The 144,179-nt window shown below is 37.4% G+C and overlaps 1 protein-coding gene across 1 annotated transcript; it reads right to left on the reverse strand.

Moving 5' to 3' along the window:
- Window positions 1-11,501: 11,501 nt before the first annotated feature.
- Window positions 11,502-103,313, reverse strand: KCNN2 (potassium calcium-activated channel subfamily N member 2). The gene is made up of 8 exons (XM_070736330.1): window positions 102,156-103,313; window positions 100,684-100,779; window positions 87,278-87,696; window positions 36,930-37,071; window positions 25,660-25,770; window positions 22,696-22,823; window positions 15,741-15,810; window positions 11,502-12,119 (listed from the first exon to the last, which is right to left on the reverse strand). The coding sequence occupies exons 1-8, from the start codon at window positions 103,311-103,313 to the stop codon at window positions 11,832-11,834; spliced, it is 2,412 nt and encodes an 803-aa protein (XP_070592431.1). The 3' UTR covers window positions 11,502-11,831.
- Window positions 103,314-144,179: the final 40,866 nt, after the last annotated feature.

Raw genomic sequence — 144,179 nt, forward strand, 5'->3', positions numbered from 1 at the left:
CAGCTGGCTGACACACACATGCACATTGGAGTTGAGCTAGGGCAATGGCTTGCGTGCCAGCAGATATGGCTCCATGTGCCACCTCTGGCACCCATGCCATGGATTCGCCTTCGCAGTTATATATCATATCACACCCTGCTCTCTTTCCTTTCCTCATCCTCTAATTTTCTCCTCTTCTTTCTCAACATCTCCTCACCTCTCTCCTTCCTTCCTCCTCCTTCTAACCTTCTAACCTCCTTTCTTCTCTCCTCTCCTCTATCCCCTCTTCTTCCCTCTTACTTCCCCCCAGTGTATATCCATTCTTATATATCTTATGGATAATATCCAACAATTCATCCCACTAAATTTCCATGATTCATAATATTAATAACTTTAATTCTCTTTTATGTTAATACTTCTATACATCCAAGTATATTTTTGTGCTAATAAAATATTCTGTCCACAAAACAAATAATTTTTGTTACTTAGGTCTTGAATCTTAAACTTATCTCTTTCTTCCTATTTCAATTTGTGTTGATTAATTTCTACCCATATTCATTTCCCATCCAATTATAACATTTCCCCAAAATACCATAATATTCTGTATCCTCCTTATCTTTGATTATCATTGTTAATCTATTCATCTCCACACAGTCCAATATCTTCTTAATTACCTCCCTTTCAGAAGAAGCTTTTGACACATTCCAATTTTGTGTAAATACAATTCTTTCTGCTGTAATTATATGTATCATTAAATATGTGTTTTCTTTACTGTATTTCTCTGATAGCATACCTAACAGTAAAATCTCTGGTCTCAGCTCTATATGCTGTTGTAATATCTTTTCCATCCACATTTGGTTTTTACAAAAGTTTCCAAACCACTTTAAATCCACTTGGTACATCTTAGATATTTTCTTCAAATTTATTCAGTTTCAGTTTCTTTAACTTCCACCAAGTCCAATTATAATGACATCCTCAAATTTCTTCGGCTTTTAAACTCGTTCCTTTAGCTCTCTCTATGGTATTTCCAATTGCTAGATAGCCACTCACTCCATTTTGGAATCTTTGTCTCCTTTTAAATTTCTTCTTTTTATCATTAAATCAACCAAACACTCATCCAGCTTCAAGACTTCTTAACAACTCTCCAGCACAAATGCTTAGATCTTGTCATCCAGGGAATCCATGATCTATTTCAATCTTTCCAATTGTAGCCCTCCCAACTAATCATCTTTCACAGCTGCTGCTCGAGAGGCTGGTGCTGACTCCCTGGGCGGTGGGGGGGTGTTTGCAAATCCCATCAGACCACCAACCAGTGCCTCTCTTCTTCACTGCCACTCCAGGCAGTCCTGGCCTGGTTCTGGTCCGGTTCCAGATCCCCAAGCAGCTGGGATTTGGGGTTTCCCACTCCTTTTACTGTAATGATTTCTTTTATTATAAATAGCTGAAATTCTTTTATTTCAGTATATCTTGATGTCCAACTCATTTTTTCCTTTGCCCATTATAATCAGTTTATAATCTGCCCATACATTTATTTCAATGTTTATATTTTGTATATTTGCTAGTAAATCTATTGACGTCCACATCATATCTATTTTGACCAGGACATATGTCTATTGGAATAAAACTATATTGTTTCTTCTTTGAAAATGTGTTCCTCCAAGCACCATGTACATTCAATCCATCTATCATAGTATAAAAAGATTTCGGAAGTTTTTTACTTTTTGTTTGTTTGTTTGTTTGTTTGTTTATTGTTTGTTTGTTTGTTTGTTTGTTTGTTTGTTTGTTTGTTTGTTTGTTTGTTTGTTTGTTTGTTTGTTTGTTTATTTATTTATTTATTTATTTATTTATTTATTTATTTATTTATTTATTTATTTATTTAGATTTGTATGTCGCCCCTCTCCGCAGACTCTATTTGGATGGAGATATCAATCTGTTGTCAATCTGTATATGTAACCAGGGACATGTATCTTGTTTTATTCTCTTCTATAGCTCTTAGATTAGAGAAGATGTAAAATAATGCAAGCTGTATGCATGTTGATTGGACAGCATATTAATTAATTCCCCTTTGTAAAGTAACTGAACAATGGCTTCTTTTTGTTAACTGTAGAAACAAATTCTCTTAATATATATTTATATTCATGAGCAATTCCTCTATCATCTTCTATCAAAAGCATGCAACATTTCAGTAAGCACCGTGACATTTTCCCTATCAGATGCATATGGCTTTTGTTATCCTGCAGGCTGCAGAAAATAATATCAAGCATCTTCCATCTACAATTTAACATATTCAAGAAAATATCAGTTATGCAAAAATGTTTCAATTAGATGCAATAAAAATGTTTCTGTGATTTTTAATAGTATTTGTCTCAGGAATGTGAGCAACATAGAATTTTAGGAGGCAATCAACAAAATGTTGATAGCGTGCTACCAGAATATAAGTACATAGTTCATGTTCAGAACCAGTTAATTTTCCCCTTTAACAGCAACTCTTCACAATCATTACAATTACAGACCACAGTTAGGCCTATAAATTAGATATTACTCCTTTAAGGTTCCATACAACGGGTAGATCAAGATGTTGAGTCCACGGAAAGGGGCGGCATATAAGTCTAATAAATAAATAATAAATAAATGTGATCAGATCATCATTATTTCCATAACATTAAAGTGTACATCTACATAATCCTAGGATTCAAAGATACATGTCCTTTTTTCCAAAGGTGGGATCTCAACTATATAACAAACAATGTCATTTGGCGGGTCCCAGGGGAAGAGCCTTCACTGTGGCGGCCCCGACTTTCTGGAATCAGCTCCCCCCAGAGATTAGAACTGCCCCCACCCTCCTTGCCTTCCGTAAACTCATTAAAACCCACCTTTGCCGCCAGGCATGGGGGAATTGAGATATCTCCCCCGGGCCTATACAATTTATTTATGGTATGTTTGTATATATGTCTGATTAAAAATGGGGTTTTAAAAATGTTTTTAAATTATTAGATTTGTTATTGCTGTTGTGAGCCGCCCCTAGTCTATGGAGAGGGGCGGCATAAAAATCTAATAAATAAATAAATAAATAAATAAATAAATAAATAAATAAATAAATAACATTCAACTACGGTATATAGAACTCCTGTAGTTTAATTTTAAAAAATGTTCAGTGGAAAAATAAGATTTAGCAAACAGCAAATACCAAGCTTACAACTTTGCCACTTTCTTTGAGGGAAAACATTTCTGCCATAGGGTAACTTGCATATAGAAAGAACATTCTTATGTGACTCACTTTGATGTTCAAAGATATAATTCACATTACACAAGATTCTTTCTCTCACAAATTATTATCCCATTGATTGCTTACGCTGGTCTTTATCATTTATGGTGCCTGGCTGCAAATAAGTAGAACTGGACTATTAAGGGCTTCTCATTCTCCTTGAGCAGAATGAATACTCTTGTACAAATGGGAAATAACAAAAAATCCTGGAATATGTTAATCACTTCCACCGAAGGCCTTATACTGAGGAAAGTTACCTGTTAACTATAAGAAAAGAAGCACAATTGAAACAGACACAGATTTTATTATACAGTACTACATTAGTTGTGGAGTAAATATTGAAAGGAAGAATTACAAATAAATGTTTCCTTTTTTCTTGTTGTTATTCAGATGCATGTTCTTCAGCATGGTATAATTGATAGAAAAATAATAAATGCATCTTTCTATGAATACATTTGATGACCCACATAACTATAATTTTATGCATTTGTGAATCATTTGGAAGTCTCGAGAAAAAATAGTGTCAAGATAACCTAGTAGTAATATTCACTAGTACTGATATAGGTCTCATTTGCTGTCTTTATGGTGCTAAATAGTAAACACTCTTTTGTTTTAAAGAATGCACTTAATGCACTGTAAGAATGAAAAGTTGCCAGTAAGGAGAAATAACACTAAATTTCCAGATTTTGTTTTTTAATTTAAACAATTCATGTTTACAATTAATGGAGTACCTTCTACATTTGGATATCAGTTCTACAAACTGGGTTCTGAGCATAGCCAATAGTGTAAAAATGTTATTGCTTGGGTTCCTATATCAAATGACTTGGTTGAATATTCACTAGCTATTAGACACAGTTGGTATGTAATTTTTAATGTTCAATTGACATGGCGTTTTTGAGTTCTCATAATCCAAAACTTCATAGTGTCAATCAGCACATGTAAAAGGAACTCTATTAATCATCAACATGAATTGTTTAATAAAATCATAATATATTCCAAGTACTGTAAAAGGTGAACATATAATTATCAAACATATCTGATACATGGTTTTCTGAATATATTACAGAACTTCATGCAAAAAAGGTAGAAAATTATTGATGATCAGGAAACTGGGATCTCTGGCTCTTAGAAAGTTCCATTCGCTTATCTGTATGAAATACTTTGTCCTCATAACTTGCTCAACTGGAATTAATTTGAAGTTACAGGTGAAAATTCAAGGAGGAATGTCCCAGGAGTATTTAAAAATGTTTTACAAAAGAGAATATTTGGATTGTGTTAGGCAAAGATAATTTTCTTGCTTAATCTGCCTTCATCTGTTGGATTAGAACCATTCAATTTCCATATATTAATATTGTTGTTCTTCCTTCCTGTGACATTTAAAAGACCAGAACTCTGGGAGTTTCATGAATTAGAAATTGAAATACAGAAATACCAATTGTTCTCAATCTGCTTAGTTCCCACAATTGTTTCTTATTTATAGCATACAGCTCTTAACATTACTTTTGATAACTAGAGTTGGTATCCTAATATTTAAGCAGAGAGGGAAGAGAAATATTTCCCTCTTCTCAGCCTTTGAGAAATACAATATACTACCAACAATTTCTACTTCTTTACCATTTGAAAAGAATCAACACTCAGGGATAGGTGCATTCTTGATATGGAAAACATTCATATGCAGGTCTTTCTGCTTAACAAGATAAAGTAATAGGTTATGTGAAACATTATTTATTTTATTATTATTTATTTTATTTATTGGATTTGTATGCCGCTCCTCTCCGTAGACTCGGGGCGGCTAACAACAGTAATAAAAAACATCATGCAAATCCAATACTAAAAACAACTAAAAAACCCTTATTATAAAACTAAACATCCATACAAACAAACATGCCATGCATAAATTATAAAGACCTAGGGGGAAAGAATGTCTCAATTCCCCCATGCCTGACGACAGAGGTGGGTTTTAAGGAGCTTACAAAAGGCAAGGAGGGTGGGGGCAATTCTAATCTCTGGGGGGAGTTGATTCCAGAGGGTCGGGGCCGCCACAGAGAAGGCTTTTCCCCTGGGCCCCGCCAAGCGACATTGTTTTGTTGACGGGACCCGGAGAAGGCCCACTCTGTGGGACCTGACCGGTCGCTGGGATTCGTGCGGCAGAAGGTGGTCTCGTAAATACCCTGGTCCGGTGCCATTATCTTCCTGAATATTCTGGGTACTCATAATCTGCTAATCAGACACTAATCTGCTAATCAGACACTAATTAAAGCAGACACTTTGGACTAGGCAAAAACTACTTCTTTGATTCCTAATTTTTAAGATGTCTGCCAAAGAAAACTTGGAATATAGTTTTATGAGATGTGAAAATGTTCCCAGTGAGTTTTCTCTAATTTGACCTTATAAAACCTAAAACCCCAAATGGGTTTTTTAGAAAAGGGGCAGCAATATCTAAAGTAGTTTACTCACTTTTATAAATATAGCCTGCCTTGAGAATTTGTTGAGTCAATTTTGTGATCTGTAAAAACAATAGAGCTGGTGTTAGCATCACATATTAAAGGCATAATAGGATTAATACTAATTGCATAATAGGATTAATTTAAATAGTAATTTAAACAGTTAAATATCCCAAAAATATTTGCTGGGCATCCTTTCCATTCTTATTTTATTATAAAGCCGTGTCTGCTGTTTACTACATAAGGACACTAAATAACTATTGAAGTGTGGGAAATACTGTACAGCTTTTCCCCAACCATTTTTTAAAGTAAAAACGCTGAAGATCTAAATCTTACAGAAAAACGTTTCCCTTTTAAAATACAAGGGTTAAGAAAAGGAAATAGAAACTATTCAGATGTAAATTTTCTACAGGTACTAGGAATCAAGGGCAACATAGCCCTTGAAGGCTTTTAAATAATTTCATCTTTTTCAAGGATCATGTACCAGACATATGATATCAAATAGATCATTTTGATGGTGAGATTTAATTATTTTACCTCAGTTGCCTTTTTAAAGAAATCAGTACTTTGTAGCTGTTATTTCTATTGCGATTGAAACTCTCATTAGCCCTGTTCCTAGCAGCTATTTCCATTTTTTTAAAAAAAGAATTGTATATTTAGTGCAAAGATGCAATTAAAGATAATATCAGAATTCATGTTAGCACAGTGGTTCTCAAATTGTTATCATGACCATTTTCATAAAGTCAAATAAATATTTAAAATTTCTGTTTTAAGCTATAATACAGTAAGTATCAAAAAATAAAAATTAAATTGGGGTCCTCTATTATTTTTAAGAATGTAAAGTTTATGTTTTGCAAAAAAAAATATTGTGCAGCTCACTGTTCTGTGACTAGTGACTACAAATTTATTTATTTATTTATTTATTTATTTATTTATTTATTTATTTATTTATTTATTTATTTATTTATTTATTTATTTATTTATTTATTTATTTATTTATTTATTTATTTTTATGCCGCCCTTCTCCTTAGACTCAGGGCGGCTTACAACATGTTAGCAATAGCACTTTCTCATATAGCCAGCATATTGCCCCCACAATCCGGGTCCTCATTTTACCCACCTCGGAAGGATGGAAGGCTGAGTCAACCTTGATTAGAAAATTAGAATTTTTGTGGAATTTCAAAATGATTTTGAGAAAGGCATTATTCACTGTTTCCACATACATATTATTTGTTTCACTTCAATTCTTTATGTAATTAAAAACAATCACAAGGCCAGAAATAATTTAGAAAAACCGTTAACAGGAGTCAAAATGCAATCAAAATCTAGGTATCAACTTGACTCCTTGACTCCCTAGAACAAAATATTTTATATATAAATTAACACCTAAGTAACTCTCTCCTACTTCTCCAAAGAGAATAGAGCAACTTTTTTATTTATAAGCTACATTGATGTTAACCCCTGGAATTTATGATGGAATACTCTTCCCAATATTTAAGTAAATATCCCTAAATAATTCGAGAAGGGGGGTCTATAAATCTAATTAAAAATAATGCAGTTGCAGTGATCATTGGAATTGAGCTCAAGCAAATCTGAGAACAATGAGTTAGTCATTCTTAATTTTATTCTAAGGCGTTTCTTGATTTATTCCATTTGCATATACTGTATAGAGTTTCTATTAGAAACATGTGATATTTATGGGATTAGCCCAACCCACTCAAGGATATTAAGTTTAGTTACAAGTGAATAGACTAGAACAGTTTACCAACAACGTTTATTTGTTTCAGCCTGAAAAACGAAGTATGATATAGAACAATCATGGATGCATTTGTTCTCACCTTAGCTTACCCTCCTGCTACAAGATCTTACTTTGCAGCTCTTGTACACTTTTATCTTTGCTTTTACATTATTTTCTATTAAAAGCTTGTCTAAACTGGTATGGTGCAAAATCACAATGTGGTATATGTTAAAAATTTCTAATATTAACTGTTAGGGTGGAAATATTAATCTAAAATGGCTTTTGAATCATTCAATAAAATCAAAGTATTGCCCGCTTCTGGGGTTTGTCATTTAAAGGCATTCCCATTGATTTAACGAAAACAGAAAAAAGCTTATAATAAGAAATTGTACAATAGTTCTGTTTCAGTCATTCTGATATCTCTGGGATTCTGTCATCCTTCTCCCCCTCTTAGAAACATAGAAACATAGAAGACTGACAGCAGAAAAAGACATCATGATCCATCTAGTCTAGTATTTTATCTTAGGATGGATATATGTTTATCCCAGGCATGTTTAAATTCAGTTACTGTGGATTTACCAACCACGTCTGCTGGAAGTTTATTCCAAGGATCCAGTACTCTTTCAGTAAAATAATATTTTCTCATGTTGCTGCAAAGTACTATAGTATAGCCCTAAACCCAGTATAATTGGAACTGGCTTTGTGAATGGAACCATTACAACACATGGATTGTTGTATGATTGAAAAGATGTTTTAATAACATGAAAATATAGTTCTGTTGGAAATTATTCTTGTAAATCAATTTACATAAACTGAAAATTTGTGCATTAATGCAAAATATACAAACAAAATTTAAATCCTATTAGGGCTGAACTGCAATGGTGAAAAGAGGCTGGCTTTATGTTCCCATGCTAATTGAATGACCTTTTCATCAGAGATATTTTGATGATTGACAAGGAATTAGTATTCGATCCAAATGTGAACGAGTCCGAATTCCTTGTCCATCATCCTAAATATCTCTGAATTTAATTCATTTGGGGAAGCAAACAAGCAAATAATACTGTTTAAATTAAACAATGCATCTCTAATGTATATTACAAATTATGAATAAACCCAAATGCAAATTAGCATAAAAATCTATTAATGGAAAAAAATGATTACATCTGCTTTTTTACTGAATCATATGAGGCTTACTTCAAAATATTTTTAAAACGAATATAAACATAAAATATATAAAAATCACATCATAGCGTTTCAAATGGAAATATTAAGCTTAAACAGGATTATTTTAAATGGTCTAGTTTTATTACATTTATTTGAAAAGTTGAATCTCAACATTTTCATGAAAGCAAATGAAATAATTTTCATTTTAACCTATTCTGTAGTGATAACCAAAAGGATATCACTAATGGGGGAAATACAATAATTTAAAGCCAAAATATACACTTTTCCTTGTGAAAGAACTTATTCAAATGAAAGAAAAGTATTTCTGGGCAGGACATCTGGAAATTTACTGCTTTGTAAATTATGGTTTTTAACATGGTTAGTATAAAGCAGTGGTTCTTAGCCTTGTTTGAGGTACCGAACCCACCAGTTTCATATGCACATTCACTGAACCCTTTGGGGTGTGTCATCACAAATTTACATAATGATTTGGGTGTGTCTTGACCTCCGTGGTGGAGGCTCCGCCGAACCCCTGAGACCGACTCACCAAACCCCTAGGGTTCGATAGCTGGCATAAAGTAAAACATATAAGATGATAATATTTTGACATCTGAGACTTAACTGTTGAGAACAAAATTAACACAGACATATTTTTTTACTTACTTCATAAAGAGAAGACTAAAAATAGTGACTGGACCAACTGTTCTGCAAACAAAAATGTCATATTGTTATGAAGGAATTAATAACAGAAATTTGTTTGGGAACCAGTTAAATTTATTTAGAGGAATAAAGCAAAAATGTTATGTATGCTCTAGACAGAATCAATTAAGAATAACATAAAAAATGTAAAATGATTTTTGAATTCATTAAAATAACATTTTTTGGCTGTAGAAATAAAGAATTATCAAAAAGTCAGTAAATAAGAAATCCTTAGAAGAAACATGAAAAATGTTTTATTATTTCCTGGTTTCACCTTAGATATCCGGAATAGGTCCAAGATTGTCCAATCAGATTTGGGTATACATGTTCATTATTTCTGAAAACTAAGCCAAATTCATTCACTAAACCTTATGTGGCAGAATATGACAATATCCAATATATAGTACTAAAGGACTTTATTCAGACATTATATCATGCAAGGATTTTATGTATTATAGTTGGGAGGCTGTAGTTCGTTTTTTTCTTTCTTGGTTTAGATGTTATTGCCACCTAAAAACGTCATGGTTTCTAGCTTATGTAGCATAAAGTCTTATGATTCATTGTTCCCTTGATTTCAGCTAAACTTTGTTCTAAAGGAATATCCAGGGAAAAAAACCTGCTTAAGGTAAATAAATGAAGCCAATTGGACAGGTTTGGGATAAGACCAAACTTTCATTATAAATCTCGTAGTTCATATTCAAGAAGGATTTTTTTATTAGTGATTCTTGAATAGTAATTGGTTCATCTGTGTATTAATAAACTACTTTTGAAATTGGATCATTTTATTATAATAGTTAGACTTGTGGTCAAAGGTACATCTAAGCACGTGAGTATCTCCATGCAAACATATGTAGAATGTATCTTTTTTTAAAAAATGTGAAGAGTTCCCATGATTAGCAAATGAAATGAGAAAACGGTCAACTATTTCAGTTACTTAGAAGGTTAGTTCTAAGTCTTTACTTTTCACTATTGCAGCTGCAAAACTCAGAAAAAATATTGTATCTCTAGACTAAGGATGGATTTTTATGTGAAAAGTATAGGTTATAGAGAACTATAGTATTTCTTAGAAAGAGAAAAAGAAGAAAAGAAAATCTATTACAAAAATATAAAGAAACAAGAAATATTTGTTTATCATCTCAAAATAGATGTATCACAAGTCAATATAGACTTTTTAAAATGTTGTTATTGAAAATGGTGATTTTCCCCTCCCAATATCCTCTCTTTATACTTTCAACAAGAAATTCTTACTTCACCAAATCACAAGTGATTGCTGGAAAAGAAAACTCAATGATCAAAAGTTGGATAAATGTCTTTGCTGTAACAGACTTTCCAGTTCTACTAGGTCTTTCTATAAGTGTACTGTATTGGCAGGTATTATAATTCATTTTAGAACAATACAGAAATATAGTTTTTGTCCCACTACACTCTGTAACAGCAGAGCTAAAGAAAAAGAGGGCTTTTCAAATTTGCCTCTTTTATGTCCAATTTCAGAACCGGTTTGAAATGCACATATATGGTATATATTAAAGGCTAATGGCGATGGAACTGTCTACACAAATTTAGTAACATGGTCATGTTTTTCAGTGCATCAAGATCAGGCATATCTAGAAGACATCCAGCTTATTTATCCACATGAAACAAAGTGTAATGGGTACCAAACTAGCCGAGAGAGACCAAATAGATTGAGATGCCACAACATTTTTTATCAATGGAAAATTTCTCTTAACAAGAAAATAAATATTCGATAGTCTCGTACACCACATATAAACATATTTAAAAATGTTTAAAATGGTTTGGAGCCAGCCCTTTTCTAATTTTTTAGTAAACAATTAGTTGTATAAATAAGGTATAAGAACATACAGCATGCTGCCAATATACTGGAGGAAATATGGGTGCAGCGGCTCTCATCAATGAACTTTCATAAACAAAAACAACTTGTTTGCTTTTTTTCTCCACAAGCTGGCATGTAACGCAAAAACAAAAGCAAAATTTTAAATAAAGGCCATTCAATCTTTTAAATTGATTTTAAATGTAAATTAATGCATCATTACTACGATCTTTTCCTGCATAGAATGTCAAATAAGAACTTGTTTGAAAAGAAACGTAAAATGAGTTCAGCCTTCTCATAATGAATGCAATTTTTTCTACATGTCCATTAAAAAAACAAAAACAAAGCTGGCAATGTTAAAGTCGAAGTGACCAAGCAACTATGTGCAGAAAGTAACCCTTTTATTATATTATATACTGTAGTAGTAATAAAGTTTGTTGGAAGTGCATGAATAAAAAGTCAGTGAAATTACAGGAGGAACAATCTATATAGCAATAAGAGGTGCATTCACTGTGCATCTGAAAAGAAGAGAGAGAGAGAGAGAGAAAGAGAGTTTTCACTCATTTTGGCCTAAAACTTGTGTTCAGGTTTCCAGAATTCTGACATCAGAACCCAGATAACACTGATTAGAACCATAAGGCTTTACAATAAAAGCTAAAATATTGACCATATGATGGCAAAAAAGTCTTTATCTTGTGGTTAACTTATTCTCTTCTAGCTACTCTCTGATGAAGTGGGTGGTGCTGTAGAGGAAGACCTTCGTCTTCTGGACAAGGACCTTGATCGTTCTGCGCTGTAGGTTACATGCTTATCATAATTTTGTATCTGAGCTTCAAGAAATTCCCTTTGCTGCTGGCTAATTGTCTGGCTAATCAGTCCAGGGAGAGCTTGAATGCTACCAATTAAAGTTTCCAGTTTTGTTTCCAGAGTAACAATCCTCTTCTCAAAGTCTTCACTTCGCTCATTCAAGTCCGAAATCATATCATACATGATGTTTTGAGTCTAAAGTGAGAAAGAAAAGGTGAAATAAAATTAGGCACACAAGATTTTTCAGCAGAATTTTCCAACGTTCAAGTTTCACTCACAGACAAGGAGAATGCACACAAAGAGATTCACAAGTGGAACCAACCTATTTTGCAAACTTATTTTTTTAGGCTACGTACTGCATTGAATTGAGGCTATTAATTTTTGCCAGAGCATTTCCACATGCCAAACTTGAAAAATCTCTCCGAAGAATAAAGGTACAGTGGAACCTCAGGTCATGACTGTAATCCATTCTAGGATTTGGGTCAGCATCCAATTTGGGAGTGATCGGAAGCAAGCCTGATTGCACACACACACACATACACAAATGGCGTGGAAGGGGAAATCGCCGTGGCAGGGAAAATAGTGGGTTTTTGGTTGGCTCAGAAGTATTTGCAACCCAAGGTTCCAGTATACACAAATGTGAATCATGTGTGTCTATTTATCCCAGAAGCTGTAAATATTCTCTGCCTATGTAATAGATTTCATTTAATTTTAATTTAATTTAATTCATTTTTCTCCAATATTACCAGAAGAAAAATATTATTTTCCCAAAGGTCTCAGTACACATTAGGCAGTAGTATTTTTTCTGGTTTTCTATATAGCATAAAATGATTCCTTAAACACTGTGCCATATTCCCCATTCCACCTCTTGGCTATGTGATATACTCTAATACTGTTTCTCACCATGAGCCAACTAAGGGGTTTACAAAGTTTACCACCTGTTTTATTGCAGAGTTCCTCCAACCTAGAGCAAAGCCAGAAATCATGCTCTACTTTGATTGAAAAGAGATAATAATCAGATAGGTAAGTGTTACAGGCAATGTGGTACTTAAGAGTCTAATCCAAAATATGGTATTGATTGAAGAAGTTCTGGCACTTATACAAATCAAAATAACAACTTAATGTAACTATATGATAAGATACTTTTCTATCATTTGGAACTTTTGGCTTAAAACAGAACAAAACAGAACAAGACCCCCTCCCCTTTTTCTTTCATCACCACCACCATACAAACCCAACAACATAGTGTCCTAATAGCTTACCTCCCCTCAGTATCTGCCTCCCTCTACCTTACCCAACCATTAAAGTTATACATATTATGTTCATATTCCCCATGAAACCTTTATATACAGACTAATCCTACACTAACAGCAGGATTCACCCTAAATTTGATGGATTTAGTGATCACAGAGGAGAGGGGCTTTGGATAACTCACCTGCCATGGCCAGATTATAGTCTGGTCAGCTTTGAGATGACTGCTGATATAATCTTTCATGGAATAGTGAGCTAGTCAAAACATATCACAGGAACTTGTTGGATCTAAATGGTTTCCTTAAGGCAGTGTTTCCCAGCCTTGGCAACTTGGAGATATCTGGACTTCAACTCCCAGAATTCCTCAGCCAGCATTCACTGGCTGGGGAATTCTGGGAGTTTAAGTCCAAATATCTTCAAGTTGCCAAGGTTGGGAAATACTGCCTTAAGGGACCTGGAGATTTACCTTCCCTCTTAAGAATACAGAATACTCCAGGAGCAGGTATTATTGCTTCAAAGAAGCCACCTCTCTTTTACAAAACCATATCAGTCGATTTGGTTTGATATACATCTTACCTTCTACTGAGTCAAGCAGTATGATAGCCTTAATTTTAGTTATGTTGCTGTTTTAATAGGGAGTTGAGGGCAATGAACTAGAATGAAAGGTAAGGTTGATATTTCAAAATAAACAGCCTTTTCTGGAACAGTATTCCCTGTTAGTGAAAGGCAGTGAAAAAATGCATAGAATAGGCCAGAGTTGCTGTGTGATTCCTCTTTCTTCAGGAGCAGAGATAGGTTCCTACCACTGTGATCTAGTGCATCGTTCCGGTAGTGGCCTGCCAATGATGCAATTTTTACACAATGATTTCCATGCTGTCTTTGCCAATCTGTGCGTGCCTCCACCCCCCACCCCACCCCAATTTTTGGTGATTTTTTGGTTCTCTGCACATATGTGGAAGTAAAATTGTGCAAGTGGATGAAATGTTGCAATGCGCATGAGTAAGAAAAAATAACAGGAACCTGCCTCTCTTCAGGAGGTTGGGAATAAGGAAACAGAGTAGCATGGTACTTGTTATCTGCAGCTTGCAATATAAAGTAATTTGAATTCTACTTGACCTAAACTTCAGAGTTTGGAGAGAGGATTATGATATAAATTGACAGCTCCTTGTATTTTTAAGTTATATTCATTTTGAGGATTCGAAGGATACTGACAGAGGGTTTGAAAAAAATAAGGGTTACCTACTGCTATAACCCTAGTCACATGGCTGCTTAAATTGATAACAAAGTCAGCCTCAATGCTTAGGAGGGATAATTAAGGCTTCTCTGGAGGATGGCTCTATTTTTTTGTGTCAGAAAAAAGTAATGATAAATCTACTATTAAAGAAACCTTCTGTTTAACATAAAGAGCTGGAATACTATCTACTTCAAACATACTATTTTCAAAGATAGTACTTTATATGAGAACTTCAGACATACTCATAGAATGCTAATTATGTGCAGCAATTTCAAGTAGATTTTCAGTCAAGTGGTGTATAGAAATTGTTTTGGGTACATTGGTATAGCTCTTAGTGTCCATTATGAATTTCTTAGGAATGTTTATAATTTCTTGGTGGCTATCCAGGCAGTCACCAAAAATTAAGACTAGTTCAAAGTTATACATGCACATGAAAATTGAAGGGGGACCAAAACCTATGTAGATTTAATTCTAGATTCACTTATTTATATATTAAGTTTGCCTCATTCTGGAGATGCAGTGGTGCTCCATACACACTATCTCCCTTCTCAGTTTTTCACACCACAACCTTATGAACTATATTGGGTTGAGAGAGAGTGACTGGCCCAAATTCAACCAGTAAAATTTCCTAGCTGATAGTGAACTAGCAGCAGGGTCTTCCCAGTGCCAGTTCAATTAGTTCAAAGCTTAGAACTACGGTACCTAAAACACGATTTAAGTATTGCCCACAAGATCATATGCTGCAACGTCCTACCGGTCAATGACTACTTCAGCTTCAACCGCAACAACACAAGAGCACGCAACAGATTCAAACTTAATACTAACCGCTCCAAACTTGACTATAAAAAATATGACTTTAACAATCGAGTTGTCGAAGCGTGGAACTCATTACCGGACTCAATAGTGTCAACCCCTAACCCCAACATTTCTCCCTTAGACTATCCACGATTGACCTCTCCAGGTTCCTAAGAGGCCAGTAAGGGGCGTACATAAGTGCACTAGTGTGCCTTTTGTCCCCTGTCCAATTGTCTTTCCTTTATCTCATAAATCATATATATTTTCTTACTTTCTTATATCTTCTCCTCTATTTTTACTTTCATCTTTATATATATTACTTCATGTCTATTCTCTTCCTATGTATTTGTGTATTGGACAAATGAATAAATAAAATAAATAAATAATAAATTCCTTAATCACTACATCACTCTGTTTCTCAAGTTTTTGAATTATATATTGAATCCATTTATGCTGAATCTCAAAGCTCAGAAATTAGTTAAAGTGGATTGACAAAAGTATGAAAACATACTGTTCATTTATGACACCGTACCAACCTTTGCCAAGTCCACCAAAGTGTTTGCCTGATCGTTCAGTTTCCTCTGTTCCATTTTAACACTTCTCAATCTAAAAGACAGAAATTCAAGTCAGATATCTCTTGCTTGAAAGCTCATAAAAACCTGTATATGGCATGCATCTAAACAAATAACTGCATGGACAATGTCTTGAATACTTTGTGTACAGTCATAACTGGTTATGTGTCTGGGTACAATGAAGAGCATGCTTCCCTAACACCGCAAAAAAGAAAGAAAGAGAGAGCAAGAAAATGTGATGTCCCCGAAACTACTAATTGCCATGGTTAACGCTGAATTCAAAGAGGGAAGTAAGGATTTATCCATAGTATATGAAAGAAAGCCAAAACATTCCTTAAAGCTCCTGTATCCTAGCAAGTAGCCATAGGAAGCAATGAGTAATCTCATTGTTACCTTAGGTAATTATACTTCTTCCTTATGCCTACATGATTAGATACAGGTAAAAGCCCTCTTCAGTCTGAAATGGATTTGGTTAGGAGGTGTTTGAACCTGATGAAAACACAGTGATAAGTGAGTTCCTTCTCAATATGCAAAAGTTTTTATCTGACCAGCAGCTAAATGATTAATACGTTAGTCATTATTATATCATTAATAACATATTATGTTAATATGTTATTATTGTCCTTGTTGCTGTAGCTGACCTAAGTACTTTAGAAAAAATCTGCATGGATATTTTTTTTTTATTGGTTTAGTTAGCCTGTTTATCTGTCAGTGATTGAGCTGGAACATTAGGCAGATCAGATGGGTATACCATAAAAGAGACTCCTGGGTATATCCTTCCCTTGGTGCCTAAGTCATTCCATTCATGCTAATTAACTGAACGTGGTAAGAAAGGAAAAACAGGGTATATTATGCTGCATTGTATTATGAAAGTTTGTGCTCAAATTTTATGCCCCAAAGAGGCTGATTTGAGCTTGACAAAGACTTGCAGCTCTTCTGTCTTCATGATTCCAAAGGGGGGGGGGGGGGAGAGACAGAAATAACTATTTTGTAGTTTCGTTCTCTACCCACATTGTTTTTACTGCAATTGCCCCCACACAAAATTTTTTTCCTTATTCACACCAAAGTACATTCAGAGTTTTGATATGCAAGCATTCTTTAATTTGAAAAAAGAATCAGCTTTATATGTAGTTTCTTTTGTGCACCAGGAACTGTTATCTCTACCAAAGCCAATATGGAAATTCTACAGGTAAGGACATTCTTTACGTTGGAAATCAATGTCCACAAAGAATTGCTTGGAGGATTATTTTCTAGGTGGCCATCTATCACCACTGGGTTGCATTGGCAATAAAGAAATCTCTGCAAAAACCTACAATCCACTGGATTGTACATAGCCCACTGCTGATAACTGCATGAGGAAGTAATTCAGTCCATAACATAGTTCTCATTTGTCACTGTTCTGTGCTCTAAGTTTTTGTATCTGAAAATCTATATCTCATTAAAGAAATACCAGTAACCTCATGTGGATAGAGCTTTTACTCTGTTCTTTTTTTTCAAAGCCATTTCGGTCAACCCCAATGCAATTGTCTTCTTTAGGCAATTTAGAATGCTTTTATTTACATATTTAAATCAATTTACCTTAAGCATGGTATAAACCTTAAAAATGGTATATACCTTTAAAAATATAGCCTTTCCCAATAGATATCTATGGACTTTTTGTTCATCTTTTATTTCTTCAGAATGAAATCTGGTTAATTCACATGCCCAGAATTCAGAAGATTCCTAATTCCTTTTAAAAGGCCTGCTTGAAATGAGGATGAAAATATGGCTATAGATGCACAGACTCATCATTACTGTCAGGATAAAAGGTCAAAACTCATAATGTCAGGAAAGGGAAGAAACTATGAGCAAACATCTAACAAGGTCCTGTGTGGTTGTAAACATAAACCAAAAAAGGAAATGAATAAAGAATGCCAGTTAAATAAACACAACTTGAATATATCTTTAGGCATGTTGATTGGTCTGTATAACCACTCAGAAGTGTATTAAAACTAGATTGCCAGTTATTTTTTAAAACAAAAAGGCCAGTTATGAATTTAGAATTGCTACTCCTTTCCTTCCTCATATGACATATGGAACAAGTATGTAAAAGGATAAAATCTGTTCTGATTTTTTTTTCTTTACAAATATATGTTACTAAGAGAGTATTTCTATCTTTCAGGAGATGGATGTTCTTAGTCTTACATAACTTGTGGGAGGAAAACCTTTTTACGCTATTATTTTCTTAGCTGCAACAGTCAGATTAAAAATGAAACTAGTCGGATCTTTCTCTGTAAATTATGAAATATTGATACTCTAATTCACCCTTCTGAACTTCACTTATCACAGAAAAAATTCATGACTTTGGATTGCAGTTCCACAGTAGCAACCAGACTATAGAAATTCACAAATAAAGTATCCATTTGTTGCATGCAGACAGAGGTAAATTCTGCAAATTTTAAAGGAGCAGCTCACACAACTTACTTCCGAGCTCTATTTTCATTGTTGAAATAAAAGACAAAACAAAGAAAAGGAAATGTAACATTTTCTAAAACAAATCAGTACAAGGGATGGTCTTCAAGTGAACGCAATCGAATCTATATAGCTTACACTTCTCACGTATTTCCTTTGCTGCCAGCAGGCCCGTGTCTAATGAAATCTGTGCACAACTGAGAAGTAGGGTAACTTTGTTGTATTATTACACCTATAAACTCCCATTTACCACAACTGTATTAATTGATATCTATTCACATTCCTTGCTGTACGTATACACTGCTCAAAAAAAAAAAAGAACACTCAAATAACACATCCTAGATCTGAATGAATGAAATATTCTCATTGCATACTTTATTCTGTACAAAGTTGAATGTGCTGACAACAAAATGAAATTGATTGTCAGTCAGTGTTGCTTCCCAAGTGGACAGTTTGATTTCACAGAAGTTTGATTTACTTGGAGTTATATTATGTTGTTATTTAAGTATTCCCTTTATTTTTTTTTTGAGCAGTATATGAAGTAATACAAGGGTGATATAAACACTTAACTTCCCTTCCCAGCATGATTTTTATCAATGGGAAAATGGATCACCATAAAATAGCAATATGCTTAGTACATCTGTGTGATGGAAGTTTGATCTTCCCTCCTATTCCTAACAAAAGGGTGCTTCGTTTGCTACCACCAAAAGAAGACTCCAGAGCCATTCAGTCTTTGTTTTCTTGACCAGAATTTTCCTGGTAGGAAAGAATGATGGAAGAATTGGTTGGATATTATGGGAGAGGGGCATATGGAAAGGAATTGAAAGCTCTTCCCAGTGGAGTATATATACAATCCAGGTCACCTGCCATTGGTAATGTCTCACTTTCTGCAGTTTGTCACCATAATGTGAAAGTCAGGGGTATGGCTTTCAAATGAAAGACAAAAGGCATAAGAGATGCAAAAGTGTTTTTTTTCCTAAAGCAGATGCAGACCAATGATTGCTATCCACTCCCCAACATTTGCTGACTGATTGTGGGAAGGTTGTCTGTTTGGGATATATCAACATCAATTTAAAAAAAAAAAATTGCATCAAAGTCTAAAAGAGAGGACCGATACTACCAATAGCAGCAATAGCATTAGACTTATATACTGCTTCACAGTGCTTCACAGCCCTCTCTAAGCAGTTTACAGAGTTAGCATATTGTCCCCAACAATCTGGGTTCTCATTTTACCCACCTCGGAAGGATGGAAGGCTGAGTCAACCTTGAGCCTGATTAGATTCGATCTGCCAAACTGCTGGCAGCCGGTAATCAGCAGAAGTAGCCTGCGGTACTGCACTCTGACCACTGCGCCAGCACGGTTCTTAATAGTATGAAAATGCAGGGAATAACTTCAGAGGAAGAAGCAGATTATTTCCTACATGTGGTAGGATTTAGTGATGCCACACAGGCATCATTGAAAGGCCAAGAGATGCAGAACTCTGCATAAGAAAGGAAGATTATAAAAATGGTTCTAAGTTATTTCCTACTCAATAGCAGAAGAAGCACACCCTTATGCAGCAATTTTGAAATAAATGGAGCAAAGCTTTTAGAATACAGTGGTACCTCGGTTTTCGAACGTTTCTCAGTTCGAACAAATCAGTATTCGACCAGGAAATTAAAAAAATTTTGCCCTTAAATCCGAACAAATATTTGGAACTCGAACACTTGAGGGAGCTGAAGACAGAACCCGGCAAGCTACAGAGAGAGAGAGAGAGAGAGATGGGGACAGAAGTGGGCGAGCGAGAGAGCTGAAGCCGGAAGCCGGCAAGCTACAGAGAGAGAGAGAGAGATGGGGACAGAAGCGGGTGAGCGAGAGAGCTGAAGCCGGAAGCCGGCAATCTACAGAGAAAGAGAGTGAGCCGGGGACAGAAGTGGGCGAGCAAGAGAACTGAAGACGGAAGCCAGCAAGCTACAGAGAGAGAGAGAGAGAGAGAGACGGGGACAGAAGCAGGCAAGCTAGAGGGAGAGACAACTGAAGAGGGGAATTTATCTTAAATTGTTTCGGTTCTCAACCAAATCGGTTCTCGACCACACTTCCAGAACGAATTGTGGTCGAGAACCGAGGTACCACTGTATAGTTTTATTTTGGGAAGGAGGCTCAAACATTTTTTTTAAAATATGAACTATTACTAGCAGGAAGTATATGGTAAGTTTAAAAAAGAAAATTTTAAAAATTACATTCTAGTAAAATAAGAAAAAAACATGTTGCAATTAATTGTCATCCTGTTCTATTTAGGGAGCAAATTATTGCTGTGAATTCTACTAGCATTAAATGTAATGATACACAGACTGATCATCTGCTAGTTCTGTCTATAAATTACATTCATTTGTAAATATATCCAACTTAATTCCAAGCATGCACAACTATATAATACTACTATGAAATGGGATCTGATCTCAGATATATTAAATTTTGCAATTCTCATATCCAGTTCTTGCCTTCCAAATATCTGAAGAAAATGCAACAAATTCTAATCTTTTCTATATTATATTTTTTCAAGTAAAAAAATAAAGCAATGAAAATTTCATGTAAACATGTTTCTGAAGTCACATTTCATTTTATTTTATTATGCCCTTTTCTATATACAGTACAACATTACTGAACCTCATGTTGCTAAACCATATAAATATTTGTATATATTGAATTTTGCTTGAACATATTAAATAATGATTGACCTAATTCACTCTCTTCTATTCTAGTGAGGCTGAAATGGAAATACTATTACAGCTATTTAATATAGTCAAATTAATAGCACAAGGGGGAAAAAAGACGTTTACAAAATCTATCTCTCCTTTACTCTGGCATATAATATATGTGACTAAATTCACGCCTGCCATAATGAGAGCCATGATCAAAATGTTCATTGTAAAGCTGTCCCATTTCCCTTTTTTACTCTAGATGCAGTGAAAGGAAAAAAAGAAGAAAACAAATGTTTACTGTTTATTGGAATTATTTCAACTTATGCTAAACCGTAAATTAGCTTTAGTCATTACAGTGAGTTTCATGGTCTTCACAGCCATGATGAAGAGACTGGAAACTTTTGCTCAATAACTTTTAATGATGCCCAATTTATTAACAATATTAATATGATCTATTGAAATGAGTCACAGTTGTATAATGTCTTGTTTCAGCAAACATTAGGTTCCAGAGTCCAGATATGGATGCGCAATTGAAAATGGATGCACAACATGGAGGCACAATTTTTTTGTGTAACTGTCATACAGAAACATGACAGGACAACACATTCTGCTTACCAAGATTTTGGTATTAGTGTGGACACCTATTAGTGCCTCCCTTTTCTGAGAAAACAGGAAAGGACTATGTACATAAGATAGAAATATAATGTGGAACATGTATTGCTTTTATTTATTTGCAAAGACCCTACATTTCCCAAAGTTTCCACCTCAAAATCATGGTTTGTTCTTACATTTTCTATGTTAAAGTGGAACCATCAAGTTTCTTTTTCCTTTTTTATCAAATATAAATCTCATTTTTAGCAATATTGCTTTTTAAATAAGTTTATCATACCAATCATCACAGCTTTAACTCATAAAATTCAATTGGCATATTGTTAGAACCTTTAATGTCTGTAATTAAAATATTTTGATTTTATCATATTAACCTAAAGATTAATACCAATGTTATTTATTCAATTTTAACACCTCCCATTAAATGATAAGATGATCTTCCAGATATTCTTATCTGTCATCTAATGTACTAGCACAGTTTATACACTAAACAGTCACAATATATGAAATGCATTTGCTTTTAAACAGTCAAAATAATTCAACGTTGAAACGTTCCGGGTAAAGGAGATAAATATGGCCGCATGCAATATTTTTATTTCCATTCATGTTCCCATTACCCACCACCACCACAAATATTCATGATGTGCCTTTGATATATTTGGTTTTAGAGCTATAGGCATAATTGTCTAGATTTGGCTGTTTATATGAATACATATCCATCTGCAGAATTTTGGGACATAATTATTTTTGCTTTTGTTCCCTTTCAGCAGAAATGCATATTCAGAAAAAAATAACTTCCTTCCTGAGATAAACAGTACTATTTAGTCATGCCATTCTGTTGGAAAAAGGAATCTGCCAACATATCATCCATCCTATCATCCCACCCCATTCTCTTCTCTATTCTATCCAGCCTGCCCAAAATCTGTTTCAAAGGACAGGATCCTCTGGAGCAGATTTGGGGCACATCAAGAAGTGAAACAGGAGGAAAATAGAAGAAAGCTCCATTAAATATGCATATATGCTCAGTATTTGATGCAGTACCATATATGGAACATTATGGAATATTAAATGGAATAAACAGAATGTCAAATCTGAGGCAATTTTCTGGAAGCCAAACCTATGGAATTATCACAACAGCCTCGCAAGAGGCAAACCAGACAAATAAAAGAGTACTTACTGGTGAATAGCTTGCAAGAATTTGCGCTGATGTTTCCTTACTTTTGCATGGTCTATCTTTTTTACCAGCTTGGTGTTTTTATAAATTAACCATGTTTCCCTGAGTACATTGGCAGCTGCATTTTTCACCTATTTAACAAAAACAAAGTAAAACACACATCAGGATGTCTGAATTCAAATTATGTCTGTTCCAAGATTTTCTCTTGAACATATCTTGTATCATCAACATTTATAGGAGAAAATGCTTGCGAGGAAAAAAAATTAAATGGCTCATGGGATAATAAGAACTATTCTTATTTTATGCCTTCCATTAGTCTGTTCTTGAAGGAACAAACACCTGTTGCAATTACCTTGTTTGATACAAACGAAGATATAAGGATAAGAAAACTCAAGATGGCAGCCATGATGAAATATGATTAAAACTCTGCTTCTTTTTTATGTGTGCCACATACACATTAATACAAATTTGAGTGGCGCTTTAATTCCACCATTGTGGTCTTTTTTTTATAAAAACCCCATACTCTGCAGACTCCCCTGTATGATGCACATGTTGGGCTCCTGCCATATTCTCCATGTTCGCCTGGTGCACCAGTTGCGGCCCTATTTGGACAGGAAGTCATTGCTCACAGTCACTCATGCCCTCATCACCTCGAGGTTCGATTACTGCAACGCTCTCTACATGGGGCTACCTTTGAAAAGTGTTCGGAAACTTCAGATCGTGCAGAATGCGGCCGCGAGAGCCATCGTGGGGCTTCCTAGATTTGCCTATGTTTCTGCAACACTCCGCGGCCTGCACTGGCTGCCGATCGGTTTCCGGTCACAATTCAAAGTGTTGGTCATGACCTTTAAAGCCCTACATGGCATTGGGCCAGAATACATCCAGAACCGCCTTCTACCGCACGAATCCCAGCGGCCGATAAGGTCCCACAGAGTTGGCCTTCTCCGAGTCCCGTTGACCAAACAATGTCGTTTGGCGGGCCCCAGGGGAAGAGCCTTCTCTGTGGCGGCACCGGCCCTCTGGAATCAACTCCCCCCAGAGATTAGAACGGCCCCCACCCTCCTTGTCTTTCACAAATTACTCAAGACCCACCTTTGTCGCCAGGCATGGGGGAGTTAGGATATTCCTTCCCCTAGGCCATTACAAGTTATCTATGGTATGTTTATGTGTATGTTTGGTTTTTATAATAAGGGTTTTTAGTTGTTTTATTAAATTGGATTGTTACATGTTGTTTTTTATCATTGTTGTTAGCCGCCCCGAGTCTGAGGAGAGGGGCGGCATACAAATCCAATAAATAAAAAATAAAATAAATAAATAAATAAATAAATATGGAGGGATTTCTTCTTTATTTTGTGTTGCCATGGAGTGTTTTCTCTCCATGAGAAAAAAAAAGGTGTTTGGAACATGCTTTATATATTTTTTATAAATTAACCACAAATATTTTTATAAATTAACTACTATTGCAACGTGCTCTATGTGGATCTACCCCTGAAAAGTGTTCGGAAACTACAACTGGTCCAGAATGCAGCCACGCAAGCTATTGTGGGTGCACCTAGGTACACCCACATCATACGAACTCTCCACCGGCTGCACTGGCTTCCAATCAGTCTCTGGACGCAATTCAAGGTGCTGGTCATCATCTATAAAGCCCTACATGCCTTAGGACCAGACTAGCTTCAGGACTGTCTCCTGCCACATAGATTCCAGTGACTGGTAAGGACCAACAGAGTTGACCAATAGGTCCCATCAGCTAAATAATGTTGACTGTTGCGGCCATTGGGGAGACCCTTCTCTATGGTGGCTCTAGCTCTCTGGAACCAGCTACCCTCAGAGATCCATACTGCCCCCATCCTACTGGCCTTCTGGCAGGCTTGGGGCCATTGATTAAATGAGGTATTATCTAAATCCGGTCATGAGAGTTATATATGGTTTTAATGGGTTTAAAACTATTTTAAATTCTTTTTTATATATTGTTCTTATTGTTGTAAGCCACCCAGAGTCCTTAGGGAGTTGGGCGGCATATAAATTAATCAATCAATCAAACGAACAATACCAATAATGTAGTATATTACACCAATAATGTTCATGTAATACACTACACCAATAATGAATATAAAGACACCGTTGAATGGAAACAAAAACATAATAACACTATTCTATTTGGGCTTGAAGTCACGAATGAATCCGATATAGAAAACAAACAAACAAATAAATTTCTAGACAGCTGATTATAATTAAAAGTTGGAATGCTGAAGAGTAAAATAGTAACTGTGGTTTCCAAACACTTTCATTTAAAAGTATAATTAATATTATCTGCAAACAGAAAGCACATTACAGACATAATACTATGCACTCACTACGTATAAATAGATTCAATACATGTACTACAATTTAAATTATTTTTTAACTGGAGTGCACGCACACATGCGCGCGCACACACACATATACACCTTAGGCTTATATTTGGATTATGTCCCAAGATTTCCAACCACAACAACTTTCTTCAAATCTACCAAACTGGAACAAAGAAACAGAACAGATTGTAGTGGTTCACATCACCAGAATGGAACAAGGCGTTAGGAATGTCTTCCAGCCCTTTCCTTATGCACACCATCATTTATGATTTCGTGATTGATATTTTCTAATATGTGCTCTTTTTAAACTTTCTTTTAAACTGTAAGATGCATTCAGTAGTAATTTTCACCAGAAAGTTGTGGGGAGGAGGGAAAGGGGAGGGGGAGGTGGAAGGGGAGGAAGAAGATGGGAAAATACAGGAACAGAATGTTTTCTCTTTGTGCAGAAGTTTTTATTCACATAAATTGGGTCCTGTACTTAAAATTGATACGAACTTAGAAACTGAATATTCATCCTTCCAAATCCAGTTGTTACAAGTATCCTGATCAGATAACAGAATTAAACAAGATGTTGTTATAAAAATATCCAAAAATACTTTATAATATAACTTACTCTTTTAGTTAGCTGGGTATCCATCATGAAATTATGTACATGTTTTTCAGCTTTGGTAAGTTCTAGTTTCCTTGCTACCACAGCTACCACTAGTGCAGTGCAACCAGCACCCTGGGAACAGCAACAAAAGAAGACAGAATGAAGGAACACAGAATTAACACAACAACAAAATGAAGGGGATCAGTTCAGCTATTAGTTTGGATAATGCAGTCAATTCAGCTCAGTTATATAATGTTAACCAGAGTCTCCCTGCCTGGATTTCTTAGCCATTCTTTTGTCCTCTTCACAGAGTTTTTCCACAGTGGAGAATGGAACAGCAGAGTTTTTAAGTATTTATGCTTTCCTCCCTGGCCATAATAAGAGGAAGTGAGAAAACAAAGCCTAGCTTTCTTGCTATGCTTCAGTTGCCTTCAGCCTAGATTCCCAAATTAAATCTTGGGAATTGTAAACATTTTATTGAGAGAGAAAGAAACTTGGCATTAATAAGCCCCCTAAGAAAAAAAATGTAGTCTGAGAATGAAGATTCTGCAACAATTTGGTACTTGTGTATGGATTTGGCATTTGAGATAAAACATACAAAACTTATTGATGCCTTTTTAGACATTAGCCACTTTATGAAATAGATATGAATGGTGAAACAAGTTCTTCTTAGGTTCAAAGACCATTAGCATTTACACCGCACCAATAATGAATATAAAGACACCCTTGAATGAAAACAAAAACATAATAACGATATTCTCTTTGGGCTTGAAGTCATGAATGAAGCTGATGTAGATCAGGTTCACAATATTATTGCATCAAAATTCCCCGCTGAAGAAATCATTGAAATTTCTAGAAATGCCCCCGAGTTTAAATATAGAAATGGTTCAATGGCTCCATAATTCTGTAGAGTCATTTGCAAAAATGAACTCAACGAACGAAAATTCATTTATAGGGGAAGGTTTGGTAGGGAAGGTTTGCCTATTTGCCGATGACTCTAAAGTGTGCAATAGGGTTGATATTCCTGGAGGGGTCTGTAATATGGTAAATGATTTAGCGTTACTAGATAAATGGTCAAAGCAATGGAAACTGCAGTTTAATGTTTCCAAATGTAAAATAATGCACTTGGGGAAAAGGAATCCTAAATCTGAGTATTGCATTGGCAATTCTGTGTTAGCAAAAACTTCAGAAGAGAAGGATTTAGGGGTAGTGATTTCTGACAGTCTCAAAATGGGTGAGCAGTGTGGTCGGGCGGTAGGAAAGGCAAGTAGGATGCTTGGCTGCATAGCTAGAGGTATAACAAGCAGGAAGAGGGAGATTGTGATCCCCTTATATAGAGCGCTGGTGAGACCACATTTGGAGTACTGTGTTCAGTTCTGGAGACCTCACCTACAAAAAGATATTGACAAAATTGAACGGGTCCAAAGACGGGCTACAAGAATGGTGGAAGGTCTGAAGTATAAAACGTATCAGGAAAGACTTAATGAACTCAATCTGTATAGTCTGGAAGACAGAAGGAAAAGGGGGGACATGATCAAAACATTTAAATATGTTAAAGGGTTAAATAGGGTTCAGGAGGGAAGTGTTTTTAACAGGAAAGTGAACACAAGAACAAGGGGACACAATCTGAAGTTAGTTGGGGGAAAGATCAAAGGCAACATGAGAAAGTATTATTTTACTGAAAGAGTAGTAGATCCTTGGAACAAACTTCCAGCAGACGTGGTTGGTAAATCCACAGTAACCGAATTTAAACATGCCTGGGATAAACATATATCCATTGTAAGATAAAATACAGGAAATAGTAAAAGGGCAGACTAGATGGACCATGGGGTCTTTTTCTGCCGTCAGTCTTCTATGTTTCTATGTTTCTATAAACTAGAAAAAGAGCCAGATAAACAAAATAATTAAGAGGGTCATGTTAATGATTGATTATGTGGAAAACCCCCAGAAAGGGATGGTGAAATATCAAAATGAAGTAATATCTTTTGTGAAAAACAACTCCAAATAGGGAAAGTGGAAGGAGGAGGTATTGATTTCAGTAAATACTGTAAAATTAAGGTTCTTTGTATAACCAAGATGTCTCGGAATCAGCAAACCTGATCCGGGATCCCTTTTATGCATAATCAGGGCGGGTGTTTTGCATTTTGTACTTTTCTTTGGCAATAAAGTTATTATCTTTATTGTGAAAACTCCTGTGCTCATTGCCCTAGGGATCCAATGAGGGAGAAAGTAGGTCCTTTTTTCAATGATGGGAAATCTAGTTGCCACCAAAAATGCACAACAATCTTCCTGATGCTTTTTATACTATAAAATGGAAAGTCTATAAGAATTTGAACAGGAATGTGGAATGTGCAGAGATGTATAAGCTCACGCTAGAAATGAAAGGCAAGGAGGAAACAGAATTTTATGAGATATTGAATAAGTGGTATAGTTGGATAGAACAGAGAAATAAAGATATATAGAAATACATGTAACATAACATATGATACAGTCTGATTAAAATGGGTATTGATATGTAAATTGAAAATTAAAAATTTTAAAAAAGAATTTGATCAGTATTCCATTTGTTTCAAGATCACTAGGAGGATGGTCAACTAATCAGGTAATTCATAACAAGAAGCATGAGCTTTATCTCAGATAAGAATCTCCATATGAATCTGTTATTGAAATACTGAAGAAAAATTCAGCTTTGTGGAGGATTTTATTTATTAATTTAATATTTATTTATTTATTAATCATTTATTAATCAAATTTGTATGCCGCCCCTCTCCGCAGACTTGTTATTGTTATATAGGATGTTATCGAAAGGCATAAAAAATATTGTATTGACATCTGCTGCTGATATATTCTTACCTAATAAAGAAAAGAGTCTCCCTGAATTCTTATACCTGATGTTTCAACCTAGCTGTAATACATTTAATAAAAAGAATTGAATCATACAAACTGCCCTTTTCTCCTTTGAAACCAAGACTGGGGACAGAGCACAGAGAGATCACTGTTGCTTTGATCTTCTTATCCTATTTCTGGTCAATTACATTTGCCTTTTTTTGATGTTTCTACTGCTTAACATAGCTTTAAGTCAGCTTAAAACATTTTGTCAATAACATATCTGCATGTTAAAAAAAATTGAGCTACGTGATGAATTTGTTCTGTAAAAGATTTCCTCCTACTGCAGAATGAATTCTCAAGATAGAAGTTTATATGATACCTAAAAATCAATCCGTACAAATGGACAGTATCTGTCATAAGAATATTCTTAACGGTCCAAGCTCGGAAAACTTCAGTTCAATCTTCAATATCTTTAAAGTTAATTTTTTTTAAAAAAAGCTTATGAAAGCTTTTGTATTTCTTGAAGAAATATATTTCATTTGCTCCAAGAAACTTAAAATTATATGATAGGAAATAAAGCTAAAATTTTAAAAGAAAATATTTGCTCAATAAAAACGATAATCATTGGTTTTCATTTAAGTATAGGTAGATCGTGCAGATAACTAAAAAAAACTAATGTTTCTTCCAAAATAGAGATAAACTGTATAGTGTATTTTCATAGTTCTAACGTATTTTTTCACTACCCTGCCTTGAAACACAGGATCAGAAGATTGTGTTATTATATGAATGGCATGTACAATCTCTAAAAAATTTATGAGTGCATTTCATACATTTATTTAATTAGAAGAAGGAACATGGCCTGCACCGAGGATTTTCTGGTCACTTCTTTTCGCGGTCAGGGAGTGAGAATATATTACAGTTGTATTAATCCTTTTAAAACTTTCTTTAATTATTCAAGATTTTCTAATAGCAAGAATTCTCATATGATTTATATCCCTTTTAAAGAAATATCAGCAATTTCTTCTTCTTCTTCTTCTTGAAAAACTCATTATGTTTTAGTACCAGTCTTGCTTATTTAAGTCTAAAATGTCATCATTCTTTGAAATGAAGAGCTATATAATTGTCGTGTTGCCACAGTGAAACCTATAGCAATATCAGTTAGATTCATGTAACGCTACATAGTGCTTTTACAGCCTACTCTAAGCGGTTTACAGAGTCAGCATATTGCCCCCCAAAATTTGGATCCTCATTTTACCCTCCCCTCCGCACATGCCCCCCACCCCCAGGCATGCGCACAGGTCTCACTGAAGCCTCCAGACTTCTGGTAGGCCCGTTGGGTTGCCCTATGTGAGATCCAGCGGGCATACGCACCCTGGCCAGCTGATTTTCTGCTGCCTTTTTGACCGTTTTTGTTCTCCCCGAGCTTCAGTAAAGCCTCCTGAAGCCTGGGCATGGCAAAAAATGGTCCAATGGGCTAGCTGGAAGTTCGGAGATGAAACAGAAGTGGAGCTGCCCTACTACTTACCTTCAGATAGTTGCAGCCAGGCCTCTCACACCTCAGCTCATTTCTTCTGCAGCTGGAAAAGCTTTCCTGAAGGCCTTGTAGGTGATAACAGAGGCCTTCAGAAAAGCCTGGCTGGGTGCGTAAGAAATGGGCTTAGGTGTGGGAGGCCTGGCTGCAACAGTCCAAAACCAAAGAAGTTCCTGAAGAACTCTGACAGCAAAAAGAAAGCTGAGGGTGATGTACACAAGTGTAACTTCCAGTTGGCCCATTGGCCCATTTTCACCATCCCCGGGCTTTATGAAGCTTTAATAAAGCCCAGGGAGACTTTGCGAGAGGTCCCCGAAGACGCCTTTCATGGCGCGTACCGGTCATGGCAGAGTCGCTGGAAAAAACGTGTAGAGGCCCAAGGACAGTACTTTGAAGAATTTTAAGTGTTTGTGCAAATCTGTTCAATAAATTCCTTTTTAAAAAAATAATTGCATTACTTCTGGAACGCGCCCTGTATGTCAGACCTGCTTGAATAGACTTAATTTTTCATTTTTAGCTTTGCAGCTACTTTTAACAAAGCCTGAGCAAAGTACATTCAATGTTAATAACCACAAATAAGACAAAGGACATTTCAACACAGGATATTTTTCTGTGAGTGCCTTGGCTGAGATGATCAGAAGAGAAAAGATTCTTACTATGAACTTTAATATGCAAATCACATGCATTGTAACTTTTCTCTACCAGGCATAATTTGGTCTTGTACTTTCTATATTAAATTATTTCTATCAGCACAATAATGATCATGATGAGTCTATCCCCAAATGTGAACTGTAGAATTTTGGAAAGTCTCAAACAAGAGACACTTGAGGTAGCTATTTAGGATCTGATCATCAAAGACATCGGGCCTCATTATATGGAAATGACATTTTGTATTATTGTGACATTTAAACTATTAATAACCTAATTATATAGAAACGTGTTAAATTTATTTTAAGGCCACTTATTTTAGAAACCATCCTTTTTTCCAATTAGGATTTATACATGCTTTGAACCTCCTTCAAACGAAATGCTTCAGACCTCATGTGAGCACCGCACCTCTTTGCTGTTCATTAAAGTAACCCCATTTTTCAGCTTTTTCCTGTGAGACTGGGAAGAAAGGTGCCTCTGCTTTAAGAGTAATGTTCACTTTAATGAGTTTAATTCCTTAAGGCAGCAATACCTTTCTTCAAGTTCATGTAGAACCCTGAGAAAAGCTGGGTTCCTTTAATAAATAGCATGGAAGTACTGCATTTATGAATTCCAAATAAAATTTAAACCTTGAACAAACCAATGTTACATAAATCTGCACTGCCCAGAAGAGTTTCTTCTATTTGTTTAGTTCCACAGCCTAGATCCATGATGGCAAACCTATAGCACACAGAGCCATATTGGAGGGCATGTAAGGCTATGTACATATTGGAGGGCATGTACCCTATGACAGCGCCAGCTTGCATGTATGTGCTAGACAGCTGATTTTCGGCCTTGGGGAAGGCTGGTTCGCACTCTGGAGGCCTCAGGGAAGCTTCCCTGAATCCCCAGAATGCAAGAAACCATCCAACGGGCAAACCAGAAGTTTGGAAAATGAACATCTGGTTTGCCCATTGTGGTATTTTCCCCCTGGAGCCTTTAGGGAAGTTTCCTGACACCCCGGAGTGAGAAAAACAGCCCAACGGGCAAACTGGAAGTTTGAAAAACGAATTTCCGGTTCACCTGTTGTGCTGTTTTTTGCACTCCGAGGCATCAGGAATCTTCCTAAAGGCTCTGGAGTGCGAAAAACAACCCAAGGTGCAAACCGGAAGTGCTGGTTTGCCTATTGTGCTGTTTTTTGCACTCCGGGGCTTCAGAAAACTTCCCTGAAGGCCCCAAAGTGCAAAAAACAACACACGGGCAAAACAGATGCCTATTTTTTGAACTTCCGGTTTGCCCATTTGGCCATTTTTTTCACCGTCCCAAGCTTCAGCGAGGCCTGTCGCATGTGTGTGGATGTGTGTGTGCGAAGACTGTGCATAGGGGCAGTGTGTGGGATGCGTATGCATGGGGCGGGAAAGGGTAAATGCTTGCGTGCTAGCGCGCACACACACACTTCCTTTTGGCACATGAACCTAAAAGGTTTGGCCATAACTGGCCTAGGCTGTGCATATTGAAGAAAAAAAACATTTTAGCAAATCGTGTCTCTTTTCAGTAACTTTGCCAATGCTTTATACAGACTCTGCTCGCTTTCATTTTCCATTATGGCAGGACTAGCTGCAATGTTAACACAGCTGTTCTTTCTTCATGAAACAAATGTCCTTTCTTATTGACACTGGGCAATTCCAAATGTCCTGCTGCACACATTTTTATCCAACTGCGATAAAGCTCTAGTGAAATTAATCAAAATTTGATAAGCATTGTGATGTAATACACGATCTAAACCTCCGAAACTGTAACCGGAAAAGGCAGGGAGAAGCCTCTGTGGGGCCTCTCTAGAAATCTCCTGGGAGGAAACAGGGGCAGAAAAGGCAGGGAGGAACCTCTGTGGGGCCTCTCTAGGAATCTCCTGTGAGGAAACAGGGCTGGAAAAGGCAGGGAGAAGCATCTGTGGGGCCTCTCTAGAAATCTCCTGGGAGGAAACAGGGGCAGAAAAGGCAGGGAGGAACCTCTGTGGGGCCTCTCTAGGAATCTCCTGTGAGGAAACAGGGCTGGAAAAGGTGGGGAGAAGCCTCTGTGGGGCCTCTCTAGGAATCTTTTGGGAGGAAACAGAGCCTCCACCACCCCCCTGTGGTTTTCCCAATCACAGGCATTACAGTGATACCTCGCCTTACAAACGCCTCGTCATACAAACTTTTCGAGATACAAACCCGGGGTTTAAGATTTTTTTTGCCTCTTCTTACAAACTATTTTCACCTTACAAACCCACCGCCACCACTGGGAAGCCCCACCTCTGGACTTCCGTTGCCAGCGAAGCACCCATTTTTGTGCTGCTGGGATTCACCTGAGGCTCCCCTCCATGGACTTCCGTGTTTTTGTGATGCTGCAGGGGAATCCCAGCAGCGCAAAAATGGGTGCTTCGCTGGCAATGGAAGTCCATTGGAGGTGGGGTTTCCCATGGAGGGGACCCTCAGGGGAATCCCAGCAGCGCAAAAACGGGCACTTTGGCTGGCAAAAGGGGTGAATTTTGGGCTTGCACGCATTAATCGCTTTTCCATTGATTCCTATGGGAAACATTGTTTCATCTTACAAACTTTTCACCTTAAGAACCTCGTCCCAGAACCAATTAAGTTTGTAAGACAAGGTATCACTGTATTTGCTTTTACATTGATTCCTATGGGAAAAATTGCTTCTTCTTACAAACTTTTCTACTTAAGAATCTGGTCAGGGAACTAATTAAGTTTGTAAGTAGAGGTACTACTGTATCAAGGTTTCAGATACTTAGAGCAGACAGGGTTGTAAAATTATCAGGGGGGAAAATGGAAGAGGCTTATGTATATATATATCAACAAGAGCTAGATAAGCCTGATTAGGTGGCTCAGTGGCTGAGCTTGTTGATCAGAAAGGTTGGTAGTTTGGTGGTTCAAATTACTAGTACAGGTCTCCTGCGCGAGAAGGGGGCTGGACTAGATGACCTCCAAGATCTCGTCCAACTCTATTACTGTTAACAGCTGGTCTCAGGACATAACTATAATATAAAAATTCTGTGATGAAAATTAAAGTCTTTACTTATCAACTGCAAACCTTTTTATTCTCCACAAGTGTTTACTTTATTTCTTCTAATTATATTCCTCCACAATAACTGTCTGTTTTGGTTCTGCAACCCAACAAGACAGACACAAGCTTCAGAGGATAATCAGAACTTCAGAAAAAAAAATTACTGACAATCTGCCTTCCACTGAGGGCAGTGAAAATATTTACTGACCCCTTGCATCCTGGATATAAATTGTTTCAAATCCTACCCTCAAAATGACCGCTATAGAACACTGCACATCAAGACAGCTAGACACAAGAACAGTTTTTCCTGAATGTCATTGCTCTGCAAAATAAATAATTCCCTCACCACTGTCTAACTATTCACTAAGGCTGCATTACTATTATTATTAGTCTTCTGATCATTCCTATCACCTATCTATTTCCACTTATGACTGTATAACTGAAACATTTGTAAAAATTATTATGTGTGAGTAACACAAAATAGGGGCAGGGGGGACAACATAAGAATTGAAAATTAGTTGAGAATGAGCAAGTTAAAATATTGTGGGATTTCCAAATATAGGCTGATAAAGTCTCAGTTCATAACATACCAGATAAAATTGTGATAGAATAGAAGACAAGGATTTGGAGAAGATCATAAAGTATCATACAGCTCACATTAGAGAACCATCTTTCAGCTGTGGCGAGGGGGGCGTTTGCCCAGGTTCACCTGGTGCACCAGTTGCGGCCCTATCTGGACCGGGACTCATTGCTCACAGTCACTCATGCCCTCATCACCTCGAGGTTCGACTACTGTAATGCTCTCTACATGGGGCTACCTTTGAAAAGTGTTCGGAAACTTCAGATCGTGCAGAATGCAGCTGCGAGAGCAGCCATGGGCTTCCCTAGGTATGCCCATGTTTCACCATCACTCCGCAGTCTGCATTGGCTGCCGATCAATTTCCGGTCACAATTCAAAGTGTTGGTTATGACCTTTAAAGCCCTACATGGCACTGGACCAGAATATCTCCAAGACCGCCTTCTGCCACACGAATCCCAGCGACCGATTAGGTCCCACAGAGTGGGCCTTCTCTGGGTCCCGTCAACTAAACAATGTCAGTTGGCAGGCCCCAGGGGAAGAGCCTTCGGCACCGGCTCTCTGGAACCAGCTCCCGCCAGAGATTATAATTGCCCCTACTCTTCCTGCCTTCCGTAAACTCCTTAAAACCCACCTTTGCCGTCAGGCATGGGGGAATTGAAACACCTCCCCCGGGCATGTTCAATTTAAACATGGTATGCTTGTGTGTGTGTCTGTTAGTATATGGGGTTCTTTTAAATCTTTAAATATTTTAAAGTTATTTGGATTATTTATGATTTGTTCTATCTTGTTGTGAGCCGCCCCGAGTCTTCGGAGAGGGGCGGCATACAAATCTAATGAATGAATGAATGAATGAATGAATGAATGAATGAATGAATAAATAAATAAGTAAACAAACAAACAAACAAACAAATAAATAAATAAATAAATAAATAAGATCTGAAAATTGAAATTGAAAAATTATGGTAGAGATCAATACTGTTTATTGGCACGGTGTGCCATACCAAAACATTTTGGATGGCAGTTAGAAAAGATGTGCATTGACAATATTTTCATCTGTCATTTACAAAAAGCCACAGTGTTTGGATCTGCGCATGCATTATACATGTGCTTTACTTTACAACATCCTAGGTGCTTGGGAAGAACTCATGTTTATGAAGCTCAATATCAGATAAAGAACTGGCACCTATGATTTCATATTGTAATAATAATAATTAATAATAATAATAATAATAACAACAACAACAACAACAATAATAATAATAATAATATAGACTACTACTGTAGCTACAGCATAACATAAGCACTATTAAACACAATTAGATGTTGTTTTAAAATTGTTATTGCAGGCTTAGAATATAAGAAAAAAAGAGATAAAAAAAGATTGAAGACGATTCCTTCAAAGCTTATCAAGGGTAGTCCACATTTTGTATCCATATTATCTCTCTGCCAAGCACTGTTAGCAGAGAGTGCAGTGATATAGAATCCTAATGAGCTGGAATAGGACTTCACAGAAGGATGAATACCAGATCCAATTTTTTGTTTCCAGATTCAATTAACTGACCCAGGATATGTTAAGACTCAGGAGATATTAAGATGTCGCATTCAACATCTGAACTTAATCTGGAAGATTGCAGATACCAACCCAAATATTATTTTCTGATAATTTGACAGCTCATGCAATGACATATCATTCTGCAACATGATTTTTGCCTCAGCTATGAAGGAAGTTTAACTGTTTTTTCCCTGTCTGTAAAGCTTTTGGTTTCATTCCTACCTTTAATTCAAGTCATTTTGAGTTATACCAGTCTGAAGAAAAGTTGAATATAAATAACAAAAATAAGGGTCCTATCCAAAGCCGCATTTTCCCACCCCTTAAGTCCAGTTTCAAGCCACAGAAATATTGCTCACTATTATATATGTAATGGTATTATTATAGTCACATATCCAGTCCCATTTGGCTTTATCATTGTTACTGTGCATAGTATTTATGCACTTTATTAGTATTTAAAGCACAATAATAACAGATGAATTAATGCAAGGAAATTAATTGGTTATACATATTTCCCAGTGACACAAGAGCAACATAGGTTGTAGTAGCTAATATAATAAACTTAATGTCGGAGAATCTTGATTCACAGAATGATAATCAATCTAACTAATTAAATGCCCTGAAATTTTTGAAAAATAGAAACTAAATCCTTATGTTGACCTCAGAAGAATCTTAGGATCAAAAGCCACTTGCATTAATTAGATAACACATAACAGCTACATTTAATACCTCTCTTAGAATATTAATACTAATACGATTTTAAATTTGCTATTTTCTCCGAGACCTATGTAACACAAAAACAAAGGAGGAAAATAAGCCCATAGTTTAGAATAAAATTTTAAATTCTTGGTTGCTTGATGCCACATAGTTTATATATTGTATTGTTTATTTATAAAAATATGATATATTTTATAGCAATCTAATACCTGGTAACTCAAAAGTAATCAAAACTAGCACAATATCAGTTTAGCTTATATATTAGCAATACCTTTCATCTTTTTATCTTATAATCAACCACAAAACCAGTGTCAATCATTTCTGCTTTAAAGTCAATGCAGACATTCTGAAAATGATTCAGACTCACAGAGCATATAGAAATTAAAGCTGGAATCACTCACCATTATTCCAGTAAGCAAGCAAACTCCTTTCCCACAGTAAGTATTAGGTACCATATCTCCATATCCAATGGAGAGAAAAGTTATTGAAATCAACCACATTGCTCCAAGGAAGTTGCTAGTAACGTCTTGTTGATCGTGATACCTAAATAAAGAAATACGATTTTACTACAGTTTCTTTAGGAATAATTTGGGATTCAGAATCAAAGGCATTATTGTTATGTGAATTATGTATTTTGTGGCATGGCTCATAAACAAATACACTGAGCAGTAACTTAGTCCTTCCAGCTCTATATACAGATCTGCTGGCCAAACATACTGTATACAGTTTGTTGGCATCAGCTTTGACTATGATGATCTCTTGTCAGAAGAGGAAAAAATAAAATATTTATAACAACTGTAATCATAAAGTGTGATATCAATTGATTTCTTGATTTGATTTACAAAGTATTATTTGTAATGTAGCAATCAGACAAAAAAAAGTAGTATATTAATATTACCCGTATATACTCGAGTATAAGCCGACCCGAGTATAAGCCGAGGCACCAGTTTTTGCCACAAAAACTGGGAAAACTTATTGACCCGAGTAGAAGCCAAGGTTAGAAAATGCAGTGGCTACTGGTAACTTATAAAAATGGAAACCAATAAAATTACATTAATTGAGACATCAGTAGATTAAATGTTTTAGAATATTTATTTTAAAGAAAACCAGTAAACTAGCTCTGTAAATTTAAAAGAGGGTAAACAAAAGCAATCTGGTAATAACAATAAATTAAAAAGTAAAAGAAGTAGCTCAATCAGCAACCGAGCTAAAACCTATTTCTAAACCTAACCCAGGGCTCTTTAAACTTGACAGTTTTAAGACTAGTGGACTTCAACTCCCAGAATTCCTGCACCAGCCATGCTACTTCAGGAGTAGGAGCTGAAGTCCACAAGCATTAATCTTTCCAGGTTTGAAGACTCTTGCATTTCTAACCCTAACCCAGGGCTCTTTAAAATTGAGTTTTTAGAAGCCTGGAGAGAGCTCATGCTGTTCCCCTCCCCCCCCTTTAGCTTGCTGGCTGGCTCGTTGGCTGGATCTTCCACCCCTGATCCTCCCTCCTCCTCGTCTCCCTTTACTGCTCCATGTGTTGTGCAGGGAAGCAGATTTGCTAAAGAGATCCACTTGGGACGACAGCAGGGGGAGGAGGAGGAAAGGAACGAGCTGTTCTCCTCCTCCTTCCCCTGCTGCCGTACCAAGTGGATCCCTTTAACAAATCTGCTTCTCTCTCCGGTTGGGGGCTTCTAAAGCCTGGAGAGAGTTCATGCCATTTCCCCCACCCCCACTTTAGCTTGCTGGCTCTCTCCTCCCCCATTTCCCTTTATTGCCCCATGTGTTGTTCCGGGAAGCAGATTTGCTAAGGGAGGGCAGCAGGGAATGCTGGAGGAGGAGGAGGAGATCCAGAGTAGCCTGCAGCCGCAGAGGAAAAGGAGGAAGAGGAAAGAAAGAAGAACCCTCGCCGACAGCATAATTATTTATTTAAGTACCTGTATTTTTAAAATAAATTTAAACTCCTTGTAGCGGCAGGAGAGCGAGAGAGAGAGAAACGAGCCTTTTCCTCGGAGGAGCAGTTGGCTGGCGTCTTTGCTTGAGCCGGGGAGAGGAGGCAACGGCCCCACCCTCCCCACAGCTGCTTCTCTAGGAGAGCGGCTGTGGGGAGGGTGGGGCCGTTGCCTCCTCTCCCCGGCTCAAGCAAAGACGCCAGCCAACTGCTCCTCCTCCTCCGAGGAAAAGGCTTGTTTCTCTCTCTCTCGCTCTCCTGCCGCTACAAGGAGTTTAAATTTATTTTTAAAATACCGGTACTTAAATAAATAATTATGCTGTCGGCGAGGGTTCTTCTTTCTTTCCTCTTCCTCCTTTTCCTCTGCGGCTGCAGGCTACTCTGGATCTCCTCCTCCTCCATTCCCTGCTGCCCTCCCAAGTGGATCTCCTTAGCAAATCTGGAGCTTCTGTCTTCTCGCAAGTGCCTCCTCTCCCCGGCTCAAGCAAAGGCGCCAGCCAACCACTCGAACGGCGCGCAAGAGGGGGAAAATGGGAAGCCAGTGAGATGGGGGAGGGGTGAGAAGACAGAAGCACGAATCCACCCCCCCTCATTGGCTTCCCATTGCATGTTTCCCTTCTTGCATGCCGTCGGAGCTGTGGGAGGGGTGGGGCAGGTGCCTCCTCTTCCCGGCTCAAGTAAAGGCACCAGCCAACCATAGCCCCAAGAGCTCCGGCATCGTTGGAGCTGCGGAGGATGTAAAAGTGTGACCTCCACAGCCCAGTCCCTGCATCTAGCCTTCCCAAAGGCACCCCCGAAGCTGCCTCAGCAGGCACCTGCAATAGCTCCCTCCCCGCCCAAGCCAGAAATGTCTGCCGGGCTCCCGCGGGGCGCCCTCTTGTGGTGAATCGGCGCCCTCTTGTGGTGACCCGAGTATAAGCCGAGGTTGGGTTTTTCAGCCCATTTTTGGGGCTGAAAAACTCGGCTTATACTCGAGTATATACGGTAATTATTAAATGTGTCCTTTCGGTAACCTTGAATAATTTCAAATGCAGATGGACTAGAATAGATAATGAAGAATATCTACGTATCTCCACATAGCATTACTGATGTTAAGATATCCAATTCATATGAAACAAGTACACACAGAGATACATATAATATATACACACATATATTTATCTAAAAAGGAAATACCATAACAATTTGATTGATATCCTATCTTATTTTAATAGCAGAATCTTTGAAATCACCATTGAAATTTACTTGATGATTTTTCCATGTGTGTCTCTATTTAATACTACAGTACTTTATGGCCTGATAAAATTTTAGTTTTCAGTTACAATGCAAAACAATGCAAGAAATAATTCATTATGAATTAAGTAAAGCATTACATTTATATAACAAACAGCTCCAAAACCAGACTTGCAAGTGAAATTTCTGATATCATAGGGCAAAATGCACCAAGGATTTCTGCAACAGATCTGTGGATCTAATCATGATACAATATTATTCTATATAACCTGGGCTTCTACTTATGTAGCAATAGCTTTTCCATGTGCAACTTAAGTATTGCAGCTTTATCACAATGTTTATCATAACAATTATTGTCTAGCAGTTACAACAAAAGAGACAAGGCAGAGTTTCATAGTAGCCAATCTTCACAAAAATGTAAGATTGGTCCAATGTTGTATCTGAATAATCCAGTGAGAGAATATATAGGGAATTTGAGAGAATGTAGTGAAGAAAGCATCCCTGATACTGCAATCTCTATCATGATGGAAGAGTCAAAATAGAAATTAATTTTTAAAAATTGCCCAAATATTGCAAGACATGTTTACTAGGATTCTTAAGAGATTTCAAGTTATAATTTCATTCAAAACTTTATTATTTATATGCCACCAAATCATTGTCAACTCTTAGCTACCAGGTATATACATTTTCTCCATCATAATCTGTCCCTAACCAGATTTTTTAGCTTTCCCAAGGTATGCTCATCACCTCTATAACTGAGTGCATCCACCTTACTATTGTTATTTTCTCCTCCCACTTTTCCCAGCATTTAGAATCTTCCCCAGAGAGTTAGGCTTTCACATAATGAAACTATGTTCTTCTAATACTACAGTACTTTATGTACTCAGTTTTAAATGTATTTGAAAACACCATCTGGCAAATCAAGTATGTCATGATGCTTCCATGAGCTGTTTTCCTTATCAGTGGCTTACATTTGATTCATAAAATGTATTGTTTATATCATATAATGATACACTGGCTGATATAAAGTAGAAATCAGAAACATTGCCTTACAGAATTTGAAGGCAACTCAGCTAATCCCAAAAAGTTTTAGATATTTGTTAAATTGTCAATACATTATTTTAATGTGGCAAAATATCAAAATATAATAAAATAGCATCAGTAGTTATGTGCACGGTCTCTTTCTCGATACTAATCTATTATCGATGTCATCACCTGCCACATTTTAGATGGTCATTTTGGAGGATCTTCTATCTTTGTATGGAAACCTATCAATATTCATTTTGATAACTTAATGCACTGATAAAATAAGATGCCTAAACAAAATCAGCAATAATCAGCATAACATTATTCGAGACAATTAGAAAACCATGGAAATGGTGGTATAGTATACTTTAGGACAACCCTCCCATTCTAACATCTCTTACAATACTAGATAACACAATATCAACAGTAGAGTCTTCATATTTCTAGGTTCTATCATTCTCAAGATCTAAAATATACATCTAACATTAAAAATGTCATTAAGAAAGCACAATAAAGAATGTTATTTCTGTGCCAATTCATGAAGCTCAAACTGCTCAAGGAGCTGCTGATACAGTCCTACAGAGGAATTATTGAATCTGTCATCTGCACCTCTATAACTGTCTGGTTCAGCTCTGCAACCCAACAAAACAGACACAGACTTCAGAGGATAATCAAAACTGCAGAAAAAACAATTACTGCTAACCTGCCTTCCATTGAGGACCTGTATACTGTATGAGTCAAAAGGAGGGCCGAGAAAATATTTACTGACCCCTTGCATCCTGGACATAAATTGTTTCAACTCCTACCCTCAAAATGATGCTATAGAACACTGCACACCAAGACAACTAGACACAAGAACAGTTTTTTCCCCGAACGCCATCACTATTAAACAAATAATTCCCTCACCACTGTCAAAATATTCACTAAGGCTGCATTACTATTATTATTAGTCTTCTCATCGTTCTTATCACCCAGCTACTCCCACTTATGACTGTATGAATGTAACTTCTTGCTTGTATCTTTACAATGTATATTAATATCGATTGTTTCCTGATTGCTTATTTGTACCCTATAACAATCATTAAGTGTTGTACCTCATCATTCTTGACAAATGTATCTTTTCTTTTCAATACACTGAGAACATATGCACCAAAGACAAATTCCTTGTGTGTCCAATCATATGTGACCAGTAAAGAATTCTATTCTATTCTATTCTGTTCTGTTCTATTCTATTCTAGTTCTATTCTTCTCTATTCTATTCTATTCTATTCTATCCTTGTATTCATGAAGGAACATTATTAAAGATTTTAGATAGGCCTTTTTATGTTTTCTGTTGAGCTTTAGAAACATAATGCAAAATTGTGTATACATGTATGAGTCTATAAAATTGTATATATAATTCATATATATAATTGCCCCATACCAGTGGTGGGATTCAGCCAGTTCGCACTGGTTTGGGGGAACTGTTTGTTAACTCTTGTGGACTTCTGCAAAAAGTCAAGGCTGGCTGCCTGCCAGTCTGCTGGCTGCCTGCCTAATGATTCCAGTAGCTCATTAACACACTAGAAGTTCCTGATCATTTGTAATTAACCAAAGAAAGGAAAAAGAAAATGAAGAAATAACTACATAGCCATTTTCTCAGCAGAAAAATTCTAACCCCTTTAAAACTTGGGGGGGGGGGGGCAGGTTAAAATGAAGAGAGGGTTTTCCCCCCCTTTAGTTGGGATAACAAAACCGCAAAAGTCCAGTCAGCATAGAAACAATAGAATTTTCACAGGTTATACAGATTAACAGAGTTGGAAGGGTTTTGTAGGTCATCTAGTCTAACACCTCCCCCCCCCAAATTAGGAGACCCTACACCAGTAATGGCAAACCTATGGCAAGGGTGACACAGGTGGCATGCGGAGCCATATCTGGTGGCACACGAACCGTTGTCCTAGTTCAGCTCCAATATTCATGTGGGTGCTGGCTAACTGATTTTTGGCTCACACAGAGGCTCTGGGAGGGCATTTTTGGCTTCCAGAGAGCCTCCTGGAGGATGGGGAGGGCGTTTTTACCGTCCCCCAGCTCCAGGGGGCCTCCAAGGGGCATTGAATTATGGGCGTGAGCACTCGCACATGCACAAGAGTGTGCGCACATGCTCTTTCAGCACCTGAGGAAAAAAAGGTTCGCCATCACTGCCCTACACCATTTCTAACAAATGGCAGTCCAATCTCTTTATGAAAGTCTCCAGTGATGAAGCTACCCCATCTTCCAAAGACAAGCTGTTTCATTGGTTGATTGTTCTCACTGACAGAAAATTCCTCCTTTATTTCTAGGTTGAATCTCCCCTTCTTTTTGACAGGATTAGGCTAGGGAAGGAGCTCTAAAAATGTTAGTACAGAACAGGAGTTTTTTGTCAGAGTTCTTGTGTCTTTTTAAATATATGTTCTAATTAGCAGAATTTATTTTATTAATTTGGAATAGGGTTGCAATGCTGTTTTTATGTTTGTGCATATTTATCCTGCATTTTCAGCATTTAGCTTTTAAGAGTTAGCTTACAGTATTAGACTGTAAAGATTTCAAATTATCTTGTAACTCTGTTGCTTGTGTGTGATGGAGCACCCACAAATTCTGAAGACAAACTATTCTATTGGTTAATTAATTGTCTTACCCATAGAAAATTTCTTCTTAGTCTTAGGTTGCTGGTTGTGTGGTTAGTTTCCATCCATTGCCTCTTGTCATGCATTTTGGTGCTTTGGAAAATAGATTGGGCCCCTCATTTTTGTAGGAGCCCTCAAATTTCCTGATAAAATAATTAATCAGTGTAACAACTTGTCTCAAGAAGCTATAAATGCTCCAACACTGGAAGTTTTTAAGAAGAGACTAAATAATCGTTTTTCTGGTGTAGGGGGTTAGGCTAGTAGGGGGTTAAGCAGGGGGTTAGGCTAGTAGACCTCCAAGATCACTTCCAATTCTGTTTCTATTCTGTTCTGTTCTGTTCCTGTTCCTATGCTATGCTATGCTATGCTATGCTATGCTATGCTATGCTAGCCTAGCCTAGCCTAGCCTAGCCTAGCCTAGCCTAGCCTAGCCTAGCCTATATACAGTACTATTTTATTGTGAGTCGGACAAAGGAGAAATTTCCTAAGGGTGAGATCAATCATGTTGGCTATGCCCACCAGGTCAGATGACCACCCAGCTGGTCATTAAAGCAGATAACTTATTGTTAAATTATTTGATTCCCACAACTACTCCATACTAACTACATCAGATATATAACAGGAAAAATAACACCTTTATTCATGTTTAAATTTGGTTCACTTTTTAATATTAATTCATTGTGAATTGAAAGTCATAATTTTGACAATTCTTAAACTTTATAACACAGTTCTTCCAAAATAAAACATAAAAATGAGTATATTAAAGAAAAATATGTTCAAAAAAATATATTAGGCTAATTACTTGCATACATCCCATGTTTTAGGAGATATGTTAAAATAAATGTAAATAAATGTTAATGTCAATTGCAAAAATGGTAGTTTTACTTGGGAAACATGTTTTAAATAGTATTGTAAAATCTTTTCTGTTTTCTGTTCTGTATTCAGCCTTGAAACAAAGCAAGATGAAAAATTGCCCTTGACTCTAAATAATTTCAATCAAAGCAAGACACAAAATGACCAGGAATTAGCCAAATTTAATTGTTTAAATGTTATAGATATTATTTACATGTGACCAAAATTCTTGAAAATAATGTGTATCATCCTTGAAAATCAACATATATCAGCATAAATGTTAAAGGACAACCAAATAGAAATAAATAAAATGTTTTATCTATTTGCAAAATAAAATGCATGATGAATAATGTTTCCAAAAATGTAATGCTTGAACATTTGGATAGTGAATGCATTATATTATCAGTTTATAGCAATTATCTTAAAAACAATAAATGCCTTCAGAGACAATAAATTAAGATACAATAGTTACATTGCCTAAATTAACTTTACCTTTTAATAATGCTGTCCATAGTTTATCTTATTTTTAATTGGATTTAAAGAATAGAAAGAATAGAACTCCTGGCAGTTGCCAACCCTATATCAAACCAATAGTTCTTTTTCCGAGACTACATTATGTTAGAAACAGAATGCAAAATGTCTGCTTATAAATAATTTTAAAATAAACTAGCCTTTTAAAAAACAAGTTTTGACACAGTATAGAATACATTATCATTCTAATATTTAAAATAAAAATAGCCCCAATGGTGTACTTATTTGTTTCCAGAGTTTTGCATTGCTTTAGTCATGGTAGAGATAGATGAATGTTTAGTCAAATAACTGCTTTAAGCTAAGGGAACTTTATGAAATAGTGCGATAGTTTCTGTTTTTAAAATACTAGCCTTTCCATTCCATTTTTACTTTGAGAATTGGCAAAAACCAATTAATCTTGTTCAAGGCAAATCCTGCATTAGTGATCCAAAGTTACCAGCCCTTAAATAAATATGTTTATTTATCTGAAATGTAGTTGTAGATTTCCCATAAATATTCATCTCCATGGAAATAATAATAGTGTATTCTAGTAGGTTAATTGATTACAAAAATGTAATCAAGTAAACATGTAAGCAAAAGTACCTAAATTTAGTCTTGCTCAGCCCCAAACCAAATGCTAATTTTATTTAAAGGAAATAGATGAATTACTCAGTCTTAGTATGGTAAAGGAAAGAACATGCTTTGTTTCCAATATAATGTCAGCTGGTTTGATAAGTAAAAACAATACAATTCTGATGCAATTTTTTTTCTGATGAAAACCAAAACAAAATCACAAACTAAGTCAGACTTGTAAAATCTAAATATTGTATATGAGAAAAAATAAAAAATGGATAGAAACTGAAATGTTTATCTATCTCTACCAGGCAATGCATTAGGTAGTACTAGCAGCATGTTAATTTGTACCATTTCCCTTAAAACATAAAGAAGAAACATTAACACAATTTTAACCTTTTGATAGCTTCCCCGCTGATGAGTTGTCCAATATTATAGGTTTGCTTTAATATAAAATGTTACATTCATTTGAAGGAACTGAACAAAAAGACAACCACCTAACTTTCTTACACATTTTGTGAAGCTTTCTCCTGCTCTATTTCACCTCTTGTAAAAAGATATACCATTGTGTTTATTGTTTCGCCTTCAAACATTATTGACCAACAAGGCCACAGAGAAAAACCTGTTTGCAATTTCTTTAATTTTTCATTGTACTTTACCTAGCTCTTTCTGCTGCATTTTCTGTACATGGTTGTTTTGGCTCCAGAGGGGGAAAATAACTCATTAACTATTTATTTATTTTATTTTATTTATGTCTTTTGTCCAATACACAATGAGGGTTTTAGTGGGTATATATCTATATACACATAGTAAAATACATGATGAAGGTTATAGAGGAGATACTCATAGTAAAATATATTTAAGAGATAATAGAAAAGAAGATATAGTAATAGAACATATCAATGAAAGAATAGGAGAGATATAGGAATAGAAGAAAGGTATAGGAGATATAGGAGAGCAATAGGACAGGGGACGGAAGGCACTCTAGTGCACTTGTACTCGCCCCTTACTGACCTCTTAGGAATCTGGATAGGTCAACCATAGATAATGTAAGGGTAAAGTGTTGGGGGTTTGGGGATGACACTATGGAGTCCGGTAATGAGTTCCACGCTTCGACAACTCGGTTACTGAAGTCATATTTTTTACAGTCAAGTTTGGAGCGGTTAATATTAAGTTTAAATCTGTTGTGTGCTCTTGTGTGGTTGTGGTTGAAGCAGAAGTAGTCGCCGACAGACAGGACGTTACAGCATATGATCTTGTGGGCAATACTTAGATCTTGTTTAAGGCATCTTAGTTCTAAGCTTTCTAGGCCCAGGATTGAAAGTCTAGTCTCGTAGGATATTCTATTTCGAGTGGAGGAGTGAAGGGCTCTTCTGGTGAAGTATCTTTGGACATTTTCAAGGGTGTTAATGTCTGAGATGCGATATGGGTTCCAAACAGATGAGCTGTATTCGAGGATGGGTCTGTCCTCTATTACCATCCAGGAAATACTTCCATCTGTGAAAAGTCAACAGATGTGGAATTTTGAGAGCAATTTTTTGAGGGTTTTTTTTGGCTGTTTGTTAATGAAGAGTATAAAAAGCTAAGTTCTCTACATTGGAATTCCACCCACTATCTCATGTGCCAGGATTTCACTCAGTCAGAATAAAATCCTGGTTCGGCATTTGAGTTTGGACTTCTTTTCTTTTATTATTCCCTACACATTTTTTTCCCCTTGATTATGTTTTTCTTACATCCATTTGTTTTACTAACATCATACCTCTTCCTCTGAGGAAGTGAAGTTGAGATGGTTGTCTGAACTTAGGAAAAACAACTGTAGCCAAGCAGAAATTCTTCCCAGCCCACTTCTCCAAGGCTCAGCACAGTTCATGTTTTCCCTCAAAAGGGTGGAGAAGCTTACAGCCCCAGAGAACTGGATTACAGCCCAACCTGAGAGATGGATTCATTCATTCATTCACCTACTCACTCGCTTGTTTACTTAAAAGCATCCATGTAAGAAAAAGAACAACCACACCGAGGCAGCACCTCATCCCAGCTAGTGCAAGAATTTTGGGAAGGAGCCAAAATTTGTACATATACCTCTTTACAGACGTTGAGATTTTTCTTTTGCTTGGTTGTTAAAGTACTGAACATAAAGGACTAAGTATTAAAAATGTATTTATGTGGCAACATCAATTTGTAATGCCTAGAAGGTAGGTATTATCAACAGAACAACAGGTTGTTGATGGAGATGGTGTGTTGTGCAATAAAGAGTTGTATATACTGTAGATCTGCTACATTGTGGTGTATCCAGTCCTTGAAAAACAAAGAAACATCATATTTCCTCATCTTATACTCTTTCCTTCCAAAAGTGTTCTTTGTATCCAGGGAAACATCTTTCTTTTTCCTAGCAATTTATTCGGGCTCCTTCCCCCCCCAGTCACTGGCTACCCATATTTTGTCCTTCTAGTCTCCTTGGTATCTACTTCCTTTCCATTCTACATAAGTATTCCTGTTTCCAATTTCACCCTCCCACACAGATTCTAGTTACGTCACTCCACAATTGTTATATCCTTTGTATTAGAATTAGTGCATGCCACCATCCTATGAATGTTTTTCCAACACAATCTGTAATAAATTAACCTTGCTTAGGCATCTGTGTGGGATGCCACTTTTCAGAAGAACACAGTGCTCTAAAATATTTCTATATACGTCAGGATTGCATGTAGAAAGTAAAGATGACCTTGAAAGGGGATATGCAGGATCTGTTACTAAGAAAAAAGAGATGAAGGATTTTTAAAGTCCAGATTGAGAGAACGTTCAGAAATGGCTCAGGCAGATGCATCTCTAGCTCACTGTACTATGAAGAAGAGGCACATCAGGCATTCAAGAATCTTTTATTATAGCCAATCTCAATGGAAAGTAGTTTTAGCCTTCCTCTGGAGTTGCTTCCTTCTTCTGGTCTATTAGTGGACCTGACGTTACATAATCAGAAATGACCATATCTATGCAAATAGAACAATTTGAGGTATGTTGTGAAGGGTATCTTCAATCCATACATGATCCTAGCATCCAGCAGGAGCATCTCCTTACTATTGGCAGTTTCTACAACTACCATATTTCTCGGAATATAAGACGCACCAGAATATAAGACACACCTTAATCTTGGGAGAGGAACCAGAATCAGGAATAGTGGAATCCTCACTTCCACTGGGATTTTGATAACAAGCAGCACAGGTCTTTTTATCTGTTCTAACGATAAAAATGAATTTTGCTTTCTAAGATTACAGAAATGTGAAGTGAATAAGAAATTTCAAGTAGTCATATGATTGTATAATCTTATGTATTTTTGTATCATTGATAAAACATAAGGTAAATCTAAGATTTCTGCTATGCAAGTAGTAAGGTTACTTGTATAAGGTGACTAAATTTCCCAAGAAAAGCCTCCTCAAGTAATACTAGGAAAACCTAGAAGACCAAAGCACACAATTCTTCAAATCTTTAATCAGACTTTCTGTTTTGTCATGCACGTGTTGACATTTTTTCCTGCAGAAATTGGGATGGAATTTAACTGGAGTGGGTTAGGTGGGGTATGATTTTCATGAGGGCAGAACTCAGAGTTGCCTCCACTCCCAAAATACCCCGATCTTCTTACCTATAGCCATAGCCATTGAAAGTTGGGCTTTCTCACAGCAAGGCCCAATAGAGAGGCAGCACATCAGTCCTCCTGGACCTGCCATTTCATAAGCATGCTACCGAGTTTCCCAGCAACCCCTGTACCTTTGCTGCCTTGGATGGAGTCTTCCGAAGCAGCCCAGGGAACTGCGGTGAGAGAGTCCCTAACTCGGAGGAAAAGGGGCAAAAGTTCCAGAGGAGGAAAAAGGAAATGTCATGCTGGGATCATACCAATTGCCAAAACATGGAGCCTGATTCCTAACTGAGCGAAGAGTGCAGGAGGGAGAGGCGGGAGGAGGCAGCAGCAGTCGGGGGTTGGAAGTGGGACACAGAAGTTGGGGATAACTAGGATCTCTGGGAGAATTGCAAGGGGGCTCACTTCCCTTGTAATTGTGGCAGGTCCGGATTCAAAAGACACAGGAGTTCTGGAAGATAAGGAGCTTTCTAATAAGATCATTTTAGGCCACCTGGGACAGACCGCTCATCTGAATGCCTAACTAAGCAAGCACTTAAGATATCCAGCCTTGGTTTTGATTCCGAGTTGCCGGCAGAAAGAGAGCAAAGGATTGAATATGAAGTTTTCAGGTGGCAACCAAAGCTGGAGATCCCAAGCACTTGTTTAGTTAGGCATTCAGACATGTGGTCTGTCCCAGGCGGTGGTGTTTTTTGCCTCTTGTTTAAAATGATCTTATTGGAAAGCTCCCTGCCTTCCAGAATTCCCCTGTCTCTCGAATCTGAGTCTGCCATAATTACAAGGGAAGTGAGCCCCTTGCAGTTCTCCCAGGGATCCTAGTTATCCCCAACTTCTGCATCCCACTTACAACTCCCGGCCGCTGCTGCCTCCTTCCGCCTCTCCCTCCTGCACTCTTCACTCCATTAGGAATCAGGCTCCGTGTTTTGGCAACTGGGATGTTCCCAGCAGGGCGTCTCCTTTTCCCTCCTCCCAAACGTTTGCCCCATTTCCTCTGAGTTAGGGATACTCTCAATGCAGTTTCCTGGGCTCCATGTGAAAGTGAGGATCCCCGCTGCCTGGAACCATTCGAAAATGCAACACACGGAGCATGTGGGTGAGGCTACATTCAAAGTATAAGACACACCCAGACTTTCATCCTCTTTTAGGGAGAAAAGATGCATCTTATATTCTGTAAAATATGGTATCTCTGACAATACTCCAAAAAATTTCCAACTATCTAGAGCAGTTATTACGGGAACACAGTAAATTGCTAGAATAAAAGAGAAGTAACAAAACTTGCCTTCCTCTTTTTTCTCATTGGAAGCATTTCATGAAAGGAATTTTGCTCAAAGGAAGTTTGGATTCAATTAATTTCAGTTGGTATAAACTAACTGCAGGTCTTTTTTGTAATGCATAAGATTACTAAAAATCTTAAAGAAAAACATGTTGAAATGATATAGCAAATCAAATTTAAAATGATATAACAACTCAAATTTAAAATCCACTTAATAAGCACCTATCAATCTCAGCATATTTTAACTGAGAAAAACTCTGTAAGAAAGAATCAAGTTTTCACTTGGAAAAAAAGCAATGTTTTGCAACACCATGCTGTTCAAGAAAAGGGAAATTATGCACAAACCGCTTTGAGCAACGTAAGTAAAATCTCCTGCTAGAACAGGGGGTTGGACTCGAAGACTTCCAAGGTCCTTTCCAGCTATTAAAACTTCATTTTAAACATGAACTGGATTTCAGCTACTTCCTACCCTAAATCCAAAGTTTTGTTCTTGAGTTAATCCATAAAAGTCCCAATGATTTATGTTTCTCAAAGAAATAATCAAAATGACTTTTTAGGTTCATAGAAGCAACTGCAATTGGTGTGTCCTTGCTTAATGGGACTCAAAATACCTACCTCTTACCAATGTTATTTTTGTCCCCAATAGCTTTGGTTGACAAAATGATCCATTCTTCCTTAATAGCCACAAGGATTTTTAAAAAGAGTTAAACTATCTATCTCAGTTGAATCTGCTAGTTCTTATATAAGGTTGCTTCTTTCAGTTCAGCCTGGCAAGACTAACACTCAGAAAGACTGCAAAAAAACATTTTTATGTCTTCTTTTTTAAAAGCTTCCTCAAACATTAATGATCTGAGCAAATCATAGTCTGTCAAACACTATACACTTAGGCTAATAATAGCAAAAACTGTGTCTCTGACTAAATCTGCCACATGTCATTTTGACACTAAATGGAGTAACTACCTATTAGTTGTCTCCTAACATATTAATTCTTCTATCTTTTCATAACCATTTAAAATAAGTAGTATAAAAGGGTTCCACTCCTTTTTTCTTCTTTATCAATGCATTAATCTTTCCATATGGATTTTCCTGATGAAAAAGAAAGAAAAAAGATTCCTAATTCCATTCCAACTAATATTAATTATTGCCAGAACAAAATCCTACTGACTATGAAACTATAAATGGTTTTTGCATAAATGAAAGAGCCAGTGCTTTGCCTGCTGTACATCTACTATCATAAGAAACACACAGTATCATCAAAAAGTATAGCCTTGTACAGTAGCATCTACAGGATTTCCACCTGGGTTTATAATACAGGAAATGTATTCCTTGAGATTCTAGGGTGGGGAGGTGGAGTCTTTGGGGTTTTGTTGAGAATTTAACAAGAGATGCCATAAGTCCAGTGAAGGGCTACCAAAACGTTTACTACCACACTGTGGGTGTGACTTATGCAGGACCCCCTGCATTTTCATTCAACATTCAGTGCAAATTGGGTGCTCTGGGGTGGAGCTCCATTTTTGCTACCCCACTGCATTCCTCCCCCCCCCTCCAACAATGTTTAGTAAATGAGTTTCCATGTACTTGGAAAAGTGCAAACATTGGCGAATGAATTTCACTAGCATCACATGAGTCAGCACTAATAGGAAGATAATAGGAAGATATTGTATAACCTCATAGGTTTCAAATACTATATGGCACCCAGGTTTTCCACATAGATGACCAATAAAAGCAAAGAAAAGTTTTATATCACTGCGCCTTTGCCATAAAGTTTTTATAAAACTTTATAAAAAGTTTTATAAAGGGTTTGTAAGATTTTTTTTTTTGTAAAACTAACAGCTTCCCTAGCTTGAAAATACCCAGGCAACTCATGTTTCAATTGACAAATATTCCCCTGCTACCTCCTGACCTGTTCTTGCTACAACCTCCTCAAATGATCTGCAACTTTTCAGCCCCTTCACTTACCTGTACCGTAATCTGTAGGTAATTTAACTAGGTTGTGAATTTTAAAAAAGGTTACGTCCTCTTCAACCCACATGAATAATGTCTTTTCACCAGTAGAGAGTGTTATTTCATTTTTTCAAAAAAAATCAGATTTTTTTTTCATTATGCACACAAATAATGAAATAAAGTATCAAATTAAAATAAATTAATTGGATAGTTAAATGATTACACAGAAACTTAAACAGCTATATAGGTTATAACCTTGTTCATTTGGATTATGGTCCTTAATATGCTGTGCATAGCCCAATTTGGCTTTCAAGTAAATAAATCTTTTATCACCAATTATTTACTGGTCCCTGTGATTTTCACGGCCTTTCAATTGTGAAAAAAAGAGAATGTGAGCACTGGGGCCCCATATAGCATTTGAAGCTTATGAAATTATATCTTCTAATTATCGCTGAGTCATGCTATGCTAAGTGAAATTTATCCACTAATATTTATACATTTCCAAGTACATAAACTCATTCACTAAAAACATCATCAGTGACATAAAACATGTTAAACTTTTCAACAGATCAATAGTTCAAAAAAGTGTTTTTCTTTTCTGCCAGTATGAGTAGGCCAGTGATGGCAAACCTTTTCTTCCTTGGATGCAGGTGAGAGTGCCCACACCCATAATTCAATGCTTGGGGGGTTAAAACAGCTTCCTCCATCCCCTGGAGGCTCTCTGGAGGCCAGAAATGGCCTGTTTCCCAGCTTCTGGTGGGCCCACTAGGTATGTGTTTCACCCTCCCTGGCTCCAAAGGCTTCCCTGGAGTCAGGGGAGGGTAAAAACACCCTCCCCCATCCCCAGGAGGCTCTCTGGAAGCCAATATTCCCTGCCAGAGCCTCTGTATGAGCCAAAAATCAGCTGGCCAACACATACATGCACATTGGAGCTGAGCTAGGGCACCCACTCGTGTGCCAGCAGATATGGCTCTGCATGCCACCTGTGGCACCCATGCCATAGGTTCGCCATCACTGGAGTAGGCCATAGATTGCTACACAACACATAGCTTCCTTTGAGAGAAATAATAAATAATAAGGAATTAAAGCCCTACATGGCATCGGACCAGATTACTTGTGGAACCGCCTCCTGCCACACGAGTCCCAGGGACCGGTCAGGTCCCACAGAGTCAGCCTTCTCCAGGTCCCATCAACTAGACAATGTCACTTGGCAGGGCCTAGTGGAAGAGCCTTCTCTCTGGGGATCCAGCACTCTGGAATCAGCTCTCCCCGGAGATTCATACGGCCCCCACCCTCCCCTTCCATAGGAACCTAAAAACCCATCTATGTCGCCAAGCTTTAGGTCACTAGACCCTAGCCTCTGGCAAGTGTGATATATGTTTATTGTTCAAATGTGAATGGGTGATTTTTAATGTTCCAGGGTTTTTAGAATAGTTAGCATACAAATCCAATCAATCAATCAATCAATTAGCGCTGATGACTGTCAATTTCTTCCATCCATTGTCATTTTAATTATTTTTTAAAAATCTAATAGACAACAAATGACAGATAAGATTATATTGCAGAACTGCAGTAAATGGACAGTACTCATTTTGAGACATGCTTTGTATAAATCAGAAATTAGACATATGTAGAATGTTTCTCCGTTAATACTGATACCTCTACATATAGTTCAAAACTGTTCATAGAAGACAGTGATTGGATAAATTGGTGCTGCTTATCCTAAGCGTTTAGCCTAAGATGAAAGAAAAAGACAACCGTGGGTACTTCTAAATATGACTTACAAAAATCTGCTGGAGTTGGATGACATCCAAATTGAGTAAAATAAATAAAATGGAATAAATAATGAATAATGTAACTTCTGCCTTCTTTTGTGTTCTCAATTAGCATGGTAAAGTTTTTTTCCTGGCTGTACCTGCCAGTGATTTTTGTACACCAATTACATTCAATTATTTGATCAGTCTTGTTATGATTTCTGCCATCCACATAGGTTAAATTTATTGATTGGGTGACAGTTTCCTCTGCAAATTTATGTGTACGAATTGTAATAAGAACAGATATATTGCATAAATCAACTATGTCCACCATGGGCAAAACCTTTCAGATTTTAATACTACTGTGAGCAAAAAATAAACAAGAACCAATCTATTAGTTAAGGTTTTTAATTGTACTTCCCATTAAGCAAGTTTTGGATATAAATACAATTTTTGTATTTTTTATTGATTTTTAATGGATTTTAAACATAAGAAACATTAATAAACATTAATAAACGTTGCTACAGAGCACTGCACAACAAGACAACTAGACACAAGAACAGTTTTTCCCCGAACGCCATCACTCTACTAAACAAATAATTCCCTCAACACTGTCAGACTTTCTACTAAATCTGCACTTCTATTCTACTAGTTTTTCTCATCATTCCTATCACCCATTTCCTCCCATGTTGACTATATGACTATAACTTGTTGCGTATATCCTAAGATTTTTATTAATATTGCTTCTTCATTGCTTATTTGACCCCTATGACAATCATTAAGTGTTGTACCACATGATTCTTGACAAATGTATATTTTATTTTATGTACGTTGAGAGCATATGCACCAAGACAAATTCCTTGTGGGTCCAATCACACTTGGCCAATAAAATTCTATTCTAAATTGTTTTAGTTTGTACAGACAGAAGCAAACCCCATCCTATTATTGATGTAGAAGAAGAGACAGAATGGCTGGATTGACTATGTCTGTTTAGAGTAAATGCTAATTAATTCAAGTACTGTAATGTGTTTTAAGTAATTTTATCTTTGTTTTTATAATCTTGCCCAAAACAACAGATGTCCAGAAACTAGTTTGAGTGACTGAATCACCATTTACCAATGATCACTGAGTTACATTTAATTTTTACCTCTGAAAAAATTTTCATTGTCAAGACGGGCTACAAGAATGGTGGAAGGTCTTAAGCATAAAACGTATCAGGAAAGACTTAATGAACTCAATCTGTATAGTCTGGAGGACAGAAGGAAAAGGGGGGACATGATCGAAACATTTAAATATATTAAAGGGTTAAATAAGGTCCAGGAGGGAAGTCTTTTTAATAGGAAAGTGAACACAAGAACAAGGGGACACAATCTGAAGTTAGTTGGGGGAAAGATCAAAAGCAACATGAGAAAGTATTATTTTACTGAAAGAGTAGTAGATCCTTGGAACAAACTTCCAGCAGACGTGGTAGATAAATCCACAGTAACTGAATTTAAACATGCCTGGGATAAACATATATCCATCCTAAGATAAAATACAGAAAATAGTATAAGGGTAGACTAGATGGACCAGGAGGTCTTTTTCTGCCGTCAGACTTCTATGTTTCTATGTTTCTAATTTCTGGAAACTTTGTTTGTTTTTTAAAAAATCATCTAGTGGAATATATAAATTAATTATTTGCCCCTGCTGCCTTCCAAGATTTTTATTTTACTTTAATCTATCCTACTGCCATCGAAAGATAGTTAACTTTCATTGGTGATCCATCTTCCTGGAAATATAAAATCCAGAATATAAAAATTCATTATTCAACCAGGTAAACATATAAAGAAAGTTTATGTGGTCTATAAATCCAGGGCAAAAGAAACCTTATTTGATAACCTCATCAGAAATCAGATTTAACCCACAAAAGAAGTGCAAATATTATACCAGACAAATAGAAAACCTGGATGGTCCCCACTGCTGCCATCTTTCTAGGCACATTCAGTATAATTTCTAAATATGCATGCACGTTTTATTGAAAAGCTAGGCAGAATGGGGAAAAAAAGTATTTCCCCCTATGCACAGCCAAAGTACTCACAAATAATGTCTTCATAGTGTGGAAGATTAGCAGGTGGAAGTGCCAATACCAAAGTCAGCCTTAGCTCCTAGTAAAGGCAATTGCCACCGCAATAACTCAGTTTAGACCCTCAATTCTAAAGTTGTAAATGGCAAAAACAAAATGTGTGTGGCAAAGAAGAGACACAGCAAAATATTTTGCTCATGAAAATATTGCATTCTGGAACTGATCAAACCAGCTGCTGAGGAAAACCATTTTTATTGAAACACATGCCTAAATGCCTTTTAAGCATGAATTGTAATCAGAGACCATTGCTTTTTTATCCATTCCAAATGAAACTGCATAACATCCATTTCTCACAGAAAGCTATTGATGCTATATGAGTTGCATTTTACAGTTAAGCACCAAAGCCTTTAAATAAATTATTATTTAGGAGAATATTATAGGAAAATGTATCTGGGTTATTGCATAAATGCCCCTTTATTTTGAACAACATCCACGTGTTATTTTTTTGTTTGTTTTAGTAATGTTTATTATTTTCCATTTTTAATATTACAAAATAGTAGAATAGTGTCGCTAAATATTTGCTAGATAAACCTTGGAAATGAATAATAGTTCAACGAAGAATCTTTAAAATGTGGTGGACTAAATTGAACAAACTGCTATTGATTTGATGAAAACAATCAAACACAAATAGTTTTTTTTACTCTTGGTAAAAATCAAATTCAAAATCAGCAAAATTAAGGGCAACGTATATTCATTGTACCTACATTCCACTGTTTATTATATTACAGTAACAACTCAAGGTCTCCTATTGTTTATACAAAGATTGTTTTATATTCAATCTCTTTATGGCAAATTGATCTCAAGAGGAACTAATGACAAATGCAGCCTTTGTATCCAAGGATCCAATAGCCTCCATCAATATTAAATCCACCTTGCTAGAGGGCTGCTAGTTATAAACTGCAATTTTACATTACAGTGATCCCTCGATTTTTGCGATCTCGATCTTCGCGAAATGCTACATCGCGATTTTTCCCACCCGATGACGTCACTCTCTTCCTTCCTTTCTCATCTTTCTTTCTCTCTCTCTTTCTCTATCTTGCTTCTTCCTCTCTCACACTCTCTTCCTCCCTCTCTCATCTCTTTCTTTCCTTCTCTCTTTTTTTCTATCTCTCCCCCTCTTGCTGGCGGGCGGCGGGCGGGCGAGCGGGGGCATCAGCGAGGAGCTGGGGTTTCCCCTTTGCGTGGGCGGCTGGGAAACCCCAATCTTCGTCTGCTCGCTGCTGCTGCGCCAAGCAGATCAGCTGCTGGGCGGCCGAAGGAACCTTCCCTGGGTCTTCCCCCTCTTGCTGGCGGGCGGGCAAGCGGCGGGCATCAGCGAGGAGCCGGGGTTTTCCCTTTGCGTGGGCGGCAGGGAAGCCGAATCGGGGTTTCCCTGCACGCAAAGGGGAAACCCCGATTCGGCTCCTCGCTGCTGCTGCGCTACCGAGCAGATCAGCTGCTGGGCGGCCGAAGGAACCTTCCCTGGGTCTTCCCGGCCGCCCACGCAAAGGGAAATCCCCGGCTCCTCGTTGATGCCCGCCGCTCGCCCGCCTGCCAGCAAGAGGGGGAAGACCCAGGGAAGGTTCCTTCGGCCGCCCAGCAGCTGATCTGCTCGGTAGCGCAGCAGCAGCGAGGAGCCGAATCGGGGTTTCCCCTTTGCGTGGGTGGCAGGGAACGCAAACTCCACCATCTACGCATGCGCGGCCATAGAAAAAAAGGGTGCGCATGCGCAGATGGTGTTTTTACTTCCACAACCCTACATCGCGAAAAATCGATTATCGCGAGGGGTCTTGGAACGGAACCCTCGTGATAATAGAGGGATCACTGTACTTCAAATGTGATACAATTATGCTCGAGTATACAATTCTAGGCTGCTTGAGAAAGTGGGTGAAATAATAGGATGATTTTGCTCCATTTAAAATAACCAGCAATGTAAGATAGTATTCCAATTTCTGGCTAATGCTGTTTTAAAGTTCTTACTCAATGAGAGAGTGATGGGGATGAAGCTAGGATCTGACAATTCCCAGTAACAAATTGTCACAGATGAATCCAACTTTTCAGATAAGAAAAAGAATGAGCAAAAGTCCAGGAAGAAAGGAACTAGGATTTCGATCCTAGGACTGACATTTGTATTTTATATCCATGAAGAAATTGTTGTGTTTCTATCCCAGACAAATCTTCTAAATGTGTATGACTTCTGCCCTTCCTGCAACAGCTTATTAATATTATAGTATAGTATAGTAAAGTATAGTATAGTATAGTACAGTATAGTACAGTATAGTACAGTATAGTACAGTATAGTACAGTATAGTACAGTATAGTACAGTATAGTACAGTACAGTACAGTACTGTACTGTAATGTAATCATAACATAACATAAGGGTGTCAAATGTTTGAATTTTGATCACATGACCCTGAGGATACTGCAATGGTGTTTGATATGTGAATATGTAGTGTGTGAAGTGTGAATAAGTGTGAACAACAGTCATAAGTCTCTTTTTCCACTGTAGTTGAAAAAGCTGCAGTCCTTAAATGAACTAAATGAACTGTTGTAAGTCAAGGCCTATCTGTACTTCTGCTTTTAGCTAGTAAATTCAGGGTGGAAAGTAAAGAATTACTGATGTTTGGGACCCATATCGCATCTCAGACATTAACACCCTTGAAAATGTCCAAAGATACTTCACCAAAAGAGCCCTTCACTCCTCCACTCGAAATAGAATACCCTATGAGACTAGACTTTCAATCCTGGGCCTAGAAAGTTTAGAACTAAGATACCTTAAACAATATCTAAGTATTGCCCACAAGATCATATGCTGCAACGTCCTGCCTGTCGGCGACTACTTCAGCTTCAACCACAACAACACAAGAGCACACAACAGATTTAAACTTAATATTAACCGCTCCAAACTTGACTGTAAAAAGTATGACTTCAGTAATCGAGTTGTCGAAGCGTGGAACTCATTACCAGACTCCATAGTGTCATCCCCAAAGCCCCAACACTTTACCCTTAGATTATCTACACTTGACCTATCCAGATTCCTAAGAGGTCAGTAAGGGGCGAGTACAAGTGCACTAGTGTGCCTTCCGTCCCCTGTCCTATTGCTCTCCTATATCTCCTATACCTTTCTTCTATTCCTATATCTCTTCTTCTATTCTTTCATTGATATGTTCTATTACTATACCTTATTTTCTATTATTTCTTAGATATATTTTACTATGAGTATCTCCTCTATAACCTTCATCATGTATTTTACTATGTGTATAGAGATATATACCCACTAAAACCCTCATTGTGTATTGCAGCGTTTCCCAACCGGTGTGCCGCGGCACAGTAGTGTGCCGCGAGACATGGCCAGGTGTGCCGCGAGAAGCTCCAGCTGGGCGGGGTGCTGCCGGCGCCCCTGCCTGAGTGTCGTCCTGTGGATGGTCTTGGGCTTCACAGTCACTTCCTAGTTCCCTCTCCTCCCACCGCCTGTGTCTCCCGCCGTCGCCTCCCACCAAGCCGTCGCCCGTTGCCGTGGGTTCCTCGAGTGGGAGCTGCCGCTTCCCTCCGTCCAGCTCAGCCACGCTGCCGTAGAAAGCACAGAGGTTATTGCCACCGCTTCTGCCTCCACTCAGGGAGCCACCGTGGTCACCGCGCCTTTTCCTCTCGCTCAGCTCAACCACGATGGCTGCCTGAGTGGAGGCAGAGGCGGCGGCAATAACCTCTTGGCGGAGGGGAAGCGCTGACGGGCTCTCCTCCTTCCCCATCCCTGCGCTTCTCTCCCGCCCTGGCTTTTGCTTCGCCCCATGATTTCCCCGCAATTTCATCCAGGCCACCTCTTGCCTCCTTTTGAACTGCGGGGAAATCTGTGGGCGAAGGAAAAGCCAGGGCGGGAGAGAAGCGCGGGGGTGGGGAAGGAGGAGAGCCCGTCAGCGCTTCCCCTCCGCCAAGCTGCCTGCTTGTCCTCGCGCCTCGTTGCTACCTCCTGCCTTTTTCCAGGGGCCTTTGGAAGGTACCCAGGGAAGGGGGGGATTGGGGGTGGCTGCAGCGGCTTCTCGTCCTCCTCATCGGGCTGCTAACGCCCGCCCGGCCCCTCTTGCATGCAGCTGAGGCAGGATTTGGAATGTCGGGTGTGTGTGCGTGCGGGCTCCGCATCCCCCTGCCACCCGGAACATTTAAAATAAGAAAAACCTTCGCCGGCCTCCGCAGAGAAGAAAGGAAGAGAGAGAAAGAGAGAGAGAGCAAGAGAGACATAGCAAGAGAGGCAGAGAGAGAGAGAGAGAGACAGAGAAAGAGAAAGAGAGAGAAAGAAAGAGCTAGCAAGAGAGAGAGAAAGAGAGACAGAGAAAAAGAAAGAGAGACAGAGAGAGAGAGAAAGAGATAGCAAGAGAGAGAGAAAGAGAGAGAAAAAGAGAGAATGAAAGAGAGATAGCAAGAGAGGCAGAGAGAGCAAGGGAGAGAGAAAGACATATAGGGAGGGAAGGAGGGAGAGAGAAAGAGAGCAAAAGAGAGAGGAAGAAAGAAAGGGATGGAGAAAGAGAAAGAAGGGAAGGAAGGAAGAGAGAGAAAGAGTGAGGGAGAAATAGAGCGAAATGGAGGAAGATTTTTTTTTTGTCAAAACTTTTCTTTAGCCACCCCCCCCCTTCAGTGTTCCCCAGGATTTTGAAAATGTGAATAATGTGCCGCGGCTCAAAAAAGATTGGGAAACTGGTGTATTGGACAAAATAAATAAATAAAAATAAATAAATAAATGTTCTCAATATGAACTCTGACACAGAAGAGTTGAATCTCTCCATCCCTAAACTTGTGATGGCAATTTATTAAAATACATCTGAAATTTAACCAGTCAGTTTTAACTATTTTCCAATTTATTGGGCCATTACGATGATATCTGCTGGGCATATTTACATATTTGCACATTTAAAATTTACACAAAACTTCTAGTTGATCATTTCAAGTCAGTCAGCATGTGTGTTTCCTGGTCAATAACTGAGCACAGAAAATTGACAGCAATCAATGCTTGTATGTCAACCATAAGCTAAATGCTTAAGTACTTCTATCTCAGATCCATACTTTAAACATTTGTCCTCTTTTAAAACAACAACAGCAGCAGCAGCAACAACAACAATGGCATGGCTTAAGAAAGGAACCATCAAGAAAGAAACAGAAAGTTTAATACTTGCTGCTCAAGAAGAGGCATGCCATGAAAGCGAAGATACAAAAATCCTCTATCGGTTTTGCAATGACAAAGTTGAAACTGTTTCATACTTAATATGTGAGTGCAGCAAAATTGTGCAAACTGATTACAAAGCTGAGTTGCTAAATTAGTCCACTGGTCATTATGTAAAAAAAATACAACATACCTGTATCCGAAAAATCATGGAGCACAAAATGGAAAAAGTTACCATGAGGTGGTGAAGATCTTGTGGGACTTTTGAATACAGATGGATCGTCATTTGGAATACAATATGCCAGATATCAAGGTTATTGAGGGCCAAAGCATACAGTTTATTGATATCGTTATACCAGGAGATGCCAGTCGAAGAAAAAGAACTGGAAAAAATTACAAAATATCGCAACCTGGCTATCAAAACTACATGATTATGGATGAAACATGTAACTGTGATACCCATTATCATCGGGGCACTTGGTCATCATGTCCAAGAATTTTATAAAACACATCAAGAAATGTCAGCTTTCTGCAATAACACCAGTGGAACTGCAGAAAACACCGCTACTCAGAAAATCATATACAGTGATACCTTGTTTTACAAACTTAATTGGTTCCGGGACAAGGTTCTTAAGGTGAAAAGTTTGTAAGACGAAACAATGTTTCCCATAGGAATCAATGGAAAAACGATTAATGCGTGCAAGTCCAAAATTCACCCCTTTTGCCAGCCGGAGCGCCCGTTTTTGTGCTGCTGGGATTCCCCTGAGGGTCCCCTCCATGGGAAACCCTACCTCCGGATGTCTGTGTTTTTGGGATGCTGCAGGGGAATCCCAGCATTGCAAAAACGAGTGCTTCGCTGGCAACGGAAGTCCAGAGGTGGGGTTTCCCAGCGAGGGGAGCATCAATGAAATCGCAGCATCGCAAAAACATCGGAGTCCTCGAAACCCCACCTCTGGACTTCTGTGTTTTTGCGATGCTGCGATTTTGCTGAGGCTCCCCTTGCTGGGAAACCCCACCTCCAGACTTCCGTTGCCAATGAAGCAAGTGTTTTTGCGCTGCTGGGATTCCCCTGCTGGGATCCCCTGCAGCATCACAAAAACACGGAAGTCCGGAGGTAGGGTTTCCCATGGAGGGGAGCCTCAGGGGAATCCCAGCAGTGCAAAAATGGGTGCTTCGCTGGCAATGGAAGTCTGGAGGCGGGGCATCCCAGCGGTGGCGGTGGGTTTGTAAGGTGAAAATAGTTTGTAAGAACAGGCAAAAAAATCTTAAACCCTGAGTTTGTATCTCAAAAAGTTTGCAAGATGAGGCGTTTGTAAGATGAGGTATCACTGTATTTGAAGAAGATACGTATTTGGTTGATATCTAGGACGCTGGCAGGAACTCATATCAACCATCAGCACCAGTCAATGATATTTGTGACACATTTTTAAATGTTCAGTTGACTGAGTTTCATGTTTAATGAATAGAAGATAATAATAGCAAAATAAATTGCTAGGAAGTCCTTATAAATTTCTTATGTCCTTTTAATTGTCATGGCTGCAAATTCCTTTGCCCTTCCAAACTCCTAATGTTTTTTGTGTGCCAACTCTGCATCTGGGCTCCTTTAGCTAAACATGCCCGCATGTTAACTAGGAGTTGGAAGGAAATACTTTCCAGTGAGAGCACAGACCATCCTTTCAAATTCAAGTCAGTGATATACATTATAAGTAGCACTGATGATCAAAATTCGATCTGAACCCTTGTAGCAGTTTCTAATCAGGTTCACAACATTAAGTTTTGTTTTGTTTTTAAAAACTGCCTGGTTTGATATTATCACAGGCGGCGCACATCAAATTCTTGCCTTACTCTGTCGCCAAGCTGAAACTAGTTATTAGTTTTTCTCAAAGATAAATAGAGTTTTAAGGCTCCGTGCTGCAACCAACAACCAAGGGTTGACTGATTGTGAAAAGCAGTTGATTATAAAAATGTCACCATACTACCTTTCTGCTATTTCAGCAAGGGGAACTTAAAGCAAAGGGAAAGAAATCACTTCCAGCTTTGCTGCATAGCAACTCTTCAAATGCATAGAATGTGTACCGATTGTATACTAAAAAAGTGGAAGGAAAAAGTAGTCTATTTTTATTCTCTGGTGAATGGAGTCAAACAGAGATCTGTGGTGATTCTCAGTCATCCAGGTCATGGTTGTCCCAAAGGTGCATTATTGATTTATTTATTTATTTATTGATTGATTGATTGATTGATTGATTGATTGATTGCGCTGACCTACAGATCTACAGTGAGCTTCAATGGTCTGCAGTGCAACACTCTATCTACTGCGCCACCCCGGCCCTTTAAAAAGCAACTGGATTTTCTTGGGGCTTTTTCCCTGAATACATTTTGTTTCTCATCCAAGAAGCTTCTTCAGTTCCCATAGAAGTTTCTTGGATGAGAAGCCAAACATTTTCAAAGAAAAAATAAATAAAGCAAGTCCAGTTGCTTTTTCGAAAGCATCTTTGGGAGACACAGATAATTTTGCTAGTCTATGATAGTTGAGTATAGTTGAGTCTGCACTGGTTGCCGATCAATTTCCGGTCACAATTCAAAGTGTTGGTCATGACCTTTAAAGCCCTACATGGCACTGGACCAGAGTACCTCCAGAACTGCCTGCTACCGCACGAATCCCAGCGACCGATAAGGTCCCACAGAGTTGGCCTTCTCCGGGTCCCGTCGACTAAACAATGTCATTTGGTGGGCCCCAGGGGAAGAACCTTCTCTGTGGCAGCCCCGGCTCTCTGGAATCAACTCCCCCGGAGAATCTCTGGAATCAACTCCCCCAGGGAGACTCCCCCTGCCCCACTCTCCTTGCCTTCTGCAAAAGCCTTAAGATTCACTTATGACGCCAGGCTTGGGGCCATTAGATTCTTCCCCCTTGGCTCTTGAATGCGCTGAGGGAAACTGATTGAATGGAAATGACTGGGGTTTTTTATGGGTTTTAGTTTTATATTTTATATTTAATTAATTGAACGCAAAATGTTATATATATATATATTTATTATATGTTGTGAGCTGCCCAGAGTCCTTGGAGAGGGATGGCATAAAAGTCCTATAAATAAACAAACATACCAGTAAAGAGTATCCTCAAACATGTTTGTGAAGGATTGGAAGGTAGAAATGTTATGAAAATAGGGATGTAGAAATGCCCTTTACTGGATAGATTTAGAAAGGTACAAAAAGTTAATCTTCTTTGGGCTTTGTTTTTAGCCTCACCGCACACCTACCCTGTTTCCCCGATAGTAAGACACCCCCGATTGTAAGACGTATCGGGGGTTTCAGGGGGCTCGGCTAATATAAGCCCTACCCCGAAAGTAAGACATATGTCTTACTTTTGGGGAAACACGGGGGTATTGCCGCCTCCCTCTCATCTAGCTGCGCGCCGCCTCCTGCCCACATCCGTACCGTCCCCCTCTCCATACGTCGCCGCGTCTGCCACCTCCCTCTGATCTTAATGAGCGCCGCCTCCTGCCCACTTCCGCGCCGCCTGCCCTCCATACGTCACCGCGTCTGCCGCCTCCGTCTAATACAAATGAGCGCTTCCTCCTGCCCACTTCCGCGCCGCCCCCCCTCCATACGTCACCGCGTCTGCCGCCTCCGTCTGATCCAAATGAGCGCTTCCTCCTGCCCACTTCCGCGCCGCCCCCCTCCATACGTCACCGCGTCTGCCGCCTCCGTCTGATCCAAATGAGCGCCGCCTCCTGCCCACTTCCGCGCCACCCCCCCTCCATACGTCACTGCGTCTAAATGTTAATCTTATGGTTAAAACAAAAAATTCGACAATTTTTTTCCAATATAAGACATACCCCGAAAGTAAGACATAGTGGGGCTTTTGGGGATAAAAAGAAAGTAAGACACTGTCTTACTTTCGGGGAAACACGGTAGAAGATATTAGATGGGAGAAAGCTAGAACAGATCATGATCCTGAAACTCTTGCCAGATCTATAAGCTTAAAAAGTGAACGCTACTTTGGCTTTTCTGCTAAAATTTCTGTTTCTGAAGACCATTTATTTGATTCAATGCTGCAGAGAGGATTACTGACAGCTAGTGAATGTTCAGGAGAGAGTTTTAGGGCTGTCTATTTCTGTTAGGGAAGCTATCTAGACAATTTCTTCCTGCAGTTGAACTACAAAAGCAACAAAGTTATTTACAAATATGATTTGCGCAGAGATCAAACTAAGATAAATTTCAGCAATGCATTCTTAATCTTTTGAACTGAAATTAAAATATTGAACATAAGTTTATTAAAACGGTCGTGCTTTTTGTAATTTCTAATTAAGATATTAAGATAATGCTTGATCTAGGCTTGATTTTAGAAAGTCATCAGTTTCATAGTTAAAAACCACTCATGAGGACAAACAAAAGATTGAAAAGTTCTCCTTACTTTCCAATGAACTTATCTGCATAGTCTGCCTCATCAGGAAGAAATCAATAATATTAGATTAATACCAGGACAGTCCCAAACAAACTTTAGATTTCTGGACATGTCATGAGAAACCTGCCACTAGTATTTCATTATTTTAAAAATCTGATACAAAAGGCTAGAAAAGGAAGGTTACTGTGTGGAAAAAGAGATTGAGTTTCAAACCCTGATGAACATTCATAGACATAAGCCTTAAGATTATGAGAACTACTTTTCAGGATAATATTTGATCCAAAAACTGTTACCTAAATATTTTGTCTTGTGCACTAGCCATTAAGATTCTGCATGATATCTGAAAAATGACCATAAGCTAGGTACTAGAAGGCTGGTTGAAACAAAATACAGTTAAGTGAAAGCTTGAAGAATTTTCTTCCTCTCTGTGCAAAGATCAAAGATCCGATTAATAAGAGTATTCCTATCCTTCTGGAATAGTTTTTTGCGCAAAATGAAAACTAATGGAAAAACCTCAGGCAAAGTTCAGTAGATTTATGAATCAGATGATGAGGAACTCAAGGCAACCTTAAAGGAGTTTCAGAAAGTTATTTTTGATGGAACAGAGAATCTATCCTGAAGGAGGTAAATGTTACAGTTACCTCATATGTCCTCCCTTGATTTTGTTAATAACACCCCATCCCTACCCCTGCAATTTGGTAGGTACATGAACCTTGAAAAGGCAGAGTAGAACTTAACCAGGGTTGGGGGTTTTTTTCCCAGGTAGAATGAAAGGTTGCATTTTTTCCCTAGAATTGTAGAAAAAGAAAAAAGATTATAAGTGGAATATTTGGAAAGGATAATACTATACGTACTCAAATAAGGAGGAAAAATTAACCTGGGTAAGATAAAACTAATAGTAAAAATTACTATGGGATCTATTCATCCAGTTCTTCATTTTGATGAAATGAAATGAATGGTTGAAAAAATCACAAGATGACGAAGCATGTTTTTGAATAAGGAGAAAGATTAAAATTTAAAAGGTGCTGTATAATATAGAGGTTTGTGATGCATTGGAAGACAAAAATGACATGCAAAAATAAAAAAAAATGGTTAAACCCATTTTTGCTGTTAATGTTAATGTTACTTCTGCCTTAACAAAGCAGTAGACAGTTCAATGTAAGCATGTGCATAATTCACCATTTCCAGAATGCAACATTCTGAAAAACTCCAGAACATTCCATTCCTTGTATAGATCACACTGGAGTTCCTTTGGGCTACGCCATGTCTGGATCAGTTCAGTGGTTTCTAGGCTCAGCGGTAAGTCACATACTGATATCTCCTAACACTTCACAGCTCAGCTTAATATTCTTTGCTGAAAAGATTCAAGACACAACTTGGCTAGATTAGAATCTTTACTGCAGATAGGAATCCAGCCATACAGATTGGATGATATAAACCTTTAAAAAATGTTTGTAGTCTATAAACTTTAAAAAAATGTTTATAGTATAAACCTTAAAAAATATTTATAGTCACAAGCATTTAATTTTGCAGTTTCTTCCTCCTACCCTTGAAATTAATAGATACTTGGCACAGAGTTTTGTGGTCTTGAAGCCAAATGGTTGTTTAATGGCTATCTCTGTCATACAAATTGATGGTTCTCACTTCGAAAAGATGGTTCTAAGGTAGAAATTCACTTTCCTAGGTTGGGATATTTAGTACAACTCAACTCTGCACCTCTAATATTTCTTTGTCATTTGTTCTGTCATTTTCTTTCATCTATTACAATAGTTAACATTATGATTTGTTGGGGGAGGGCTTTTCATCTCAATTAAGTTAATGACTCAGATCTTTTATATACAGCCAAGTTAGCTTCCCTTAAATAGCTTTATTGCCTTGGAAGCCAAATAACACATGGACATAAGACTGGAGTTAAAATAGGTCACTTTATTGATATAAATTAATAAAATTCTGTGAAAAACCTGCAAAGGTAAATGACAAAGGGGATGGAATCTCTGTCAAAACATTTTTAAGCAGCTATGGGCAAAGCTCCTTGCTGAGCAAGGGAAAGTACCCCCTGGTCTTTCCCTTGCTCTCCTGACACAGGCGCCCCTCCAAAACTCAGGCCCGACATGCCCAGGGCTTCAGACGAGGGGCAGCCAATCACATCCCAAAAAGCACCCTAAAGGAGAACACACAGCTGCTGCTAACCCCATTTCCGCCCCCGACCTGCCCCCCAGTGACCAAAAGGGGATTTAAAATTAACGAACAATGGAAACAGAATTGCCGACTAAAGCACCCCCTACCTGTCCCCTCCCAACCACTTTGGTGTGGAGTAAGTGAAAAAACGGCTTTCAACAAAGGTGCTCATGCCACAAATAATTCCTACTCGGCCCCCATTGGCAACCCTAACACATCAATAGTTAAAGGGAGGGAGGGTGGGTGCATCCAGTGACAATCCGAATAAGAGGGTGATCTGAGGAAGGGGCGGCTTTTAAATATCTTGCTTTGTCCCACCCCACTTCCCTGCTTGATCGTTCCCCCAACTAACTTCAGATTGTGTCCCCTTGTTCTTGTGTTCACTTTCCTATTAAAAACACTTCCCTCCTGAACCCTATTTAACCCTTTGACATATTTAAATGTTTCGATCATGTCCCCCCTTTTCCTTCTGTCTTCCAGACTATACAGATTGAGTTCATTTAGTCTTGCCTGATACGTTTTATACTTAAGACCTTCCACCATTCTTGTAGCCCGTCTTTGGACCCGTTCAATTTTGTCAATATCTTTTTGTAGGTGAGGTCTCCAGAACTGAACACAGTACTCCAAATGTGGTCTCACCACATTTTGTGTGAGATCGCCCATTTCCTGTTCCAGACCCATGAGGGAGCCTGTGCTTTCTGCTCCATCAGCAAATTTGCAGCGTAAATAAGCCTACTTGCCTTCAATATTCAAATCTAGCTTTAAAACTCTGTAATATGTCATTCAATTAAGCAGAAACATCCTGTTTTGATTTTTGCTTTTAACTCTACTGAATTAAAGTTTCTAGCATTTGCCCATGTAGATCACTGAGGACTTTTTTTTAATAGAAACTTTTTGCAGGTGTGTGGCAGAATTTAGGGCTTGTGTCTGTTTTAAGTCACTGTTAAATATTCTAACAAATCAGCCAAGAGTATTACAATGAATATTGTCCTCCAATAACTACGACTTCATTCAATTCATTTCCCCTATTTAGAGAACTGTAATTCTATTATGCAATCCACTCTTATATTTGGTCTATCAGCAGCAACGTTCTACACTTTAAGTTCATTTTTATTATAATTTGTGATTCATCTCCATAAATTTTTCCTACTTCAGATTAGAAATAGAATAGAATTCTTTATTTTTAGAATGTAATAGAAATATTTATTGGTCAAGTGTGACTGGACACACAAGGAATCTGTCATTGGTGAATATGCTCTCAGTGTACATAAAAGAAAAAATACATATATCAAGAATCATGAGGTACAACACTTAATGATTCTTATCGGGTACAAATAATATATAATAATTATATACAGTATTTGTTTACACAGACCAGTGTTTCCCAACCTTGGCAACTTGAAGATATCTGGACTTCAACTCCCAGAATTCCCCAGCCAAGTCCAAATATCTTCAAGTTGCCAAGGTTGGGAAATACTGACACAGACTGATAAAATCAATGAATCAGTAGTTCCATGTTATAGTCATAAAGCTATTGATATAATCAATATATCAATATTACCCTGAATACTGATACCAGTATATCAAATATTTTTACTCCAAACAAAGGCTATTACAAGTAATATTGGCTATCTATGAAATGTTTAGTTCAGTGATGGTGAACCTTTTTTGGTTCGCGTACCAAAAGGGTGTGTGGGCATGTGCTAGCACTTGCACATGTACCTACACTCATTCCCTTCCTCCCATGCTTGTGCAACCCACCCACCCCCCGACTGTCCTTGCACATGCGCAAAATCCTCCCGTCCCTGCGCAAAGGCCTCACTGAAGCCTGAGATGGGGAAAAATGGCCAAATGGCCAAACTGGAAATTTAGAAAAACAGACCTCCGGTTTGCCCATTGTGCTGTTTTTTCCCTTCGGAGCCTTTAGGGAATCTTCTTGAAGCCCCAGGATGTGAAAAACAGCAAAACGGGCAAACCAGAAGCCCATTTTCCAAACTTCTGGTTTGCCTGTTGGGCTGTCTTTCATACTTGTGGGCTTCAGGGAAGTTTCCCTGAAGCTTCCGGAGGGCAAAATGGCTTTCCCCAGAACCGAAAATCAGGTGTTAAGTGTGCGCATGCACACTGGAGCTGACATAGAGCAATGTGTCGAATGGCCTCTGATATGGGTCCATGTGCCACCTGTGGCACATATGACATAGGTTTGCCATCCTTTCTAATTAATCTCAGTTTTCTTACTTTTCCAAATACAAGAGGTCTTTTGACTCCCCCACCCCGAATACTAAATATAATTTGTAGTTTTAGTATCTGTTGACTGAAATATCATAATGGCAAAAGGTGAGTACAAATTCAATAGTCATGCTTTAATTAATTTAAATTCTATTGATCTTAGCAGCAACCATATAAGTGGAAAAATAGTATTACATTTAAAACATTTACAAATGGAACAATTTATTCTGTCTGTAGAGAAGATTATCATTATTTTCCTGTCCAGCATAGGAAAACCTCTGACAACTCATTAAGATTGTTGAAAAGAGCAACTGCTTTCTTTTCATTCCCCTACCCAACAGTTGTTGAAAACAAGATAATAAAAGCAAACCACCAAGATGTTCTTATTTTTTGTAAGAACCCAAAATCCCACATCTTCAGCATACTCAGTATAATGCTCAGAGAAGGAATCATGGGTCCTTGTTTTGCTACTAGGACACTATGCTCCGGTGAGCAGCCTGAGTGCAACAATTTTAGGGCTGTTATGGAGCCTTTGTGCCAGTGTGTTTAGTACCATATGGGTTGAATATGAGCCTTCAAGTGTAGAGATGCTGGTGATGTGACTAAAGGGGACCACTTAGGTTGTCCTGTGGCTGCCTCTCTGACTTCTATATCAGTGCAGGAGAGACCCTGATTCTACTTTCACCATGGAAAAATCCACTCTGCATCCCAAGAAGTAAACTAATGAGAGAAGGAAAATATAAGAGGAAGGTTCAGCAGGTGAGATGAAAAGGAAACCTTCTGGAGAGTGAGGTGAACAGGGAAAGCAGGGTAAAAGTACATACAATAGTCGTGCTGGTAAAATTCTGAGATTATGCTATTCTGTAAATGTAGATATATTACAATTTAGTTTGTGTTACTATGTATATTTCCTCCAAATGCTAAAAAAAATAGGGGTAGGAAGGTTTTTGTAAATTTTTAAACGACCCGATCTTGTTTATATGTTCCAGTCTTTGGATTATTTACTTCTTTGAATTTTGTAATGCAGTCTTTTAGCCAAACAAAATCAATTGATTGATTATGTGGCATCAAGTCAGTGTCAACTACATAAATAGATCTTTTCCCCAAGAGCAATTAGCCTTAATTTGGTCTTTCAGGCCATCCAATGGTGCACTCATCACCACTGCAATTGAGTCAATTCATTCTGATGCTCGTCATCCTCTTCTCTTTCCTTCCATTTTCCCAGCATTAGATCCTGCTCTACTGAGTCTGTGGTATATATCTTGACTGCTTGTTCCTTTACGGTTGACAGCTGATCGTTAAAAGCAGAAGCTATCCACCACTTAAGTCATCATTGTCAGTTCTAAGGCTAATTGTTGCACCTGATGTCATTAACTTAGTCTTCTTTATTTTTAAGTTCCATTTTTAGTCCCATTTTTTTCACTTGACCTTTACTACTAGAGCTGGTAATCCTTCACATTTTTGTTTATAGTAGAAGTATCATCAGCAGAGTACAGCCTTTAGTTATCTCTACTGTAAAAACCATGGTCATCTTATTCCAAACCAGCTTCTGGCAATTCCTATAGAATATATATTCTCTTTATTCCTATCTAGCATATAGGTTGAATAAACAAGGAGAAAGTAAACAGCTTTCTCTCACTTCTTTGGAGCAATAGGTTTTGTATACTATAGCCTCCTTGTCTATTTCATAAGAAGGCAATAAGAAGTTCTGGGATTCCCATTTTCTAAACATATTGTATGTGATATGATGTGTATATTATTGATATTTGCAAATGAAGTCCATCTTGGTGGAAATTGGGAGGCAAAGTAAATTATTATCCCTGTGCCTTTTTTTCTAATTACTGTACGTACATTTAAGCGACAATTATATGTGGTAAACTTGTGATAATCTTAAAATGGCGACATAAATGGATTTATTCGTTGTTAAGAAAAAGGTTAGTTACTTTTGCTGAGGTATTCCGGTTATTCACAGAGTAAAAAATTTGTATAAACTATTCACTGCAACAGAATATATTCTTACCAGGCCTGAACAGCTCCATGGGAATATGAATGTTTTTCTACATTCATATATACTATTTCCTCTTTGTATACTAGGGACAAAGAGAGAAGCATTTATGCCATAAATCCATTTATAATAAGCTAATTATGTCAGCAAGTCAGCAGCCTCCAGTCTTCCTAGATAAATGCACCTAACTGAGAAAGCTGGGGAAGAAGTTTTGAAGCAGATGCCATTGTTAGAAATCAAATTTAATTCAGAAATAGACATTTGCCTTGCTTTAAGTATAGCTACCTATAATAGGAATCCAATATTTGAGCATGAGACAAAAAATTAATGCCCCAGTGCTTAGTGACAAATAAACAACTATTTAGTTCTCCTCTGACTGAATGTACTGACTCACATCCTAAATTTGTCAGTGGAATATGGATGCAGAGTCAAAGGAAAATTCAATAAAGATAAATGCGTGGGGAAAAGATGGATGTAGTACAAAAGAAAAATTCAATAAGAAAAAGACAAATATATGGAGAGATTACGTCTATGACTTTCTTCTTGTATTCCTTTCAATATGCACAAAGAATTATAGTTCATCTTCTATCTATTTATCCTCAGAAAAATCTTGAATTAGGTTAGATAGATGATTTCCCAAAGCTATCTAGGGAACTTAAAGACTAAACAGTAATCACGCTTTGTATGATCCAGTGACAAATAATCATTTGCAAAATGAATGAATCACCTTCTCTCAAAAGGCATAGATCTAAAATTTGGGCAATTTATAACAGAAATCAAAACGGTAGTTGGCATTTATGCCCAAGAGTACTGTTAATCATTTCAACATATAAGACATTCAAATTTTGACTCAAGCAATTTGTTGATTTTTCCTTACCATTATGACTGATATGGTCTCAAATATCTTAAGACAAAACATTCATAGTCTTAATAATGGATATGCAGAGTTAATTAGGGATCCAAGACACTGGATCAATGGATGGAAAATGATCAAGGAGACAAACAAAATAAAATTAAGAAGAAATTTCTTGACAGTTAGAACCATTGATGGGTGGAATGGCTTCTTTGCAGAACTTGTGAATGTTCCAAAGCTGGAAATTTTGAGGGAGATATTGGACAACTCTTTGTCTGAAATAGTATAGGGCAGTGATGGCGAACCTACGGCACGGGGTGCCACAGATGGCATGCGGAGCTATATGTGCCAGCACATGAGCCGTTGCCCTAGCTCATCTCCAGCATGCATATGTGCACCGGCCAGCTGATTTTTGGCTCACACAGAGGTTTGGAAGGCATTTTTGTCTTCCGGAGGGCCTCCAGGGGGATGGGGGAGGGCGTTTTTGCCCTCCTCAGGCTCCAGGGAAGCCTCTGAAGCCTGGGGAGGGTGAAAAACAGGCCTACCAGGCCTAGCAGAAGTTGGGAAATTGGCTGTTTCTGGCCTACAGAGGGCCTCCGGGTGGGGCAGGGGAGCAATTTTTACCCTCCCCAGGCATTGAATTATGGGTGAGGGCACTTGCGGAGGCATGATAGTGTGTGTGCACACGCTTTCAGCACTCGAGGGAAAAAAGTTTCGCCCTCACTGGTACAGGGTTTCCTGTCTGAGCAGGGGGTTGGACTAGAAGACTTCTAAGATCTCTCCCAACTCCGGTATTCTGTATTCTATTCTGTATCATTCTTGTGCTGTTCAACAGATGCATTGGATAACAGACTCTTTTTAAGCACTGTTATTCAATGCATCAACTATGGTTATAATCCTTTATTTAAATATTTTGCACCAACTAAACTAAGGTTTATTTTCAAGGAAGCATATATTATATATTTATATTTATTAGATTTGTATGCCGCCCCTCTCCGAAGACTCCGAAGACATGTATGGAGCTGTACATTTGAATAGTAGAGACCTGGCCACATTCATGCCCTGGTAACAGCTTTAGACTAGTGTAGAATTTATTATTAAGTTATTTCTGATACAAACTAGAGAAGCAAGGATTTTTTTCTATTAAATCTATTTATTCTGCAACAAAAAAATTGCACATTTTTTTTAAAAAAATCTGAAAACAATTCAAAGTGCCTTTTAGGCTAAATAAATTCCACATTGATATATATACTGTAATATATAAATAAATATTCTTGCCAATCTATAGAAATACCATGCTATCTCTTCAAATAGCTTAAAACTCAAGAATGTGAATCAAGATACAGGTGGAATTCAGCAAGCGGAGTTTAGGAAATAAATATTTTTATCCTGGAGTATCACAACTTAATTATGATAAAAGAAAACTGTTAGGTTAACAGAAAAAGAGCAATATTTAGAAGTTAAAAATTTAGAATATTTTACTTTAATTATGTGCATACAATAGCTTTTGAACACACTTTTTATATGCTTCCCTGTAAAATATTGAATTATGTTATCTAGTTCTTGTCTTTGAATAATGGTGTGATAAGCTATAATTTGAAGAAACATGTTTCAAATTGATAATACACACATTTTATATGTAGGCAAGCAATATAGCAAGGAGATAAAGCAGTTTTACATAAAATTTGCATATACCAACTTATAGATGGAGGTAATAGTTTGAATGCCTACAATTAATTAGAAATACAATACATTCTACTCTGCTGAGAACTGATAAGGTAATCTGTGACAAAATTACATGTATAAAACACACTTTTTTTAATTGAAGGATTTGATCAAGGCACGAGTGAATTAAGGAAACCCAAGGTTAGGCAGTTTAAAACAATATTTCATTTCATATATATCTGGTTTAGTTTTCATAAACTGATCTTTTATAACACTTATTTTGAAATGTTTTAAATGATAAAAGCAAAACAAGACAACTGACAACTGCAGTATCATTATTATTTGCACATAATTGCCATTACAAAATGTGTTTAGCTAGCTGAAAGATATTATGCAATTTGATTACTTGATAAAGCTGTCACTCACTTCTAAAAGTATTCCAAAAACCTCTAGTATCAACCAAATAGTTTATTATTCCCACTGATCGGAAAGAAAATGCTACTTTTTGCAAAATATATTTTAGCCCCGCTTGTCTTTTGAAATTAAGAGAGATAGCAGGTTATTTTGCTCTTATCAGCTGAAGTTTGAATAGTCAAAGGGAAATACACTTATAAAGCATTGAGCTTCTTTTTAACTACCCAGCTCTCATTAAACTTGTTTTCAAATATTTGCCTTGTGCTTCACAAGACTCTGAAAGTTGCATCTTAAGATCCTCCTTTCTTCCTCTTATCATGAAGAGTAACACATTCTCCTTTAAAATAAAATAAAAGACCATGTTTTCCTGAACGATTCAGACATGTGTTTTTTTCCCTTTAGAAGGCACAACCAGGTTTTGAAAAAAATGTTAAAGAAATAAAACAAATTTACTTGGTCTACCATTTCCTCCCCATAATCTGTAGTTTGTTAAATTTGCTAAGTAGAAAAATGTACACATGAATTAAAAGTAGTATTCTAAGTAAAATGAGCCATAAGGATGTTAGTTCTACATCTGCTCATCAGTGATTCCAAAATTCAGAAAATAAATTGATGGGAAAGCCAACAGAGTCTCCCCCCCCCTTTTTTTAATGCTTAGGAGGAAAAATTACTCACCAGCTAAATATAAAAAGCTGGAGGAGATGTAAAGCAATGAGAAGAGAACTTAACTGGGTAGTTGAATGGTAATAATGTTTCCAAGAGCTTCACAGTTCTGGAAATGATCAATGCTTCATTATACTAGTCATAGCTAGGAATAATTTACTATAATATACACTAGGCTATTTATAAATCTTATCTATCAATGAAAGAAAACACAAACAATTCCTCAATTGCAATTTCTAAATAAAGCTATACAAAATCCAATGAGTCATATTTTCAATTTAATTACTATCAAAACTATTTTGACTATCAATTTACTGTAGAGCCTTCTACTAATTATAGATCTTTGTTAGAGTTCTAAAACATTTCTCTTGGTTTTATTTTTATTTTTATTTAATTTATTTAATTTATTTAATTTATTTAATTTATTTAATTTATTTAATTTATTTAATTTATTTAATTTATTTAATTTCTTTATGGAGTCCGGTAATGAGTTCCACGCTTCGACAACTCGGTTACTGAAGTCATATTTTTTACAGTCAAGTTTGGAGCGGTTAATATTAAGTTTAAATCTCTTGTGTGCTCTTGTGTTGTTGTGGTTGAAGCTGAAGTAGTCGCCGACAGGCAGGACGTTACAGCATATGATCTTGTGGGCAATACTTAGATCTTGTTTAAGGCGTCTTAGTTCTAAACTTTCTAGGCCCAGGATTGAAAGTCTAGTCTCATAGGGTATTCTATTTCGAGTGGAGGAGTGAAGGGCTCTTCTGCTGAAGTATCTTTGGACATTTTCAAGGGTGTTAATGTCTGAGATGTGATATGGGTTCCAAACAGATGAGCTGTATTCGAGGATGGGTCTGGCAAAAGTTTTGTAAGCTCTGGTAAGTAGTGTGAGATTGCCAGAGCAGAAGCTACGTAGGATTAGGTTTACAACTCTTGAAGCCTTCTTGGCTATATTGTTGCAGTGGGCTTTGGCACTCAAATCTTTTGTTATTACTATACCAAGGTCTTTGTGTTTAGGCTTGCAATTCAACTTGTCATGCTATGTTTATCAGCTGAATTTAAAATATAACCTATCAACAAATTAATTATATTTTGGATCATAAAGTTATGGGACAATGATTTATGACTTCTATTCATGGGCTTTGCCTGGAATCAAGGTAAGACTACAGGTGATGACAATATATATACTCCATCCCAGGAGTGAATTCCTCCCGGTTTGGACCAGATCACCCAAACTGCTAGCAATCTGCTGGTGACATGATGATGGCATCATAGATCTGGTTCGTGCTAATCTGTGGGCACCGCCATCTTTTTTTCAGAATTTTTGATGATTTTTTTTACTGTTTGGATGTTGTTTCATCTGCTGCTGCTTGGAAAAGGGCCCTCCTGTCTGCCCCCAGGTTTATGCTTATTTTATTTATTTATTTTATTTGTTTGTTTTGTCAAATACATATTGGTGCTATACAAAGATATAATAATATTCGTATACATGATACTAGTAAGAAAGAAACATTAGGACAGGGGACAGAAGGCACGCTGGTACACTTATGCATGCCCCTTACTGACCTCTTAGGATCGTCAACAGGAGGTCAACAGTGGATAGTCTAAGGCAGTGTTTCTCAACCTTGGCAGTTTGAAGATGTGTGGACTTCAACTCCCAGAATTCCCCAGCCAGCAACGCTGGCTGGGGAATTCTGGGAGTTGAAGTCCACACATCTTCAAACTGCCAAGGTTGAGAAACACTGGTCTAAGGGTAAGGTTCTGGGGGTTAGGTGATGATATTACAGAGTCTTGTAGTGAGTTCCATGCACCAACTAAAGTCGTATTTCCTGCAGTCGAGTTTAGAGCAGTTTACATTAAGTCTGTATCTGTTGTGTGCTCGTGTGTTGTATTCCTTTGACCAAAGCACAGATGATCACCTTCTCAGCTGTCTTTCGGGCTAGTTCCATCTACTGAGCATGGGCGGAGGCCAAATTGGACGAGGAAATGTGTATGTGCAAAACATTGCAATGCAAACCAGCAGTGAGGTAAGTAGAAACCCACCCCTGCTCCATGCAATATCAAGCACGTTTCTCCAAAGCTCAGCTCATTTACAATAGGGAACAAGTTAGCATAAAACAGCCCGACACAACAGAGTAAAAGTAGTAGTTAGGGAAGATTCACTTAACTTTGTCTTTGTTCATCTTTATTAATAGCTCCACTATCTCTATTAGAATGAAAGAATCTGAAGAACATACTGTACATGGCTGGCTATATCATTTAAAGTTTGGATGATTGTCTTTAAGTGATTGAATAGTCTGGAATTTATGTTTGCTTTCACTTGAGAAGACCGGAATCTTTTTATCATACCTCCTAGTTCCAGATCATGGTAAAAGTTCCCACCAGTGGTGGGCTTCTGCTGCTACAGCTAATTGTATGCAGCTCCATGGCTTTGGCACGCGAGTGCGGGATCAAGCAAAATTTTGCTTCCCGCACCTGCGCAGGTAGCAAAATCTTGCATGGAGACACACGTGTGCAAACGCTTCGGTGAGGTTTTTTCTTTCCCCGCATCCAAAGCAAAAAGAATTGCTGAAATGTGGGTGCACATGTGTCCCGTGCAAGGTTTTGCTATATGTGCAGGTGCAAGAAGCAAAATTGCGCTCAATCCTGGTTTGGTGCTGCAACCCAACAGGACCGACACAGACTTCAGAGGATAATCAGAATTGCAGAAAAAACAATTGCTGCCAATCTGCCTTCCATTGAGGACCTGTATACTGCACGAGTCAAAAAGAGGGCGGGTAAAATATTTACTGACCCCTCGCATCCTGGACACAAATTGTTTCAACTCCTACCCTCAAAACGTCGCTACAGACAACTAGACAACTAGACACAAGAACAGTTTTTTCCCGAACGCCATCACTCTACTAAACAAATAATTCCCTCAAAACTGTCAGACTTTCTACTAAATCTGCACTTCTATTCTACTAGTTTTTCTCATCATTCCTATCACCCATTTCCTCCCATATTGACTGTATGACTGTAACTTGTTGCGTATATCCTAAGATTTTTATTAATATTGCTTCTTCATTGCTTATTTGACTCCTATGACAATCATTAAGTGTTGTATCACATGATTCTTGACAAATGTATATTTTATTTTATGTACGTTGAGAGCATATGCACCAAGACAAATTCCTTGTGTGTCCAAACACACTTGGCCAATAAAAATTCTATTCTATTATTCTATTCTATCCCGCCCTTGCGCAAGCTGTGCATAATTAGCTGTATCAGCAGGAGCCTACCACAGGTTCCTACATCTATTTCCCTCTAAATCAAAGTTACCATGACACAAAGGAGCTTATAATACTGGCACATAAAAACTCTACCACCATTTATAGATTGTCATAACATAGAAAATTCACTGTAACAATGGTACCATTAACATTCAGGTTCCTTCCCTCTGCTTCATTCAAGAGAAAGACTGTATTGAATAACTTTTCTTTGCATAATGGCTATCCTATAATATCTATGAAACGTAAGTATGGAATATAATTCTAAGGCCAATTTGGTATATGTAACTAACTAGTTGCTTATGAGGAATAGATGAATAACTGTTTAAGAAAATTATTAAAAATAGAACATCTGCTTTTAAACAACATACAGCAAAAAAAAAAAAGTTGAGCAGCCAACAACATGGGATAGGCCAAGTTCTTTTATAGCATTTTGCTGACATAACTAAGATATTGCTTTGAATATTGCTCTCTACGTTGCTGTTCTTATCTATGATAACATTCTGGCAGCTTCTGTGCCATTTTTTTCTTCTTTTTAGAGATAATATGATATCAGGTAAATTCAATACTTTCTCACTGAGATGTCTTCTTTGTGTATTCTGTCTGCTCCATTCTCAGGTGTATAGAACTACAGCTATAGTAGAGCCTGCATTTATGGTCTTATTTAAATTGGTACTTAGTACTTAGCATTTCTATTTCAGTATTTTGAATAAAAACAGGAACACATCAAAAAATAAATAAATTTGCATCGGAATGGTAATAGATTATAGCGGAAATAAGAATATTTGAGCTGTTTAGTCATTATTTCTCATCAATTTTATAGCATTTAATAAACCTGATACCATGTACTATTTTAAATTCAGTACCTGGAATTAATAAGAAAAGAATAAGAAAAACATGTCATGTTTATAAATAAGCAATATTTCCTTTGGTTTTTCTTTTGGCATTATTTAAAAAGATTTATTCTAAAATGGAGATCACTTTTATAAAAGAAATTGATTTTCAGAGGGATCCTTCAGCTTTATTTGAAAATATTTACTTTAAATAATTGTATTTATAGTTTAAGAAAAGTTACTCTTAACTTGAAAGATTACCAAGCACTGTTCTTCTAAATAATATTGCAGTAATAGGACAGACAGAAAAACAAAATACAAAGAGTCTTTTTCTTCAGAAAAATCTTGGTTCTCATTACAGTATTGTCTTCTGCTGTATTGTATTAGTTTCAAACCTTTTGTCTAATGGTTTCAGTCTCTTTGTAGTTTTAGCCTTCTAACTTTATTGCTTTTGTCTGTTGACAACAAGGTCCATTCTTTCATCAAAATCTAATTATGTTCTAAACCAGTTCTATTCTATTTTATCCCAATCCTTCAGTTTTTTTGGATCGTTATGTGCAGATCTCTCTCTTTTTAAACTACGGTATGATGTATTGTTTATTTGAATTTATAAAAAAATATTCCTTCACTGTTTTTGTTCTTGCTTAATATATTTTCTAGTGCTTTCTAGGCTGTAATTCCTAATGTTTCATTCTTTCTCCCTCGGTTTGTATAAAAGTTCCCATTTCCCTTTAATTACCATCTTCTTTTGAGTCATTTAAAAGACTGCAAGAAAATACATAGTTACATTTCTTATCAGAAAATCCAGTGGTTAAGGAGGAAACTAACTAAAAATTTCTGACATCAGTATAAAATTGACTGGTAAATTTGACATGAAGCTCATAAACCTGCATTGAGATGATATCTTATTGCTGTAATTTTTAAAATAAAATCTTTATAGTGTAAAAAGCAGCATGATAAGCCATTAATTAAAACACCTAATGTAGATATGTAAACAAATGGTGTAAAATACTTTAGAAATGACTTGTATCAAACAATAACTTTTCTGATGTTATTCTTTCCTGAGTTCTAATAACAACATATATTAGTCTAAGTAGCAGCAGAAGAGAAATAATTTTCCTTTCAGTTTCATGACATGAAATTTCTTTATGCTCTGCTTTTCTTTCTAAAGTAGTTAGAGTTTATGTGGTTTTTTGTATTTTTTTTCCTGTTAAAATAATAAAGCATTTTACATTAGAGGAGAAAATATAACACAATAAAAGAGCAAATAAAAATATCAAAAGGCAGCAGTACTAATACTTAAGAAAAGGTTCAGCAAAAACCCCCAGGAAAATAATTGAACATAATCATGATTCTCAATGTCAAAAATGAAAAAAATAAAAAGAGAAAGAAATAGGGAACTTGATCCCTCTTCATTGATAGAAAACTCAATTTTAAAGTTAATTATGTGCTGCATAAGAAAAAAAACCCTCTGTATCTTTTTATAGCTTGTTCTTGATATACCGGCATGACCATTCGTTCAGGTACTGAAGTTACAAAAGCACTAAATTGCAGGGACGTATGATCTCTTGCCGGAAGTTACAGCCAATGAAGTGTCTTATGGTCATGTGATCAATATTTGGCACTTTGCAGTTCACCCATACTTTCATTAGCAGGGTCTATCTATCTATCTATCTATCTATCTATCTATCTATCTATCTATCTATCTATCTACCCTGTTTTCCCCAAAATAAGACATCCCTGATAATAAGCCCAACTGGGCTTTTTAGTACATGACAATAAGGCCAAGTGCTTATTTCAGGGTTCAAAAAAAATAAGACAGGGTCTTATTTTCAGGGAAACACGGTATCTATCTGTTTGTCTGTCTGTCTGTCCGCCTGCCTGCCTGCCTGCCTGCCTGCCTGCCTGTCTGTCTATCTATCCATCCATCCATCCATCTATCTCCCTCCCCCCGTCTTTGCCATTTTGATCTCTAGCCAACGCAAATAATACCACTCCAATTCACATTTATCATCTTCCTGTTCCTGCTCTTAATGAGGCATGCCTCACCCAGCTGCTAGCCAGGGCTGGGGTTGGCTTTGCATTGAGAGAAAAGGGGGGACAATCCAAAAGTAGACTCCCTCCCCATTTATAATGTGAAGCCAGCCCTAGACCTGCCCAAGAGCTCTTTGCAAAGGGATGTTTTAATGTGCTGATTTTGTTTTGGTTTTTATTATTGTTGTTGTTGTTGTTGTTGTTATTTCTTCACAGTGTGAAGTCAGTCCCAGCAAGGTTTAACAGAGAAGGCAGCAGGGGTTTCAGAATGCAAGGTAGCAAGGGCGGTGGGGTGGGGTAGCTACAGCTTGTTAGGACATAGCAAGCAAGCCCATATCCATGCAGTATAGGGTGAGGAAAGCCAAAAGGACACAGATGTGTGTGGGGGGAATATGTGAGAAGAGATATAGAGGGGGTGAGCTTAGGGACCTTGAAGAGAAGGAAGTGGCATAGAATCCCTGAAGCTCTTATCTGGCCATTTCCAAGTAGAATGCAGCTAGTCTGATGAGTTTCTTGTAAATAGACATGCAACAATAAATAAGTAACCTTGATCAACTCATGGTGTCATTTTGATTTCTTGTGCCTGGAAGGTGGGTCCTCGGCTAATAACTGGTAACATGACAGCAAAGGGGATTGTGGTATTGTTAATCACATGACATCTCACTTTACTACTCCACTTAGGAACCAAAATTCAGGTCCCAATTGTGGTCATAAGTCAATAACTCCTGGTACTTTTAATACATATTCTTTGGTTGGGAAAAAGAATTGATACATTAAAAAATCCCATGAATGCAAGCATAATAAAGAAATTCATGTTCAGTCCACAAAAGGTGGATTCAGAAATCAACATAAACCAGTGATAATCCTTTTTTTCCCATTTAGAATGGTATTAAAATGTATTGTGCCAAACTGGTAAATAATCTGGGAGCAGGTGGCATCTGTTGCCAGAAAGTCCCTTAGGCTCCATTTTATATGCCAGTTACAATGCAATCTATTCCTGGATCAGAAGGCCCATGGACCTATCAATTATGGCTTGATTATCTTTCAGTTTGAGTACTGAAACCCAGTCCATGTGAGGCTTCCAGTGGAGACTATCCAGAAGCAACAACTGGCTCAAACTTCAGTTGTGTAATTAGTTACAGGTGTCTAGTTTTGTCCACATTACACTAATAAAGTGAGAGCTGTGCTTCTGGATGCAACTCAAAATGTTGATTGAAACCTTTAAAGCACATGACCCAGAACCTGTTTTCTCTATTTTCAATAAGACATGGAAGAGAGTTACCTACTCTGACAAAGTGTCATCATTAGAGGAAATGAGGATGACCTTTCTAAAAAGAAAGAGGACCTAGAAAGAAAAAGAAAGACAAGTACGCTCTTAAATGCTTAAAAATCAATTCTCCTGGCTTCATTGCCATAGCTGTGCCATCCAGCTAGCTACAGAACAGCTGATTGGCCCATTAAGTGCTGAGGCTGACCTCAGATGTCAATCAGCTTGCATACTGAAAATTTAACGATTGATTCTCACAAGCTGCAGCAAGCCTATGCCAACACACCACCAGCTGCTTCCCTTCTTTATAGTAGCAATATTCCTAAGATAACACAGTCACCAACCCTGTAGGGCACATGTCAAATTCGATCACATACTTGACATATCGTGATATATCGTGGCATTTTTGCCTTTGCGCAGCCTGGGTGAGCGTCACCTGCACATGACACAACTGGCCCCTGGCTTCCCAATTTAACATGCCTGCTTAGGGGTTTAGAAAAATCAGCAAAAGATTTCTGGCAACTGACATGATTGGCTTCCTTCCTACAATAAAGTTATGGTTTATATGGTATATTAGGATTTCCAATTGGCTTTGTGCTTAAGACTGGACTAGAACTCACAACTTCCCGTTTCTAGACTGATCCCTTTACTACAGTCAACTGACCCTTCAAATGATATATAAGCTTACATAAATAAAATAACAAACTAGGGGGGGGACATTTGCCAGGTTCACCTGGTGCACCAGTTGCAGTTTTATTTGGACAGAGAGTCTCCACTCACAGTCACTCATGTCCTTATCACCTCGAGATTTGACTACTGCAATGCTCTTTACATGGGGCTACCTTTGAAGAGCATTTGGAAACATTGTGCAAAATGCAGCCCCACGAGCTATTATGGATATCCCTTGGCATGTTCATGTTTCTCCAGCACTCCGTGGAATGCACTGGCTGCTGATTGGTTTACAGACACAATTCAAACTGACCTATAAAGCCCTTCATGGCATTGGGCCAGATTAATTGCGGGACCGCCTTCTGCCGCATGAGTCCCAGCAACCGGTTAGGTCCCACAGAGTCGGCCTTCTCCAGGTCCCATCAACTAGACACTGTTGCTTGGCAGGGCCTAGGGGAAGAGCCTTCTCTTTGAGAGCTCTGGAATCATCTTCCCCTTGGAAAGTCGTACTGCCCCCACCCTTCTCGCTTTCCACAAGAGTCTTGAGACTCCCCTCTGTCACCAGGGTTGCAGCGATTAGATTCTAGCCCCATAGCCAATGAATGTCACGTACAGTTGCTGTCTGAGTGGGCATGACTGGCTTTTTAATAAATTGGGGATTATAGATTTGTATAATTAGTTTTAAATTAATTGGATTTAGGTTATTATATTGTGTTGGGGAGGTTTTCATAAGCCAGAAGGGTGACATATACATTTTGTAAGCCGCCCTGAGTTCTCGGAGAGGGGCAGAGGGGGTGGCATATAAATCCAATTAATAAAATAAATAAAAATAAAACATTTTGTAGCTTCTGCATGTAAATGCAAGAAGCATGCCATTTATGTACTTCCATCACCAAACTTTCTTTCCTTATCCTCTGATAGCTGCTGATATAAAACTAGGATTGTTATTTTATATTTGAGCAGTGACAATTAATATTGTCCTTACTGGATCAGACAGATTAAATTAAGATCTTAAATTAAATTATTGCTTATTAATATCAATTCCACAGGTCTGAGCTTGTTATCTTTTTCTCTTTTCAAGAGAAGAAATAGAACAAAAATAATTTCATGCTGGCTGTAGTTTTAGACAGTCTTTCAAAAGTGAACAAACGAAATGTATTCTCAAATATACATGTGTAAGTCAATGACCTGAAAAATATGTGAAAACTGATTAGTCAAATATATTTTTTCATATTTCATTACTATGCATCATCTTAAAAAAAAAAGTTAAAAACTTGTACCAGTGGCAGGTTCCTACTGGTTCGGATTGTTTCTATAGAATAGGTAATAATTTGATGGCCTGGGTTGCTGGATCCTGCCATTCCATGCCCTAAACTGGTTTTCTCCACAAAACTATAGGCACCACCATCTTGTTCTTTGCTTCTGCGCATAGTACTGCACATGCATGCATCCACATGCAGCACATCCCTGTGCGAACCGGCAGTAACGCAATCCCTGACTTGTATCTGTTCTGCCGAGCTCTATTGTAAGAGTCTCCTGAAAATTCAAGGGTACAAATTTCAGACACACACACACACACTTGAAAGTTCAAAAACAATGTTCTTTATCACAACAATTCAAAAGAAACAAAGCACCCTTTTTGTATTGCAAATAGCACTCGTCCCGAAACAACCTGGTAGTCTGTACAATCCCCTTAATCAGTCCTTAAGTACTTAGCTAGCAGTTGTGAAACACACACACTTTGCTCTGCTTTGGTTTCCAAATCATGAAAAATCAACAAACAAAGTCCGGAAACAGCAAGGCACGGTCCTGAAGAACAACAATCAGATAATCTTCCACAACGGCCAAGCCAACACGCTGCTATTTCTATCAGCAGCTCTAATTACTGGAGCCCCACCCAAACACAGGTGGCCTATCTTATCTCCTGTAATATTTCTTCAATTGGTCTCTTCGATGCATATTTCTGCTCATGCGTGGGTCTAACACTTCATCATCCGAATCGACCAAAGATAATGGAGATTGGTTTCCTGGGTTGTGTGCCAAGCCCCCCTCTTCCAAGTCACCCCCACCTTCTTCTTCGTCCGAAGAAACTGCACTACCTGACTGTCAGCAATAAAACAGGCCTATGACATGTTGATGTTTCCCCTGCATCCACCTCCACATTCCTTGGGGCAGGAGCTGGGCCAGAGCCAACCACAACAGTATCCAGACCCAATGACAGTAATTCACTATAGCATTTTTAAAAACCAACCTCTCTAGCAGAACATTTGCAGCAAGATTTGGAGGACATGAAATATACAGCTCCAAATAATTAAATGAAATAAGTTAAATAAAATTCCCTTAGAATCATGTTACAAAATAAGTTTTGATTTTTTTAAAAAACAACCATAATTTGCAAATTACCACTTTTGCAATTTTTCACAAGGAGATGTTTAAAATCAGAAAAAATAAAAAATAATGAGCCACTTTTATAAAAATGAATGCTAGGAACATTCATTCTAGCAGTATTCATGCTATAAACAAAGGTGAAAATTCAGAATTACATAGAATCCAACTAATTTCTACTCATTTGTTCATTGGGATCACCAATATACACCACAGAGTTGACGGGAAGCAATAACTCATCCACTCCATGCTCAAGAAAATTAAGATATATTCAGTGGGTTGCTATCTGACCTATATATACTTAAACACCTTCATTATAAAGGACCTTGCTACTCCCTTCGTAGTTTTCTATTATCAACAGTTCTGTTACACATTCTTGCTTAATATTCAAGCAGAATCTTCCCATAACTATAATCAATTATTTCTGGTCCTATTTACTGGATTGGTAGGGAATAGATTTTGGTCTTCTTTATGACAACCCTTCAAATACTTAATGACTGCTATTGTATTCCCTGTCAGTGGCAGGGTTTTCTGATTAAGAAAACAGTGGAAGAAGCAATGGAAAAAACTTACAGTTTTACAAATGCAACCTTACAGATGAAGGTGACTTCATTTGGACCCTCCATGCTGTTCTGTGAAAGATTTGTTTCTAGAACATTTTATCCTCTCCTATTATTGTTGAAAAGTTCTGACCAAAGTTGCTAGAGAGTCCCATATAGCAATAATGTTTATTTATTTCAAAAGCAACAATTCACTCATAATCATTTCGTATCTAGGCTTCTCCGTGATTTAATATATTTGAATATTTAATATGTTAATAACTGCACCATATCATATTAATAAAATCAGCAAGTCTTTTCTCAACACACTTTATGTTCCCTAAATCAAATAGGAAGAGGACAACTCAAGGACCTCTCCCTGTTTAAACTGCATTCCAGTTCCACTTGTACAATGTTGCCCTCGGGTTAAATTGTAATAAAATGTATCTAGATTCTGAAGAATTAAATACTAGTTCAACTGGAAGTAAAATAAATTATACTCAGTAAATGATCCTATAGCAAGAGGAAATTACAATTTAATCTTCTCTCTCAAATGTTTAAATATAAGACATTAAAACTGTAAGAAACCAAAAAGTTATAGACCAAAAAATAATTAACATCCATATAAGGGAATACCCAAATTAATAAGCAGTGGTGATAGCAAAATGTATACAAAACATCATTGAACCAATCATAAAGTATACTTTATGGCAGCTTACCTTTCACAAGCTCTGACAGTCCATGCAGCAATTATCCATAAGGAGATACTAAAAACCAAAAGTACAGTTCCCGGGCATATTGTCATTAAAGTTTTCATAACAAAACGTGTATTGAAGTTGATCTTGTTTAGTGCTCCAATGCTTCTGGATGAGGCATCAGTGAAAAGTTTGCTATGCAAAAGCATAACTCTGGCAATAAGATAAAGTCTCAGGAACATAGGTATGGATAAAATTATATCCACATCAGCTATTGTTGTGGATGGAGTATAGGAGAAGGCAAGACGAGCTGTCCATGTAAAAGTGTAGTTGCCAGGTATAGGATGAATAGCACATACCAAAATTTCCAAGCAGATGAAAAAAATGCGCTCATAAGTCATGGCTATTCTCCAATCATCTGCTCCATTGTCCACCATAAATAACTGGAAAAGAAATGCAGATGTTCAGTATTAGAGAGATATTAGCTTTAACAAATATGAAAATAAGTATATTATGAATAATGCTACCTCTCTAAGGAGTGTTTCTCAACCTTGCTAATTTTAAGACAAAATTCCCAAAATTCTTCATTCAATATGTGTTCTGCCGGGATCTCTGTTAGGAACCTCCCAAAAATTCAAGGGTACAAATTTCAGACACACACACGTTTGAAAATTCAAAACAATGTTCTTTATCACAAAATTCAAAATAAACTAAGCACTCTTTTTGTATTGCAAAGAGCACTCGTCCCAAAACAACCGGGTAGTCTGTACAATTTCCCTTAAGCAGTCATTAAGTACTTAGCTAGCAGCTGTGAAGAAACTTCACACCCCTTCTTCTTCCAATGAAGTGAGACACACATACATTGCTCTGCTTTGGTTTCAAAGGCATGAAAAATCAACAAAGTCCAGAAAACAGCAACACAGGATTCCTGAAGAACTGCGATCAGATACTCTTCCACAACGGCCAAACCCACACGCTGCTATTTATAGCAGCAGCCCTAATTACTGGAGCCCCACCCAAACACAGGTGGTCACTCTTATCTCCTGTAATATGTCCTTACTTGGTCTTTTCTACGCATAATTCTGCACTTGCGTGGGTCCAAGGCGTCTTCATCTGAATCAATGGAAGATAATGGAGATTGACTGCCTGGGCTGTGTGCCAAGCCCCCCTCTTCCAAGTCACTCCCACCTCCTTCTTCTTCGTCTGAGGAAACTAAACTCTGAACTGACTCTGTGGGCAATAACACAGGCCTGTGACATGTTGAAGTTTTCCCTGCATCCACCTCCACATTCCCTGGTGCAGGAGCTGGGCCAGAGCCAACCACAACACATATGCGGGCTGGAAAATTCTGGGAGTTGAAGTTCACACTTCTTAAAGTTGCCAAGGTTGAGAAGTAATGCTCTAAAAGATAACTTAAGGCAGCGTATCTTGTCATTTAAATGTGTTTCAATCTTAGCAAATGATGTCAACTGGGAATGTTTTGTGCACGAATACTCATATATTACAGCAAGATTATTGGGGTAGAAAAATGGAATATGACCCAGATTAAAACTATTTGCATTTCCCTAATTCTTGTTGTTGTTGTTGCTGCTGCTATTAGGCTTGTCAGCAATATCTATGTTAGTCCCTGGTCAAAGAAATAATTCTCCTTTTTGGTCATCATCGTTGGCATCCTTCATTTTCAAAAGATTATGGCAGAGGTCTTCAAACTTGGCAACTTTAAGATCCATGGACCCCAACTTCCAGAACTCTCCTGATCCTGCCTTTTGCCACCAACAGGCAGTTAGGCTGCTTTCCTCCTCCCCATCATTCCTGATCCTGATTGTGGGAGGAGAAGTTGTCCAAATTTACATGGGTACTTGGAAGATCATCATCCGTTACACCATTACAGAATCTCAGTGGTGATGATTAAAGCACCCACAGCAATCCATGATTATTAAAGATATAGTCTAGTTTTTTTACAAATTCATTTTGAGAAATACACTGAAGTGAAAAATCAAACTGTTTTTAAAAAGCTATTTTTATGTATCTTTTTTCTATGCAAATGAGAATAGGAATTATCAATGCATACTTAAACTTATCTAGAAATAAATATTTCCATTAATTAGGGCTCTCAGGTAAACATATAACAGAGCATAGAACATATTTTTAAAAGCAATATGAAACTAAGTTTGACATTCTTAAAGATTTTAAACCCTTACTTCAAAAATGTCAAGTATTGATTACTTTCTAATTTATTCACATGGGAAAAACAATCAATCTGTTATTGTACTGGTGATGTGGCAATCAATAAAAATGTTTAACAACAACCCAGCAATTTTACTCTAAGTAACACAGCCAAGATATTTTCCCAATAAGGTTAGTGTATTTCAGGAACAATTAACCAGATTCAGAGAATATAGCCTTATCAATATATTACAATACTTTAATTTTCTTATAAAAATTAATTGAATACACTTTGTTTTATCTTCACCAGCCAGTTCATAGGATTGTTTTTGTGGGCAAAATAGGAGGTGGAAGATGTTAGATATGTTTGCCTTTGAGAATTATTTGTAAAAATAATAGATAGGATATAAATAGTTAGGTAAGTAAGTTAGTAAACAAACAAATAAGTAAGGAAATAAAATCTGGTAGCCATATTATCTGGTGCTCTCAGTGTTTAAGTTTGCCTAAATGCTGAAGTATTTAGTATAAATCTATTTCATTTGATAAATATCTACAGGATATAAAATTATTGAGTGAGGTTATCAATTGGGAGTAAATAAGGCCCCTAGTAGTAAAACTATTTACTAGTCTACAATTTTGTTAAATTGAAAACTAATTATTACAACAATCCTACACTCATATTGTCTGGCCTATTCAGATATGTAAATTGTAACTAGCTCATATTTTTCCTGTGCAGCAGGGGGGAAAAAACAAATATGAACTTGGTGTTTCAATATTAGTCTCTATGTCACTTGCCTCCATTTGGTCTAAAATAATTATAAAATTCACATATATTTTAACTGTTCAGGGAAGAACCTTTTAAGGCATATAACAGAGGTCTTCAGACTTGGCAACGCAAGACTTGTGGATTTCAATCTCAGCTATGCTGGCTGGAGAATTCTGGGAGTTGAAGTCCACAAGTCTTAAAGTTGCCAAATTTTGGGACTCCTGGCATATAATATATTATAATCTCAGAATTAAATATGGATCATAATGGCATAGCCATTAAACTATTATTTTGATAAATTGGATGGGCACATTCGAATTTAGATGTTCTAAAAATATTTCTGCCTTAGCAAAGAGTGATATTTTATTGTGATATATTATTTTTATTGGAATAAGAACATATTTTTCATTTGAAAATATATGGTTATGAAGAAGAAACTTAAGAAAATCAAAATTGGCACAGATAATTTATAATGTCTGGATTTAGAAGTTTATACAGATTGTATAGATTATACAGAGATTATAGAGAAAGGTAATCTGTTTCAACTATTAATAAAAATAATCAGCATGCTTAGGAGTTATGGCTACATGTTTAAATATATATTTTAATTATATTATGTGTATATACATAGCAAATAACATTCATGCTATCTCATTCTAATAATAATTCATTAAACATTTAGCAATTCAAATATAATTCAATTCAAGATATAACTCTGCTGATCAGAAAATAAACAATGTAACAGAACACCGCAAATGTTAATTTATGAATTCAGCTGTTTGGTGGGGAAACAGAAAACAAGGGTATTACTTCACATTAATCCAATGGTTTAAAAAGAAAAAGTAACAAACATGGTTACCCCTTTCCGCATACAGTGGAACCTCAAGATACGAACTTAATTGGTTCCAGGGGGAGGTTCGTAAGACGAAAGGTTCATAAGACGAAACATTGTTTCCCATAGGAAACAATGTAAAGTCAATTAATCCGTGCAACAACAAAAAAAAACCGCAAAAAAACGCTGCCGCCCGGCTGTCACCTTTTAAAACAGCCGGGCGGCTTCCCTCTCTCTCTCTCTCTCCTTCCTCCCTCCTCCTCCTCTTCCTCCTCCTCCCGTATTCCGCCTCCCTCCCAGCCTGCTAGGCAAGCCAGTGGTCCCCGTCACGGAGCACAGCCATGTGGGCTCTGCTCTGTTCCCTGCCGGCCCGATTGAGGGGCCGATGGTCTCCGCCAGGGAGAGCTTCCTGGCTTTCGTTCTTGTTGGATTCGCGAGCTTTCATGCCCAGGAAGCTCTCCGAAGTGAGGAGAACCGCCGCTGTCGCCGCTCGGCCGCGCCTCCTCGCCCGCCGCCCACCCAGGATGCAGACCTGCTGCCTCGCCTGCCGCCGGCCCGATCCTGCGTCTCTTGCTTCTGGGCTGGCTCCATTCTGTTCCCTGCCGGCCCGATTGAGGGGCCGGCAGGAAGAAAGCGAATGCCTCTCTTCGTTGCGCTGCCTGGCTGGCAGTGGAAGATGTAACCGAGCCCACGGGGCCGGGCTCCGTGGCCAACAGGGAACAGAACGGAGCCTTCCATGGCAGCTGCCTGCTGGGCTGGTAAGAGGGGGAGCCGACCCCAGCCCCGTGGGCTCGGTTACATCTTCCGCTGCCAGCCAGGCCATGCTGGCGGAAGCACAACAAAGAGAGGCATTCGCTTTCCTCCCGCACGCAGCCGTCTGACCGTGGGCTCCTTCCCGATCTCGGAGAGCTTCCTGGCTTTTGTCCTTGTTGCATTCACGAGCTTTCATGCCCAGGAAGCTCTCCGAGATCGGGAAGCCGTCCACGATCAGTCGGCTGCGGGCGGGAGGAAAGCGAATGCCACAGGGCTGGGCTCGGCTCCCCCCCTTACCAGCCCAGCAGGCAGCTGCCGTGGAAGGCTCCATTCTGTTCCCTGCCGGCCCGATTGAGGGGCCGGCGGGAGGAAAGCGAATGCCTCTCTTCGTTGCGCTGCCTGGCTGGCAGCGGAAGATGTAACCGAGCCCACGGGGCCGGGCTCCGGCTTCCGCGCTGCTCGTCCCACCCATCGCATGTATCCAGCAGAAGCGGCGGGATTCAAAAGTGCTGGGGTGGGGGGGGCCGCTTCCCATCTGTCTCCTGAAGCCGAACGGCAAAGCCGAACTTCCGCGTTCGGCTTCAGGAGACAGCTGGGAAGCGGCGCGGCTGTTTTAAAAGGTTGCAGCCAGCCTGGGGGTTCGGGGGGGTGCTGGGAAGCCCCCCAGGCCGGCTGCGACCTTTTAAAACAGCCGCGCGGCTTCCCAGCAGTCTCCGAACGCCGGTTCGTAACTTGAAAAAAGTTCGTAAGAAGAGGCAAAATTTTTCTGAACCCCGGGTTCGTATCACGAGTTGTTCGTAAGATGAGGGGTTCGTATCTTGAGGTACCACTGTATCTGCAAATTTGAGCTGTCAACAATGAATATTCTAAGAGAGTTCAGAATGCTTTTTATTCTTGTATAATCATATCAACATGATCTAATAAAAGTATTCACATCTGAAGCATAAAAACACATTTAAACAATTATACTTTACTGTGCAAATTTTAGAAATTCTATTTTTGATATATTTAAGTAACCCCCCCTTCTATTTTTTATCAGCAACAATATATCTTTTTACAATATAATTTAAAATGCAGATTATTGGGAATAATGCTATATCATCATCAACAATACCCTAATCCTACTTTAAAATCAGAACTTTTTTTTAAAAAAGTTCCTAACTTCATTCCCTGCTCTGTTCACCATTCTTTCATCCTGATAATCCATGGTTTCATTTCGAGAAACATATTGTTGAGATTACAGAATTTGTGAAACCAAATCAACTAAAGTATATTAAGATTTGGCATTATGTATGGATTAGTCCTTATGATGGGTCTGAATTATATGATTTTATTTATTTTTCTGCCATAATTTTAAGTCAAGAGTTTCTTTTTTAAAATACAACACATCATTATAATAACAATATACTGTAACAGTTAATTGCAATATGCAAGATGAGTATACGTTTGTTGCTATACATATTGTCTTAATATGACAAGCATGGAGGCCAGTATATTTTTTCAAAACAATCTTTTTATTTCCAAACTGTAGCCATAATGAAGATGATAAAGTATACAACATATCTAAAGAGTTTACACACAAATCTGTGTTACAATTCTGAATATTCATGATCAAGATAAAATGTATAATTATTCAGATTAGAATATTAATCAGATTTATGCATATAGGTTTATAAATAAAAATAATCTGTTATTTCATTATTATTTGCAGAACATAGAGGAATATTGTCTCTTTTCCAAGTCTCAATTCACATAAGTTTAATTTTCAATACCCCAAGGTGTTAAGGAACAATATTTATACCTATATAACATAAAAATTGAGAAACAGCTTATTATGACAAACAAAATGAAAAACAGAAAATAAAAAGGGAAATTACTAGAATTAGAAACTTAAAGACAGTAAAATTGACTACTCTGTTATGTCACAGTGAATTCCAGGTAAGGAAAATTTCACATATTAAGAGTATTTGCATTTACATTTTTAAAGGGAATCATGAAATAAGTCATTTTCTAAATTATGTTTTACTGGGTCCAGTTTTGGTACAATGAATATATGAAATCATGTATTTACTGAAGTCAAGTAAGAATATGTCAGAATATGTCAGAGCTTTTTCATTATGATTTGTATTTGTAGTCCTATGGGTATTCGCCAGAACAGATAGCTGAAGTATAAATCAAACTGAATCAATCAGTCAATATCAATACCAATGCCAATTCACATCTATCACCGTATGTCACAGACCTAATCTCAAAGCTCCTAAAGTACACACAACACACACAAAATCTTAAATCAGGAAACATGAGAAGTGCAAGGTCAGTACAATGAATTGACTACAAAAATAGAACAGGAAACTGGACAATACAGCTGAATAACTAGTGATCCATTGTCAGCAACAAACTCTTAAAAAATTTGATTTGCCTCCCAAAACTTTTCCAAAAGTTAGTAGGAAATTGTATTGTCATGGAAGAATGGAAATGGTTAAATCCACTGTAGATAAATATATTGTATTTTAAGACAATATGCTATTTGTAATTTATTAAAGCAGACTATCTTTTTCATCTTTTTTGTTAAAGTCTAAATAAAGCTATGACTGTTTTAAGAGGCATATTGACTTAAATAAAATAATTCCTAAAGCAGACAGATCTGAAAAGGATTTTAATGAGTAGAAGAAAAGTATTGAGCACAATGAAATCCAAACCACTTTCTTCTAATTTTTTTAGTTTGCATACTCTCATTAACTATATTTAAACAATTTAATTTGCTCAAATTAAATTCTATTTTAAAAAGTTTTTATTTTCCCTCTATGTGTATGTGTTTAGAAAATAAATATTTCATTTATAGGATAAAGAAGAAATAATCTACAATATAAATATTTTTAAAGCAATTGATTAATGTTAAATCATGATATTTTATTGCTTTTCTCTGTTTCAATAATGTTTCAGCCAATAACCTGGCTTGTTCACTTCTTATGTAATAATCCTAAACTAATCCATTATCTTACTCCAATTCCAACTCGTTCAGTAAAATGCCCCATCAATCATATATATCAATGACAACACAAGGAAGGCAAAAATTAATGGCAACAGCATACAAAAAATATGACATGTGTAATGCAACATCACAGCATTACATAATTGCATAATTATTGCATAATGACATTGAGATGCATGTGCCATCATTTTAAAACCAGTGTGTTTTGTCATGACCTCTACTGATCCAACAGTAAGTGTGCATATTCCAACATTGTTCCAAATGGTTCTAGAGGTGTTTTTCTATCTGACTAGGAATAAAAGTACATTGCTAGGTTTTATCTTCAAGATAATAGAAGGATTGTTTAGAAAGCTATACTAGAATGATAATAGTTTTTCCACACCCTTGTTCACCCTCTAATTTCCTTTTGACTCATTACTCTTGAGTACCCCCAAGAGTCCAAGGTAGCTTGGAGGAGCCTACCTGATTGCATAGGGAGAGAAAAATCAACTCTAATTTCATGTATGAATATATACTGTGTGTATGCATGCCTACACATAAACATAAAGTTTATTTCAGGGGTCAGTACAGTTAAAACTATACATGTGATTATTTTTATCTGTGAAATTTAACACAAGGGACAATGAGAAAAAAATCTGCACAATGAAGTCATGTGTTATTGTTATTGCAAAATTTTGATTTATTTTTTAATTATGAAGAAAAGCAGCACTTTTAGTTGACTTATTTTACTAATTTAGAATAGGCCAATTAATAAAAGCTCATACTATAGGTAACTTCATATGAAAATTTATTCCTTTTTAGGATTATTAATAATTACATCAAACATCATTTGTGCCTTGATAATTATATTATCCAGTACAAAATAAATTGCAAGAAAGGTGTCCGTATCTTTCTTTCTTCCTTGTTTGTTTCCTATCACCAACTTCAATAAACTGACTCACGATGGTTTAGAGCAAAATATAAACATCCGCAATAAGGAACAATAAAACATCCATGGTAATAGAGGTCAAACAAATACAGCATTAAAACACCCATGGTAGATTTAAAAATAAAACATTTAAAACGTGAAAGAATAGTAAAAGAATCTCAGGATGTGTGTTCCATCAGAAAATGCCATATGACCGAGCTCCATCTTTAATTATTTCCTGAATGTTGTCAGAGAAAAGGCAAGCCTTTTCCTATTATTGGGAGATTATTCCAGAAGGTCATCATTGCAACAGAAAATTAGTTTCTCTTGAGATGATCTTGATGCAGAATGTGGTTGCTTCAAGCTATGCAGGGCTTTCATAGATTAAAACCAGCATGTTAAATTCCACCAGAAACCAATAGGGAGCCAGAGTAGGATTTGAAGATCAATTGTTTTATGCTACCAATACCAGTCAAACATTAGACCACTGCAATTTTGTAGTTTCCAAGTAGTCTTTATAGGCAGCACCATGTAGAGTGCACCACAGTAATCCTTTTTCTTAATGATAAGGACATGTAGCCTGAACCTCACTCAGTTGGACAGCTCTCCCTGATCACAGACTCCAGTGACTAGTTTAGTAAGAACCATGAGTCCAAAAAGGGCCTCAAATCAAGATCAGTTCTTTCAGAGATTTTGTTTTTCCATCAAAAAGTAATTGATGGATAGGAGAACCCCAATGTATCAACACTAACATTAAGTTTATCTCTAGTGTTATTGTTCTCATATTTATCTTTATACAGTGGTACCTCTACTTAAGAACTTAATTCATTCAGTGACCAGGTTCTTAAGTAGAAAAGTTCTTAAGTAGAAGCATTTTTTCCCATAGGAATCAATGTGAAAGTAAATAAAGTGTGCAAACGAGTCTTCGGAGAGGGGCGGCATACAAATCTAAATAATAAAATAAAATAAATAAATAAACCCATTAGGAAAGAAATAAAAGCTCGGAATTTGGCTGGGAGGAGGAGGAGGAGAAGAGTCGTTGCTGAAGGAAGACGGTGAGGGGAATCAAAAAAGTCCAAAACATTAAGGCTTAAAAAAAAGGACTCTGAGATGGCGAAGAGGAGCACGCGCCTCCCATGCACCTGTGCAAGGCTGCTTCACATACACTGCCAGAGAAAGAAACCCAGGCGGGTGTGGGGGGAACCTCCTGCTCTTTGATTGAAAGGTGGCTGCTACTGCTGCTGCTATCTGCTGCCTCTTCCTTCCCATGCTGAAAGGCTCCCCTCTCCTCTCGCTCACTCGCTTTGTAGCCAGCACCTTTCTTTCACTATGGTGCCTCCTTGGTTTGGCTGAAGCCACACTGATCCGGCTGGGGCAAAGTGCCCCCTTTTGCCTTTCCACACCCAGATGCTCCAGGAGGCAACCTCGCGACGGGTGTATGGGAGTCACCACAGCAAAGTGATTTATTCCTTCTCCAAGTGCCCAGAGAAAGAAAAATGCTTTATTTGCTCTGGACTGCCAAAATCTCCTTAAGTGCCACCGAAAGGCTCCTCTGGCATCCCAGAAAAGCCCGAGATGGCCGTGATTATAGGGGGAAACTGGTCGGGCCTTCATGCTGCTCTCAAATTTCCTGGGAAATTTTTCTAGGCTCAGGTTCTTAAGTAGAAAATAGTTCTTAAGAAGAGGCAAAAAAATATCTTGAACATCCGGTTCTTATCTAGAAAAGTTCTTAAGTAGAGGTGTTCTTAGGTAGAGGTACCACTGTATATCACACAATTTCAAAACATCTGGAGAGTACCAGGCTAAACAAGTTTGCTTTAGAAAAACACCACTGAACCTGGGAGACACTATTTATATATGTTTAGATCCACATAATGTATTTCCATTCCATTACTCTTGAAATTAAAATATAAGAGATTTAGAATAATGGATCATATTTTGTAAAATAACAAACAGAGCATCAAATGATTCCATGTAGTTGCAATTGACATTAAGGACTCTGAAAATTGAGGACTTTGACAATTGCAATTTTTAAAAAAGTACCAATAAGATGTTAAGATTTTCTGTGTAGTTTAAAATTCTTACAGAAAGAAAACATATATTCACTTCTGTGAGCAATCTAATCATGCCACCATTAAAATAAAAAGGCCGTTATTCTTCACCAAGAAGCAGAATTATTATTTTTTTCCGAACCCTAACATTTGAGATATTATAACTGTGATTATTTGTCATTCGAAAAACTTTATAAAGTTTTAATCAACATTTTGAAGGAAATGATATTTAGGATGAAAAAATTTCCTTTGCCAAATGAAAAATTTGCCATTTTCTGGAATAGAAAAGTTAGATTTAGAACATGTACAGTATACTAATTTTATTAGCTTGAGAAATTCTCTAAACTAAAAAAAAAGTTTCCATATGACAAGTCCCCACCTTTGAATACTTTCTATAGAAAAGTGAAATAAAATTTCTCTTTCTTTTCAATAACATATTTCTCACATGTATTCAAAACACAAAAACAGCAATTAAATATACCGTTGACCAAAGATCGGTACACTCCTTCTATCCAGTCCTCTTCCACCGAGCACGCAGCTTTGGGAGGAACACACATGGAGCAGTGAGGGAGAAACGACATACCCACTTAGCCAGCCAGATCAACCGAATCAACCCCGGCGATCAATGGGGTGGCAGATGTCACAACCAAATCAACCTCACATCCAGCAATTAAATATACATATGTGCTATGCTATATAAATATGCCAATAGGAAATAAAACATAGTTCAGATTTTCTAGAACACTGTGAATAACTTAAGAATAGATACATATACACATATACAACCCATATTTAAATACCTAAAACTGGTGCCAAAACCCTTTTCTCATACTTTGAGCTGTCCATAGTGCTGAACGAGGTAGATTGCTGCGTATGTTACTTTTCAATACAAACTGAGTTTTTTTAAAAGAAAAACTATTGGCATTCATTCAAATTCATGCAGGATCATTTATTTTTTCCAGTAGAGAAAAATTTAATATAGTAACCCTTGTTTTATGGTGCAATGGGTGTTTTTTTTAAAAAAAATCTTTCCATTGTCCCACATAAAAAGAATGATCACTATTGTTATAAGAGACAGAGATAATGAAACTGTTCATTGGTTTTCCAAAATATAGCCATGAAATCTAGATGAGATTGTTTGGGGTGTAGTTTTATATGCTATACAAACACTTCTAGGGTTGATTTTAAAATGCCCCAGACCAATTCTTGTGTTTTTTTTAAAATAACATTATGCAAGTGTTTGAACTTTCTGTCACTAAGATCTCTAGGGACTATGTTACTGGAAAGCTCAAGGAAACAGTAGGCACTGAATGATTTCATATGACACTGTTTGAAACTAAATAACCTCTGAATTAAGTGTCACTCCCAAGACAGTCATTGTTTGGTACTCTGACATTTCTATATGTTACTAACTTCATAACTGAATGATACCTTGTAGTACAATTGGAAAAAGCTTTTCCTGCTTTTGCTAAATTGTATCATGTGAATTTAACTTGCTTAAAGGACATTTAAATCATCAGAGAAACAATAAACACCATTTAAAATAAAATATGAATTAAAATAACATAATCCATCACAGCCCTTAGGTGAATCAAAGCAGAAACCTCATCTGTCCATGAGATTTGTCTTGTTAAGTTTTCTTTTGGAAAATTGCTACATTCAACTTTGTTTGGATGCATCAATTTTGTTATTAATATTTATGTGAATAGTGAAGTTTAGTCATTACAAAATGATGGAGATTTTAAAAGGCCTGACTAACCCTAGCTAAAAGGTGAAGCAGAAAGTGCATATTTTAAAATTTAGTATGGACCAAAAATATACAACAATAACAATATACAACAATAATAACTGCTGACAATAGTAAAACTTTAAAATGTTTGTTTATATTACATCCCATTTGCAAATAAAAAGGCAACATTCCAATGCTGACAAAGGAAAAGTTATCATAGTTTATTTAATAACTCTTCAAATATGTAAAAGTAAAGACTCTCTTGAGTAAGACTACAGGTTATTATGTTTACTAGGCAATAATAGAGAATCCTTTTGCTCTTATTTCTTTTGGGACATGCAAGGAATATCTCAAAATTATTAAAAACTGTTAGCTTTTTTCTACATAATCAGTTAATCAGAGAGATGTGGTGGTTAATGAATTTGTAATCTGTAAATGCATTCTATATTAATGATTTAATCCAAATTAAGTACATCAGATCGTATGACCTTGGATACCTTCATAATGTATGGCTCAGTTTGGGCATATCTTAGCAGATTTACAGTGATTGCTCACTACATACTAATATTTACCTTCACCAATGAAAATATTTTCTGTTCACAGAAGAAAATGGTATCATTTTGTGCAATGTTCTATAGGTTACACAAGATACCTTTTATGATGTTCCTCTTTTATGCAAGTAATGACCATGGCTGAAATTACTTTAAGAGGAAAAAGAGCTATGCCTTTTAATCTTGAAATGAATCAGATGAAAATCTTTCTTCAAAATCAGATCTAATCACCTATCTTTTAATCAAAGTGTACTTTGAATTCTAAGACTACTGTGGTTATTGCAAATCTTGCAATATTTATGGATACAATTTAGAGTTTCTTGCTCTATGTTTTTATAATCTTTTCATTTTTAAAAGCTACTCAGCCTTTGTATGTGAGACGTTTAACACTGTATCACCAAGGTTTAATATTTAGAGGTGACTGGCGACTTCGTGTCATGTGATCCAGAATTGATTAACAAATATACACTTCTTGCAAAATAGCAGGCATTATGTCCCTCACTTTTACATTAATAAATTAACTGCGAAGATAGATAAATACAGCTAGAACACACATATTTCTATATTCAGGTCTTAAAATAACAATACACCATCTCCAAGGCAGTGAAAAAAATGCATTAATGCAGTCTGCTGAGTTTCTATGAGATGTCCTTGAAAAATACCAATTCACAAATGGTACATACCTGAATTTCCCTTGCATGGTATACAATAATCAGACCAAGCAGAATGATTGTAGAGAGACTAATAAGGCATTTGAGGGCTAATGAATACAGTGACTCCTGCAAGAAAAAAAAATACATATTTTATATGTTGACATTTTTGTCCCTTTTTGGGAAATTTTAGAGAAAAATAATGGCTATCAAGTTTTTTAAAAGATTTCACTGGCCAGGTAGTACTCTATTTTTTAAAAAAATTACATGATCACAGATTAATATTTAAGGATGACCAAGTAATGGACATTTTCCCTTTCTTCCACCTTCAACAAATGATTTTCATGTGCACCAAAGATGGGCAATTCTTTTTGACAGAAAAAGGCTAAGAATTTCAGAGTCAAAGAGAATCAGGAAACACCATGGCTATAAATTAAACTGAGAAGTTGAAAATACTGCAGAAGTCAGTGGCAAAACTCTTCCATAATGTTGCCAAGAAAATTGCAGTGGACATATCCAAGAAGTTGAGTTCAACTCCAAAGACGCTTTGCTTTACTCAAATGATAGCTTCATAAAAAATGTAAAGAGCTCAAAGCCACTCATTTAAAGAACTGACTTCTTCAAGGTTATTACTGTTATCAATGAATTAGCCAATGTCTTTTCCAGCTTTGCAGCATTGGAAGCAAAGAAAGAATGTTTAATACTCAGCTGTTGCTACTCTGTTGAGAAGCTACAATCTGCTAATGCCTGTGTGCCAAACACAGGGATTCTTAGTGGCAAAACATCCCAAGTATTATTATGAAAGATAAAAAGGATGCAAAGCAGATATTACAGAAAACATTCCAAGGATAACATCTATTGGTTGTACAAATCAGTAAGTTCCTAAGTTAACTCTTTGAACAATGTAATGCATCACATCATTTGCTCAAAAAAAAAAAAAAGCATGGCTGAGTTGGCATTCTACCATATCTGCAGAGAGAAGAAAACTTAAAGCAGACATTCATCAAAGCAATCCAGCAAAGTTGTCCTGAAGATGATTTCCATCAGGAAAAGTTGACAACTGAAGCATTATCATTGACAGCTCCTTATACTGTACTGGAAAGCTCCCCAGTCCAGATTCCCTAAAATGCAGTTCTCAGCATCATTACTCTCATGGCCATAGTTATTAAGAATCTGTGATTAGGGTTTCTGGTCCTAGAAGCCTGCATCTGGGAAAGGGTTTGTTAATAGTAACAACGGACAATCTTCACGGGACTCAGCCAAGCATTCAGGATCAAAGATCTGAAGCTGAAAGGGGAAGGTAAAGAATGGAGCAAGTGAAGGAGAAGGGATAAAATAGCGAGGGACAATAGCGAACAGCAGCAAAACAAAGAAAAGGGGCAACGGAGAGAAGGGAAGGGAAAGGAAGGAGGGAAAGATGCTTTTAGAAATACGATCCAATACACGAAAGGCGAGAAGGCACAAGGTGCAAGATGCGGGGGGGCGGCGGCGGAGAGCCTCTCTACCTTGGTGTAAGCGCCCCACGACAATTCGGTTTCGATCACCATCACCACGATGCCGAACATGCCGAAGATGAGCGCGTAGTCGCTCAGCCGCTTCCGCTTCTCGAAGAGCGCGCGGCGGTGTCCCAACTTGTAGCCGATGTTCTGGTTCTTCTTCTTGCTGCTTTTGCCGCCGCTGTTGGTCTGGCTGCCGCCGCCGCCGCTGTCGCCACCGGATCCGTAGAGCGCTAAGTTGTTGGAGTTGTTGTGCTCGGGCTTGGACACCACGATCTCGGGGCCGGCGGCGGCGGCGGCGGCGGCTGAAGCGGTGGGGCTGGAGTGCGGCGGCGGCGGCTGGGGCTGCAGCGGCTGAGCTTCGGAGTCCAGCTCGTGGAGGTTCCGCCGGGACGAGCTCAGGTTGCTGAGAGGACGCATGACGCCGCCGTTGTACCTGCAGCTGCTCATGGCTATTTCCGTGAACGGGTTGCTCTCGCGGCGCTGCTGCTCCTGCTGAAGTTGGTAGTGGTGGCTGCCGACGCTGCTGTTGGGGCTGCCCGCCGGCTGGGGCGGCGGTTGCTGCTGGTGCACGCTATGGCACGGGTGAGAGTGGGAGTGGTGGTGGTGCTGGTGGGGCTGGGAATAGTGGTGCGGCTGCCTGAACGAACTGGCATGGCTGGAAGGGGTCAGCTCGCTCACGTTGAGCTGGCTGCCCTGGCGGGAAGAAGCCGCGGAGCAAGAGAGAGGCGAGGAACGAGTCCGGAAGGCAACCGACAGAGGCGACGAAGTGCGGTGGAGCAGCGGCAGGTTATCGCCCGTGGCAGCCGCAGCGCCGTAATAAACGCAGCTGTTGCACTGGAAGCACGGGCTGGACTGCTGCTTTGGCTGCCGCTCTTCGCTGTGCTGCTGCTGGTGGTGGTGCTGGTGCTGCTGCTGCTGGTGGTAATGCGGGTGTGGGAGCTGCTGCTGCTGCTGCTGCTCTGAGCAGAAGCCCGGCTGGAACTGCAATGGGGTTTCCATGTCAGAGCTGTTAAAGCTGCAGGAAGACCAGGCGGCGGTGCACCCTGCGCAATGCGTTATGGTCGGCAGAGGGGAGTCCTGTTGCCGCCACGACGGGCCCATCCCGGCTCCCGTAGAATCCAGGCGACGAGTCCGATTGGTCGGGCGAACCAAAACAACGGGCATCACGTCACCTGGAAGGGGCGAAGGAAAAAAAAACACCCCTGCAGCGTGAGAAGAACACCGCGCGGGGAGGGGAGCCAAGACAATCCCAGGAGCGGGTTTTGCTGTTTTGCTGGTTCTAGTGACAACTATCTAAGTGGGGGGGGGGCGCTGCTTCTTCTCCCCCCTCCCCACCCTTCGCTTGCTCCCCACAGGGAGGAATTCCTCCCTGCCGCGGGGGAATTCCTCCTGCCACCACCAGATATCCCCCCCCATGCCAGTGACAGTCCGGGAGGGAGGAGGGGAGCTATCACCAGTACCACCCGCTGATGCTGCAAGAACTGCTCAGACAGGTAAGGGTGATTCCTCTCCTCCTCTCTAGCTCAATTCCTCCAGAGCCTGTTTGAATCGGGGCTTCATCTCTTAAATGGTAGCTTGGTGGTTTTATTCAATTTCGCTACGGTATCCTACTTCTCGCACCAGGGTGATGGTCTGCCCCATTTGTGCTCTTCCTTCCCACCCTACCCTGGAAAAGGCTAAATATTGTTTTGGGTTTTTTGGGAGGGGAGTGAAGGACAAAAGGATAAAGATCTTCAGGGATTAATATATATGACAAGATAGATAGATGGATGGATGGATGGATGGATGGATGGATAGATGGATAGAGATAGGGATATTTTTTATTGTTTTATTCAGATCTAGATGTGTTATTTGAGTGTTCCTTTTATTTTTATTTATATATATATATATATATATATATATATATATATATATATATATATATACTGTATATATGTGTATATATATATATATCTCACATATATATTTATCAATCATATATATATATACCATATATATATATATACCATATATATATATATATATATATATATATATATATATATATATATATATATATATATATATATACACTGTATATCAATCAAATATATATATATATATCCCAAAAATAAAGAGAACACTCAAATAACACATATAGATATTAAAGAATGAAATATTGTTATTGAATAGTTTGACCAATGTGTGTGTGTGTATGTGTATGTGTGTATGTATATATGTTTGTGTGCGCGTGTGTGACATGTTTATGCTGAATTTGAAAATTAAGGGAGACTAGGATCTATATATATAAAACCTTTGCAGAAAGCGTCAAGGAAGGATTCCACAATGTTTCGTAAATTGCTTCCAAATTTTGGGCGAGGAAGCGAAAGGGCAAACCCGTTTGGGAGTGGGGGCGAGGGTAGGGTTTCCCTGTATTGTGATGGGAGGGGTAGGGGGTCACCCTCAGAAAGAAACAAAAGGATGTGGGTGGCGTTTGGATCTTCGGCTGGCAGTTTTTCAGAGCTTCAGCTAATGCAATTTTGCTGGGAAAGCCCGGGGATTGCCCGAGCGTGGAAAAAGCAGGGGAAGCAATCATGATAAAGCGATAACCCAGTTCTCAAAAAACCGCTTTTTCCAGCCTAAATTGTGTATTATAAACTAGAAGGCCGGATCCGGAGGGAGGGCTCTGAGGACTGCGGCAGGGAAAGACCGCTGAGGGAGGAGGATCCCCGGCTCTAAACTAAACAAAGGGAAATCCCGGAATGCCAGCGCGAAAGGCGGCGCTCGCCGCTCCTCCTCCTCCCTCCCAAGCGACGAAACGGGAAAACGCTCTTTCGGCTGCGGGGGGAGAGGAGGAGGGAAGGCTTAATTCAGCCATTCCCAGGAGAAGGCGAGTTTTGCGTGGGAGACCTTTGCTAGAAAGCGGGCGGCGGCCTCAACACCACCAGCCGGGATAGCCGCAGTAACTCCCGCCAGGCTGTGCATTGGCGCGGGGAAGCCCTGGCGGCGCAGTGAGAGGGCGGGGGCGGGGGACCCGGCAGCCTTCTCGGCTGGGAAGAAGTGGGGGAGGAGGGAGGGTTTCCCCGACCGCGCGAGCGCGCGCCGCCGCCGCGCGCACATTTACGCTTTTTCCGAAACATTTTCTGAGAGGCGCTCCGCCTTTTTCCACCGTTCGGGTGGACTGGGGGACCGGCTTTGCACTCGGGGGTCGCGGCGCGCTGCTCAGCCTTGGGCGAATACTGTCGGACGACCTCGCCGCCTCTTCGCGCCTCCCTTGCGGGGTTCCCTCGAGCTTCCGGCGCCGGTGGGATTCTGCAGGCAGACAGACAGGCAGATAAATGCAGAACGGGGCAGCGGGAACCATGCCGGGCACTGTTGCTCCGCTGCCTGGGGGGGAGACAAAAAAACCCCTCCCTGAACGGAGCAACAAATAGGTTTTCTGCCTTGTCTTTTGACAACAGTATATGAACCGACCCAACTCCTGACTTTCAAGCCTTTGTTGTAAGCAAAGTACAGTCTTCTTAGAAATGCCCCCTCCCTTTTCTTTCCCTCCCAAGACCTTTCTAACTCTGCCTCAAAACAATAACTATTAAATCTCGCAGTGCAAAAAAAATCGTTTTATTTAGATACTTTGGCGATCCCCCCCCCCCTGAAACCGGGTTCGGTTGACAGGCTTTGCCAGTCCCTAACACTGAAGCAAATGACATCATCTGCTTTCTCCTTTTCTCATCTGCCCCTCTCGTTCTTTCAGCCACTGACATTGAGGCAAAAACAAAAATACAATTATAAAGAAAGATCCTGGATACTGTCCGTATCTGTCTGTGCCAGGCCCTTAGGTTTGGTTTATCACTAGCTAAGCTAGGAATGGCATACATTTTTAAAAAATATACTGCATTTTACACTCTTGATTTAATGCCACTGAGGTACAAATATTAATGCTTGTTCTATTAGAGAATGCTTCGTTGTCTATGGCAAGACAAAAATCTTTTCTTTTTGGTTTTTTTTTGGGGGGGGGAGTGCAGCATTGAGCTTTCTGCATTGTGCTGGGAACTGCATTGTTCAAATTGTATGACAGCAGAACAAAACATTGCTCCAAATTCAAGTAAAAATAATGTTTGTACAAAGAATAGATGTATTTAATAATTCCCTTTCCTTCCCCAAAATTATACTTTGGTGGAAACTTGAGGAAAGGGATTTTGGGATGTCCAAATTTGGCTGTGACTTGCAGTGTTTCCTCTAATTTTTTTGGGGGGTGGGCGGAAAAGTATAGTGTCTGAGCGGCAGTCCCTTCGGGACTGGGTGGCACAGAAATAATAATAAAATTTCCCTCTTGGCTTCTGGGCAGGTTTGGAAAACTCTGAGTTGATGATGATTTTTAAGTGAGCAATTGCTCACTGCTCAGCTTAGAGGGAACTATGGTGACTTGTAGGCCATAGGTTTGACATAGCTGGTGCAGCCTTCCGCTAGCTGTGTATTTACAGTATTAGATTTTTGCCCCAATCTGGAAATGATTTTGATTCAGGATTCTTAGAATTGTAGTCTGACATCAGCTAAGAGACATTTTTGTGGTGTCTTAACTAAAATTTATATTCCACAAAATGTTTGTATTATACTGTGTTGTGCAATTTGACATTGAGCATGATACAGAAGGGAGGATGTAATGGGAATAAGATTTTTTTTTTTAGTCCAATTCATAAAAGTTACTATAATCCATGCAAACTAATCCAAGCTGGGATATGTTGTAACAATGCAAATTAAATATCAGTGTGATTATAGACTAATGAAAATGACATACATTCAGCATTTTCCTCCCAAAACCATGTTAAAATCAAAAGATTTAGGTTCAGGATTTTAAAAATCACTTTAAAAGTGATAATACTGGAAGCATTAATAAGTTTAACTTACAGGTACATTATTTTGGAGGTTTGACCTATTGTCCTATTTCTGATTGTACTGGTTTATAAACTATACATTTAGGAACAATATATTTCAATTATTAATATTTTTTGGAAATTAAAATCCCAGAATAGAATAGCATTAATCAATGGCAGGTTTTTCTCTACTGTAACTACTGCAACAGTCTACCAAATGATCAAAAGATTCACATGATAAGGGCACTCCTGATGGGTCAACAGAAGCCGGTGAAACAAGATCATTTTCATTAAGTAATTGAATTTCTGACTTGGATCCAGTTTCCTGAAATTCTATTCTGCAACAGCCCTAAAGTTGATCATCTGCTACAGTTTTGTCTTTTTTTTCCAACGTGTTCACATAAATAATTCATTTTAACAGATTCCAGAGAGAATATAATGCTAAGCACATTTGCTGCTTGTTTTTTTTTTTTTTTTTATTCAGTATCAAACAATCAACTGGGAATATTTTCATTATGTATACTTACTTTGAACTTCACCCTACCTGGTACGTTAGGCTGCAAGATGAAATGTTTTGGTATCTAGTGTACTCTAATACATTATATTGGTGACATATTTTGCCACAAATAAGTTCTTTTAAAAAAACTTTCACTCTGATTTATTATATCTGCTTAAGATTGTGCATGTTTCAAATACGATTCAGAAGACGTGCTTGGACCTTTCATGACTACAAGCATAGCATCTCTCTGCTATTTGTTAAAGACAACATATTTTTTTCAAGTTATTTCATGAACCTGAAAAATATGCTGCTGCTTTAGAGTCAGATTCATAAAGCAATCACATATTTTATTCAGACTCATCCAGAAATATTCACAAGAGATGCAAGCACTATTTCAAATCATTATGCGATAAATATTTAACTTGAATTATATTATATTCACAACCATTATATTCAGAATTGATTAAAAATATAATTGCATATAGCAATGTTATAATAATCTTAAAATCAAGGTATTTTTGCAGTTGTTCAGCTATTTGGACAGATTTTTATAATCTAAGAAACTACAGTTTCATAATACAATAATCCAGATTTGTCTTTAGAGCTACAACTCACAGTATATTTTCTTGGAATTAACTTTTACTTAAGCCAATAAAATTTAATTCTAAGTAGATGCAATTAGAATCCCATTGCCTGCTGCATTAGTGTTAAACACAAGTTGATTGAAGCAGATGCCTTGTTAAATCAATGGACAGTATTTTTTTTAAATGTGCTGTATTTTATATTATCAAAACAAATTAAAAGGAAAAAATAATGTTTTTTATAATTCTGTATTCTTAAGTAATCCGTGTGTGGTTCAAGGCATTATGCTTTCAAATCAATGTAGTTCTACATTGAAGGACCAATTTGTAACATTGATGTATGGGATCAATATTTCCTGATTCAAAACGGATTAATGAATTTTTGATTTTGTTATTGCTTACTATTTTTTCTTTGAAATAAATCTTAACAAACACTTGTCTTTGACTTTAATTTCAATTATATTTTAAGTTCACTGTCAGAGAAATTGGCATTTATTCCATAGCCATAGTTTTCATATATAATTAAGTATGTATTCTGATTATGCAATAGATACCTTGCTCTTGATTCTGCATAGCTTTACTTTTATTAGGATATACCCTTAATGTTATATATGTATGCATGCATGCATGCATGTATGTATGCATTCTCCTACAACTCTAGGCAAATTACTTTGTATAGTATAGGATTGCATTACATTAACATGACTTATAAGAGCAAATCTCAGCAGATGATTCTGAGGAAGCCTCCATTTTAATTCCATACCAAATATAAGAGCTAGTAAATCTTCTTGTGATTTTTTAACATCCTATGCTTTCAAACCTTCATAAATAATTTCGTTGCTAGCTTCTGGAATATCATGCGCATTGAAGGATAATTCAAGGCAACAAGGACTGCATAGGCCAAGTCATTCATTTTCTGCAGTTTTTAAAAAGCACATTTAAAATCATTTAAGTTGTTTTAATTATGTCTGTGAAGATTCTCAGTCCTCCAGGTCATGGTTTTCTGAAAAAGTGCTTTTCAAAAGGCAACTGGACTTTTTTTTTTTAAAGACGGTTCGCTTGTCATCCAAGAAGCTTCTTCAGTTCTGACTAAAGAACTGTTTTAATTATCTAGCAATTATCTAGCAATTGGTTTTGAACAAGAAACCAATACTACAACTCCTTGTTAGTGTATAAAATCAATACCTACAATCACACATATAGTACAGGGCATTCCAATAGTCTTGGTGCTGCTTTAAGCCACTAAAGCTTAAAATTACAATAAGGCATTTGGGACATCCTGAATTGTTTGAGATTTATATCCCATTTTTTCTTCAGGAGGTCATAGTGGAATATAGATGCAATCATTTGCTTTTTCCTCACAGGAGTGAGTAAGTGAGTGAGTGCGCATTAAATCATTACTGGAGTAGGAACTGAGTGGCCTGTATTCAAGATTGTCCTCAGCTACCAACAGAAACTCACTGGTTTGGGGTTTATTATTATTATTATTATTATTATTATTATTATTATTATTTATTAGATTTGTATGCCGCCCCTCTCCGAAGACTCGGAGCGGCTCACAACAACAAAACGGTACAAATCCAATGATTAAAAGACAATTTAAAACCCTTAATATAAAAAACAGTCACACATCTCAGACAAACCATACATAAAACGGCCCATAATAGGGAATCAATTTCCCCATGCCTGACGGCAGAGGTGAGTTTTAATATTATAGTGAATGAAGAGGGAGATTCCATACCAATATTCCCAAATTGATTTTATGTAGTCTGATTTTTTGTTTTCAACAATAGTTAAAAGATGTTTAAAGTAATTACAAAATGTCCATAGTTCTTGTCCGTATACAAGAAAATATTACAATTGCATTGTTAAAGCGAAAATGTTTTATATTTGTATGGAATAACTACCAATTGTTCTAGACCAGTGTTGGTGACCCTTTTTTTCTTCAGGTGCTGAAAGTGTGTGTGTCTGTGCTATCGTGCATGCGCGAGTGCCCACCCCCATAATTCAATGCCTGGGGATGGCAAAAATGGCTCTCTGCCTCCCAAAGACCCTATGAAACAGTCCATTTCCCAAACTCTAGAGGCAAAAATATCCTTTCCCATCCACCCAGAGACTCTCCGGAAGCTGAAAATGCTCTCCCAGAGCCTCCAGGCGAGCTGAAAAATGCTGGCCGGCACATACATGCACATTGGAGCTGAGCTAGGGTAACAGCTCGTGTGCCAGCAGATAAGACTTCACGTGCCACCTGTGGCACCCGTGTCATAGGTTCGCCATCACTTTTCCAGACTATGACAATAGAACTTAAGGAAAAATAAATTTTAGTATTTGCAGATGAACAAATCAAGGATGATTGACCAGATACTGCCACCTAGACAGAAAGACAATGGTCTGATCATTGGTAGGTAGTACCACAGTAATTTCACATGGTATTCTTTGTTTAATAAAGAGAGTTCTAAGGTGCAAAAGATAAGCAGGATATAATTAAATAGGCCTCTTGAATCTGATTTTCATTATTATTTTTTAAAGGCAACATTATTTAGCAACTCTCTTCATTCCCTTTACATACATACATGCATACATACATGCATACATACAGAAATACATACATACATACATACATACATACATACATACATACATACATACATACATACAGAAATACACACTTTTTCCAGATCCCAATTTATCAACTTGGAAAAGAGCATTCAGAGGCTTCTCAGGTTGAGTTGGGATTTAACTCATACCTTGACCTTAAACTCTGAAGATAGATATTCAACATTTTTTAAAAAAATTGCAGGCTAGCTCCACTGAGCTGAGCCTGATAACTTTGATGCAATAAAATTGAATTCAGCTTGTTGGAAGAAAGAATGCTTGTTTTCCTTTTTCAGCCTTTTGTTTTGCATTGATATTTCCATGATCTTCATCACATAATTATTTCAGTTTGACATAAATCATAAAAATGTTCCAACCCCTAAAAAGAGATTTAGGAAGAATGAATACATATATTCCTGCTTAGTAAATGTCAGCTAGATAGGAATGGATGATGGATATAAGAGAAAGAACTATCCGATTATTCGGCATTTTGAAAGCAGGGCCCTCAAAACTATCCTTTCTTGAGCCCCAGTTTTCACCAATTCTTTAAACATTTTTGCTTGTGTGAGGAAAGCTTAATTTAAAAAATGCTCTCATAGACATTGGCATAAACTGGAGGTTCCATAAAAATGAAGCATGTTGTGACAAATTTATTTATTGGTTTATTAGTTTGTTTTATTTATTTATTTATTAGCTGACCAACTCAAGTGGAATCTGGGTGGCAAACAAAACTAAACAAAAACTACCACAATAAAAACACTGAGAAAAAATTAAGCAAAGCTCCTTATGAATTTGTATACAATATCACAGTATTCACTGCGACACAATAGCACATTTGCCTTTTGTCCCCCTACTCCTTTTTAAGATGCCTGTGCCTCATATCTGATGCTGTACCATCTCTTTTCTAAACCAGAGAACTGTATTTTTCGGAATATAAGACGCACCCCCCCCCCCAAAAAAAGAGGGTGAAAATGTTGATGCGTCTTATACCTACAAATGCAGCCATTTTTGCTGTCTCCAAAGCCCTACCTGCAGAGAGCTCTTTGCGAAAAGGGGCCATTTCCCAGCCATTATTTTTGCAATCGGGGGAGCCTGCAGAGAGTTCATAAGGACTGGGGGAAGGCAAAAATGTCTCCTTTCTTTAAAAAAAGGGGGGCAAAAATGGCCCAGTTTCACAAAAATCTGGGCATTTTTGCCATCCCTCAGCTCTCAGGAACTCCCTGCTGGCTTCCCAAATCCTTTGCCCACCCACATTTTGCAAAAAAAAAACCTTTTGAAAAATGGCCTGTTTTTCATAAAAAACTGAACTGTTTTTGCCTTCTAAATACCCCATCTAGCATGACTGGAGGAGGAATTCTGGGCATTGAAGTCCACTAGCCTTAAAGCTGTCAAGTTTGAAGACCTCTGGGTTAGGGTTTGGGGATGCAAAGGTCTTCAAACTTGGCAAGTGGAAGACTTGTGGATTTAAACTCTCATTCCTGAGCTAGCATCACTAGAGGAGGAATTCTGGGAGTAGAAGTCCACAGGTCTTAAAGCTGTCAAATTTGAAGTTCGTAAAAAGCGTAAATGGTTGTATAAAGTATACATGTTTGTAAAAAGTATTCTGCTACACTGGTATTTTATTAAATAATATATTTCTACACCATTTAGTTCAGAATACCTTTTTTCTTCTTTTTCACCTTTAAAATCTAGGTGTGTCTTTTACTCCAAAAGGACATAGCCTCTAGTTTAGAGTATATATCCAGTAGCAGTTTTAGGCATAAAATAAATATGTGAGCTTGAAGAACTTGGATGAGATCAATTTAGTCAACTATTTTCTGTATGGGCAAATAAAATATTCTCCATACGTCACTTGAGAAGCAAAAATACACCATTAAAACAGTATTGTTGATTGACACTTTGCAACACTGTTCTGAGGAGGGTGACAGAATTTTTAGTCCTGCCAAATTGCCTTGAGTCCAATCATAGATTGCAAAAACCTTACTCATTTCTAAATTTATTTATTTAATGAATACATTTAGTAAGTGCATAAAATGCTACATTTAATTGCACCAAGTAGTTTTTTTAAAGCAACCCTAAGCAAGTATTAATAAGGTATATGAAGTTTTCTTGTTTTTAATAAATTAGTAAGCTAATGAAACTACACTGGTATTAATATTGTATTGTATTGTATTGTATTAGATTAGATTAGATTAGATTAGATTAGATTAGATTAGATTAGATTTATTGGATTTATATGCCGCCCCTCTCCGCAAACTCGGGGCGGCTCACAACAAGGTAAAAACAATACATAATAACAAATCCAATACCCACCAATCCAATTACAATTTTAAGCTAAAAAATTCATAAAAAACAACCCCAGAATATTAAAAACAAGCACACAATCAATCTAACACCAAAACAACATGGGCAAGGGGGAGATGTTTCAGTTCCCCCATGCCTGACAGCAGAGGTGGGTTTTAAGGAGTTTGCGAAAGGCAAGGAGGGTGGCAATCCTAATCTCAGGGGGGAGCTGGTTCCAGAGGGTTGGAGCCGCCACAGAGAAGACACTTCCCCTGGGTCCCACCAGACAACATTGTTTAGTCGATGGGACCCGGAGAAGGCCAACTCTGTGGGACTGAACCGGTCGCTGGGATTCGTGTGGCAGAAGGCGGTCCCGGAGGTATTTTGGTCCGGTGCCATGAAGGGCTATATAGGTCATAACCAACACTTTGAATTGTGACCGGAAACTGATCGGCAACCAATGCAGACTGCGGAGTGTTAAAGTGATATGGGCATACTTAGAGAAGCCCATAATTGCTCTCGCAGCTGCATTCTGCACGATCTGAAGTTTCCGAACACTTTTCAAAGGTAGCCCCATGTAGAGAGCGTTACAGTAGTCGAGCCTCGAGGTGATGAGGGCATGAGTGACTGTGAGCGATGACTCCTGGTCCAAATAGGGCCGCAACTGGCGCACCAGGCGAACCTGGGCAAACGCTCCCCCCCATGTTAAACTATATTAAACTATGTTTAATATTAATAATATCCAGTTTGAAACATCTGGCTCCCTGTGCCATGGACCATAATAATAACCCCCAGCAAGGCACTATCATGATGGGGTTGTGGGGCTTGTGTACCCTGAGGAAGATGAAAGATATGCCAGAGTTTCGATCATATTGAACAGGTCTCATCCAATGAGTCAAAGAGTGTCTCTCCCATAAAATATATGGCAAGATATACATTTTAGAAACCCAAACCTGCTCAGTCATCATCCGGCTCAACAAGGACTGCACTATTTGTTGGAGTTCAAGGTACCTGGTGAAAAATGGGCTACAGGATACAGGACTTCTTTGCTGAGCAACCAGAGACTGAGGTTGCAGAATTACTGGAAGAAAAGATGTTTATCTGTCCCAAATACACAGAACTAAAAAACAAGAAAACAAGGATCTATTATTACATATCAAGGCCAACAGGAAGAGGATGTTTGAAACAAATGCATCAATTCTGAAAAGAACATCCAAAACCAGAATTAACAAAACAGAGGTGAACAGTGTTGATTTATAATATGAAATAAAGTATTCACAGAAGCAGAGTTGGAAGAATTGCAAGGCCTATCCAGGGCAAAGAAATCAAAGCCTTGCCAGAAATAACTCAGACTTAAGAGGCAAATCAGAGGGAATTGGCAGTACAGGAAGCCAGCACAGCTATTGAAATGTTTTCATTCCAGAGCCAGGCACCCTTTCCTGTACCTGAGAAAAAACAAAACTCTGTAACAGAAGAAGTAGAAGAATTGAAACAAAGAATAACTGAGCACCTAGAAAAGCATGAAAACCACAGTTCTTTTCAGAATTGCCTGCATTGAAGTTTGCCCCAATGAAACAACTAGTGCAGGCATTAAAATATGCCAATAGTGAAATATCAAATACGTATAAGCGCTGCAAGAAATAAACCAACTAAGGTACAACGCAGCTGTAGTTATAACCTGGGATGCAAAATCAACAAAGAAAACCAAACAGTGCGTCACCAAGATCAGGTTGGGAAATAATAACAGCAGGCTAAGATCAGAAACAAGCAAACTAGAACAGAAAACAGATGTAAGAAGAGAAACTAAAAAAAAGTAAGGTCAAAGAATGTCTGATTAAGAAGTATTACCTAGAAACAAGGAATATCAAGGAAATAACAAAGCAGCAAATAACAGCCCTAGCCAAGAAGCTCAGCAGGTATGAATAGCATACTACAGAATCTCCAGTTTCAATTCCAGCAGAAATATTTCTACCAAACCTTCAATGGAGACATTGCAGTAAATCAGTCAACACTTGTCAAAGAATAAATAGCAGTTCTGGGTACAGATATAGGACAATCCAAAGAAACTCAACAAAATCACAGCTTGGCTAATGGAGGTGAATAAGAACAAAAAAAAGATTCTGAAATGAAAGAATGTGTAATGACAGCAAAAATGGTGGAGAAAAAGGCAAGGAGCATCAAGAATTGATCAGTACTAGGTGAAAATGAATTGAATGGATTTTGGTTGAAACATCTAAATCCTCTTCTTACTAAGCAGTATAATAACACAGGGAAATTGAAGAGTGATTAGCATCTAGCAAAACCTACTGATAATGAAAAATCCAGCAAAAGGGGAAGCACCAGGCAACTATAGGCCAATCACCTGCTTACCAACAATCTTGAAATTGCTAACTGATGTGGTACCTGATGGAGTTCAACAGCATCCAGTTAAAAACAAGCTTTTTCCATCTGAGCAGAAAGGAAACTGCTCAAATAGCAGAGAAACAAAAGATCAGCTCCCAATTGACAAGCTGATCCTGGAAAAGTGAAAGAGAAGGAAGACCAACTTAATAATAATAATAATAATAATAATAATAATAATAATAACAACAACAACAACAACAACAACAACAACAACAACAGACTTGGAAGGGACCTTGGAGGTTTTCTAGTCCAACCCCCTGCTTAGGCAGGAAACCCTTCAGACAAATGGTTATCCAACATCTTCTTAAAAACTTCTAGTGTTGGAGCATTCACAACTTCTGGAGGCAAGCTGTTCAGGTGATTAATTATTCTGTCAAGAAATCTCTCCTTAGTTCTAAGTCACTTCTCTCCTTGTTTAATTTCCACCCATTGTTTCTTGTTCTACCCTCAGGTGCTTTGAAGAATAGGTTGACTCCCTCTTCTTTGTGGCAACCCCTGAGATATTGGAACACTGCTATGATGTCTCCCCTGGCCCTTCTTTTCATTAAACTAGACATACCCAGTTCTTGCAACTTAAATGTAGTATAGATTGACTACCAAAAAACCATTCAATTCTCTGCCACATGATTGAATAATCAAGTGCCTAGAACAGGGGTAGACAAACGTGGCTCTTCTATGACTTGTGGACTTCCACTCCCAGAATTCCTAAGCCAATCATGCTAGCTCAGGAATTCTGGGGGCTGAAGTCCACATGTCATAGAAGAGCTAACTTTGCCTACCCCTGGCCTAGAAATAACAGAAGTCAGCAAAAACATCAGGAGCTTTCTGCAAACATAGATAGCGCAATGGAAGATGTAGTTGATGGTCAATGGTGATAAACTGGGAGAGGTTAATATCAAAGGATTGACATTCACTACCACTACTGTTGTTTGTCATCGCACCAATTCCTTTATCAACAATACTAAATAATTCAGGTCATGGCTATCAAACATCAGAAACATCTGCTATCCTATCCCATCATCTCTACATGGATGATCTGAAACTGCGTGGACAATAGAATCTGAAATAGAATTGTTGCTAAACACTATCCATATGTACAGCCAAGATATTACAATGGAGTTTGAACTGGATAAATGTGCCACAGGGGAAAAGTGAAATAGTAACAACTGAAGGAATCAAGATGACCTATTGAAATAACATCAAAAGCTTGGGCGAAGATGTTCCCTACAAATACCTGGGCATCCATCATGCTGACAAAATCGAGAACACTAAAGTCAAGAGGCAAGAAATTAATACATTATGAGACTGAAGAAGACTTAAAAGTCCAAACTCAGTGGAGGAAGTACAGTATTCATCATGACAATTAACATCTGGCCTATTCAAGCCATATGACTGGATTAGTAGACATGACTCAAGCAGAACTAAAACCCTTGTAGAGGAATTCCAGAAAACAATGACAATTTATATATGTAGCAATGTTGTCAGACTACTTATCTAGGAAATAAATGGGTTTAGAATGCTGTAAGTACAGAGATTTGAAGAAGAAAAAGAAGCATTGGAAGACTATCTGAAGGGCAGTCAAGAAGATGTACTGCATCTAGCGTACCATGAAGGTTTATTGCATACTGGAAAGATGAAATTGGCCTAGAAGAAGGATCAAATGAAAGACAAAGAGTCAGGGGAACAGAGTATTACATGGCCAGAACATTAAAAAAAATAGCAGGCAAAGACTTGGGAATGGCTAAGAGCATAAAAGTTGAAGAAAAAACAGAGGAACTATTTCTGGTGGCACAAGACCAAGCTTTCTGAACAAATGCATACAAAGTCAGAATTGAGAAGGCAGAAACAGGGAAATAAACACCTCTTCAAAAAAGCTGGAAAAAAACCAATGGATCACCTATTGAGCTTCTGCATGAAGATTGTACAGACTGGCTATAAACAATGGCATAAAAAGTAGCAACAATGGTGCATTGGAAGAACTGGTGGGACTATAAAATAATAGAAAATGAAGAAGATAATAGCTTTGGGACTTTAAAAATCAAACAGGTAACCACTTGCCACATATCTTCCCAGATTTTTCAATTGTTGATAAGAAGGACAAAAAAGTCTGGATAGTGTATGTGGCAATACCTGGGGACAGGAGAATAGAAAAAAAAAGAACTGAAGAAAAATCACAAAATACAAAGACCTAGAAATGGAAGTAGAACAACTATGGCAAAAGAAAGCAAAGGCTAATAGTATTGGTTTCTTAGATGCAACCCCAAAGCATCTGGCACACCAGTTAAACAACTTCAGCATTGACAAAATCAAAACCAGCCAATTGCAAAAGGCAACTTTCCTTGGAGCAACTTAAAGCCTGTAAGAATTCTATATCTTTAATACCATCAAACAACAGCCCAATCTCATGTCCTTGGGAAAGGACTACACATATGGATAAAAAGGCCAAATCAAGTATAAACAACCGGCTAACTGTGCAACCAAACATAATAATAAAATACAAAATAATAATAACACAAGTAGCAAAAGTAAAACTACATTTATGGTTCCATGAGCTAGAAAAATTCAATATTCAAATTCTTTGGTGCAAGACTTGTCCTGAAGCAAGAAAGAAATACATAAATTTGTAGACATCACTATCATATTATGGAAGTCTTAGAAGCAAGAGTTCTGGCAAATTTCCAATCTTGGCTGAAAAGATTAAAATTACAAAAGGTTCTTCAAGGGAAAGGCAGAAAAAAAGAAATATCAATTGTGTTTGAAGCTATTGCAACAGCAAATCTGCAATTTCCAGAGCCATTTGTATTTAACTGAAGACAGATAAGACTAAATTTATTAATCACAGTTTTAGAGATTGATTTGGAATGCATATTAGAAAGAGTGTCAGTTGAAATAATATTTAAAATATTCTCTAACTGTGAAAATATATGAAGAGGGTATCTTTGTCATGCGGCTAGCCTAAAAGATATTTTGTGAGACTTCTACCTCTCCATATAATGATTTATGATAAGAAATTTGACTGGCATTTATTTCTGCCTTATTTCTTCTGAGCTAGCAGGAGTGTGTCATCATCAGGCTTTTTCTGATTTTCAGCTAAGATCTACTAGAACATCTCTCCTCCTACAATATCTTTCAGTATTTATATGTTCTATAAAACTGAAATTCAGGATATTTATTCTTATTTGGAAACTGACATTATAAAAACATACATTAGAGTTGTAAAACGATTTATAAAAATAAAAACTGATTTTCAATGTATGCTCCTTTGCAATTTGTCTAATTCTTGGGTGTGTTTAAGTAATAGAATATAACCATTTGTATGCTAACAAATTTGCGGGGCCAACTTCTAACATGGCATACCTGTCACAGCTCCTGGGTTTGTTTATATTCTTTAAAAGCAATGCTTTAAAATTCTAACATTATGCTTTGAATATGAAAATAGCCTTGAATGCTTTCTACAGTATAGTTGAGATTAAGGACTGAACATGCAATCCTTGGCTTACAATCATTCTGTTGTGTTTGTTTAAAAATATTCGCAGAAAATCTGCGATTGGTTAAGACGCGGCTATTCAGAAAATAGCCGCGAAAGTTAAATGTGTGTCAGTTGGAAAAAGCCCGCGTTTTAAAAGAGTATAAAAGGGCAACGGGTTAGCCGTTGCCCTCATTCCGGCAAATCTACCGTTCCAGTTTGTTGTAACCTCTCTTGCAATGAATAAACCAGTTTGATTTAACTACCGGAGTCCTGACTTTTCAGTGGCGACAAGGAGGTCGAACTCCCGCTAACGCAGCCATGAACTCGGCCATGGCTCCACCGCCGCCTGTATTCAACTCCGAGACGGAAGCTTGGACCTCGTATATGTCCAAATTCACATTTTTCCTGAAAGCGAGCAATCTACATGACGCCGATGACGAGAGGAAGAAAGCTATATTCCTCGCTTATTGCGGCACAGAAGTCTACAGCCTAGCCTCTACACTCGTTGACCCAGACACCCTGGAAACTGTCGCATGGTCAACTCTACAAGCAAAACTTGCCGCTCATTACCAGCCGACGACTCCTGTCCGCGTATACCGCCATCAATTCGCTCAGATGAGGCAAGCGGACGGAGAATCCACCAACGATTTTATAACTCGGCTACGCGCACTCCTTCCGAAGTGCAAATACAAGGATCCAGAGGAACAATTGATTGACCGCCTAATTTTCGGTCTAACCAATATCACGCTCCAGAAGAAATACTTAGTTGATGAGGATGCCTCTCTCCAAGACATTCTTAAGGCAGCAAAAGCCTCCGAGGTATCTGAAACATCTGTTGCCGAAATTAAACGCGCAACCTCAACCGTTCATCACATTCCTGATGAATCACCTTGGCACGCCTGCTCTCCTGATGAAAAACACTCGGAATCCGCTACTCCAGACGACACCTGTCTCCAAATCCGAAGAGCCTCCGACCATGACGCCAAAGACGCCGCCCGTGTAGACAGATGTGCCGGCTGCAACGGACATCACCCTCGTTTTCGCTGCCATTTCAAGGACGCCTATTGCCGCCGTTGCCAGCGCCGCGGCCACATCGCTGAAGTCTGCCGTGCCGCCAACCCAACTCCAGCAACTCAGCAGAACCAACGACCCTATTTTTCACCGAGGAATCGACGACCACCGTTTTCACGCAACGTTTCCCGCCCGGCTGACAACTCGCCCTCTTCTACCCAACGAGGTAACTCCCCTTCTTCCGTAAACTGCAATTTCCCCGCTGCGGAAAACAAACTATTTGTTTCTCTTTTCCTCAACGGCCACCCCTGCCAAATGGAATTAGACACCGGTTCCAGACATTCCATAATGCCTTGGGAAAAACTTAGATTATATTTACCTCGTGTAAAACAAACTGACTTGCAACCTTGGGAACCGGGTTTGAGTGATTTTCAGGGCCATTCAATTCCAGTATTAGGATGTTTAAATGTTCCTATTGCGTTTAAAAAATTTCAAGGGTTTTTACCTCTGTTAGTGGTTGACGGTCCTAAACACACGTTACTGGGACTTAGATGGTTACGACCTTTAGGCATTGAAATTTCAGGGGTTAACAATGTATGTGACTCTTTTGACCCAAATGATTTGTTGAAAGAATTTCCCGAAGTTTTTTCTAGCACTCTGGGTAAATATACAGGCAGCCCCATATCGTTTAATCTGGACCCAAATATTTCGCCTATTCGATTAAAGCCCCGCAGAATTCCCATTCCACTTTTGCCTAAAGTGGATGAACAATTGGACAAATTGATAGCTCAGGGCATTTTAATTCCCACTGATCATGCCAAATGGGAAACCCCTATTGTAACGCCTGTTAAGCCGGACGGCTCTATTAGAATTTGCGCAGATTATAAAGCCACGATTAATAAAGCACTACAGCATAATGCCTATCCAATCCCAGTAGTGCAACAACTCTTGCACACCTTAGGTAATGGGTCCATCTTCGCGAAGTTGGACCTGGCACAGGCATATCAACAGCTCACCGTAGATCAGGACACCTCTGAAGCCCAGACAATCGTAACTCATAGAGGTGCCTTTAAATGCACCCGGCTCCAGTTTGGAGTCTCTACCGCCCCAGGTATCTTTCAGGGTCTGATGGAACGCATTTTAAATAATATTCCTGGGGTCGTTCCATATTTCGACGACGTATTAATATCAGCCACATCCAAATCTGAGTTATGGGACAGAATCAGGCGCGTTTTAACTAAATTTAAAGAAACAGGACTCCATTTAAAAGCAGACAAATGTTCTTGGGCTGTGCCCAAAGTTGAATTTTTGGGTTTTACCATAGATCGTTTTGGAATTCACCCCACAAATGACAAAGTTGATGCCATAAGGAATGCCCCCACCCCCTCAGATAAGACAGACTTACAAGCATTCCTAGGACTCCTTAACTTTTATTCCGTCTTTCTTAAACAGAAAGCGACGGTGGCAGAACCGCTTCATAACCTCCTAAAGAAAGACTCTGCCTGGACGTGGGGACCAAAAGAACAAGCCGCTTTCACAGCAGTAAAAAATTTACTTTCCTCCAACAGTGTCTTAGTACAATATAATGTAGCTATGCCCTTGTCCCTAACATGCGACGCTTCACCGTTCGGCATAGGAGCCGTTCTCAGCCATAACTTTCCGGACGGCACAGAAGCCCCAATAGCCTATTATTCTAAAACTCTTTCGGCAGCTGAAAGGAATTACTCCCAGCTCGACAAGGAGGCGTTAGCCCTTGTCGCTGGAGTTAAACGATTTCATTATTACCTTTGTGGTCGGCCCTTTACGTTAATCACCGACCATAAGCCGCTTTTAGGTATTTTGGCGGGAAACAAACAAACTCCCGCCTTTCTTTCCCCTCGCATGACTCGTTGGACTATTTTTTTAGCCGCTTACAATTATACATTAATCCACAGGGGGGGGAAAGAGATAGGAAATGCTGATGCATTAAGCAGGTGCCCCCAAACAGAATTAGTCAGTGATCCAGCCCCTGCCTCAAGCGTTTTATTAATTGAAACTAGTAAACAAACGTTATTAACAGCAACAGAAATAGCCAATCAGACACAAGTAGATCCAATTTTGAAATACATTAAACAATGGATATTAAAAGGATGGCCAATTGAACAACAACCAAACCAATTTCAACCTTTTAAGAATAGACAGGGTTGTTATTCCTAAATCCTTACAGAAGCAAGCATTGCAGTTATTGCATATAGGTCACCCAGGAATAGTCAAAATGAAGACTATTGCCAGAAGTCATTTATGGTGGCCAGGTTTGGACAAGGACATAGAGTCATGGGTGGGTGGTTGTGTACCCTGCCAGAGAACAAGACCCAACCCACCAAAAGTCACACCATCAGAGTGGCCAACACCAAGAGGGCCCTGGTCTAGAATACATATTGACTTTGCAGGACCAATCAGGGGCCAATCCTTTTTACTGGTTGTGGATGCATACTCCAAGTGGCTGGAAATTGAACTCATGGCATCCACAACTACTAGCGCAACTATAAAGGCATTAAGGAAAATGTTTGCCACACATGGTATTCCAGATATTTTGGTATCTGACAACGGGCCTCAGTTAACAGCCCGTCAAATGGAAATATTTCTTGCAGACCAGGGCATAAAGCATGTGCTCACTCCACCTCATTTTCCCCAAGCTAATGGGCAAGCAGAACGAATGGTTAGAACCACAAAGGAAGCATTAAACAAAGCACCATTAGGAGATTGGCAACAACAAATTGATGAATTTTTAACCATTCAGCACATTACGCCGTCAGCGTCCACAAACAAAAGCCCGGCAGAACTTTTAATGGGCAGAAACCTCCGTTCTAAATTAGACAGAATTCACCCAAATTACCAAAATGACCAAAAAGAAATAAAAGTACAAAGTGAGAGACAGTTTAACATCGGGGATTTAGTTTATGCAAAAGACTTTGATTCCAACGATAAATGGAAAGATGGAACAGTACTAGATAAAACAGGATTAAAAACATACATCGTAATATTAACAGATGGGCGCAGTTGGCATCGGCATGTCGACCAACTACGCAAGAGAATGAAGACTAACCCAGACATTTTGCCTACTGTAGACAAACCAATAGAGGACTTACCAGAACCACCTCGAGACTCCAGCGATGGCTGCTTGTTGCCCCTGGCGGCCGGCGAAGATCAAAATGCATCATCGCAACCAGGCCCGTCAGAGACTAGCCTTAGCGGAGCAACGGAGCCAGCCGTCCAGGCAAGCAGCTCCCAGCAAAATGAACTGCGCAGGTCCCAGAGATCTGTAAAGCCACCAATCCGCTTGCAGGACTATGTGACGTGGATTAACACGTAATCATGGTCTCAGCCAAAGAGGGAGGGGTGTTGTGTTTGTTTAAAAATATTCGCAGAAAATCTGCGATTGGTTAAGACGCGGCTATTCAGAAAATAGCCGCGAAAGTTAAATGTGTGTCAGTTGGAAAAAGCCCGCGTTTTAAAAGAGTATAAAAGGGCAACGGGTTAGCTGTTGCCCTCATTCCGGCAAATCTACCGTTCCAGTTTGTTGTAACCTCTCTTGCAATGAATAAACCAGTTTGATTTAACTACCGGAGTCCTGACTTTTCACATTCATTTAACAACCATTCAAAGTTACAATGGCAGTGAAAAAACTGACTTACAACAGATCCTTACACTTACGACTGTCTCAGCATCCCCAGAGGTCACCAAATCCAGGTGCTTGGTTTCTCTTTTAGATTTTTATATGTATAATTGCTATTTTAGATTCTAATTATTAGATTTGTCATTATGTATTGTTTTTATCACTGTTGTGAGCCGCCCCGAGTCTACGGAGAGGGGCGGCATACAAATCTAAATAATAATAATAATAATAATAATAATAATAATAATAATAATAATAATAATAATAATAATAATAACAACAACAACAACCAGCATTTATTTATACCAGTTGCAGCATCCTGGAGTCAGGTGATGTAATTTGCAACCTTCTCAGTTGGATTCTAACAAGCCAAGTCAATGTAGAACGCTGAATTTGGTTAACAGCTATGTGATTCACTTAGATGTAGTTTTTCACTTTACAACCATTGGGGGGGGGAAGGCATGTAAAATCAGGAACTCAGGCATGAGTACCTTAATAACCATCTTGAAATATTGATCCCAACTGTAGTTATAAATGAGAAACTCTCGCCGAGTGATGTTGAACCGCGTGCCAAAAGGCTCCCACCCACCCCTGTGCATGCATGCATACACACACCTTGCCCCCGGCTAATATGTACAAACCCTTCCGCCACCCCCACACATGTGCACAGGCCACACGAGCATGGGATGTTGAAAAATGGCCAAACAGGCATCTGGTTTGGAAAACTGGACTTCTGGTTTGCCTGTTTGCTGTTTTTCACACTTTGGAGGACTCAGGGAAGCTTCCTGAAGTTCCAGAGTGTGAAAAACAGCACAACAGGCAAACCAGAAGTTTGTTTTTCCGAACCTCCAGTTTGCCCATTGGGCTGTTTTTTGCACTCCAGGGCTTCAGGAAGCTGTAGCTGACATATTTATTTATTTATTAATTTATTAATTGGTTTTCTATGCCACCCCTCTATGCATGTTCTCCGATATGCTCCGTGTGCCACTGGTTTTGTCAAGCTAGTGCAGAAGTTGGTGATAAATTAACAACTTGCCACACTATCTATAGAAGGCCTGATGTTTATGGGAACTTAGGAGGGGTGATTTTCATGAGGGAATAGATGCAGCCACAAAGCATTCTTTCACGTGGTTCAAGGCTATCCTAGGCCCACTCACCTGGGTGGAAGCAGAAGGAGGACTTGCCACACTGGCACAATCTGAATGGAAAACATGACAAGTTTGTGGGTGGGTGACAAGGGATGTGAACTTTCAACTGGGTGGGAAACTCAAGTTTCAGGTTTCCCAGTATAGGTGCCAGGATGGCTCCGGAAATAAATTGGAACTTTCAGGAGTACTTTGACCTGGATTCTGATTTAGTTTTGATGTTACCTGGAACCTTGACAGGTTTGACATCACTGGACTAGCCCAAGGTCACCCAGCTGGCTTTGGGCCTAAGATGGAGCTAGAATTCAAGGCCTCCCCATTTCTAGCCTAATGCCTTACTATCACAACTAAACCTGCTATAGGACTAGCATATTCAAGCTGTAGAACTCTGTTTTTATACCAAAGGCAACTTCAGTATAACAAAATGATGCCACTAAATAATGAATTGATATATTTTGTCTCACCCTGTCTTTTGGCTATTAGTTCCTGATAATGTTATTTAAAAGAACAAAGCCTACAGTGTTCAACCAAAGAATGTCACTTGGTGGGACCCAGAGGAAAAGCCTTCTCTGTGGTGGCCCCAGCCCTCTGGAACCAACTCCTCCCAGAGATTAGAATTGCCCCCACCCTCCTTGCCTTTCGAAAGCTGCTTAAAACCCACCTCTGCCGCCAGGCATGGGGGGACTGAGATTCATTTCCCCCTAGGCCTTTACAATTTTATGCATGGTATATCTGTATGTATGATTGGTTTTTATATAATGGGTTTTTAACTGTTTTTAGTATTGGATTTTGTTATATACTGTTTTATTGCTGTTGTTAGCCGCACCGAGTCTGCGGAGAGGGGTGGCATACAAACAAACAAACAAATAAATAAATAAGAAAAGCATACCCAGAGGCGGGTGGGGGGATTCAAAATTTTTCTACTGGTTCTGCGTACCTGACTGTACCCATAAGAGCTCATCACTGGTCTTGGTAACCCATTCAGATAAAAGTAATTCTTGTAACCCAAATTTTCACTGACTCGTCTTTAATAAGATTTACTGAAATGAAAGGCATAATAAGATTTTCAGTAACTTAATTATTTTCAGTTTAAAATCAGTTAGTCTCCTACTGGATAATGTGGAGAAATTCTCAGTTTTAACAGTTTAAACCAGAGCTTTGATAACAAATAAGCTTGCTTTTGAATAGGTGGCTGTTTAAAAACCGAATCCTTATAAATCTATGCGTTGATCATTTCATCATGCCTTTTGCCACTGTGAAATATAAATATAAAGACAGCAATGTAGAATCAAGACAAAACTTTTCTTACGTTATTCTGATTTCTAAAAACATTTGCTCACCTCGATTGTGATCTGCTAATATTGATAATAAAAAAAGATATTTTAAATAATATTGATATTAAATAAACAGAAGTCTAGAAGCTCAATTATCTCAACTATTACCCAAACCCTATTATCTTGTTGTAGTGGATAAGTCAAGGAAAGAACATATTTTAAAAGAAAAACAACATGAAAGAGGGAAACAGAAGATGAAGTTATCAACATTTTGTGATTACTTTACTAAGCCTTAGTTCATATGTCTCCATGATTGCTGTGTATTTTATTGTAATCATTAACCAGACACAAGAACAGTGGCTCCCTAACATATTTTGAAGAAAAATGGAAGGAAAAGTTATTTTGCCTGAGTGTACTGTTGTATATAAAGCATAATAATATTGACTTTTAATGATTTCTGGAAGCTTTCATTGTGGTCTAGTATTACAAGGGGGGTTGAAAATTGCTTTACAAGAACACTGTAGTTCAGGTCATTCGACTTCTCACCATGGCATCAACTGCATGTCAGAATATATTTCTAAATATTAAATTACTTGCCTGCCTAAAAAAACAGTATTTCTGTGGCATTTCTATCAAACTTTATCCTTGGGCCATGCTGCAGCACTAACAATGTGAAATGTTCAGTTGGCATAAATTTGATACATTCACCAATACTGTAAATACTGTAAGTAATAGCTGTTATGAAGCCATAATTCCCACTTTTAGCCTCAAACTTGTCTATTCAGAGATCCTTCAGTAGCAACATTGTGAAGAGGCTGTTCAGAGAGAGAATTTCAGGGCGTACAGTAGAAGGGATAAAGGAAATACATTATTCCAAATACGTTTATTTAAACATATGAGTATCAATATGAAAGTTTAAGGGATGGGGAAAAGCATGCATTTTTCAAATTTGGTTTCTCTCTCCAAATATCCTAAGTATTTTATAAATAAACATTTGCATCTTTTATATGCAGAATGAAGAACGTGATGTCCATGAGATTCTATATATCTGGTAGCATATCCATGGTTTTATTTCTGTTAGATTCTGTCACTTAAAATGTTATTTAAAAGGGAAATTGATCAGCCTCCAGCATCTTGCATACTTATTATGAATGTTATTTATAGTAATGCACCCCATAGGCAATTTTAAGAAATAAAAACTGGCTTTAGCCATAGGTCTTTTAAGCAAATTTGTCCAACTTTTCAGAAAACAGGGGTTTTTCCACTGCCAGTATGTCTTCGAATTTTAAGGCATTGCCAGTTCATTTAAAGAAGGAATAAGCATGGATTTGTAATGTCTGCGAAAGATAAAATTTATGTAGGCATGTAATTTTGTGAGTTACTCTGTAAAGATTCCTAAAGTCTCTGTGGAGACTCTTGATATCCCAAAATAGCATTCACAAGGAATTTGATCTGCCCATATAATGATTTTAACTGATTTTTTTTTAAAAAAATACCTCCAATTATTTAGTACCAAAAATAAAAATGATACATTACAAGAATTAATAAAAACATTGAAATTAATGGGAGGGAGGGAGATAAAATTTAACAAGATTTTTAAAGATGTTCTTCCTGATTATACTAACAAATCATAAAGATCAGCAATCAGGAATTCATTGCTATAAATCAAATGTAGATTCGTCACCCAATTATTCAAAATAATAATTATTACTTTGACCATTTCCTTTTTACAAATATTCCATAGTTTGTAATGTTTTGACAAATCCATACTCTAAAGATATATTAAAACAAAATATATACTGCCTATCTGTGTAATTTAAGAAATTTTGGGTCACGTTTACAGTCCTATGGATATCCAGTCTAGTTATTCCAATAATAGAACAAACCCAAATTCTATTATAATTGTGTTTTCAACAGCAAGTTGGTTGTATTCAGTGCTCAAAAATTCTCTGGGGTTTTCAATATGCACAAAGGAACTAATGACCATGGAAATAAATAACCTTCAAATAACTACTTTAACTGAATAAACTGCCAAGAAGTACAAGAAGTACTCTTACGTAAATCATACTCCCTTTTAACAATAGTCATGTTTTGAAAAGTCCTAATTATCCCCAAATAGATTTATTGGCTATTTTTATAATCTCAGATTATCCCACAATGTAAACTTTACAATAATAATCTTAGTTACATTGGCAACCAATAGTTTCCATTTACGTCTTGTAACATTAAGAACAAGTGTTGAATTTAATACATAAACACTCAAGGATCTAATAATTTCCAGAGTTTCTCTGGGGTCAACAATAGATTTTAAATGGAAACAATGTTATAGTTCCTTATTCCACATGATAACCAAAGTAATATACAGGAGAGTCAGATGCATCCATAGGAACCAATGCTTTCTTTAAAATGATGGAAGGTACATTTTGGAAATATTATAGAAATCCTGCTTCTTTCATATAGGTGTATGACGTCTCAATCAGAGATGGGATACAGCAGGTTCTGATCAGTTCTGGAGAACTGGTAGTGGAAGTTTTGAGTAGTTCAGAGAACTGTTAAATACCATCTCTGCCTAGCATTGCCCCCATCTATTCTCTGCCACTCAAATCTCAGCTGATATGGAGGAAATGGGGATTTTACATTATCCTTCCCCTGAGTGGGGTGGGATTGAAGATCCTTCCCCTGCCACGCCCACTAAGCCAAGCCATGCCCACAGAACCAGTGGTAAAAAAAAAAGTTTCATATTTATATATTTGTGATACAATCAATGATAGAATGAAATATATCACTTGGGAATGCTTTTCGAATCCTAATACTAAGATATAAATGATAAAATATTAAATTATAACTGCATTGTGTTGTAAAGGAATCAGAACACAATGTAAAACTCCAGTCCTGATATCAAAATTACTATTGTGACTCACTTGCATCAACTATGACTTGAAGCAGTGTACCATACACAATAACGAATAGATACAGTGTTATATCATACTCACATTTTAATTAATGATATTAGGAATGGAAGTTTTTATTTATTTATGAGAGAGTGGCATATTTAAATGAAAATTATTACAAGGTTATTAATTTAAACCAAATTACACATAATATATAATAACATATGTTTTGTGGGTTAAGAAGAAAAAATCATTCTAGGAAAAAAACAGACAAATTAAAAAAAACCTTTGGAAACATGATACAAACTACATAAATAGGACCAATTACTATCTTTATAAATTAAAATAATTAAATTAATAATACTGTATATTATCAGAATGGTTAAAAGGCCATAAAAACCTACCCTGAATTGGAAGCTCTTCTTAGAACAGTGAAGTTTTATTAAAACTTTGCCATCAATGTTATTAAAGAATTTGGTTTATAATTGGAACAAAGAAGAGGATATTTTCTATTGTTTAGAAAAGACTAATAATAATAATAATAATAATAATAATAATAATAATAATAATAATTAGATTTGTATGCCGTCCCTCTCCGAAGACTATATATTTCTCTCTATGGTGCATGAATAGGCAAGCCCCTAACCATCACTGCTGGTTTGGTGAGCAGGGGGGGGGGATTCCCGCTACCGGTTCTATAGAATTGGTTCAAATTGGCAGGAACCCACTCTGCCCCTAACTCTTATTCATTTACTGCTAGCCATATCTCAGGTTCCATATATATTCAAGTCAAATGGGCCGTGGCTTGTGATAATGTGCATAGAAAGATTACATCCAAACCTCTCATTTTTTGTTAAATGAAAATGTTTTAATCCTTTTAGAATAGAAGTAGAAGCGTTGTACCTGAGTCAGATAAACACAATCGTTTGATTAAAGGATGAAAGCAGGAAACATCCAGAGTAGCATACCAAAGAATTTTGTTTCAGATATTCTTCTTTCTCTAAGGAATATATAAACAAATCTGGTCAAAAACTAAGGTTAGCATTATGCATTTATTTATTTCAACTTATATGGTTACTAATTTTACATTAGGATTGGTAATAGACATTGAAAACATAATAACATCACAGTAAATACAAATTAGCAAACAAGATAAAAACAATCCCAACCATGAGCAACCCAGACTCCCAGAAGTTGTGTTGCATATTCTGACCTCAAACTTAATAGCTGAACTGGGTATTCATAGCCATCTGAAAAGCCATTAGAGTTAGAACCAATCTAATCCTGTGAGGAGGGAGACAAACACATAATAGGAAAGACCTGTAGTTTGTATTTCCCATCAGATCTGATTAATTGACTAGATATAATCAGAAAGGAAGGGTCTTTCAAATAACTCAGCCCCATGCCATGCCATTTTGTTAATGCTATTTTATTTTATTTTTAAAACCCTTCATTGCTGTATGTAAACAAACAAGCAAATCCTTGTTTCACTTAAATACTGTATAATATGCATTTATGTATAATTTTATTTTTGCAATACAAGGTCAGTGAAATTCTATTTGTACAACTAAGAAAGTTTTTATAGCATATTTGCCTATAAACGGAGAGGCTATTATTGACCATTATTATGGGCGGCAGGTTTTTCAGTTGTTGTTGAACAACAGTGGGATAACTAGCACTGTCATAGCCTGTCTTCACAGTTTCTGAAAGGTCTCTGGTTGGCTTGCATGACCTAGTAGGCCAGTCTAGATGTCTCTTGTCCTAATGCAGCAGACCCATTCTGATGTCCATATGGATATTTGACATTTTTAAGGTCTAGGTTCCACTAATTAAAATCAATATGCCATACAATCAGGGACAGAATTTTAAAAAGAAATAAGCACAGTCAGTGCAATATTCCCTTTGTGCATATTTGTCAGTATTATTCACGTTGCAAACAGTTCCATTCTGTTCCCTTGAGAGAAAAAGGAACTGATCTTGCCAGAAATATATTTTGTTCAGTGGCAGATCATTAAAACAAAAGATAGCATGATTTTATTGAAAGAATGAATATAGGTGGTGGAAGCAGCAATTTTATCTCAAATTCTTGGAGCATCTCTATTTTTCCTTTAAGGAATCCTTAGGGAAAACAATTCTGTGAATAAAGATTGATAAAACTTGTAAATATTACTTTATAAAGATTGGAAAAAATGAAACAGCATTGTCATCTGATTCTAACGCCTCAGCAATTATTTACACAGAACTGCAGTAAAAATAAAAGAGGCATGAGTATTTGTAGTGAAGAAAAAAGCTTATCTTGAAAATATATGTCCTGTTTCCCCCAAAATAAGACATCCCTGATAATAAGACCAATCAAATTTTTGAATGCATGGCAATAAGTCCAAGCGCTTATATCAGGGTTCAAAAAATATCACAATGCCTTATTTTCAGGGAAACACAGTCTTTATATATTTTAAAATTTGACATCTTTTTGCAAATATTTTCATCTTTTGACTAGCAGACAATCATTCCTACTATGATTTACAACAGTGTCCTGGAATAACTATTTGATAATGTTATACCTGAGGAAAAAGCATTGTGTTTCACACTCATGTAACTGCCTCATCCTTCTGGAGATTATCAAGGATCAGTTTGGTCATATATTGTCTTCTATCTTGAATAGAGTAGAACAGAACAGAACAGAATTTTTATTGGCCAGGTGTGATTGGACACACAAAGAATTTGTCTTTGGTGCATATGCTATCAGTATACATAAAAAGACAAGATACATTAATCAACAATCATAAAGTACAACAGTTAATGATTGTTATATTAGGGTACGTAGGGTACAAATAAGTAATCTGGAATCAATATTAATATAAATTGTAAGGATACAAGCAACAAATGATGTGAAGACTAATAGTAATGGTAATGCAGCCTTAGTGAATAATTTGACAGTAGTAGGGGAATTATTTGTTTAGTAGAGTGATGGTGTTTAGGAAAAAAATTGTTCTTACATCTCTTTGTCTTCGTGTGCAATGCTCTATAGCATCATTTTGAGGGTAGGAGTTGAAACAATTTACGTCGAAGATGCAAGGAGTCAGTAAATCTTTTCACAGACCTCTTTTAGACTTGTGCAATATATAGGTCCTCAATGGAAGGCAGGTTGGCAGTAGGGTTTTTTTTTGCAGTTCTGATTATTTTCAGAAACATGTGTCTCTTCTGTTGAGTTGCAGAACCAAACAAGGCAATTATAGAGGTGCAGATGACAGACTCAATAATTTCTCTGTATAACTGTATCAGCAGCTCTTTGGGCAGTTTGAGTTTCCTGACTTGGTGCAGAAAGAACATTCTTTATTGTGCTTTTTTGGTGGCTTTTGTGATGCTAGGCTTTTGTGATTTTAGGTCTTGAGATATGTTAGAACCTAAAAATTTGAAGATCTCTACTTTTCTGCTAATTGAATTTAGGCAGGGGGGTACGGGGACCCAGCATACCAGTAAATTGACCAATTAATTGACTAGTATTGGGACTTGAAAAGCTTTATTGGTCAAGGACTTGCTTTCTTTGCTTTCTTCATTTGATTCATCACCATTTTGCTTTTAATTGCTGTAGTTTTTTATACAGTACAAAAAGAATTGCTTAATAAAGAATATTATTAAGAATAATAAATAATGTTTTTATTATTAATAATTAATAATAATATGTTTAATAAAGAATATTATCAATATATTTCGATTATAGTTGGAAGTGAAAGGCAGTTTGTGGCTCGATTTAGAGATCACATTAAATATCAGTCTGATTAATTTGTTTTTGGTTTAAAGAGATGTACAGATCAGCTGTTATAATTTATTAATTATAATTTATGTTTTACTATGATGTGTGAATCATATCACTCTGGCTTGCTCATTAATGCAAATTTAAACAAACTTCAATTTGGAAATAATATGTAAATACTTTTAACGTTTAGTGAATACAAGATCCATTAGAGGAAACAAAATATTAAATCTTCTCTATTACTTTTGAAGCATAGATGGAATTTTTTCCTTAAACATTTTATTTATTTGTTTGTTTGTTTGTTTGTTTGTTTGTTTATTTATTTATTTATTTATTTATTTATTTGTATGCCGCCCCTCTCCCTAGTCTCGGGGCGGCTAACAACAATAGTAAAACAATATATAACAAATCTAATATTTAAAATAATTTAAAAGACCCTAATTTAAAAACCAAACATACACACAAACATACCATGCATAAATTGTAGAGGCCTAGGGGGAAGGGAATATCTCAGTTCCCCCATGCCTGACAACAGAGGTGGGTTTTAAGGAGCTTAAGAAAGGCGAGGAGGGTGGGGGCAATTCTGATCTCTGGGGGAAGTTGGTTCCAGAGGGTTGGGGCCGCCACAGAGAAGGCTCTTCCCCTGGGTCCCACCGAACGACATTGTTTAGTCGACGGGACCCGGAGAATGCCAACTCTGTGGGACTTAACTGGTCACTGGGATTAGTGTGGCAGAAGGCAGTCGCGGAGATATTCTGGTCTGATGCCATGAAGGGCTTTATAGGTCATAACCAACACTTTGAATTGTGACCGGAAACTGATGGGCAACCAATGCAGACTGTGGTTGGTGTAACATGGGCATAATTGGGGAAGGCCATGATTGCTCTCGCAGCTGCATTCTGCACGATCTGAAGTTTTCGAACACTTTTCAGAGGTAGCCACATGTAGAGAGTGTTACAGTAGTCAAGCCTCGAGGTGATGAGGGCATGAGTGACTGTGAGCAGTGACTCCTGGTCCAAATAGGGCTGCAACTGGTACACCAGGCAAACCTGGGCAAATGTCCCCCTCGCCACAGCTGAAAGATGTTTCTCTAATGTGAGCTGTGGATCGAGGAGGACGCCCAAGTTGCGGATCCTCTCTGAGGGTGTTCAATTTAATTATTACTCTTACATTGTGGACTTCAACACATAACTATGCATAGCAAATTATTCTAGATTTTTTTTAGGCCACACTTGCTAACTTGCCATGCTTTTCATGTCAGTCCAGAAAAGTAGGTCAATAGTAATTCTTCAGAGTCTTATTCAGAAAAGATTGATTGTGCCTAAAATTCAACTAAAGACAGTGGTAAAAGCAATCTTTTCTGAAGGAACCACACCTGCCAAACAGCTATGCCAACCCTCCTAGCAAATTTGAAACCCAGTGGTGAAAGGAAGCATATGATCAAGCCATATGTTCAAGCCGTTGGTTATTTTTCAATATTCTCCCCAAGAAGGAAGTAGGTAAGAAATGTTAAGTGTTTAAAATATTATATTTTCTTCATTGGTTCCATATGTCTTGTGCTTTTCACTAAAACTATTTTGAAAACTGCCGTATTCCCCTCTTTTTATCCCTACGATTAAAGTAAAACAGAGTATTTCAAAAATTTGTGGAAGACAATAACTATTGAAACTTTAAAAATCCTATTTCTTTTCAGCTCATACATTCATCTCATAAAAAATTATTACAGCTTATAGATATATCTTTCTCTAAAAATGACCTTGGAAAATTCAACATAAATTCAAATAAATATTGGTTAATGCTTGAACACTAAGCTTTAAAAAATCAACTCAAACTTGAGAGATTTATTCATCTCTACATTTAAACTGGTATTTATTCAGAATTTTGGAGAAAAGATATGGTAATATGCTACCAGTTTTAACAGAAAAAAATGGATTAAAAAATAACACAGTTCTTTTGGGGAGTTGGGAAAATAAACAGGTGATATCTTATATAGGAAGATGCATTATGGAATATTATGATGTTCAGTAAATATTTTAGTTTCCCGACTGGAAAGTGTGCACTCAAAACTATAGAAAATGACAATCTCTTCAAATGATACATGGTAAGAACTGAGCCCAAATATATGCAATTCAATTTTCAAGCTTTTAAAAAAAAAGTTTATTAATTTAAAAAATTAATAGAAAAATAATATTTATTGTGAAATGTTCACTTTCCCCTATGCTTAAATAATTTGCATTGACATTCCAACCAAATCTAACAAGAGAATTCTAAAATAAATCAACAATGTTTTTATTGGTAACAACATCAGTTTCTGTGTTGAAAATTATGATATGCCCTTTAAATTAATCATATAATAGCAATGGTTTCAGCTATAAGGAGTCAGTATTATAAATTATAAATAAATAATAAATCATTGTCTAATGATTTTAGGTACTCAAAGTGCTTTATGTATGTTATCTATCTGTAACAATTACAATAACTTTGAAAACTGAGCATTATTTTCTCCAATATTGCTGAAGTGAAAAGGCAGAAAGATAGAGGACTAACAAAGGAAATCTGGATTTGAAGAAGAGACTCCTAATTTATTTTCAGCTTTGATAAATTGCTATTAGAAACATAGAAACATAGAAGTCTGCCGGCAGAAAAAGACCTCATGGTCTACCTAGTCTTCCCTTATACTATTTCCTGTATTTTATCTTAGGATGGATCTATGTTTATCCCAGGCATGTTTAAATTCAGTTAGTGTGGATTTATCTACCACGTTTGCTGGAAGTTTGTTCCAATGATCTACTACTCTTTCAGTAAAATAATATTTTCTCATGTTGCTTTTCATCTTTCCCCCAACTAACTTCAGATTGTGTCCCCTTGTTCTTGTGTTCACTTTCCTATTAAAAACACTTCCCTCCGGGACCTTATTTAACCCTTTAACATATTTAAATGTTTCGATCATGTCCCCTCTTTTCCTTCTGTCCACCATACTATACAGATTGAGTTCATTAAGTCTTTCCTGATACGTTTTATGCTTAAGACCTTCCACCATTCTTGTAGCCCGTCTTTGGATTGTTCAATTTTGTCAATATCTTTTTGTAGGTGAGGTCTCCAGAACTGAACACAGTATTCCAAATGTGGTCTCACCAGCGCTCTATATAGCGGGATCATAATCTCCCTCTTCCTGCTTGTTATACCTATAGCTATGCAGCCAAGCATCCTACTTGCTTTCCCTACCGCCTGACTGCACTGTTCACCCATTTTGAGACTGTCAGAAATCACTACCCCTAAATCCTTTTCTTCTGAAGTTAGAAAAGAAGTTTGTCAAGAAATCTATCAATTCTCGTGCTCCCGCCCATATACTTTATAGCCATAGATGACAGAGGGGAACATAGTCATAATGATAGATAATGTGGTTAAGGTTCCTTAGTGGATAACATTATAAGAATTCAATGTAGCAGTGCTATAATTATAATGCCCAACTACACGCTGGGGTAGCTTTCAGTTATCATTCCTGAATTCAGTGCTAGATTTGGCTAGAGAAGAGGCAGAAGGACAAGGTTTGGCATCTGGCCAGCTCTATTCCTTTCTGCTCAGCTTGGAAGAAAAAAAAATGGTATGCTCACATTCTTCAGAATCAAATATTTTCTACTGATAACCAGACATTGAGAAGACTCTAAAGAATGAGAGCTTAATCTTTCATGATGGCAGCAGTTTGAACCTCCCTTGAGGCCTCTTGAGAAATGTCTTCTGCCCACACCAATTAAGAACAACCTAAGTGAGTTTTTCATTGCCTGGTCAGCAGATGATTTCCTGAATAATCTGGATAATGAAGTGATGGGGAAGACACACCAAAACAGCAGTCAAAGGTAAGGGCAAATCTAAAGGAAATGCTGAAAAAAAGCTGGATACGTACTGCCCTTGTGGAAGATGCTAATGACATCTGTAGGAAACATTAGAAGCAACACCCAAAGAAACATGGAACAGTTTAGAATTATTTCCAAACATCATCTCTGTACCAGCATAATAGTGATTAAATGTATATCTGATTATACTTACATAATCTGATATCTGATTATACTTATATAATTTGTATATTTACACCATGTAGGTGGAAGATGTTTTCATATTAAGAAGATTAGGTAAAATTAAATCACTTTTAATTTAATTTCAATTGTTTTAAAGAAAAAATTAAGCCCAGTAGTTTAATTGAACCTTAAAAGTATTCAGTATGATCCAGCTCATAACCAAATACACTGCTATCCTATTCTCTAACCCTATCCTTCAAATAAACTGGGACTAATCTGCAGAAACAAAATTGCAAGCTCACTTCTAGATTGGAGGAAGCTATTCTTTTGTGTATAGAATAAATTGCTCTGAATATTATTACTGATTTTTGTGATTAATCATAAGGCAATACATATATAATGTGTTTCTAAATGTATGCTTTGGCTTTGGTAGAATAAATTGGGCTGTTTGAAGAGATGTAAGAGATATCTTTCTTTAAAAGATATGTTTAGGAGATTAATAAGAAGGCAAGAGACTCAGAGAGTATATCTTCAAAGATTGATTGGGTTGTCCATAGAAGGTTGCTTGCTTCTGCTTCATTCATAATACATTTCATTTGTAACAGGGTCCATTTGGAATATAAGAGTTCTATTGACTATGTGGTCCTGCAAATCCCTATTTTAATACAGACAGGATGGATGGAAGGAAGTCACTCACTCACTCAGTCTTTGGCTCTGTCTTTTAAACAATAGTTGTTATATCAGCAAACATTTTCATTTCCACTCACAGCTATTTAATATTTAATATTATTATTTTTTAATGAAATAAATTGGGTCCTGTACAAACTTTTGTGAACAACTTTTGTGTCTTGTTAAATTGTAAGCTGCTGGCATATATTTGCTTTATTATGAACAGCAGAACAAAGCTGTTCATAAGCAAACACGTTTATGATTATACTGATCTACAATATATAGTAATGTGTGGATTATTAGTGGTATGGAGTTGATTATTTGCCATGGCATTATGTTTCAGTGATCTGATTGGTTGGTGTAATCATAATTATTAGAAGGATTGACATGGTGATTTTATGAAGTGTTTTTTGTTTAAGGCTGGTTTCCAAATTTCAAAAGTCCAAATTCATAATTATTAGAAGGATTGAATGGTGATTTTTATGAAGTGTTTTTTTGTTGTTTTTTTTGTTTAAGGCTGGTTTCCAAATTTCTGGTAGGCGGGACGTGTCATCTCTTTTATTCATGCAAAGGGGGCTCCTTTCAATTTCTATGGCTTCTAGAGAAATTCTTCTATATAAATTCTCTGTTTTGTGAAGTAATTTAGTTTTTTCAAAGTCAATTTTGTACCCTGTTTTTTTAATGTGCTGGACAAGGGAGGAAGTCTTATCTTCTTTTTTAACTGCATTCACATGTTCTGCAAGGCGTGCACTTACTCTTCGGTTGGTTTGTCCAATGTATGTGGCTGCACATGTTTTGCAAGGGATTTCATAGATTCCTTGGTATTCCAATTGGATTTTATCTTTGGGGCTCCTTAGGATATTAGATATTTTTTGGTTGGTGCAAAATGAAGTTTTGATGTTATGTTTGTGCAGGATTTTACTAATTTTGTCTGTGGTGCCCTTGATGTAAGGGAGGATGGTGGTACCATTGTCCTGTTCTTGATCTTGTTTTTTGGGGGGTGTCTCTTTTTTGATTAGATTTGTGATTGTTTTCTCTGTTTATATCTTTGTTCATTATAGATGAAGTATGTATTGGTCAGGCAGTGGTTGGTAAGGTCTAGGATATATTTGGGGGGGTTGTGTTTGTCCTGGATAGCTGTCAAGGCTTCTTTAATAGGTATTTGTGTGAAAAGGGACACGACATCAAAACTCACAAGTAGGTCATCGGGTTGTAGGTTTTGTTTTTTGATTATTTGTATAAAGTGAACATATGAGGTAATAGTTTCTGTATATGGTTGAAGGTATTTGGCTAAAAATTTGGCAAGGTTTTGTAGAGGGGAGCCTATAGAACTGACTATTGGTCTGAGAGGTATTCCTTCCTTGTGTATTTTTGGAAGGCCATAGAGTTTTGGACATATGGAAGATTTTTCTCTGGGGATGATTTTTTGCTGGATTTCTTCGCTGATGGGAGAGGCCTTGATTTTGGATTTGGTAGTTTTTTCTAGGTAGGTGGTAGGATCTGTGCTTAGGAGTTTGTAGGCTGGGTTTTGTAGTAGAGTTGTCATTTTTTCTTTGTAGTCTGCTGTGTTCATCACTATTGTGGAGTTTCCTTTGTCGGCTGGGAGGATGGTTATATGATGGTCTTTCTTCAAATTGATAAGTGCATCTCTTTCCTCCTTTTGTATATATATATATATATATATATATATATATTTTTCTTAAGTCCGAAATGGGACCATCCTAGTCTCCCTTAATTTTAAAATTCCAGCTGAAAACATTTTAACATATATATATATATATATATATATATATATGTGCAATCCAAGAAAATTCCTCTTCAGGCAATATGGCTCATGCAAGCCAAAAGGTGGACCCCCATGCTTTACATGATTTGTCTGGATGCTACATTTTGTTCGCTTCCATTTAACACCTACAGTACATACAGCTGTTGACTGAGTGAGGTCATCCATCATCAAATGGTTAAGTATCATCACTACATTGGCAATACTTATGACTTTTTTTTTAACCCAACACTATTTGTCATGTTTCCTATTGATGTATAGATGCAATTCAATAAATTGATTTATCATTTATAAAGCACTTTATGGTAAAGAACTAGATTATTTATGGAACCACCTTACTCAAATTGTGTCTGCTCATCCCATGAGATCTGAAACCTTATATCAAATGATTAACAATGTTATCTAGTTGATCCCAGGAGTCATGTCCTCCTTCTCATGCCATCTGCATTTTGAATAGCATATATCCCAAAATTTGGATGTTCCTGACTGTATAAAAGTTTAAAAAATTGGATATTCCAAGGATGTTGGGTAAGGTCATCAAGCAAATGGTTTAGGCTGTTGAACACATTGGATTTTGCCTCTGTTTATATTGTTTTATGTTTTGCTTTCATGTGTTTTATTTTCATGGTTTGTCTTTCATGTCGTCTGCCTAGAATTACATATATTATTTTATCAGATGGCACATTTCTGAAGTCAACTGTAAAAATTTTAAAATCACGAAGTAAACATTTAAAAAACCCTTTTCAACCAGCTTATTTAATTTAGGTTATTAATAGATTTGGCTATAGAATCAGCAAACTAGAGTTGGAGAAAAATAACAGGTAAAGGCAAGATATTTTCAATATATTGTATCAATATTTTATTTGGAATTTCAAACAGATATTAAATATTAAACTTCTGGAAATGCTATTTCAGATATGTAAGTAATGTTTATAGACATTTAGATGCAAGTTGGATCCTAAGTTATCTATATGGTCTTGTCTACGTGCAATTTTCCACAAAATTTTTACTTTTGTTAATGGAATCACAATACAGACATACTCTTTCATTAGTGCAATGGCTCACAGTTTTGCACTGTCTTAAAATATATACTAATACGAGATGCTGTATAATGTCATTAGTGCTTGCATAGCAGTTCATAGAGCAATGCTAATCTCTCTATCTCTAGATCCATTCTCTTATTGGCTTAAGATACAAACTTCCCTTTTTAAGATTAACAAAATGAGAAGGTAATCTTTGTTGCACAGAAATATTATTTTTCCCATATCAAACTGTCCTCTAGATGTCAATTTATCATCTTCATATTTATACCACTACAGCATGATTATTAATGTTTTGTTTTATGTGACTAGACACATTATTTGGCTGTTGTATAAGTGATTGTTACTGAAGGTTTATTGTTAAAATTGTAATTATATCCTGTAAAAGCTTTTGAAATTGCTTTCAGTTGTCATTTTTAGTCTTCGAGAACATTTATTGCCAAAATTAAATGTCTAAATGGGAATGCATAGTTGCTTTTAAGGAAACATATATAATCTGTAATATAATGCATATGATTGCTGAATAAGAAAAAAATTGAAAATGGAAGATCTGAGATAAACAGTAATAAAAAAAAGTTTGAATCTGCCACCCACACAGTAAATAAGAAACCTCTGGTCTTTTTCTTATAATGAATCATATTATGTGTTTTGATCTTGAATGAATGAAAATATAATTAAGCTCTATTGTGGCTTACACTGTTTGGTGTTTTCTTTTTTCCTCCTCCTCTGCATATGGATTCTTAATCTTGGTAGCTTTTCATTCTCCCCCTGTGATAAATAAAGTAGCAAAACTTTATAAATCCATCATTCACACAATGTAATGACAGAATAATTAGGAACTTTAGCTAATAATTAATATAATTTATTATTTCAAGTGGTAGAAATCTAGACTGTGTGGAGTTCTATTTGATATTTTTAAATTAGCTTAAGTTTTTGAAAATGAGTTATGGAGAATAAGCTATTCTTTTCTTTTAGTACATATAGCCCATCCTGCCTGTCTCATTTAAATGAAACTGCAGTAAGAGTTTAAAAATTACCTCTGCAGCAATACATGCATTTGAAAAGCTAGAATTAAAACAAACATATAAACATATAAAAACATATTACAATGTTTACAATTATCTTCAGATTTAATTAGAACAAAGAGTAAGATCTCCTTCTACCCTCATAAAAAAGATAATTTACGTGTTTAAGATTTTGAGCCCTCTTTTTTTAAAAAAACAATTCCAGTTAAGAAGTGTCATTTGATATTATCCACACTTCATTTTTGAAGTAAAAGATTCTTGACACTTACCTGTTGCTTCTCCTACTTCAGATTTCAGTGTTGCTTGATATTTTCAGGTTTTTATTTTTCAGTTTGGCTTTATTCTATAATGGGGTTTTTTCAAAAGCTGCAGATTCTTTTCTTTTTCGTTTTCTTTACATTTTCTTCAGTGGAATTGTTTTGTCTGTGTGGAGGAACTGAATCTGCTGCCAAAATTTCTTTTAAAAGAAGTCAAACCATCCACACAGTTAAGATAAAAGTGCCTCTTTACTTCCCAAACCCAGGAGTTACAATGGAACCCTAATAGAGTCCTCGCTCCTCAAAATGTATTAAATTTAAAGCTGGTTAGTTTTCAGGCACTAGAGAAAATGTCTGCTTTTTTCAAAGAGAAGTATAATCTGCCAGAAAAAAAAGGATGCTGGCCTTGGTGAAGTGGAAGAGAAAGGTTAAATCAGTGTTTTCCTGACTGACAGGTTTGAGTGCCATTTTAAAGCCATTGTTTTCTTCCTCAGATGCAGATGTATTCCTTCAAAGCGCCAAAAACATCACCAGCTTGTAAATCAATTCCCCTAATATACATATCAATATATGAAGCAAAACAAATGATATCTGGCTATTTGCATTAATTTTATAAGGAAGCAGCTATTTTACAATATAGTATTAGTTTATTAATTGTTAATTAAATAATTCTATTTAATGTTTGACAGAATGTGCTTGCACTATACTATTTTTTAACAATAAGGTTCTATCAGATTCATTTTTATTTTTAAAAAAACCCTTACACATTCACTTGGAAGTAAACCTCACTGAATTCAATAGGCACAAAGAATTGGTGTTTTGGTCTTTGGATTGGATTGGATTGGATACTACAGCTTATAAAGTTCATAAGTATTAACAAAGATGAAGTGCCTGAATCACAAATATGTTTGATAAGGAAGCTTTTAACTATTAATTCAGCCTTTAGAGTGGTATAAAATTTATTAGCTGCTAAACTAATTCTAACTAATGCTCCAAACATGGGACAATTAAGATATGGATATGAAAGTGCAAAGGTCAACTAACAGGACATAATATTGGTGCCCAGAAGGGTTTTAACTTACCTTGCTGCCACTTTGCTTTCTCCCATGCCTCGTCTCGTGGGTGCATTCACACTTTGCATGCACACACATGCGCAATGGCAAAAAATTTATAAAGTCAAAAAATAGCCAAAACCAAGATGGCAACACATGCTAGTGCTGGAAACTTGGCTTATGCACATACTCAGAAGAAATAACAAATAAAAAATTACTCCTATGCCCAAAAATTCACTTTATTTATTTTTTTTAAAGATGGTAGTGGTCATGGATCGGTACAGACCAAACCAGTTTTATGACATCATTGTGACATCACTAGTGGGTCACTACTAGTTCGGTCAAACCGGTCTGAACTGGGAGGAACCCACCTCTGCCAGAGGCCATTAGAGTTCGGTGTCTCTAATGAATTTGAACAAATAAGTACATAAATAAAATGAAGAACATAATATTTCTTACTACCAGGTTTGGTAGTCTAAAAAGCTAAGCAGGCTCGGCCCTGTTTTGTACATAGACGGAATATTATGTGGGAATTCCAGAGCTGTAGGGTATATTTAGAAGTTTTTTTAAAAAAAAGATAACACAGCTGTGACATATGTCAAATTCATGCTGAAAAGTTATGGATATGGATATGAGGAGCACAATACAGGATGAAGGAAGCGCTACTTCTTTAGCAGAAAAAAAATCTTAGATCAAAAATGTTGTATACATTTTTTATAGCAAACATGACACTTGAAGAACCCCTATTTCCTTAGACATAAATCAATTTGCCTATAGCTTTATGGGATTTATATTTGAGAAACCCTCTGGTAAATAAATAACACAATATGAAAGAACTTCAACCACAACAACACAAGAGCACACAACATATTTAAACTTAATATTAAGCACTCCAAACTTGACTGTAAAAAATATGACTTCAGTAACCGAGTTGTCGAAGCATGGAACTCATTACCAGACTCCATAGTGTCATCCCCAAACCCCCAACACTTTACCCTTAGATTATCTACAGTTGACCTATCCAGATTCCTAAGAGGCTAGAGTGCCTTCCATCTCCTGCCCTATTACTCTCCTATATCTCCTATACCTTTCTTCTATTCCTATATCTCTTCTTCTATTCTTTCATTGATATGTTGTATTACTATATCTTATTTTCTATTCTTTCTTAGAGATATTTTACTATGAGTATCCCCTGTATAACCTTCATCGTGTATTTTTCTATGTATATATATATATACACCCACTAAAACCCTCATTGTGTATTGGACAAAATAAATAAATACATAAAAATTTAAAAAAACTTTAAAAGAAATGACTATAAATAAAAAAAATATTCAAATTGGATTGCTTTTTAATGTCAACAATTGTCTCACAACCCCATTGATCTTTTGCTTTTGTTAGCTTTTCATTTATTCTTTTTTTAAAGAACATGGTTTTTTAAAGTTTATATTCTTTTTTCCACTTTCAGAAAAAAAGTGCAAATAGTATTACCACGGAAAAAAAGATACTAGGCAGAAAACAAAAAATAATTAATTCACAATCCACAGAGCAGTACAAAATATATTTAAGATAAAATACATTAGAGTTAATATTTATGGAGATTTCAATCATTCAGGTCATGGTTGTCCCAAAGATTTAGAATTAATGCATTACATGATTAATATTTCAAATGTGTTCTGTGAGAAAATGGACTTGGGAACAGAATCTACTTTGTAGCAAATGCAATAGAAGTAGGTGTGGCCTGTAAGTACACAGACTTGTTTCTAATGCATTGCTAT

Source organism: Erythrolamprus reginae, chromosome 2 (genome assembly GCF_031021105.1).
Source record: "Erythrolamprus reginae isolate rEryReg1 chromosome 2, rEryReg1.hap1, whole genome shotgun sequence".
In the NCBI taxonomy this organism is placed as follows: domain Eukaryota; kingdom Metazoa; phylum Chordata; class Lepidosauria; order Squamata; family Dipsadidae; genus Erythrolamprus; species Erythrolamprus reginae.

Coding starts and splice junctions, on each gene's coding strand:
- KCNN2 (XM_070736330.1), bottom strand. CDS start 103,313: ATGCCCGTTGTTTTGGTTCGCCCGACCAATCGGACTCGTCGCCTGGAT. Junction 100,780..102,155: donor CGTGGGGCGCTTACACCAAG/GTAGAGAGGCTC, acceptor TTTTTCTTGCAG/GAGTCACTGTATTCATTAGC. Junction 12,120..15,740: donor CTTTGGTGGACTTGGCAAAG/GTTGGTACGGTG, acceptor TTCTCACTTTAG/ACTCAAAACATCATGTATGA.